General features: G+C 40.3%; 3 protein-coding genes, 1 long non-coding RNA gene and 1 pseudogene across 7 annotated transcripts; 4 read left to right on the top strand and 1 right to left on the bottom strand.

Annotated features, from left to right (window-relative positions):
• Nucleotides 1–7,523: 7,523 nt before the first annotated feature.
• On the bottom strand, nucleotides 7,524–8,453 carry cdk5r1a (cyclin dependent kinase 5, regulatory subunit 1a (p35)). The gene has a single exon (XM_066643077.1). It carries the CDS (start codon nucleotides 8,451–8,453, stop codon nucleotides 7,524–7,526), a length of 930 nt encoding a protein of 309 aa, XP_066499174.1.
• Nucleotides 8,454–18,867: 10,414 nt separating this feature from the next.
• LOC136664433 (uncharacterized) lies at nucleotides 18,868–22,625 on the top strand. The gene is made up of 4 exons (XR_010795146.1): nucleotides 18,868–18,914; nucleotides 20,452–20,517; nucleotides 21,560–21,627; nucleotides 22,396–22,625. It is a non-coding gene; the product is annotated as an uncharacterized lncRNA (long non-coding RNA).
• Nucleotides 22,626–30,163: 7,538 nt separating this feature from the next.
• On the top strand, nucleotides 30,164–59,087 carry nsfa (N-ethylmaleimide-sensitive factor a). 3 transcript variants are annotated; one of them, XM_066642155.1, is made up of 21 exons: nucleotides 30,164–30,236; nucleotides 34,043–34,128; nucleotides 34,605–34,704; nucleotides 34,909–34,948; nucleotides 35,039–35,205; nucleotides 39,470–39,577; nucleotides 39,671–39,746; nucleotides 39,833–39,988; nucleotides 40,158–40,357; nucleotides 40,623–40,788; nucleotides 41,364–41,438; nucleotides 41,793–41,980; nucleotides 42,966–43,061; nucleotides 43,388–43,544; nucleotides 47,750–47,883; nucleotides 48,270–48,336; nucleotides 48,447–48,526; nucleotides 49,018–49,152; nucleotides 57,188–57,301; nucleotides 57,837–57,892; nucleotides 58,380–59,087. In XM_066642155.1, the coding sequence occupies exons 1-21, from the start codon at nucleotides 30,225–30,227 to the stop codon at nucleotides 58,399–58,401; spliced, it is 2,235 nt and encodes a 744-aa protein (XP_066498252.1). In that variant the 5' UTR covers nucleotides 30,164–30,224; the 3' UTR covers nucleotides 58,402–59,087. The 3 variants fall into 3 exon arrangements, with proteins under 3 accessions (XP_066498252.1, XP_066498251.1, XP_066498250.1); XM_066642154.1 differs by lacking the exon at nucleotides 30,164–30,236 and adding an exon at nucleotides 32,707–32,797 and having other exon boundaries at nucleotides 58,386–59,087; XM_066642153.1 differs by lacking the exon at nucleotides 30,164–30,236 and adding an exon at nucleotides 32,707–32,797.
• Nucleotides 59,088–65,301: 6,214 nt separating this feature from the next.
• Nucleotides 65,302–71,717, top strand: LOC136665124 (sterile alpha motif domain-containing protein 3-like). Of its 2 annotated transcripts, XM_066642702.1 has the most exons (9): nucleotides 65,302–65,600; nucleotides 67,186–67,372; nucleotides 67,625–67,777; nucleotides 67,884–67,971; nucleotides 68,073–68,228; nucleotides 68,849–69,055; nucleotides 69,178–69,346; nucleotides 69,445–69,524; nucleotides 70,101–71,717. In XM_066642702.1, the coding sequence occupies exons 2-9, from the start codon at nucleotides 67,233–67,235 to the stop codon at nucleotides 70,398–70,400; spliced, it is 1,293 nt and encodes a 430-aa protein (XP_066498799.1). In that variant the 5' UTR covers nucleotides 65,302–65,600; nucleotides 67,186–67,232; the 3' UTR covers nucleotides 70,401–71,717. The 2 variants fall into 2 exon arrangements, with proteins under 2 accessions (XP_066498799.1, XP_066498800.1); XM_066642703.1 differs by lacking the exons at nucleotides 65,302–65,600; nucleotides 67,186–67,372 and having other exon boundaries at nucleotides 67,667–67,777; nucleotides 67,864–67,971.
• A 23,117-nt stretch (nucleotides 71,718–94,834) lies between these two features.
• On the top strand, nucleotides 94,835–121,452 carry LOC136664453 (alpha-1,6-mannosylglycoprotein 6-beta-N-acetylglucosaminyltransferase B-like; annotated as a pseudogene).
• The last annotated feature ends 22,727 nt before the right edge of the window (nucleotides 121,453–144,179 follow it).

Below are 144,179 nucleotides of genomic sequence, written 5' to 3'. Positions count from 1 at the left end.
AGCTTATAAAACGTATTAATCCATTAATGTTACTATTATTAAAGTTTTATTTGATGTTTATTTGCATCTGTCATTTTTTGCAAAAGATACTGGCTGTTGTTTCTTTCTTCCAGAAAGAAAAAGGGGGGAAGGTCACTGTAAGGGAGGATGGTTGTTCGAGATTCCTGAAATGCTACAGGGATCCAAAAATCAAAAGAGGACAATAAAAGAGAAGGACTTTGAAACAGAATGGTGAAGACTTGCTGAAGCTCAATATGTCATCAACATCACATCAGAAGACAAAAATGCTATTGAATTGTTTATTATTAGTAATCTTTGATAGTGATAAACCATTATATGAGTGATATTAAAAATTGTAACAACTGTTTATTATGAAGATTTATAGACTGATGAAATGTAATCTGTGTAAGTGTATTGAAATCTCAGAGTTTTTGTTTGTTTTATCGAGGTTAGGGCCAAGGGGTGTGTCAGGTAAGGACAGGTCCACTGGAAGGTCCAATGGGTCGACCAGCCTGAATTTGGACATTGGTTTGATTTTATTTTCTGAGATTTTTATATACATTTACTTAAGTCAACTCCCTACACATATAGAATAAATTTAATTGGATTGAAGTACAATTTTATGATCGCCTAGGAGAGGGATCGTTGAGGGAATTTTTCCTGTCTAAAATGTTTGAAGGATTTTCAAGAAAGATGGCTGCCGGGCAGGTTTTTTCGCCCTCACACTCCATGAAATTTTGTTACATCATAATGCAAGTGATGTTAAAATTGTGTGTAGGAAGGTATCACTTATTTGTTATGACATTTACATGTATGGGTTGCTTAAAATTTTACGAGACTTTAACAGTCTCGAAGGGAGGAAATTATGAGGTATATTTATCAGACGGCCTCATAAGACAGTATTAAGAAATGTTCAGTGTGTTTTTTAGAGCATATGGCTGAACATATGTATGTGCGCTACAGAGAGGGATGTTTAGGATAAGCTGTCAGTGAGGCAGGACACTATTAATTTTACACCCTCCCTTAAGTGCATGCAAATGTAAACTATTCTCTATGTTTGCCTTATTTGGAAAGGAGAGAGCCATATAGAAAAAAAGGATTCGAGCCAGACGGGGAGAGATCTTAGAAATGGAGAGATGATCGGAGCGCTCAAATTGAACACCCTCTCACGGGATCCTTAAGAACCCGTAAGACACTGTTTTGGTAAATAAAGATGTATTTACACTTTTAACCGTGTCTGCGGAGATTCTCTGAGTTAACAACACTTGCTTAAGCTCAATATGTCATCAATATCACATCAGAAGACAAAATTGCTGAAAAGAAAGTATTATGTCATATGTTCCTATTGAATTGTTTATTATTAGTAATCTTTGATATTGATAAACCATTATACGAGTAATATTAAAAATTGTAACAATTGTTTATTATGAAGACTTATAGACTGATGAAATGTAATCTGTGTAACTGTATTGAAATCTCAGATGGTATTTTTTTTTATCGATGTTAGGGCCAAGGGGTGTGTCAGGTAGGGACAGGTCCATTGGAAGGTCCGATTTGTCGACCAGCCTGAATTTGGACATTGGATTGATTTTATTTCCTGAGATTTTTATACACATTCACTTAAGTTAACTCCCTACACATATAGAGTAAATTTAATTGGACTGGAGTACAGTTTGTGATTGCCTAGGCAGAGGGATCGTGGGGGAATTTTTCCTGTCTAAAATGTTTGAAGGATTTTCAAGAAAGATGGCAGGTTTTTTCGCCCTCACACTCCATGAAATTTTGTTACATCATAATGCAAGTGATGTTAAAATTGTGTGTAGGGAGGTATCACTTATTTGTTATGACATTAACATGTATGGGTTGCTTAAAATTTACGAGACTTTAACAGTCTCGAAGGGAGGAAATTATGAGGTATATTTAATCATAAGGCCTTAAGCACAGTATTAAGGAATGTTCACTGTTTTATATGTTCAGCCATATGCTCTGTGTCTGTGTTCCACAGAGAGAAATGTTTAGGATAAGCTGTCAGTGAGGGTAAGAGACTATAAATTTTACCCCTCCCTTAGTCCTTTAGTCCCTTAAACATGCAAATGTTAACCAACCTCTATGTTTACCATATTTGGAAAGGAGCAAGAACCATATAGATCAGGGTCCTAGCCAAGAGCGGGGAGAGAGATGTGCATGCACTGAATTGGAAAACTCTCTCACGGGATCCTTAAGAACCCGTAAGACACTGTTTTGGTAAATAAAGATGTATTTACACCTTTAACCGTGTCTGCAGAGATTCTTTTCCATCACCTGTCTTCACAACACAGCAAAGTTAACAACAACATATAAGGGTTTTTTAGTGTTGTTTTTTGATGTGAATACATTAACATTAATTAATCAGCCATGTACGTTGAGTTCTGTATTTTATGAGTGAATTGAGCACCACCTGCTGGTTAGAAAAGACGAAATATAAATAAAGATAGAAGCCAAAGCCAAAAAAAAAACGTTCCTGTAAGTGTAGGTTTCTCTGTTTTTGGTCTGTTCTTCATACGTTCTTCTTTTTAATGTGTTCATCTTGAAGCTTCAGGGTAGATCTAGATTGGCTTAGTCCTGTGACAAAAACTTTGCCCCATGAATATAATTTCATACAAAATCTGTGGAGATAGAGTGCATATCTTCATTCCCACATTTAGTGGCGGCGGTGGGATCATTGTGCAACCAAAGACGCTGGAGGACAGAAGTACTAGGTACCTCACTCAGCAGGAGATGGCCTTCAGGAGACTGGCCCAGGGTGAACAGTATCAGCACTCTGAGCCAGCAGAGGAGCTACCTGATACGGATGCAGAAGCAGAGTAGCAAGTCCCGGAGGAAGGAGCCCTGGCCTCACACTATCAGCTGCTGCAAAACACTGTCAAATCTCAGGAAAGGAAAGTGTTCAAGCAGGAGCAGCATTGGAGGAGTGTGCAGGTCTAGCTGAACCATCTACAGGATGAGCGAGATGATGGAGCAAGGATGGACTGACAGTGGAGGCCAGCCCTGCCAGACCCACTATGATCCCATAGCCGATCTGTGGTCAGTGCAGAACCTCTAGTATGGACTAGAGTGATGGTGCCAAAGCTAGAAGACAGAGATGATATAGTGCAGAACCTAGCAACATTTGAGAGACTAGTGTCAGCTGACAGGTGGTCAAGGGAAGACTGGGGCAATACACTTTGTCCCATATCTGAGCGGGAAAGAATGTGGGGCATATGTGGACATGGACATGACAGCATTCTCTCGCATGGTTTAAAGATGAGGGAGAAAATGGAGGAGACTTGGTTCAGGAGAACCTGCAGCAAGCTCTCAAGCAGCAGAAAGTCTGCTATGACAAGACAGCCAGTCAAAGGATTTTCCAGACAGGGCAGAAATTACTTTTACTACTAGCCACCACAGAGAACAAACTGTTGGTAAGGACCATTCATGGTTCTTTGGAAGATGGGTCCCGCCACATATAAGATGGACATGTCTGGAAGGAGGAAACAAACATGGGTGTTCCATGTCAACCTGCTGAAAGAATGGACAGAAAAGGAGGTGCTGCCAACTATACAGCTCTTTGTGTGAGCCGTGGAGGAGGAGGAGGGTGACTGTCCAGAGCAGTTCTTCCTAAGCCGGCAGAAATCAGCATTACTGAACCAATCCCATCTTCCCCTGCAGCAGCAGAAAGAGCTGGCAGCAGTTATCCCGGAAGCGCTGGGGTTAAGGCCATGGTGGAGCACTCCATTTCCCTGAAAGATCCTACAACATATCAGCAGAGAATGTATAGGGTACAAGAGCACCTACTCCCATTCTTCAAGGAGGAGTTGGAATGGGGTGATTTTCTGGAAGAAGGACAACATGGAGGCAAATTTGGCCTGCCCGTGGCCGCAAAGGACCTCAGATCCTTTCTTGGCCTGTTGGGCTGGTACTTTAGGTTCATTCTGGGATTTGCAACCCGAACTGCCCCTCTCATGGATCTAACAGGGGAGCCTGGGTCTGACTAGATTATTGGAGTCCTGAACAGAAAAACAGCCTTTTGTGATCTGTAGGACATGCTATGCAAGGGCCCTGTCCTGCAAAGCCAAGACTTCAGCAGACACTTTGTTGTACAGACTGATGCCTCTGGGGTTGTCCTTGGGGTGGTTCAGAAACCAGTGGCCTACATCAGTCACAAATTTTTCCCCTAGAGAGACCATGTATGCTGTCGTGGAGCTGGAGTGTTTAGCCATCAAATGGGCACTGGATATACAGTACTACTTGTTGGGCAGAAATTCTGGGCTGGAAACAGACCACCAAGCCATCCAATGGCTGGACCAAATGAAAGACTCAAAATCCAGAATTACGATATTTTAGCTCTGCAACTAGTACGGTATTGTGGTGGAACACAGAATGCAGTGGCTTATTAGTCCCGTAAGCCTGGACATATGCTGATGTGAGCAGAGACATTATACACACACACACTTCACATATACATGTCTGTTTGTTTAACAATGTCTGTGTTCATGCCTGTTGGTACTCACCTGATTTCATACAGGGAGGATTGGATCAATAGTCTCTCCTATTTTAGTCATGCTGGACGAACAATGCTGCAGCAAATAGCCAATGCCCATTTGCTGTGCTGCCGTCTGCTCTCATTATCCATTTTTCCACCTGTTTATATGTAGATGTGTGGCTAGTGGGGTACCCACCACCACACTTTCTAGTTAAATTATTCTTTTATTCAAAAATACCGCTGTTAAAACGTACACCCACACTGACGCCAGCTTTTCTCATTTTCTCATCCATCCAGCTCTTAACAGCCTTTATTGGAGGTTCCAGGGGTCAGAGGACATCTGTTTTAGAGGGAGGGATGTCAGTTACAACTAACAGTGCTGTTGAGTTTCCATTATGCATATTTTAATCTCCAGTTAAATACTATTGATAATTTACTATTTAACCTCCACTTCACAGATAGTATAGCCCAGGTAGGGTTTAATGAGGGGAAGGTATTTAAACAATCTTAACCCTAGCTCCAGTATTGGTGTTTCTTTTTTTTTGCTAGTATTTATTATGGTGAAAAACATTTAATATTTTAATATATTTATTATTTTACTGATGATTGTGATGATTAACATTATTTAAATTATTATTAAAATTATTACATATGATCACATGATTCCTCCTCACAAAATTCACGAAGCCCAGTCATCGGGACAAAACATTTATCATAACTTTCATTAATCAAAATGTCTTCACAACAGTAATTTAATTTTTTTAAAAACTTTTCCAGAGCAAAAACAGTAATTTAAATTTTTTTTACAGCCTTCCACAATAAAAACTGTAATGCTACACTGTTGTATGCTGTTCCACAGTAAAAAACTGTAACATTACATTGTTTTACCCAATTCCACAAAAAATAAAAAATAGAAAAACTCTAATATAACACTGTTTTACAAAGTTCCACAGAAATGTTAATGTAGTGTAACATAGAGTTATACAGTGCTGGTAATACTGGCTGTGCTTTTCTGCTCTTACATTATGAGCAGATATGTTTTTATAACCACATTTATGTGTTATTCCTTTTGTTTTTAACAGTGAAAATATTTGTAGTGATTTCACGCTCTACAGCACTGTGTAAAATATCAAACACATTCAGTAATGAACACCTCTTTATATCCTAAATGTAGTAAATATAAAAATTGGAACGTTTCCAATATTGCTTAACTGTGGCAGGTAAAGTCCTGACCCAGAGATCAGAGGTCATTTTGGCAGAGTACAGTACAGAGTCCAGATTCAGTGAAGCAGAGCAGAATCTAAACTGGGATACAATCAAGTTCAGAGAGTATTTTAAAATCAGAGCATGCAGCGATGAGTACAGTAACACACAGCACAACAAACCTCCAAAGAAAAAGTACAAATCTGTGTCTTTAGGTTTTAGAATAAAATCTTTCAATTTGTTTTACAACCCCAATTCCAATGAATTTGGGACGTTGTGTAAAACATAAATAAAAACCAAATACGATGATTTGCAAATACTTTTCAACCTTTATTCAATTGAATAAAGATATCTAAAGTTCAACAAAAATTTTTGTAAAAAAATTATTTTTTACCAAATATTCACTCATTTTGAATTTGAGGCCTGCAACACATTCCAAAGTGTTGGGACAGGGACAACAAAAGACTGGGAAAGTTGTGGAATGCTCAAAAAACACCTGTTTGGAATATTCCACAGGTGAACAGGTGAATTGGAAACAGGTGAGTGTCATGAATTGTTAAAGGAAGCATCCCCAAAGGCCTTAGTCATTCACAAGCAAGGATGGGGTGAGGATCGCCACTTTGTGGACAACTGCGTGAGCAAGTCGTCCAACAGATTAAGAGCAACGTTTCTCAATATACAATTGCAAGATATTTAGGGATTTCACCTTCCACTGTCCATAATATCATCAAAAGATTCAGAAAATCTGGAGCAGTATCTCTGCTGTAAGTGGCAACATTGAACGTCTGTGACCTTCGATCCCTCAGGTAGCACTGCATTAAAAGTTGACATCATTCTGTAACAAATATTACCACACGGGCTCAGGAACACTTCAGAAAACCGTTGTTAGTGAACACAGTTCGTTGCTCCATCTACAAGTGCAAGTTAAACTCTACCATGCAAAGCCAAAGCCTCAAAAGAGTGTGGAGTACTAGACTGGCCTGCCTGCAGTCCACACCTGTCTCCCATTGGAGATGTGTGGCTCATTATGAAGCAAAAAATATGACAAAAGGGAACCCCAGACTGTTGATCAACTGAAGTTGTACATCAAGTAAGAATGGGAAAGAATTCCACCTAAAAAGCTTCAACAATTAGTGTCCTCAGTTCCCAAATGCTTATTGAGTGGCGCCCTGTCCTTCCCAGGGCAACACAGACACACATTCGAACACTTTTGAGTCGCCAATCCACCTACCAACGTGTGTTTTTGGACTGTGGGAGAACACACCAAACTCCTCACAGACAGTCACCCGGAGCGGGAATCGAACCCACAACCTCCAAGCCCCTGGAGCTGTGTGACTGCAACACTACCTGCTGCGCCACCGTGCCGTATCCTGATATTTAATAATATTCTTTCTGGTTTGTATTTTAATTTTCTGTACTAACATTACAATGATGCAGTCTTGTTGCAAAGCAGCTAACAGGCTAATGCAGCTAACTCATTGTTACTTTAAGTAAAATATATTTATGAAGTAGAATATATTCAGACATTTCAACACAAAAAAAAGTGCAGCAGCTGGATTTTGGGTCCTGACTCTGAGAAACAGGAAGTTAACAACTACACTAACATGTTGGAGCAGATGTGACAATCCTGGTGCATAATCTTTTATTAATCATGTGGTTCCAGTGTAAAGCTACAGAAGCAGAAAATCAACAATAAACATGTCTTGAGTGCTGAACACATTGGGGAATAAGATTATGTTTTATCTGAAATATATCTTTAATTCAGTTAGAGTCTGTTTAATTCAGTTAGTAGTTTCCACCCTGATGCGATGATCCTGATCCTTCATCGGTCCAGTCCGATTAGCAGTGGACTCTGCTCTTTCTGACTCTCATTCTTCAGGTCTGCAAACACCTCGGTAAAATAGTGTGGGTCTGAGTTCAGTTGCAGCATCTTGCCACTCATTCTCTCGATGATATTGAGGCAACAGTTCCAGAATGCCTCTTTCTCCATCTCCACCAGGAAAGGCTTGAGCGGGTATGAGATCTCATTACCCATATAAGAGTAGGAGAGGTAGAGGCAAGTGAGGAGAACTGCCTGTAACTCTCTCTCGCTGGACACTTCGGCAGAGACCACTTCCCTGCAGAGTAGGTAAAGGAACACCACATTGGCAGGTGTGATGAAGCCCTGGTCCTGCCAGCCTTGCAAGAGCAGTGCTCGGTCCACAGTCCTGAGCCATAGTACTGGGTCCGCAGGGGTCAGTTGCTTCAGACGGTAGCAGCGGCAACACAGGAACTCACCGAGGCTGCGCAGCAACTCACTTGTGGATGCTTGAACAATCACTCTCTTTGGTGTGCCTGCACTGGCGTTAGTGCTTATGTTAGGATTAGTGCAGCTGTTGATGGATATCCTTTTGGCTGCAGAAACCACACTGGTGCAGGTCTTTGAAGCTGGGATGGAGCTGTCCGCTGATTCCTGTGTGAAGGTGGACAGATTAACACAGGGCTGAGATTTTTTCAGTTTCTGTGAGTTTAAATTTGTGCCAGACTCTTCCTGACTGTCTCTGTATGAAAGTTTCTTGGAACCTTTCCTCTTTGCAGAAATGGCCACTATTCGTTTCCATGGCAGTGTACTAATGAAGGACTGGCGCTTTAAGCTCTTGTCTTTGGTGGTTTTGTTGCTGTGGACAGCAGTGTAGTGATCCACTATTGGTGGGATCTCATGTAGCAGCCCGGCTTTGTGGTAACTGGGGGACACAGACAGGACGGTACCCATAATGCCTCTGGTGATTTTATACCAGCTTCAAATGGGATGTGCTCCAAAATGGGATCTGCACAAAACAGCAAAATATTTAGACATCAACGTCATTAGACTTTAATCAACATCATCATTAGATTTAATCAGATTTGCTCAGAGGCCTAATCATGCAACTCAAATATGAGTGAAGTCTGAGTGGAGACTGAGTCTGAGGCAAGAGTCTGCGTTGCATTAGAGTCTGAAGCAAGAGTCTGAGTCAAATCTGACTCTGTGGTGTGAGTCTGAGTTGAGTCGGAGTCTGAGGTGTGAGTCTGAGGTGAACCCGACTCTGTGGTGTGAGTCTTAGTCTGACTCTGAGGTGTGAAACTGAGTTGAGTCTTACTCTGAAGTGTGAGTCTGGGTTGAGTCTGACTCTGTGATGTGAGTTGAGTCTGCCTCTGTGGTGTGAGTCTGAGTTGAGTCTGAGTCTGAGGTGTGAGTCTGAGGTGAACCCGACTCTGTGGTGTGAGTCTTAGTCTGACTCTGAGGTGTGAAACTGAGTTGAGTCTTACTCTGAAGTGTGAGTCTGGGTTGAGTCTGACTCTGTGATGTGAGTTGAGTCTGCCTGTGTGGTGTGAGTCTGAGTTGAGTCTGAGGTATGAGTCTAAGTTGAGTCTGAGTCTGAGGTGTGAGTCTGAGTTGTGTTTGACTCTGTGGTGTGAGTCTAAGTTGAGTCTGACTCTGGTGTGAGTCTGAGGTGTGAGTCTGAGTTGAGTCTGAGTCTGAGGTGTGAGTCTGAGTTGAGTCTGAGTCTGAGGTGTGAGTCTGAGTTGAGTCTGAGTCTGAGGTGTGAGTCTGAGTTGAGTCTGAGTCTGAGGTGTGAGTCTAAATTGATTTTGAGTATGATGTGTGAGTCTGAGTTGAGTCTGAGGTGTGAGTCTGAGTTAAGTCTGAGTCTGAGGTGTAAGTGTGAGTTGAGTCTGACTCTGTGGTCTGAGTCTGAGATGTGAACGTGAGTTGTGTCTGAGTCTGAGGTGTGAGTCTAAATTGAGTCTGAGGTGTGAGTGTGAGTTGAGTCTGACTCTGTGTTGTGAGTCTGCACATGTGGTGTGAGTCTGAGTTGAGTTTAACTCTGATGCGTGAGTCTGGTTGGAGTCTGACTCTCTGTTGTGAGTCTGAGTTGACTCTGAATCTGAGATGTGAGTCTGGGTTGAGTTTGACTCTGTGTTGTGAGTGTGAATTGAGTCTGACTCTGTGGTGTGAGTCTGAGTTGAGTCTGCCTCTGTGCTGTAAGTCTGAGTTGAGTCTGAGTCTGAGGTATAAGTCTTAGATGAGTCTGAGGTGTGAGTCTGAGTTGTGTCTGACTCTGTGGTGTGAGTCTGAGTTGAGTTTGAGTCTGTGGTGTGAGCCTGAGTTGTGTCTGAGTCTGAGGTGTGAGTGTGAGTTGAGTCTGACTCTTTGGTGTGAGTCTGAGGTGTGAGCCTGAGTTGAGTCTTACTCTGAGATGTGAGTCTGGTTTGAGTCTGACTCTGTGATGAGAGTTGAGTCTGAGTCTGAGTCTGTGGTGTAAGTCTGAGGTGAGGCTGAGTCTGAGGTGTGAGCCTGAGTTGTGTCTGAGTCTGAGGTGTGAGTGTGAGTTGAGTTTGACCCTGAGATGTGAGTCTGAGTTGATTCTTACTCTGAGGTGTGAGTCTGCGTTGAGTCTGACTCCGTGATGTGAGTTGAGTGTGAGTCTGTGGTGTGAGTCTGAGGTGAGGCTGAGTCTGAGGTGTGAGCCTGAGTTGTGAGTCTGAGTTGAGTTTTACTCTGAGGTGTGAGTCTGGGTTGAGTCTGACTCTATGGTGTGAGTCTAAGTTGAGTCTGACTCTGTGGTGTGAGTCTGAGTTGATTCTTACTCTGAGGTGTGAGTCTGCGTTGAGTCTGACTCCGTGATGTGAGTTGAGTCTGAGTCTGTGGTGTGAGTCTGAGGTGAGGCTGAGTCTGAGGTGTGAGCCTGAGTTGTGTCTGAGTCTGAGGTGTGAGTGTGAGTTGAGTTTGACCCTGTGGTGTGAGTCTGCGCCTGAGATGTGAGTCTGAGTTGAGTCTGACTCTGTGGCGTGAGTCTGAGTTGATTCTCACTCTGAGGTGTGAGTCTGTGTTGATTCTGACTCTGAGGTGTGAGTCTGAGTTGAGTCTGACTTTGTGATGTGAGTTGGGTCTGAGATGTGCATCTGAGTTGAGTTTGACTCTGTGGTGTGAGTTTGAGTTGAATCTGAGGTGTGAGTCTGAGTTGTGTCTGAGTCTGTGATGTAAGTCTGAGGTGTGAGTCTGAGTTGAGTCTTACTCTGAGGTGTGAGTCTGAGTTGAGTCTTACTCTGAGGTGTGAGTCTGAGTTGATTCTGAGTCTGTGGTGTGAGTCTGAGTCTGACTTTGTGGTGTGAGTATGTTTTGAGTCTGAGTCTGAGGTGTGAGTCTGACTCTGAGGTGTGAATCTGACTCTGTGCTGTGAGTCTGAGGTGTGAGTCTGAGTTGAGTCTGACTCTTTGGTGTGAGTCTGAGTCTGAGGTGTGAGTGTGAGTTGAGTCTGATTTTGTGGTGTGAGTCTGGTTTGAGTCTGACTCTGTGATGAGAGTTGAGTCTGAATCTGAGGTCTGAGTCTGAGTTGAGTCTGACACACTGTTGTGAGTCCGAGTTGAGTCTGTGTCTGAGGTATGAGTCTGAATCTGGTGTGAGTCTGAGTTGAGTCTGAGTCTGGGGTGTGAGTCTGAGTTGAGTCAGCCTCTTTGGTGTGAGTCTGAGTCTGAGGTGTAAGCGTGAGTTGAGTCTGACTCTGTGGTGTGAGTCTGAGATGTGAGTCTGAGTTGAGCCTGAGTCTGAGGTGTGAGTCTGGGTTGAGTCTGACTCTGAGGTGTGAGTCTGGGTTGAGTCTGACTCTGTGATGTGAGTTGAGTCTGAGGTGTGAGTCTGAGCTGAGTCTGAGTCTGGGGTGTGAGTCTGAGTTGAGTCAGCCTCTGTGGTGTGAGTCTGAGTTGAGTCTGAGTCTGAGATGTGAGTCTGAGTTGAGTCTCAGTCTGAGGTGTGAGTCTGAGTTGAGTCTGACTTTGGGGTCTGAGTCTGAGATGTGAGTTTGATTTGAGTCTGAGTCTGTGGTGTGAGCCTGAGGTGTGAGTCTGAGTTGAGTCTTACTCTGAGGTGTGAGTCTGGGTTGAGTCTGACTCTATGCTGTGAGTCTGAGTTGAGTCTTACTCTGAGGTGTGAGTCTGGGTTGAGTCTGACTCTATGCTGTGAGTCTGAGTTGAGTCTGACTCTGTGATGTGAGTTGAGTCTGAGGTGTGAGTCTAAATTGAGTCTGAGTCTGAGGTGTGAGCCTGAGTTGAGTCTGACTCTGTGGTGTGAGTCTGAGTTGAGTCTGAGGTATGAGTCTGACTCTGGTGTGAGTCTGAGCTGAGTCTGAGTCTAGGGTGTGAGTCTGAGTGGAGTCAGCCTCTGTGGTGTGAGTCTGAGTTGAGTCTGAGTCTGAGATGTGAGTCTGAGTTGAGTCTGAGTCTGAGGTGTGAGTCTGAGTTGAGTCTGACTTTGTGGTCTGAGTCTGAGATGTGAGTTTGATTTGAGTCTGAGTCTGTGGTGTGAGCCTGAGGTGTGAGTCTCAGTTGAGTCTTACTCTGAGGTGTGAGTCTGGGTTGAGTCTGACTCTATGGTGTGAGTCTGAGTTGAGTCTGACTCTGTGGTGTGAGTCTGAGGTGTGAGTCTGAGTTGATTCTCACCCTGAGGTCTGAGTCTTAGTTGATTCTTACTCTGAGGTGTGAGTTGAGTCTGAGTCTGAGGTGTGCATCTGAGTTGAGTCTGAGTCTAAGGTGTGAGTCTCAGTATAGTCTGACTCTTTGGTGTGAGTCTGAGTTGTGAGTCTGAGTTGAGCCTGAATCTGAGGTGTGAGTCTGAGTTGAGTCTGAGTCTGTGGTGTGAGCCTGAGGTGTGAGTCTGAGTCGATTCTTACTCTGAGGTGTGAATCTGAATTTAGTCTGACTTTGTGATGTGAGTTGAGTCTGAGTCTGAGGTGTGCATGTGAGTTGCGTCTGACTTTGTGGTCTGAGTCTGAGTTGAGTCTGAGTCTGTGGTGTGAGCCTGAGGTGTGAGTCTGAGTTGAGTCTTACTCTGAGGTGTGAGTCTGGGTTGAGTCTGACTCTATGCTGTGAGTCTGAGTTGAGTCTGACTCTGTGATGTGAGTTGAGTCTGAGGTGTGAGTCTAAATTGAGTCTGAGTCTGAGGTGTGAGCCTGAGTTGAGTCTGATTCTGTGGTGTGAGTCTGAGTTGAGTCTGAGGTATGAGTCTGACTCTGGTGTGAGTCTGACTTTGTGGTCTGAGTCTGAGATGTGAGTTTGATTTGAGTCTGAGTCTGTGGTGTGAGCCTGAGGTGTGAGTCTGAGTTGAGTCTTACTCTGAGGTGTGAGTCTGGGTTGAGTCTGACTCTATGGTGTGAGTCTGAGTTGAGTCTGACTCTGTGGTGTGAGTCTGAGGTGTGAATCTGAGTTGATTCTCACCCTGAGGTCTGAGTCTGAGTTGATTCTTACTCTGAGGTGTGAGTTGAGTCTGAGTCTGAGGTGTGCATCTGAGTTGAGTCTGAGTCTAAGGTGTGAGTCTCAGTATAGTCTGACTCTTTGGTGTGAGTCTGAGTTGTGAGTCTGAGTTGAGCCTGAGTCTGAGGTGTGAGTCTGAGTTGAGTCTGAGTCTGTGGTGTGAGCCTGAGGTGTGAGTCTGAGTTGATTCTTACTCTGAGGTGTGAGTCTGAATTTAGTCTGACTTTGTGATGTGAGTTGAGTCTGAGTCTGAGTCTGTGGTGTGAGCCTGAGGTGTGAGTCTGAGTTGAGTCTTACTCTGAGGTGTGAGTCTGGGTTGAGTCTGACTCTGTGGTGTGAGTCTGAGTTGAGTCTGACTCTGTGGTGTGAGTCTGAGTTGATTCTCACTCTGAGGTGTGAGTCTGAGATGATTCTTACTCTGAGGTGTGAGTCTGAGTTGATTCTTACTCTGAGGTCTGAGTCTGGGTTGAGTCTGACTCTGAGGTGTGAGTCTGGGTTGAGTCTGACTCTGTGATGTGAGTTGAGTCTGAGTCTGAGGTGTGAGTCTAAATTGAGTCCGAGTCTGAGGTGTGAGCCTGAGTTGAGTCTGACTCTGTGGTGTGAGTATGAGTTGAGTCTGAGGTATAAGTCTGACTCTGGTGTGAGTCTGAGCTGAGTCTGAGTCTGGGGTGTGAGTCTGAGTTGAGTCAGCCTCTGTGGTGTGAGTCTGAGTTGATTCTTACTCTGTGGTGTGAGTCTGCGTTGAGTCTGACTCCGTGATGTGAGTTGAGTCTGAGTCTGTGGTGTGAGTCTGAGGTGAGGCTGAGTCTGAGGTGTGAGCCTGAGTTGTGTCTGAGTCTGAGGTGTGAGTGTGAGTTGAGTTTGACCCTGTGGTGTGAGTCTGCGCCTGAGATGTGAGTCTGAGTTGAGTCTGACTCTGTGGCGTGAGTCTGAGTTGATTCTCACTCTGAGGTGTGAGTCTGTGTTGATTCTGACTCTGAGGTGTGAGTCTGAGTTGAGTCTGACTTTGTGATGTGAGTTGGGTCTGAGATGTGCATCTGAGTTGAGTTTGACTCTGTGGTGTGAGTTTGAGTTGAATCTGAGGTGTGAGTCTGAGTTGTGTCTGAGTCTGTGATGTAAGTCTGAGGTGTGAGTCTGAGTTGAGTCTTACTCTGAGGTGTGAGTCTGAGTTGAGTCTTACTCTGAGGTGTGAGTCTGAGTTGATTCTGAGTCTGTGGTGTGAGTCTGAGTCTGACTTTGTGGTGTGAGTATGTTTTGAGTCTGAGTCTGAGGTGTGAGTCTGACTCTGAGGTGTGAATCTGACTCTGTGCTGTGAGTCTGAGGTGTGAGTCTGAGTTGAGTCTGACTCTTTGGTGTGAGTCTGAGTCTGAGGTTTGAGTGTGAGTTGAGTCTGATTTTGTGGTGTGAGTCTGGTTTGAGTCTGACTCTGTGATGAGAGTTGAGTCTGAATCTGAGGTCTGAGTCTGAGTTGAGTCTGACACACTGTTGTGAGTCCGAGTTGAGTCTGAGTCTGAGGTATGAGTCTGAATCTGGTGTGAGTCTGAGTTGAGTCTGAGTCTGGGGTGTGAGTCTGAGTTGAGTCAGCCTCTTTGGTGTGAGTCTGAGTCTGAGGTGTAAGCGTGAGTTGAGTCTGACTCTGTGGTGTGAGTCTGAGATGTGAGTCTGAGTTGAGCCTGAGTCTGAGGTGTGAGTCTGGGTTGAGTCTGACTCTGAGGTGTGAGTCTGGGTTGAGTCTGACTCTGTGATGTGAGTTGAGTCTGAGGTGTGAGTCTAAATTGAGTCTGAGTCTGAGGTGTGAGCCTGAGTTGAGTCTGACTCTGTGGTGTGAGTCTGAGTTGAGTCTGAGGTATGAGTCTGACTCTGGTGTGAGTCTGAGCTGAGTCTGAGTCTGGGGTGTGAGTCTGAGTTGGGTCAGCCTCTGTGGTGTGAGTCTGAGTTGAGTCTGAGTCTGAGATGTGAGTCTGAGTTGAGTCTCAGTCTGAGGTGTGAGTCTGAGTTGAGTCTGACTTTGGGGTCTGAGTCTGAGATGTGAGTTTGATTTGAGTCTGAGTCTGTGGTGTGAGCCTGAGGTGTGAGTCTGAGTTGAGTCTTACTCTGAGGTGTGAGTCTGGGTTGAGTCTGACTCTATGCTGTGAGTCTGAGTTGAGTCTGACTCTGTGATGTGAGTTGAGTCTGAGGTGTGAGTCTAAATTGAGTCTGAGTCTGAGGTGTGAGCCTGAGTTGAGTCTGACTCTGTGGTGTGAGTCTGAGTTGAGTCTGAGGTATGAGTCTGACTCTGGTGTGAGTCTGAGCTGAGTCTGAGTCTAGGGTGTGAGTCTGAGTGGAGTCAGCCTCTGTGGTGTGAGTCTGAGTTGAGTCTGAGATGTGAGTCTGAGTTGAGTCTGAGTCTGAGGTGTGAGTCTGAGTTGAGTCTGACTTTGTGGTCTGAGTCTGAGATGTGAGTTTGATTTGAGTCTGAGTCTGTGGTGTGAGCCTGAGGTGTGAGTCTGAGTTGAGTCTTACTCTGAGGTGTGAGTCTGGGTTGAGTCTGACTCTATGGTGTGAGTCTGAGTTGAGTCTGACTCTGTGGTGTGAGTCTGAGGTGTGAGTCTGAGTTGATTCTCACCCTGAGGTCTGAGTCTTAGTTGATTCTTACTCTGAGGTGTGAGTTGAGTCTGAGTCTGAGGTGTGCATCTGAGTTGAGTCTGAGTCTAAGGTGTGAGTCTCAGTATAGTCTGACTCTTTGGTGTGAGTCTGAGTTGTGAGTCTGAGTTGAGCCTGAATCTGAGGTGTGAGTCTGAGTTGAGTCTGAGTCTGTGGTGTGAGCCTGAGGTGTGAGTCTGAGTTGATTCTTACTCTGAGGTGTGAGTCTGAATTTAGTCTGACTTTGTGATGTGAGTTGAGTCTGAGTCTGAGTCTGTGGTGTGAGCCTGAGGTGTGAGTCTGAGTTGAGTCTTACTCTGAGGTGTGAGTCTGGGTTGAGTCTGACTCTGTGGTGTGAGTCTGAGTTGAGTCTGACTCTGTGGTGTGAGTCTGAGTTGATTCTCACTCTGAGGTGTGAGTCTGAGATGATTCTTACTCTGAGGTGTGAGTCTGAGTTGATTCTTACTCTGAGGTCTGAGTCTGGGTTGAGTCTGACTCTGAGGTGTGAGTCTGGGTTGAGTCTGACTCTGTGATGTGAGTTGAGTCTGAGTCTGAGGTGTGAGTCTAAATTGAGTCCGAGTCTGAGGTGTGAGCCTGAGTTGAGTCTGACTCTGTGGTGTGAGTATGAGTTGAGTCTGAGGTATAAGTCTGACTCTGGTGTGAGTCTGAGCTGAGTCTGAGTCTGGGGTGTGAGTCTGAGTTGAGTCAGCCTCTGTGGTGTGAGTCTGAGTTGGGTCTGAGTCTGAGGTGTGAGTCTGCGTTGAGTCTGAGTGAGGTGTGAGTCTGAGTTGAGTCTGACTTTGTGGTCTGAGTCTGAGATGTGAGTCTGAGTTGAGTCTGAGTCTGTGGTGTGAGCCTGAGGTGTGAGTCTGAGTTGAGTCTTACTCTGAGGTGTGAGTCTGGGTTGAGTCTGACTCTATGGTGTGAGTCTGAGTTGAGACTGACTCTGTGGTGTGAGTCTGAGTTGATTCTCACCCTGAGGTCTGAGTCTGAATTGATTCTTACTCTGAGGTGTGAGTTGAGTCTGAGTCTGAGGTGTGCATCTCAGTTGAGTCTGAGTCTGAGGTGTGAGTCTCAGTATAGTCTGACTCTTTGGTGTGAGTCTGAGTTGTGTCTTACTCTGAGGCGTGAGTCTGGGTTGAGTCTGACGTGTGAGTTTGAGTTGAGTCTGAGTCTGAGGTGTGAGTGTGAGTTGAGTCTTACTCTGAAGTGTGAGTCTGTGTTGAGTCTGACTCTGTGGTGTGAGTCTGAGTCTGAGGTGTGAGCTGAGTCTCAGCCTGTGGTGTGAGTCTGAGGTGAGGCTGAGTCTGAGGTGTGAGCCTGAGTTGTGTCTGAGTCTGTGGTGTGAGTGTGAGTTGAGTTTGACTCTGTGGTGTGAGTCTGCATCTGAGATGTGAGTCTGAGTTGAGTCTGACTCTGTGGCCTGAGTCTGAGTTGAGTCTGACTCTGTGGTGTGAGTCTGAGGTGTGAGTCTGAGTTGATTCTTACTCTGAGGTGTGAGTCTGAGTTGAGTCTGACTCTGAGGTGTGAGTCTGAGTTGAGTCTGAGTCTGAGGTGTGAGTCTGAGTTGAGTCTGAGTGAGGTGTGAGTCTGAGTTGAGTCTGACTTTGTGGTCTGAGTCTGAGATGTGAGTCTGAGTTGAGTCTGAGTCTGTGGTGTGAGCCTGAGGTGTGAGTCTGAGTTGAGTCTTACTCTGAGGTGTGAGTCTGGGTTGAGTCTGACTCTATGGTGTGAGTCTGAGTTGAGCCTGACTCTGTGGTGTGAGTCTGAGGTGTGAGTCTGAGTTGATTCTCACCCTGAGGTCTGAGTCTGAGTTGATTCTTACTCTGAGGTGTGACTTGAGTCTGAGTCTGAGGTGTGAGCTGAGTCTCAGCCTGTGGTGTGAGTCTGAGGTGAGGCTGAGTCTGAGGTGTGAGCCTGAGTTGTGTCTGAGTCTGTGGTGTGAGTGTGAGTTGAGTTTGACTCTGTGGTGTGAGTCTGCATCTGAGATGTGAGTCTGAGTTGAGTCTGACTCTCTGGCGTGAGTCTGAGTTGAGTCTGACTCTGTGGTGTGAGTCTGAGGTGTGAGTCTGAGTTGATTCTTACTCTGAGGTGTGAGTCTGAGTTGAGTCTGATTCTGAGGTGTGAGTCTGTGTTGAGCCTGACTCTGTGGTGTGAGTTTCAGTTTAGTCTGACACTGTGGTGTTAGTCTGAGTTGATTCTCACCCTGAGGTGTGAGTCTGAGTTGATTCTTACTCTGAGGTGTGAGTTTGGGTCTGAGTCTGACTCTGTGATGTGAGTTGAGTCTGAGTCTGTGGTGTGCGTCTGAGTTGAGTCTGACTCTGTGGTGTGAGTCTGAGGTGTGAGTCTGAGTTGATTCTCACTCTGAGGTCTGAGTCTGAGTTGATTCTTACTCTGAGGTGTGAGTTGAGTCTGAGTCTGAGGTGTGCGTCTGAGTTGAGTCTGAGGTGTGCATCTGAGTTGAGTCTGACTCTGTGGTGTGAGTCTGAGTTGAGTCTGACTCTGTGGTGTGAGTCTGAGTTGAGTCTGACTCTGTGGTCTGAGTCTGAGGTGTGAGTCTCAGTATAGTCTGACTCTTTGGTGTGAGTCTGAGTTGTGTCTTACTCTGAGGCGTGAGTCTGGGTTGAGTCTGATGTGTGAGTTTGAGTTGAGTCTGAGTCTGAGGTGTGAGTGTGAGTTGAGTCTTACTCTGAAGTGTGAGTCTGGGTTGAGTCTGACTCTGTGGTGTGAGCCTGAGGTGTGAGTGTGAGCTGAGTCTCAGTCTGTGGTGTGAGTCTGAGGTGAGGCTGAGTCTGAGGTGTGAGTCTGAGGTGAGGCTGAGTCTGAGGTGTGAGCCTGAGGTGTGAGTCTGAGTTGATTCTTACTCTGAGGTGTGAGTCTGGATTTAGTCTGACTTTGTGATGTGAGTTGAGTCTGAGACTGAGGTGTGAGTCTGAGTTGATTCTCACTCTGAGGTGTAAGTCTCAGTTGATTCTTACTCTGAGGTGTGAGTTTGGGTCTGAGTCTGACTCTGTGGTGTGAGTTTGAGTCTGAGGTGTGAGTCTCAGTATACACTCTAAAAAATGCTGGGTTATTTTTATAACCCAATTGCTGGGTTGAGCATGTTGGGTCATGATGTTGGGTTATTTTGACTTAAATTGGGTTAATAACAAGCAACCCAGCAGCGTTGGGTTGTGTATGCGGACCTGAAAGGGAACAGTCACGTCGTGCGTCAGAATAGGCGGGAAGCCGAGAAGCTCGAGCGAAAAGAAGAAACCGAAGAAACCGAAGAAACCGAAGCTGAACTCCAGAGAAAGAAGGATTTCTTTTGGCCGTGAGCATATTTGTAAGTATTTTTTTTTAATTTACATAAATTTAACCGTTTTGTATTAATCGGGATCTTAGTTGAGTTCATGTTTCCTGTCAGCGAGTAAATCCCAGTTTCCTGACTAACGGACATTATCATTCTGCCGAAGGAATTAAAGACCCAGGCTAACGTGACTATCTACCAGACTCAGGTTGATTTTTACTAAACCTATATTTATAATGTTTATCGCTGTATCTTTTAGTGTACCCAATTACTGTTTTTATTAACATTGGCGTTGCGTTGATGTTATTTCTTGCCTGCCAACGCTAGGTCAGTTATGCTAGCGATACCTCAGATAAATGTCCTGCTCTGCGCCTCCGTGAGGTAGCACTAGCTAGCGTTAGCTGAGTTAAATAAGCTTCTGCCGTTCTTGGACTGATATGGCCCGTGTGTGGTAGCCTTAGGGTATGTCATGCTTTATTCCTATTGGGATGTTCGCTTTTTAAATGAAAGCCAATAAGCTAAAAAAAATCTGTACAGCACTCCTTAACCAGTGCTTGTGATTCCTTTGAAATGAATACCTCCTTTGCTTTTTTTACTTATATGAAACGAGTGATAAAAATCACGATGTCAAATCAGAAAATAGCTTCCCATCGTCATATTGGAATTTTCATTTCCACCTTAACACTAGAAGCATCGCACTTATTTGACCGACTGAGACCGGAGCAAAGAGAGCCACTGGTTCGACAGCTGTGACTAAAGTCTCCCTTCCGCACCAAAACCAACACAACACACGGAGTAAAGTCAGTCACAGGCTCAAATACACACCGGCTCTCTGTGCTCCTAGTGTTAAAATTGTCACTAGTCGAAGCTGATGTCGCCTTCCTTATTTATTTTTCCCCCTTCCACCTTAAATGCCATTTTCGGAAGACGTTTGCTTCTTATTCTCCATTTTTCGTATTCAAATGTTTATTTCTACCTTAAACCTGTCAGTATATGAGGCTAACATTGGCGTAATTCACTAGCTTCTTGTTTTAATTAGTAGTTCCATCTTAAAAAGGGTAACTGTGATGATTGTTAGCTTTTTAAAAAAGTCTCTTTCCTCTTTTTCTTTGTTCAAAATGCATTAAACATCTTTTAATACCACTCGTTATATTCGTAAAAACACAAACCACAAATATTTTACCTTTTAATACCCTTTATTCCTCATGTACCTCTTATAAAACATGCACTACACTAACTTTAACTAGTTGTTAACAGGAGCTGTGTATGAGATAAATATATTCATTTTTCCTATTCATATTCATTAACGTTGCACCTTGAAACCAGACAATCGCACCCCAATATGGTGCCCACGCCAAAAAGATGGTCATTTCAACCCATGAACATGACGGGTACTCGGCAATGTGACATCAACTGCAACCCATTCATAAATGCGTAATACTATGTCAACAATATTATGTCAACACAGTGGATCATCTTGACTTTCTAATTTTACACATGGTGTTTTTTTATTTGGTCTTGTACTATGAAGTATTGTACATGACTTTCTAAAATGTTATGTTGATATCTGCAGTGACACATGGATGAATTTGTTCAAACGAAGACTGGAATCTTCAAACATTAATTCCTAAAATCGAAGGTATGTAAAATTTTTGTGTGCATCCTCTCTCTCTCTCTCTCTCTTACTCAATTTTAGTTTTGCAACAATGTATATAATGTTTAAGGACAGTGAGTTTTCAGGTATAGACGTTTTGTCTATACACGAAAAAAAAACAAGGTTTTGTCTCGGTTTTGGCCTCCCATCCCCACACAGGTCACTGAAAATTGAGATTTTGCAAAAATGCTCTCCCAAGGTGGAGACTTTTAAAAACATGGTTGTCACTGTGCTCACGTGGATGAGGAAAACTGAGACAGCACATCTGTCTTTGTCTGAAATACAAATAGCTTTTCACTTTCTCTATATTAAATTACATCAGTCATACACTACACTGTACACAAGCAGATAGCAATAGATTTCAGATTCACACATATTAATACATATAAATGATGTTGTATTAGGAATATATAATGCACTGTTAAGATTTAGATTCAGTAAGTTAATGACTTGCGTAGTGCAGTACATTGGGAGTATTGAGGATTGAGGATTTGGGATTAAAACTCAGGCTTCATTGTGTTTTGATGTCCCGCTTAAAGGGAATGTCTACATTTGTTGGAAAACACAGTTCTCTCCGTTTTGTTTACGTTCGTAAGTTTTGCGTCTTTTAAGGTAAAACGCCATGATTGAGGGGGAGAAAACTGTAAGTTTTATTCTTTGTTTGAATTACCACAGAAACACATTTGTAACTCGAGTAGTTAAGTTTTGTAGCGCTTTCGGTAATTAAATTCTTTACTCTCCTTTTCAAAATAAATTTTTTTTTTCATTAAAAGACAAGTGTCGTTTTTAATACTACACAACAGTTACCTTAAAAATCAGTGATGACCTTTAAATGACAACTATTTGGTACACAACACTTTAAACTTTTGTACGCATATTGAGGTATGTAAAAAGCATGTATTTGTCCCCAGAGCACTGACCCGGAACGTTTTGTTTTATATTTAGGTTTAAAATCTTTTATTTTTTATATAAAAAAAAAATATATAAATATATTTAAAAAATGTATTTTATTACCTCTACTCCTCAGCGTCTGCTGTGACTGTGGACAGGGCTATGCAAGAGTGGCTTAAGAACAACATTCATCCACCAAGCCAGGTTAGACAATACATGAAGGTGACTGCAATCCATAGAGCTAACGGATAAGGGAGAATCGGACCAAAACAGTTGTAGAAATACTACAAGAATATCCACGTCTGTTGGACACCGCATATGGAGAGAGATTAGTCTCAAAATACTTTACAAATGTGTAAATGTTAATCCACAAATTAAACACAAGTCATAAATTTGTTTCACTGTTCACAAATGAACAGATCCCAATCTGTGTCTCACAGTCTGCAGTTTGTACAAATACAGTTACATTCATAAACACACGTGTTTGTTTTTCATAGACATATCACAATTTTATGCAAAAATAAATAAATTTGTTTAAATTTACATTGTAAATATTTGTAAAGTCGAAGTCTCGAATTTAAAATTTATATAATTGTTGACTTTTTTATTCTTATGGGCTTTAGACAATTACATTTAAAGCATTTTTATTTTAAATGTGTGAACATGGGAAAAATATCAGTAAAATATAATGTAAAGTTGGGATAAACATAACAAAGAAAGGCAACTGATACGCTATCAAAGCTAGCATCTGTCCAAACATATCATTACTCTAAAAGCTTACAGGTGTCCAGGCTGTAGGCCACAAATGTGCAGGTGCTTTTTATTTCTGTTATATAGTACAAACGCTTAACCTATTGTGGACTGTACCCTGGAATTCCATGTGAGTTAGTTTGTGATTTTGTTAATTTATTCACTCATTCATACATTAATTCAATTTCCTCTTTCCCACCTTTGCTCAACTTGTTTTCCTAGGTTGGAAGTAATATGGCTGAGTATTTAAGACATACCAAGGACACCAGGGAGCTTCCATATGTTCGGATGCTTGGGGACTGCAGTCGTTGTTCTCAAGCTTTTGTAATCATCAGTGGAGAAGATCTGGAGCAGAGCACACTACTGAGAGCAGTGGATGTTTGCTTCAAAGCATTTTACGTATTTGACCTCCAGTATCTTGTTGTCATTTATTAATTGTATTTTCAATAACATTTATAACCTGAAGAAAAATAATTTTAACTTGTTTATTGTGGACTTCTGGACTAGATGTGTTTCTTGGTAAATTATTTTGTGTTGCTTGATTCTCCTGTTGTCCGTGTGTATAAACAATATAAATACATTTTACATTTTATTTTTGAATATTTTAAATGTATAAAAATCTACAATACTTTGATAACTTGACTATTGTACGTATGTCTTTTATTCCAGCTAGACTCTGATTATATTTTTATTTTTGTTTGTTGGCTTATTAATAAAAATATTCTGGAATAATATTTGTGTGCATGCTTGCATTAAATGGATTAAAAATGAACCAACCCAAAGGTTGCCATAACCCTACAATATAGTTGTTTTTACCCAATAGTGGGTCAATGTCAATAACCCAGCCTGTTGGGTTAAACTGGTAACCCAGCATAGCTGGGTTAAAATAACTAATGCTGGGTTTGTCCCTATTTGACCCAGCGCTGGGTTGACAAATTGAACCAACTTGGGTTATTTCAACCCAACCATTTTTTAGAGTGTAGTCTGACTCTTTGGTGTGAGTCTGAGTTGTGTCTTACTCTGAGGCTTGAGTCTGATGTGTGAGTTTGAGTTGAGTCTGAGTCTGAGGTGTGAGTCTGAGTTGATTCTTACTCTGAGGTGTGAGTCTGGATTGAGTCTGACTTTGTGATGTGAGTTGAGTCAGAGTCTGAGATGTGAGTCTGAGTTGAGTCTGAGTCTATGGTGTGAGCCTGAGGTGTGAGTCTGAGTTGAGTCTTACTCTGAGGTCTGAGTCTATGGTGTGAGCCTGAGGTGTGAGTCTGAGTTGAGTCTGACTCTGTGGTGTGAGTCTGAGTTGATTCTTACTCTGAGGTGTGAGTCTGGGTCTGAGTCTGACTCTGTGATGTGAGTTGAGTCTGAGGTGTGAGTCTGAGGCTGAGGTGTGAGTCTGAGTTGAGTCTGACTCTGTGGTGTGAGTCTGAGGTGAGGCTGAGTCTGAGGTGTGAGTCTGAGGTGTGAATTGAGTTTGACTCTGTGGTGTGAGTCTGCATCTGAGATGTGAGTCTGAGTTGAGTCTGACTCTGTGGTGTGAGTCTGAGGTGTGTGTCTGAGTTGATTCTTACTCTGAGGTGTACGTCTGAGTTGAGTCTGACTCTGAGGTGTGAGTCTGAGTTGAGTCTGACTCTGTGGTGTGAGTCTGAGTTGAATCTGAGGTCTGAGTCTGAATTGAGTCTGACTCTGTCCTGTGAGTCTGAGTTGAGTTTGAGGTGTGAGCCTGAGTTGTGTCTGAGTCTGTGATATGAGTCTGAGGCGTGAGTCTGGGTTGATTCTGACTCTGTGCTGTGAGTCTGAGTCTGACTTTGTAGTGTGACTATGTGTTGAGTCTGAGTCTGAGGTGTGAGTCTGACTCTGAGGTGTGAGTCTGACTCTGTGCTGTGAGTCTGAGGTGTGAGTCTGACTCTGTGGTGTGAGTCTGAGTCTGAGGTGTGAGCTGAGTCTGATTCTGTGGTGTGAGTCTGAATTGAGTCTGACTCTGTCGTGTGAGTCTGAGTTGAGTTTGAGGTGTGAACCTGAGTTGTGTCTGAGTCTGTGATATGAGTCTGAGGCGTGAGTCTGGGTTGATTCTGACTCTGTGCTGTGAGTCTGAGTCTGACTTTGTAGTGTGACTATTTGTTGAGTCTGAGTCTGAGGTGTGAGTCTGACTCTGAGGTGTGAGTCTGACTCTGTGCTGTGAGTCTGAGGTGTGAGTCTGAGTTGAGTCTGACTCTGTGGTGTGAGTCTGAGTCTGAGGTGTGAGCTGAGTCTGATTCTGTGGTGTGAGACTGAGTTGAGTCTGATGCAGAGGCGTGAGTTTGATGTCTGTTTGTCAACAGTGCAACAAAACATGTATTTTGCATTTAACCCCTGAGTGGCAACACACACACATTTCTCTAATCACTGGCCATGGCTGCTATAATATTTGGGCATATTATCAATTAATTAATTAATTAATTGTCTGTAACACTTATCCAGTCCAGAGCATACCCAGAATCATTGGACACAAGGCAGGATCACACCTTGGAGGGGGCGCCAGTGTGTGACACACACTCACATAGTCAGTCACGCACTCACACTTACAGAGACATTTGAGTCTCCAATCCACCTACCAACGTGAATTTTTGGAGGAAACCCATGCGGACACGGGGAGAACACACCACACTCTTCACAGACAGTCACCCAGAGTGAGATTCTAACCCACAAACTCCAGGAGCCTGGAACTGTGACACAGAAACCCCCTGCATATACTTGGAGATGGAGGTGATGGAGATGACGGAGGAGATGGTGATGGAGATGAAGTAGGAGATGGTGGAGATGAAGGAGGAGGAGGAAGTGGTGGAGATGGAGGTTTTGGAAGAGTAGGAGGTAGTGTAGATGGAGGAGGTGGAGGTTGTGGAGGTGAAGGAGGAAGAGAAGGTTGTGGAGATGGAGGAGGAGGAGGTTGTGAAGGGGTGGTGGAGGTGAAGGAGGAGGAGGAGGTGGTGAAGGTGGAGTAAATGGAGGAGGTGGAGGTGGAAATTGTAGAGGTGAAGGAGGAGGTGGTGGAGGTGAACGAGGAGGGAAACCATGTCTGAAATTTTGTGATGTTTCTTGTTTTAAAAAATGTGACGACATGCATCAATTTCACAATCACACTACACTACACACACTACATTACACTATACTACACACACTACACTATACTATACACACACAATACACTACACTACTTTACACACACACTAAACTACATTACACTGTACTAAACTCACACTAGACTACATTAGACACGCACTATATGGCACAAACTCCACTACACTATACTACACACACTACACTACATTACGCTACATTACACACACACCATTGTTACGACCCAGTCTAGGGTTGAGCCGTAACAGAATGAGGGATGGGTTGAAATTAATATATATGAAGGGAATAACTTTAACAGAGATGTAAATGGTGAAACAAAAGGACACAAACGGAAACACAGAATGGATAATGAATAGAATATATATTGTGGTTGGGATATTTACAATGAAACCAAACACCAGTGAACTTCAGGATGGCCTTTAGCCGGCAAAAACAACAAACAAACACCCCTCCTAACTGACCCACAAACAACTCTAACTTACCTAAGTGAAAACAAAAGGAAACAAAAGACAACACCTTACCTTGTCTATTCACCTGTCTATTCACAAAAACCCACACAAAACCCACTCCCAAAACAAACGGCAGCCAACCCTACTCTGGTGAAATATATATTTATATACAGTGTTTATAATAATTTACAAAAGATAGATCTATCGTCAGTATTCAAAAAGGGCAAAAACAAACTCGTAGTCGAAATAGGAATGGATCAAAGTCAAAACAGAATTTGGGTAAACAGAATTCAATATACACAACACAAATCACAGCACAAAACAAAGCTTCTTAGCATCGTACACACAGTCGTATTTATGACTTCCGCCGAGATGACGTAGACGGAAATGGTGACAGACACAACACATGGACTGGATGGTGGACCGGACGACGAACAAATACACGAACTGGAATATGGAATGAACTCTAGACAGGGGAACAAACATGGACTGGAACAGATTGCAGAACCTATAAATTTACAGAGATAGTGAGAGAGAGAGAGAGAGAGAGAGAGAGAACACACACATATACAGCACAGCGTAACACCATGCACTACACTATGCTACAAACAGTACACTACATTAAAAAACACACACACACACTACACCATACTACACACACTACACTACACTATATTACACACACACTACACCATACTACACACACTACATTATACTAAACACAAACTACACTACATTACACACACAGTATACCGCACACTATATTACACTATCCTACACACACATTATATTACACACACACACTACACTACATTACACACACACTACACTATACTAAACACACACTATACTACATTACACACACACAATACCGCACACACTACACTGCACTATACTAAACACACTACAATACATTACACACACACTACACTGCACTTTACCACACACAGAACTACATTACACACACACACACACACACATGCACACACTCTCTACACTACATTACACACACCATGTGCTACACTGTGCTACACACACTACACTACACACACATTACATTACACTCACACAATACACTACAATACATTACACACACACACACACTACATTACACAATACTACACACACAGTACACTACACTACACAATATTACACACACAACACTACACTACATTACACACACACTACACCACACTACATTACACACACGCACATACACACACACACACACACAATACACAATACTACACACACACACACACTACTTCATTACACTACACAGACTACACTATACTACACACACCACTATACTACACTAAATTACACACACACAATACACTCACTACGCACACACTATACTACAAAACATTGCACTACACTACATAACACACACACACACACACACTACACTATACTACACTCACTACACTACACACATACACACTACACTCACACACACTAAACTAAAGTGTTTACTTACCGCTCTGTGTTTGAGATGCTCTAACTGAAAATCTCCTGCTGATTTACTGTCTGTGATTTATTTACTATACTATGGGAAGCCGTTCAGGAAATAATTATTATGTACTTTGTACATATATATTGGTTTATGGAGAAACTACTTGGTTTAATGGCACATACATTGGTTTTAAACTGTGGGTTTGTATATATCGGTTTGTGAGTATATATTGGATTATCAGTTTATACATTGGTTTCCTAGCATATATATTGGTTTGTATGTATTGGTTTGTTGGTATATATATTGGACTCTCAGTACATACATTGGTTTATTAGCATATACATTGGTTTCTTGGCATATATATTGGTTTGTGGGTATATATATTGGTTTGTGGGTATATATATATTGGTTTGTGGGTATATATATCGGATTACCAGTACATACATTGGTTTTCCAGCATATATATTGGTTTGTGTATATCGGTTTGTTGGTATATGCATTGGTTTGTGGGCGCATATATTGGTTTGTTTATATCGGTTTGTGGGCATATATCGGTTTGTGGGCGCATATATTGGTTTGTTTATATCGGTTTGTGGGCATATATCGGTTTGTGGGCACATATATTGGTTTGTGGGGGCGTATATTGGCTTGTTTATATCGGTTTGTGGGCATATATCGGTTTGTGGGCGCATATATTGGTTTGTTTATATCGGTTTGTGGGCATATATATTGGTTTGTGTATATCGGTTTGTGGGCATATATCGGGTTGTGGGCGCATATATTGGTTTGTTTATACCGGTTTGTGGGCATATATATATATTGGATTCTGCGCTGCATGGTAGAAATTTGCCGCTCAGTGCTGTTCAGCGAGCAGCCTGTTTTGATTGTGCTGCGCGGTTTTAATGAACCTCAGTTTGGACAAACTTTTGACATATTCCAAATAAAACCGAGTGGCCCGGTGACAGAGCTCCGCGATTATAAATACTAAATAAAGGTCATAATAAAGACAACAAAGCTCAGACTAGCCGATTGGATTACGTTCTACAACAATGTGTTTTCTACGACGCTGAAGTTAGCTCCTGATTCGCAGAGCCGCGGTGAACGAAAGGGACTGTTCGATGTGTACATAATGCTGCGCACATTGCTTTTAACGCTTCATGGACTAATGAATAGCGCTAAATACAGGAAGTGACAAACTGTTTACCCTCACAACACACAAAACAAGCCATAAACATGTACGACAATCAAAACAGGCTACTCGCTGAACAGCGCTGAGCGGCAAATTTCTACCATGCAGCGCAGAATCCAATATATATGCCCACAAACCGGTATAAACAAACCAATATATGCTCCCACAAACCGATATAAACAAACCACTATATGCACCCACAAACCGATATACACAAACCAATATACATGCCCACAAACCAATATACGTGCCCACAAACCGATATATGCCCAAAAACCGATATACACAAATCAATATATGCGCCCACAAACCGATATATGCCCACAAACCGATATACACAAACCAATATATATGCCAAGAAACCAATGTATATGCTAATAAACCAATGTATGTACTGAGAGTCCAATATATATACCAACAAACCAATACATACAAACCAATATATATGCTAGGAAACCAATGTATAAACTGATAATCCAATATATATTCACAAACCGATATATACAAACCAACAGTTTAAAACCAATGTATGTGCCATTAAACCAAGTAGTTTCTCCATAAACCAATATATATGTACAAAGTACATTATAATTATTTCCTGAACGGCTTCCCATACTCTTCTGTGTTCTCTCTCTCTCTCTCTCTCTCTCTCTCTCTCTCTCTCTCTCTCTCTCTCTCTCTCTATCGCTCTCTCTCTCTCTCTCTCTCTCTCTCGTGTGTGTGTGTGTGTGTGTTGCTGTTCCCTGCGCACGGTGCTGAATCTGTTTTTTTTCTGACGATGAAAATGAGGCGAAGCTCACGCTTTTGCTCCAAATAATCACACACTCCTCTTCTCATCCATCACCCTTTACACTCACTTCATCCTGTCATTGATTCATACCTTCATCCCTCCATCACTTCATGCTCTCATTCCTCCCTTCTCCTGAATCCGTGGTTCTCTTTTTCTGCTGTGTGATGTTTGTTCTGAGCTTAGGCTCAGTACATCAAAGGATTTTTGCTGTTCATTTGGTGATTAGATTAAAGAGCAACGAATGTTAAGGAAAGGTCATGAGACATGAATGTAAACACAAAATAAACAACAACACAATATCGCCTTAAGAGACTCAAGCTCTCACACACTGCAGCTCTGGGTCTCTCTCTCTCTCTCTCTCTGCTCTGTGTGTGTGTGTATGTATGTGTGTGTGTGTGTGTATGTGTGCTGCAGTCTCTCAGATTCAGATTCAAATAGCTTTATTGTTGTGACTGTTATTAGAACAGTACTTATACTTAATATATATATATATATATATATATATATATATATATATATATATATATATATATATGTGTGTGTGTGTGTGTGTGTGTGTGTGTGTATTTGATTTATGTATGTACCTTTAAAGTATTGACATGCTTATTTATAGTGCATGTTATAAGTAGCAAGTCTCTCTCTCTCTTTCTCTCTCTCTCTTTCTCTCTTTTGGGTTTGGGTGTGTGAGTGAATGGGTGAGAGTATGTGAAATGTTGTATAGAATCTAGATTGAATATCTTCTCCCTCAGTGATGAGGGTAGTTGCAGTGGAACTGCAGTGTTGAGCCGCAGGGGGCGCTATGTGTGTAAATGCTGTTGTATCGTTGCAGTGTCGGGCTCAGGGGGCGCTCTGTGTGCAAATGCTGTTGTATAGTTGAAGTGTTGAGCCGCAGGGGGCGCTGTGTGTGTAGATGCTGTTGTATAGTTGCAGTGTTTAGCCGCAGGGGGCGCTCTGTGTGTAGATGCTGTGGTGTATACTGTGGGGGCGCTGTTGCTGACTCTGTCCTTGGTGCTGAATCTCGGGGGGCTTGAGGCTAGAGGAGCGCGAGCACACGGAAAGATGGCGTCCCGGGTAAGAAATCCTCCGTTTAATGATGTGGTGGTGTGATTATGATGTTATTAATGAATCGGTGAATACTTTAATGACACAGTGATGTGTGTTTGATGTTGGAGTGAAGCCGTGTTTCTGATTCAGACACAAATCTAGATCAAACACAAATAAATAAATAAATAAATCTCGGAGCCGCCTCGCGATTAGTGTGTCTCTGTGTGTGTGTGCTCTGTGCGCGCGCGTGTGTGTTTGTGCTCTGTGCGTGTGTGTGCTCTGTGCGTGAGTGCGCTATGTGCGCGCGATGTGTTTGTGTGTGTTGAGGCGGTAAACGTGAAGGTGAAGTAGCTCGCGCTGGATCTACAGCTTTAACCTCCACGAGGTTTCGCTTCTGCCGCATTTCATCAATTCCACCTTAAATAATGCAGCACACACACACACACACACACACACACACATATATATATATATATATATATATATATATATATACATACATATATATATATATATATATATATGTATATATATATATATATATATATATATATATATATATATATATATATATATATATATATAAATATATAAAGAGAGAGAGAGAGCGAGAGAGAGAGAGTTCTTGGTTTTAACCTTGAATTTACTCTGCTAATGCCAGATTACACACACGCACGCACGCACACACACACACAATATTTTTCCTGTTTAAGGTTGAAATGTGTTTGTGAAAATTAATAATTTACATCTAGATTTACATCTGCAGTCTACTCTGGCCACTTTATCAGAAACACTGGTCAGTTTATGGCCTGCTCTTTGTTATTTCTCAGTACGACAATGTGGACAGTAACACACTGTAGCTCCATCTGTGTGTGCAGCTCATCCTTTCTTCTGCATCATGCAGCACCGCAGGCTCTGACCCCTGACTGACCATGCTCAGTGTTTCTGGTAAAGTAGCCAGGAGCACATATTAATCTCCACAGGATCAGAACCAAAAATCTTTATCATCTGTGGTAGAGAATGTGTGCTGATGTGTATGTGTGTGTAAGCTCTAATCCTACAGCAGCTATATTTCCAGACTAAAACACAAACACAAACCCCTTTATTGTTCTTCTGTACAGTTTTTATGAGCTACTAGACTCTTGCCATTTCAGTTTCACCATGTAAACCCCTAATGCTCTAAAATGAATTTGTAGAAAGTCGGTGACATGACAGAGAGGATTGACGTGTGTCCTCAGAACAACAGAAGACACTCATTATTTATATGTTCCTCCTAATATTGTTTTTTACGTTTACTGATACATAAAACATGTTTTCCAAACCTACACTACATCACACAAGTAGCCAAACAGTTAATTTTCTGTTCAAAACCACATTTTGCTGATTAAATACTTCAAAATGTAAACACTTAGAGTTTATGACGGACTTGGAGTAAAGTGTTCATATTACAGTAGGGTCATGAGTATAGATTTTCTTCCTTCTGTGCAGAGAGAGTAGTGTTGTGTCTCTGTTTGTGTAGAGTGCAGTGACTGCTGTGTTGTATTTATGCTCTGACTGGATTGGTGCCATTTTACAGCAATGCTTGGTAATAAAATGATAAAATCTTTTTGAGTCTATGGCTGAATTTAGCAAAACCAGGCAAAGTGTGTAGTTTGTGATAGGTGTGTACTGTTTGGAGAAAAGGGAAGTAGATTTGAGGAAAGGTTTTGTAGCAACTAAGAAAACCAGAATATGGAATTAAAATGAATTTTAATGAAAAGTTAAAACTGAATTTTAATGTTGTGTTTAAAATGAAATCTACACATTTTGAAATGATTTCCATTCAGTTTAGAATCCTAAGAAAATGGCATTGGTTTTTACTGTTATTTTCTCTGATGACTGAATAATAAAGTAATTTATTGCAGATTAATAAATTACTATGATGCTGCTTTATTAAACTACATCTGACTTTCCTCAGGTCTTTAAAAATTTGTGAATAATTAAAGCCAAAATATGACTGTATTCAGCAAAAAGTATACTAAACCTGAGCTCATGTTGGTTTCCTTGATTAGTCAAGTGAATCTTGTGTGGTTAACGTGGAGATTTATGTAACTCTATCTGTGTTCCTTGATGTTTTTGATTTCTCTTGAGATGAAGCCTCATTAATTTAAACATTACAGTTTCTGGAAGCAACTAAATTTAGAGTGCAGCAGATTTTCTCTGAATCGCTTTTTGAGCTTAATGAGGTTTTGACCTAAATCTGTTTAAAGTTTAATGCTTTATGTAGAATTCAGTTAATTTTTTCACAGTGGTTTATTTAAATAATGAGGAATTTATAATGATTAAAAATACTACTAAATATTTATTTAGTAAATAAATAAATATTTTATTTATACTACCCAATTTCCAAAAACAGTTAGAACATTGGGTAAAATATAAATAAAACCTAAATGTAATGAGGTACATAAGTATATTATGAACACAATTGAAGGCATGTGTTGCCCTGTGAAGGACTGGCCCTCCCTCCAGGGTGTGTCCCAGCCTTGCTCCCAATGATTCCAGATAGGCTCCAGACCCACCGCAACCCTGAACTGGATAAGCGGTTACAGGTAATGAATGAATGAATGAATGAATGAATGAATCAATCAATCAATCAACACATTTTATTGTCTTTTTAAAAATACTTGCCCATATTAAATTTGATGCCAGCAACATGTTTGTCAAGACCGCTGAGTCGGACTGACGGAGGCGGACGCACACGCTACAACACAGACCTTTATTTATAAAAAAAACCAAAACAAACGCAAGCAGACTTGAGGGCAAACACGAAGCGAGGAACAGATGAGGCAGACTAGAACAAGAAACGTGACAGCTGAGAAACGAAACAATACAATACGAGGAATTGGAACGAGAAACAACATGACTAGGAATTAGAACGAGAACATGACTAGGTATATAGAACCAAACAAATGACCGATACAAGGAAATGACACAAGGGAACTTAAATACATGATACAGACGAGACACACCTGAAACAGATAACGAGGAGGATGGACAAGGAGGCCGAACAAAGGCATGGGCAGAGACATGGACAATAACAAACAGAGCCATGTGCTAAGAGAGCACATGGCGGGGAAAACAGACCTGACAGGACGGGGCGTAACAGTTTTCCAGGAAAGCAGTAACATAGTGGTGTTCCTCAGGTCCTCTCTAACAGCAGTCTGTGAGCATTTGGGAACTGAAGAGGCCAGTCGCTGTAGTTCTGAAAGTGAACTGTTCTCTGATTCTGCTCCACAGCTTGGGGCTTTGTTACAGTGTTTGTTTCATAAAGCCCCAGACTCTTTTACTCCCAGACTTTTTACTAAGGATTCGTGCTGCTGTAATCCACACAGAATGTGGACTGGCCTTGTCTCACTGAAATAAACAAGGCATACTCTGAAAAAGACGTTGTCTGGTTGGCAGTGTGTCGCTCCAAGCCCTGTAGATTTCCTTCCGCATAACGGTGCCTTTACAAATGTAACAATCCCCCCAATCCCTGTGCACCCCCATGCTGGACTTTTAACTGAATCACAGCACCACATGAACCCACTCACATCACCCCCTGAACCCCCTACACCACACCCTGAACCCATAACACCACTCCCTGAACCCATCACATCACCCCCTAAATCCCCTTACACCACCCTCTGAACACCCACACCACCCCCTAAAGCACTCACACTACCCCATGAACCACTTTTGGGGGTTTCTACTCTCTGTAGTTCTCTGTCTTTGTCTTTGAGAGCTTCTGTCTTTATTCCTATTCCTGTCTCATTTTTGTTTTTTGTTTATTTTGTGTCATTTGTCTTTTGTAGACGATGCAGGCAGCTCGATGCCCAACAGATGAACTTTCTCTAACTAACTGCGCTGTGGTCAGTGAGAAAGACCTGCAGTCTGGACAGTGAGTCAGTGAAAATTAGAATTACATACCAACACATGCTAGGATTTTACACACACACACACACACACACACACACACACACACACACACACAGGCTGGAATTCCACATGATTCTGACTGGAAGTACATAAAAACACAGACAATAATTCCACACAAATCCAGGTGCACTCAAATTAGATTCCAACCCAAACATAGACTGGAATTCAACACATTCTCAGGCAGGAATTACAAATAAACACAGGTGAAATTTCAGCACAAATGCAGGAAGAAATTCCACACAAAAACAGAACTGAGCACTGAATCGGTCAGGAATTAAGAGAACCTACAGAACCAAACCTGATGACTGTGGTGAAGTCACCACAGTCATGATGAACTGTACTTGTGTTCTGCTGAGACTCTAATATAAACACTGCTCTTCACTCATTCAAATCCTTCTCATCTGTTTCCTGAACTGATCTGAGTCCATCTGCCTACAGACATGTGACTGTGAAGACCACACCCACTCACAAGTTTGTGTTTACGGTGAAGAGCCATCACACTGTCGCCCCAGGAACCATCGCATTCAGCCTTCCTCAGGTCAGTGATCCCAACCCCACAAGCTGGATTAACCAGAACTCACTCCGTACTGAACCATTACTCAGCACTCTCTCCGTACTCATTCTGTACCTTTTCAGTACAGAATCAGTTCTAAGTCAGTAGGGTCTTTATACTCACTAAATATGTAATACCCTTTCAGTACTAAATAAGTACTCAATCTCTCTCTTTGACTCTTTCTTTCAGAGGAAATGGGCTGGTCTGTCTATTGGGCAGGAAATAGAAGGTGAATAAATTTTAGGTTCAGTAGTTTCTTCACTTGTGTTTATTTATTTTAATGGCCTGTATTAAAATATGTTGTTTTACATCTTCTTAGTGACAAACTATATATTTGACAAGTCAAAGCAGTGCATTGGAGCAATGACCATCGAGATCGACTTCCTGCAAAAAAAGAGCACAGACTCCAGTCCTTATGACTCGGACAAAATGGCCAGTGAATTTATTCAACAGTTCAACAACCAGGCCTTCTCTGTGGGTCAGCAGGTCAGCACTGCACTAACATTGCACAAAAAAGCATCATCACTGCTCTGGCATAGCATTAACACTGTACTAACACTGCACTAACAAACACTAACTCAGCACTAACACTGCAGTAACTCTGCACTAACATTGCATTAACAGTCATTTACACGACAGTAATAAACATTAATACTGCACTAACACTGGACTAACAAACACTAACACTGCACTAACACTGAGTTCAGTGCACACTGTACTGACACTGCACTAACAACCATTAACACTGCACTGGCACTGCACTAACAAACATTATAACTGCACTGACACTGCACTAACAAACATTAACACTGCACTAATAAACATTGACACTTCACTAACAAACATTAACACTGCACTAATAAACATTAACACTGCACTAACAAACATTAACATTGCACTAACACGGCGGTAACACACATTAACACTGCACTAACAAACATAAACATTGCACTGACACTGTACTAACAATCATTAACATTACACTAACAATCATTAACACTGCACTAACAAACATTAACACTGCACTAATAAACATTAACACTGCACTAACAAACATTAACATTGCACTAACACGGCGGTAACACACATTAACACTGCACTAACAAACATAAACATTGCACTGACACTGTACTAACAATCATTAACATTACACTAACAATCATTAACACTGCACTAACAAACATTAACACTGCACTAACACTTCATTAACAAACATTAACACTGCACTAACAACATTAACACTGCATTAATAAACATTAACACTGCACTAACAAACATTAACACTGCACTAACACTGCACTAACAATAATTATCACTGCACTGACACTGCAGTAACAAAGATTAACACTGCTCTGACACTGTACTAACAAACATTAATACTGCACAAACAAACGTTAACACTGCATTAACACTGCACTAACAAACATAAACACTAACACTGCAAAAACAACCATTAACACTGCACTAACACTGCACAAACAAACATTAACACTGCACTAACACTGCACTAACAAAGATTAACACTAACATTATCTCTTGCAGTTTTTAAATCCAGACTTTAAAACGCATCTTTTTACCTTGGCATTTAATTGCTAATATTTTGTTTGTTGTATGGTATGTTTTGTATATGTACAAACCTTGTACAGCATTTTGGTTGACATTGTCATGTAAAATGGGCTCTATAAACAAATTTTACTTACTTACTTACTTAGAGATGTGATAATTTTCGGAAATTCCCACTTGAGTCCAACCATGGCCAATGAACTGGGGCATCTGTCATCTAATGTACACAGCCAAGTAAAAAACCTTTGTTTCGTCTTTGACACTGATCTTACATTTGAAAAGCAAATAAGCACTGTTGTTAGAGGCTTTTGACTGGTACTAAGAAAAGCGAGAGAATTACCCCTGTGTTGGCGTCGTTGCACTGGCTACCAGTGAAATACAGAGTTGAATTTAAAGTGTTACTTTTTGTCTTTAAAGTTCTCCATGGCCTGGACCCGAAATATATTTCGGATCTTCTTTGACTTTGATCTCTCCCCCCGTGCCCTACGTTCTTCTAACCAATTGCTTTTAGACACCCCTCATTCTCGGTTGAGGTTCAAAGAAGTTCTGGCATTTGCTGTAGCCACTCCAAGACTTTGGAACAGTCTCCCACTCTTCATAAAGCAGTCCCCTACAATAGTGACTTTTGTCCAATTTGAAAACCTATTTATTTTCTCTGGTGTTTGGATCCTTTTAAATTATTTTAGCCATTTGTTCTGCCTTGGTTGTCTTGCCATCAGTATTTTCTCCACAACATTTTATTTTTAGATTCTTTTACTTGTTTTATTTCTTTACATGTATGTTTTATAATTTTATCTGATTTTGTTTGTTAGTTTATTTTTATTGTGCAGCACTTTGGCCGACATTTACTGTCTTTTAAATGTGCTATATAAATAAATCTGACTTCACTTACTTACAAAGCACTAACACTACACTAACACAGCACTGAAACTGCACTAACACTGCAGCAATACTGGAGGGCCAGATACTCCACAACTCCTAAACAGAGAATGCACTTTTTATTGGCCGTCACTTTAAATAAGCCAATGACTAGCCAGAGTTATCTGTCCTTCTTTCAGTGCTGTGGCCATTGGAGTCTCACCTACAGGGGTTTGTTTTGCGGCGACACAGAGAGCAGCAGGTCAGAGCTGGGAACTTACAGCTGCTTTTAGACAGAACTAATGTTAGCACTGTGTCCTGGAGAAACTACATTTCATTCTGTAATGACAATAAAGCTGACTGATTTTAAGAATCAAAGTAATTCTTTATACATAAATATCACATTAGAAAAACCCCTGGCTCCAAGAACCACAGTCTAGAACACTAGAAGAACCACACCCCAAATTCGGTAGAGGACTGATTGAAATGATTGTTTTTCAATTGTGGCATTAAAACAGCACTGCTCTCAGCTGAAATGCAATCCCTGCTTTGTATTTTGCTTTGGCCACACAGTGGAATACAAAACAGTTGAGCTGATTGCATTTTTCGATGGTTTGTATTCAGTTCAGATACAAATTATACATACATACAATACAACATTTTATTCTTTAAATGGAAATTGACACATATTTTTTTTCTGGTAAGAGACAGGGTGGTATTTAATCCATGTAATGAATATTTGTTTTTTTATGTCACATTTTCCACACTCCAATAAAACAAACTTGCATTTGCATCCTACCTCTTGCCTGCTCCAGTGTTACACTTGGTGTCTTGTTCAGGAGTAACAGGTTAGACTGAGGTATGGACTGTGGGAGAGGTGCTGCATCTGCAGACATGTGGTTGCTGCAATAGATGTTTGTGATTAAGAGGCAGTTCAGCAATAAAGCAAGCCATTGTGTATGCAATATGCCTGCTTACCTGTTCAGCATTCACGTTGCAATAATGCACAATGTATAGACTCTGCACTGCACTAATTAATGCACCAACTGCAACCATCCATCCATTATCTGTAACCGCTTATCCAATTTAGGGTCGCGGGGGGTCCAGAGCCTACCTGGAATCATCGGGCGCAAGTCGGGAATACACCCTGGAGGGGACGCCAGTCCTTCACAGGGCAACACAGACACATTCACTCACACCTACGGACACTTTCGAGTCGCCAATCCACCTGCAACGTGTGTTTTTGGACTGTGGGAGGAAACCGGAGCACCCGGAGGAAACCCACGCGGACAACACACCAACTCCTCACAGACAGTCACCTGGAGCTGGAATCGAACCCACAACCTCCAGGCCCCTGGAGCTGTGTGACTGCGACACTACCTGCTGCGCCACCATGCCGCCCCAACTGCAACCAACAGTAGGAAAAAAGGAATCATATACACTACTCCAATGTCTAAAATCTTAATGAAATTTTAGTGAAGTTTAAATCTACGTCACCCAATTCCAGTATTAAAATAATAATAATAATAATAATAATAATAATAATAATAAGGGCGGCACTGTGGCACAGCAGGTAGTGCTCCAGGGGCCTGGAGGTTGTGGGTTCGATTCCCGCTCCGGGTGACTGTCTGTGAGGAGTTGGTGTGTTCTCCCCGTGTCCATGTGGGTTTCCTCCGGGTGCTCCAGTTTCCTCCCACAGTCCAAAAACACACGTTGGTAGGTGGATTGGTGACTCAAAAGTGTCCATAGGTGTGAGTGTGTGAGTGAGTGAATGTGTTTATGTGTGTGTTGCCATGTGAAGGACTGGCGGGTCCCCCCTCCAAGGGGTATTCCTGCCTTGCGCCCGTGATTCCAGGTAGGCTTTGAACCCACCGCGACCCTGAACTGGATAAGCGGTTACAGATAATGAATGAATGAATTATTATTATTATAAATAACCAAACAATATAATGATGGCATCACTGGTGCTGTAGTGCAACCTCTGATTGTTGAACTTTTTTGCAATGTTACATTTTCGGAGTAGGACCATGCTCGAACTCCTCCACTCATCTCCACCCTTTCTCTTTCTCTTTTTCTATTCATCAATCAAAAGGTTGGAAGGGTTCGGCTTTACACACTTTATACACACGAAAGCTGTCCTGAACTTCTCCCCAAAAATATCTGACTTTGTCTACCCATATCTGCCTTCACAAGAGAAATGTTCTAAAAAGATAATGGAGGAGGTTTTGATGTTGTAGCAAATGATGATGATGTTCATAATGATGAATTGTGTGTGTGTGTGTGTGTGTGTGTGTGTGTGTGTGTGTGTGTGTGTGAGTGTGTTCTGTAGCTAGTCTTCAGTTTCTGTGATAAACTATTTGGTTTGGTGGTGAAGGAAATTGAGGCAATGGACCCAAGTATTCTGAAGGGGGAATCAGCATCCGGCAAGAAGCAGAAGGCAATAAACATTAATTAATTCATTCTATTTGTTAATGCTGTTGTAAATGCTGTGTTGTTTCTAAATGGTATTCTAAAATGTGTGTGTGTTCAGATTGAGATTGGTTTGCTGGTGGGGAACAGCCAGATGATATTTGAGAAAGCAGAGAGCTCCTCCCTGAACCTTGTTGGTCAGTTTATTTAATTATCATTTTTTACTCCTCAGTTAATGTATCTCCCACAAAGTGTTTTACTCTGGAATTTTCTGTATTTTTAGGAAAAGCAAAAACTAAAGAAGCTCGTCAGACCATCATTAATCCCGACTGGAACTTTGAGCGCATGGGAATTGGAGGCTTGGACAAAGAGTTCTCCGACATCTTCCGGCGGGCTTTTGCCTCTCGAGTTTTCCCTCCAGATATTGTGGAACAGATGGGTACACACACACACCCACACACACATAAACACAACAAACAACACTTTACAATGAGGTTTTTTGTAGAATTTTGTGGAAGAGTTAAATGAGCTTTCAGAAAATACCTTAAGATATTCCTGCAGTGTGTTATTGTGTGTGTGTGTGTGTGTGTGTGTGTGTCTGTGTTTAGGGTGTAAACATGTAAAGGGAATCCTGTTGTTTGGTCCTCCTGGTTGTGGGAAGACTCTGATGGCTCGCCAGATCGGGAAGATGCTGAATGCTAGAGAACCGAAGGTCGTTAATGGCCCTGAGATTCTCAACAAATATGTAGGAGAATCAGAGGCTAACATTCGCAAACTGTTTGCTGATGCTGAGGAGGAGCAGAAAAGGGTCAGAAACACACACACACACACACACAATACTTCACATATTATATTTTTTGAACACACACTTTATTAGTGATTGCAAATAATAAAACAATCCCAACAATCGGCATGGGTAAAATATCCACATAACAACACTGAGCAAAGAATACTGTATTTATGATCTAGCAACATTAGCAATCACCAATAATACTATAACAAACATTTAGCATTAACTTGGATACTATAATAACCACTAAAAATGTTCTTTATGTCTGTCTTTATGTTTGTAGCTTGGGGCAAACAGTGGTCTACATATAATAATTTTTGACGAGCTAGATGCAATCTGCAAACAGAGAGGAACCGGAGCAAGCAGCACTGGTGTCCATGACACAGTCGTCAACCAGTTACTGTCCAAAATTGACGGAGTGGAGCAACTCAACAACATCCTTGTCATTGGTATAAATCCATTCCATCCATTATCTGTAACCGCTTATCCAATTTAGGGTCGCGGGGGGTCCAGAGCCTACCTGGAATCATCGGGCGCAAGGCGGGAATACACCCTGGAGGGGACACCAGTCCTTCACAGGGCAACACAGACACACACACACATTCACTCACACTTTCGAGTCGCCAATCCACCTGCAACGTGTGTTTTTGGACTGTGGGAGGAAACCGGAGCACCCGGAGGAAACCCACGCGGACACGGGGAGAACACACCAACGCCTCACAGACAGTCACCCGGAGCGGGAATCAAACCCACAACCTCCAGGCCCTGGAGCTGTGTGACTGCGACACTACCTGCTGCGCCACTGTGCCGCCCTCATTGGTATAAATCTAAACGCCATTACTCCAACACTATTCAACATTTATGCAACCTGTTACTTTCAAGTATAGCAACCTAAGGACCTTTTGACCATAAATACAATACTCAACACCATTACACTGACTCTTATTCAACCCGTGTGGAGAAGTAGAGAGGCACTTTTTTTAAACTTTTTTTTTAAAGGTATATTATAATTTGTATTTTTCAGGAATGACTAACAGACCGGATCTCATCGATGATGCACTGATGAGACCTGGCAGATTTGAAGTGAAGATGGAGATTGGTAACTACTCATTTCATCTCATCTCATCTCAGTTAATCTATTCATATTCACTCCTTCATACATTTACTTGTCCTCTACCTGTCCTCATTCCTCTTTCTCTGGTTGTGTGGTTTTCTGGTTTTACATGTGTGCAGTTCTCATGTTCTCTCTTTGGTTCTGTGACTGTGATTCTTAGGTTCTGTTTCTGTGGTTCAGTTTCTCAGGTTCAGGGTCTATTTGGTCCTCAGGTTCTGTGGTCCTGTGTCTGTGTGGCTCATTTTTGGTAGGTTTTGTGTTTGTATGACTCTCAGGTTCTGTTGTCAGGTTCTGAGTTCTCTCTCTGTGTGTGTGTGTGTGTGTGTGTGTGGTTCTCAGGTTTGCCGGATGAGAAAGGCCGTATGCAGATCCTCAGTATCCACACGGCAAAGATGCGGGAGTTTAAGCTCCTGGCAATAGATGTGGACCTGAAGGAACTTGCCACAGAAACAAAGAACTACAGTGGAGCTGAACTGGAGGGTTTAGTGCGAGCGGCTCAGTCCACCGCCATGAACCGGCATATAAAGGTGTGTTGGAGTGTGTGTACATGTGTGTAGGCCACAGCTACAATGGAAGTGACCTAGAATAGTGTAAGTGTTAAATCTGATATTTTGCCACCAGTGCAATCAGCTGCTCAGAGCAATAGGGGCAGTGAAGACAAACACTTCATGTACTCTTCATTGACACATAACGGATAAAAGCAGACATTCTCCATCAGCCAACAGGGTACAAAAACAGGCTCCGCCTTTGGAACTACTTGCCAGTATAAGCAGGCTATCACAGTCAGCTTTAACAGTCTGCAGTTAGCCTATAATTTGCCCAGTTTTTTATTTTTCCTGTTCCATCTTAAATTATGTTTAATACAGAGAATGTTAAATGACACTGATAAAAGTAAATAAAAAATCTGCCTAAATGAAAAGGAACAATAAACAGAGCAAGGTTACGTGTTATAAGGTGGAATGGGCAATCTGAATGAGAAGCTTGTGAATAAGAAGCTATCTTCTGTCCACCCTCCCAGTCTGCCAGCTCACCACTTATCAGCAGGGGGAGATGAGGTAGCCAGTCAGCCAGAAGAACTCATTGATGAAAAGAAATGAGTTCATAAAGGAGGCTTTGTAGTGACACTTATTATACTCTATGTTGGAAAATCCAGTCCAGTGTTGCTTTTTGTCATTGCTCTTTGTTAGAAGCTACTTTTGCTAAAGTATTTTTGAAGAATTTTGCAAACACAATATTTGTGAGTGGCCAATGTCTCATCTCTTGGGGAGGGCAAAACAATTTGGGAAGGGCCAAAGTTTCCACAGCATGGGATTAATGTGCACATGTGACCACAATCACAATTCACCTGAGAGTGAAAACATGTGCTGAGAACAACACAACATAGCGGGTCTTTTTTCTCCGCTCAGAATGCCTTTATTTCACTATATCTTTACACTGGAATTAGTAGCTTGATTCAATATTAATGTTTAAAATGTCAAATATCACTTTGTGTGTGTGTGTGTGTGCTTGTAGGCTACAGCTACAGTGGAGGTTGACCTGGAGAAAGCAGAGAAACTGCAAGTCACTAGAGCTGACTTCATGGGTTCACTCAACAATGACATTAAACCTGTGAGTTTTATCCCTTCATTTGAACCTTCATCTGTACATTCCATTCCAATTCCTGTTCATCCATTTATCAGTCATTCACTGGTGCATCGATTTACACACTCATCCCATCAGCCATTAATTAATTAATTAATTCTTTTATACATGCATTTGTTCCTGCACTGTATTTGACTCATTAAAAAACTGTTGATCTCTTCTTTAAATTTTTTGTTTTTAAGTGGGATTATTTTTTCAGTATTTATGTGTAAGTATGTGTACTAATATGAATGTTTGTGTGTGTGTGTGTGTGTGTGTGTGTGTGTGTGTGTGTGTGTGTGTGTGTGTTTTAGGCATTTGGGACAAATCAGGAGGATTATGCTAGTTATATCATGAATGGGATTATTAAATGGGGCGATCCAGTGACTCGGGTTCTTGAAGATGGAGAACTACTCGTTCAACAAACGAAGAACAGTGATCGAACTCCGCTGGTTGCTGTGCTGCTGGAAGGTAAGAACTTGACACTAAAACCACAATCACTGGTTCTGATGATGTTCCACAATTTAAAATCCATTCCACTTACTTATTTAAAAAAAATTAGTGTAAACAGTATACACATGTTTACTCAGCTCTGGTCTAAATAGAAACGTGTTTACTTCAGGTCCAACAGTGCACATGTTATGTTACTCAGGTCTAATCTAAAATGTAAACACATATTTTGTCAGGTTTACAGTTTTTCTAAATTGCCAAGACAGATTTCCTGAAACCATGCTTCTATTTCTTCAAACTGTAAACGCAGAACCCAATTTAAACCCTAAATTCACAAAACCTCTTCCTGCAAAACCAAACTATTGCCTCAAAACAGTGCTCTCTCTCTCTCTCTCTCTCTCTCTGTATATATATATATATATATATATATATATATATATATATATATATATAAATATAAATATATGTGTGTGTTTTAGACCACAATAATTTATTAGCATGGTGTAGGGCCTTCTTTTGCGGCCAATACAGCATCAATTCCTCTTGGGAATGACATATACAAGTCCTGCACAGTGGTCAGAGGGTTTTTAGCCATACTTCTTGCAGGATAGTGACTAGGTCACTACGTGATGCTGGTGGAGGAAAACGTTTCCTGACTCGCTCCTCCAAAACACCCCAAAGTGGCTCAATAATATTTAGATCTGGTGACTGTGCAGCCCAAGGGAGATGTTCAACTTCACTGTCATGTTCATCAAACCAATCTTTTACCAGTCTTGCTGTGTGTATTGGTGCATTGTCATCCTGATACACGGCACCGCCTTCAGGATACAGTGTTTGAACCATTGGATGCACATGGTCCTCCAGAATGTGGTTCCATAGTCCTTGGCAGTGACGCGCCCATCTAGCACAAGTATTGGGTCAAGGGAATGCCATGATATGACAGCCCAAACCATCACTGATCCACCCCCATGCTTCACTCTGGACATGCAACAATCTGGGTAGTACGCTTCTTTGGGGCTTCTACACACCGTAACTATCCCGGATGTGGGGAAAACAGTAAGGTGAACATCAGAGAACAATACATGTTTCACATTGTCCACAACCCAAGATTTGCCCTCCTTGCACCATTGAAACCGATGTTTGGCATTGGCATCAGTGACCAAAGATTTGGCTATAGCAGCCCAGCCGTGTATATTGACCCTGTGGAGCTCCTGATGGACAGGTCTGGTGGAAACAGGAGAGTTGAGGTGCACATTTAATTCTGCCGTGATTTGGGCAGCCGTGGTTTTATGCTTTTTGGATACAATCGGGGTTAGCACCCGAACATCCCTTTCAGACCACTTCCTCTTGTGTCCACAGATAATACTGTTAGATGTGTTTCGTCCTTCTTGGTGGTATGCTCACATTACCCTGGATACCGTGGCTCTTGATACATCACAAAGACTTGCTGTCTTGGTCACAGATGCGCCAGCAAGACGTGCACCAACAATTTGTCCTCTTTTGTATGTCACCCATAATGTTGTGTGCATTGCAATATTTTGAGCAAAACTGTGCTCTTACCCTGCTAATTGAACCTTCACACTCTGCTCTTACTGGTGCAATGTGCAATTAATGGAGATTGACCACCAGGCTGGTCCAATTTAACCATGAACCCTCCCACACTAAAATGTATATATATATATATATATATATATATATATATATATATATACAAAGAAATACATTATAATAGATGTGCATACAGTATCTACTCTACTGCAGCATCATGTTGACGTGCTGGGGCAGGCCACAGGACTTCATCTACATCACAGGCCACATTTTCCCTGGGTAGGCAGCGTGGGAAATGACTCCTAGTATGCCGGATCCATGCTTGGGATGCATCCACCTCTATTTCATTAAAGGTCAGTTCCATGGCCTGCAAGAGATTTTCCCTGGTTTAGGGTTGCCGGTCATATACCTTCCAATGCCATGAAGAGAAAAACTCCTCTGTTGGGTTGAGGAAAGGGGAGTATGGTGGAAGAAAAACATTTAGGAAATCTTGGTTGATATTGAACCACTGTCTGACCTGGATGGGACTCACATTGTTCCATACAATGACATAGACAGCATGTCCTGTCTGTTCATGTTCCTGCTGCTCACTCATAAAAGCCAAGAGATGTTGAGTGTTGTATGGCCTCAATGTGGCATGATGGTGGAGAACCCCATGATTGCTGATGGAAGCACATAACATGACATTGCCACCACACTGGTCAGGGACTGCAACAATGGCTCATTGGCCAATCATATTCGTGCCTCTCCTCCTCCTTTTGGCGAGATTGAACCCAGCTTCATCCATATAAATATATTCATGTGGACAGTCTGAGGAATCCAGATGAAACATTCTCTGCTGTATTTCACGCAGTATGATTACACTTGTCTTTGAGGGACCATGTCAACAATGAAGGTCTCTTGGTGTGGGTTCTAAATAGACATCCTCCCCCGCAATGTGGCATGTGTCTTGCGATTCTACAAAAGAACAAACTGTTACAAAATATTACATGCAGCACTAAGCCTACAAATGTTTTAGGAAAATCATGTAATAAAACACCTTTTTACATATCTGTATTGAGTCATACTGTAAACATATACAAAATGAATAAAACAATTACCTCTTCTGATCTCTGAATGTTCGATCTATTGTGGACACTGTGAATCATCTTCCCTCATAGTCAATCCATGGACAAGAACATGGTCAATGATGGTTGCCTGTATTTCATCTGAAATTTTCTTCCTTTGTCTCATCCCTCCTCTTCTTCCTTCTCTACCACCTATTACCCTTACTCTGCCTCTCTGACTGTTTCTACACATAGTGAATCTTCTACAACCGGGCCTCCTTGCACTGACTTATATTGGTTTCTTCACATCATTTGTCACATGCCTGATCAATTTAGAGTGCCCGAGTTTCACTTTTGCTACCTGTGCTTATCATTATGCAACCCAAGTGCATCACAGTGCAAAATGTGTTTTAGTGGGTGAAAATACATTTGCAAATTGTGTCTTAATAAAGTGAAAAGTGCTTAAGGTTCTGCCAAAAGGGTGAAACTGTTGTGACTAACTAGGTGAAATGTGCTTATGGTTCTGCCAAATAGGTGACAATTTCAATAAATGGGTTTAGGACACTGAGAATTTTATTGAGAAAACAGAGTTTTGTGTTTTAGCAATTGAGAAAAACTGTTATCTAAACAGTAACTCTTGACCCTGAGATTAACCAGAATCATATTTAGTCCTCCTTGGTTTCCTTACCCATTATTGTAATATTTAAGAACAGGAAGAGGGTTTCAACAGAAACACAATAACAAACAAGTGGAAATTCAATGTCCCAAGAATATATTTCTAATACTGTTAACCCCACACTCACACCAGAAACTGTATATACAAAATAGGTAGTTTTCAGCGTTTGTATAAAACAGATTTTTATTTTATTTTATTAGTGTATTGGTAGAAAGATTAATCAGATATATGGTTATCAGTCAATGATATGGCAATAGAAGGTGAAGGTGAATGTATTCATAGGCAGGAGTATAAGCCAGGTAATATCCCTCTTACAAAATCTTTGACAAAGCTTACACATACCACAGAACAAAGCCACATACCAAACTAACTCACTTAAACAGCTAAGGCCAATGGGCACACATAACCTTCTTATTGAACATGCAGCTCAAAGAACATGTATTAAAATGTTGTACTAACATCAGCCACTCTGAGGGGACAAAAAAAATCAATGGGTGCTTCCAATAAATATAAAAGTTAATGATTTTTCCTACTCTGCTATGTGACCTCAAAACTGATTCTGAGATGCCATGCTAGCTGGCTCTACTCCCAGCTGCCAATAGTCTGTTCTAAAGTCCAGTTTGCTAAAACCACAAGCTCCTTTCAGAAATGTCACCCATGGTCCCTACCATTACACCTGTAACAATGTGTGGGTACAAACAGTAAATACATGTCTCCTGTTAGAAGTAAACACATGCTCCTTCAGATTTTTTTACCCATGTGTGAATATAATATAAACATGTGTTTACTCAGGTCTAATTTAAACGTTAGGCATGTCTACCAAGGTAAACACAGTAAACACACATTTACTCTGATAGGTGTGATAATTTGATAATGTGTGTTTTTTTTTTATGTTAAGGTGTGAGATGTTTGTTTTTATTGTTAACATGTAATCAGTTTTTTTGTTTGGTGTTAAGGTCCTCCGCATAGCGGAAAAACAGCTTTAGCTGCAAAAATTGCAGAAGACTCTCAGTTTCCCTTCATTAAAATTTGCTCTCCGGACAAAATGATTGGACACTCGGAAATATCCAAGTGCCAGGCCATCAAAAAAGTTAGTCATAATCTGTTTATATCCATAATATTGTAATTTGTTATATCTATACAAATTATAATCTATTTATTCTGTATTACATGCTTTATAATGTTTTACTATAATCTTATATAAACTGCATTATAACTGTTATGATAATCTGTATTAGATCTTTGTTACAATCATCTTTCTTACAATCTTTGTTGCTATAATCTGTATTTTATCATTTAGAATCTTATGTTTCTTATCATTTATAATAAGTGATAATAAACTGTATAATTATTATAAATTTATTAAAATGTTTATCTAATCTCATTTGCTATTCACACACTGATGAATGCTCTGAATTTATTCAGAATTTTAATCTGGGATTTAATAAAAATGTTTAAGTCTTTTTTGTTTTGCAGATTTTTGACGATGCCTATAAGTCTCAGCTCAGCTGTGTTGTAGTGGATGATATTGAGCGTCTTCTGGGTGAGACACACACACACACACACAGTCATTCTTTAATGATTAATTAATTCAGTGATAATGTAAATATGGTTTTGATTTTTATGTAATATTTTTTTCTGTAACTTTCTCAGATTATGTTCCAATTGGTCCTCGGTTCTCAAACCTGGTTTTGCAGGCTCTGCTGGTTCTGCTGAAGAAAGCCCCACCTCATGTCTGTATTTGTACACAAGATTGTGTGTGTGTGTGTGTGTGTGTCTGTGTTGGTTCATTAGGCCCCTTGGCCTAATGGTTAGAGGAATGGGCTTGGTACTGGAAAGTTGCTTTGATCCCCAGGACCAACATGAACATCCATGGCTGTAGTGCCCTTGAGCTCCCCAGGTGCCAGAGATAGCCGTACAATGACAAATAACTGCACATTATCATTATCATTCAAGGTTGTAAGCTGTTAATTATGAGGACAAACAATTTTCTGTGTTATTGTGTAAATGACTTTGTGCTTACGTGTGTGTGTGTCTGTCAATAACTGGAATAACAAGTAAAGTATAGATTATTTAATGCATTGAATTGTGTTTGTATGTGTGTGTGTGTGTGTGTCTGTTTTTTTGTTGTTTTGTGTGTGTGTGTGTATGTGTGTGTGTTTGTGTGTGTGTGTGTGTGTGTCGGTTTTTTTGTTGTTTTGTGTGTGTGTGTGTGTGTGTTTAGGGTCGTAAGCTGTTAATCATCGGGACCACCAGTCGTAAAGATGTTCTGCAGGAAATGGAGATGCTTGATGCATTCAGCACCACAATCCACATCCCCAACATCTCCAGTGGAGAACATCTTGTTGAGGCTCTGGAGGTGAGAACCAATGCAAATAGGTTCAAGTCCAAATTCTCTCTGAACCCAGATGCTTGCCAGACAAGGGCCAGTGCTGATACCTGGAAAGAGCAAAACATATTATACATGCAATATACAGCATCTAGTCAGTGCTCATTCATATAAAGAAAGGAGTTGAGTGCAGTATAAGTGCAGTACAGTCTGTTTTAGTGTATTAGTCTGTGTTTGAAGACCATGAAAGAGTCCACTGTTGGAAGCCAGTGGAGGTTCGTTCCACCATCTGGGTGCCAGGACTGAGAAGAGTCTTGACCCTAGGCCTAGTTCAGATCCGCTGGATGTTGTAAAGTAGGAATCTGCATGACCGAGTCAGGTTCACAATATGGGTTGCGAACGATAGCTGGTCAGCCACAATTACACCAATCACACTTTTTGGATCTTCAGATGTAACAGTTGAGGAGTTCTGAAATGAGAGCAAGGTCTTGGTGAAGGCTGTCTATTCCAGGAGTGAAAAGCAGCTCAGTCTTGCTGGATTTGAGCTTTGGGTGGTGAGTCGTCCAAGAAGAAATGTTAATCAGACACGACGAGATGCGACTGTAAACTTGACTGTCAGATGGTGGGAAGAAAAGCATAAGTTGAGTGTCATCAGCATAACAATGGTAAAAGAAACCATTAGAGGTCATTTTATCACTAAGAGACCGGGTATATAGTGAAAAGAGAAGAGGACCTTGCACAGAGCCTTGAGAGACACCAGTGGAGAGCCTGCATGGAAAGGAATCATATCCATTCCATGTTACCTGGTAATGATCCTCCAGATAAGACACAAACCACTTCCATGCGGAACTGGCGAACCCAAGGTTGTTGAGGGCCGACAAGAGGATCTTGTGTTTGGCTGTGTAGAAGGTTGCAGAACATAATCTGAGGAAAGGCAAGAAGAGCAGGTTAAAGAATGAACAATATGACAACTACTAATAGAGACAGGGGAGACAGAGGAAAAAGACCAGTGGACTTTATTAACCTTCTCCTCAAAGAAGGTGACAAAATCTTCCGAGGTGAGGGGAGAGGGTGACGGAGGAGAGAGAGAGTTCTCACTGTTGAAAGAGTTAGCTGTTAATTCATTTGAGAACCTGGATAGGAGGGACTTGTAAGAATGAATTTTTAAGTCAAGCTGGCATTTCCTCCATCTTTTCTCTGCCTTTCTTAGTTCTTTTCTGTTGCTGAGGAGGACATCTGTCAGCCAAGGGGCAGGTGGTGAGGATTTTGGAGATTTGAAGGATAGAGGACATAAAAGATTCTTTGTAGACGAGAGGAGAGAAGGACTGCAGGTTGCATAACCCTAACCTTAACCCTAGAATTGAGGGTTGATATGGAAAGGGAGAGCAGGGAGAGTGTGAAAGGAAGAAAGTGATGATCTGAGCAGTGAAAGGGAGTTACTGTGAATTCCAGTGCAGAGGTAGGTCTGCTGAAAATCAGGCCCAGAGTGTTGCCAGCTCTATGAGTCGGAGGCGACTGGTTGAGGATGATGTCAAAGGATGACACCAGTTGTTCAAGGCAGGATGACTGCAACTTGTTTTTTAGAAGACTGAAGTCACCAAGGAGAATAAAAAGGGTTCTATTGATTGGGGAGAGACTCCAGGGATGGGGAAGAATATCAGGTTTTTTGCGGTAGTGGAGTTCTTATAAGGAAACTTTTATTAGTTTACCACTAGAACTACTAAACCGCTGCCATTTGGCAATTATACCTTTAAATCCCAAAAAACTGCCATTTGGCAGATGTGAATAGCTCTTCTTGCCTCCAGTGTAATGTAAATGAGGCCATTACATTTGCAAGGAGACACTCTACTGCACTCTACACTCTTCTCTGCAAGACGTTGGTGAACCCCCACCCCCCAAAAAAAGTCAACATTACCAGAAATTTAGATTCAAGGTAGTTATATTGGTATATGCACAGGAAAGAAACGTTTTGCTTTGTTTCCCTGTACAATGAAATAGTAATAAAGGAAGTAATAAAAGATAAAATAAGCATGCAACAATTTGATAAAAAAAAGTAAATATGTAAAAATGTAAATATGAGTAAATATGACTCAAATTAAGATAAAATACTATTTTTGAGCAATTTTTACTTAACTGATTTTTTTATTTATATTTTTCAAGGTTTTTGTAGGTTTCACATCAAATAATATTGCATTAGATCAACAAATATAAAATAAAAAGCTTAAATAATTCTTTATTTTGTGTATTCTAAATAAGTATTATTTCATCATATATTTAAAAGATTATAATAATAATTGTTATTATTATCAGCAGCTGAGAAAAGCTGACTGACGTGGTGATGGTGTGTTATGGGTCATTTTCTCTGCATGGAATTGGTGCAAATTGACTTGACTTCACACAGCTCAGCTTTTAGCTAGTCACATTTCCACTACCACAGCACCACAGTGAAATGGAGCCGGTGATATCCCCATCTCTAACATGAACCGTGATCTTTGAATCAAATCAAATCAAATCAAATTTATTTATATAGCGCTTTTCACAACTGATGTTGTCACAAAGCAGCTTCACAGAATTCCAGTAAGACAAGATTTGACATGAAATGTAAAGACAAATGTAAAACCCTCAAGTGAGCAAGCCAGGGGCGACAGTGGCAAGGAAAAACTCCCCCAGCTGAGGAAGAAACCTTGGGAGGAACCAAGGCTCACAAGGGGTGACCCATCCTCCTCTGGTCAATCTACTGGTGATGATAGTTAGTAGTCCATGAGAACTTCAGTGTAGGGACAGCTTCAAGGCACTTGGTGGTTGCTGGAGTGTGGGCAGCTGGTCTGAAGCGTGGAGGAGGATCTCGACAGTCATCCATCAGTGTCCAGACAGACAGGTGGGCAGTCGTTTACTCGGAAAGATGTAAAGGGATGGAATTAGTTTTGAACTGTTTTGTGTTTGTAAAGTAGAAAATATGAAAATTTCCAGAGTGTGGCTAATGACTCCGGCAGATCTGACTATGACAGCATTAACTAAAAGGAGAGAACCAGGAGGACACACAGACACGGGAGCATCCTGAAACACTGGCATCCCTCCGCTCCACCGTCAACAAACCTGAGTGATCGCGAGAAGCGGCGGGACGACAGCACCAGCATCTCAGTTTACTATAATTCCCTGTGTCCATGGACCCCCCGGATCTGCCGCCTTTATCTATGGGGGAGCATTAGCTACCAAATGATAAACTAAACAAATGAGTTTTTAGCCTACATTTGAAGATTGCGACTGTGTCTGAGTCCCGAACATTTTCTGGAAGATCATTCCAGAGTTGGGGGGCTTTATAAGAAAAGGCTCTTCCCCCAGCTGAGGCCTTCTGAATTCTGGGAACATTTAAAAATCCAGTATTCTGTGATCTGAGTGAACGTGGGGGCTCATAATAGGAAATTGTATCTTGAAGATATTCAGGAGCAAGCCCATGTAGAGCTTTATATGTTAATAACAAAATTTTGTAGTCAATGCGGAATTTAACAGGCAGCCAATGAAGTGATGATAAAACTGGGCTGATATGTTCAAATTTTCTAGTTTTAGTGAGGACCCTAGCTGCAGCATTTTGAACTAGTTGAAGTTTTCTTAAATTGCTGCTGGTGCATCCTGACAGTAGTGCGTTACAGTAGTCAAGCCTTGAAGTAATAAAGGCATGTACTAATGTTTCTGCGTCCTGGAGGGATAAGGCATTTCTAATCTTAGCAATATTGCGAAGATGTAAAAAAGCTGTCCTAGTGATACTACCTATGTGTTGATCAAATGATAAATCCGGGTCAATTATGACACCAAGATTTTTTGCTGCTGAACCAGGTTTAACTGGAAAGTTAGCTAGATTTAAAATTAAGTCTGATAATTTATTTCTTGTCACTTTTGGACCCAAAAGCAGGACCTCTGTTTTGTTGCTGTTTAGGAGGAGGAAATTACGCAACATCCAGCCTTTCACGTCTTTTACACAGTCCTCTATTTTCTTTAATCTGTGTTTGTCATCGGGCTTGGCTGAAATATACAATTGTGTGTCGTCTGCGTAACAGTGAAAGTTAATGTCATGGTTTCTTATAACTGTGCCTAGCGGTAACATGTATAATGTAAATAATAATGGTCCTAAAATAGAGCCTTGTGGAATTCCAAATCTTACTTTAGAATAATTTGAATTTAGATTGTTTACTTTTACGAATTGATAACATTCCGTTAAGTAAGATTTGAACCATAATAGGGCTGTCCCTGTGATTCCAACCATGTTTTCTAACCTTTCTATGAGAATATTGTGGTCTATTGTATCGAAGGCTGCGCTTAGGTCAAGAAGCACCAACAGGGATACGTGGCCTTGATCAGAGGCAAGAAGAAGATCATTTGTTATTTGACTAGAGCTGTCTCTTGTACTATGATGTTGCCTGAATCCAGATTGGAATTTTTCATATATATGATTCTTATGTAGATATGAACTAAGTTGTTGGGCCACAGCTTTTTCTAAGATCTTAGACAGAAATGGCAAATTAGAAATAGGCCTGTAATTAGACAGTGTACTAGCATCAAGATTTGGTTTCTTGATCATAGGTTTAATAACTGCTAGTTTAAAAGCTTTGGGTACATGGCCCAGACTAAGGGATGAGTTTACTATAGTTAAAAGAGGATCAATAATAGCTGGTAGTACTTCTTTGAGCAACTTTGTGGGAATTGCATCAAGTGTGCAAGTTGTACAGTTTGTGGAGGTGATAATCTTCTTTAGTTCTAATTGTGGGAGTGGGCAAAAGGTTTCAAGTCTTTCTTTTACAGTTATATTATGTTTTATTTCATTCACATCAGGTGGCAGCCAGGATGGATTTGATCCTGTGGCTAGAGTTTGTTGTCTAATATTCTCAATTTTATTATTAAAAAAGTCCATAAAATCTTTACTGGTGAGAGTTGCTGGTATTAGTTGTTCAGAACCTGCTTGATTTTTTTGTAATTCTAGAAAACACACTAAACAGTGCTCTCGGATTATTTTTATTATGGGAGATCAGCGAGGCCAGATATGCTGAGCGAGCTTTAGTGAGGGCATTTCTATACTCTATAAGGCTGTCCTTCCAGGCAGAATGGAACACTTCAAGCTTGGTTGATCGCCATTTCCGCTCTAGTTTTCGTAATGTTTGTTTTAAAGTACTGTCTTATACTTTTATGTTTAAGTGGTGCTACCTTTTCTAAAGTAGATCGACAGGTATTTTCTAGGTAATCAGTTAGTACATCTAGGTCCATTGGGTCTGATGGAGTTGGAACTGGGGTCGATAGTTCTGGTAGGTTTTCTATAAATTGTAGGGCGGTAGATGGTTTTATTATACGCCTTGTAGAATAGCGAGGGTTCTTACATATATTATGGATAAAACGTAGCTCATATGAAATTAAGTAATGATCGGAGATTGCTGAGGATTGCGGTAAGATATTAATTTTGTCAATGTTAAGACCTAGTGTCAGAACTAAGTCTAAAGTGTGGCTGCAGTAGTGTGTAGGCCCTGTTACATTTTGAGTAATACCAATAGAGTCTAAGATTGAGGTAAATGCCTTTTTTAGTGGGTCACTTTCCTTCTCAAAATGGATATTGAAATCTCCTACAATTATAACTTTATGATTGCACACCGCTAGGTTTGTAGCAAAATCGCTGAATTCTTTCAGAAATTCTAAGTAAGGCCCTGGTGGTCTGTAAATGTTGCATAATAAAAATGCGTCCTTTTTTGTGACCGGATTTGTAATAATAGTGGAGAGAACCTCAAAAGAAGAGAAGGTGTCACATTGTTTAAGACTAATTTCTAGGGTATTTTGGTAAATTACACATACTCCACCTCCTTTGCCTGATATTCTTGGGCTATGTGCATAATTATAGCCTAGGGGGGTGGCTTCATTTAGTGCTAAATATTCATTTGGTTTAACCCACGTTTCCGTGAGACAGAAAACATTGAATTTATGATCACTTATAATATCATTTACGATGAGTGCTTTTGAGTTTAGTGATCTTATGTTGAGTAACCCAAATTTTAGTTCTGAGGTGTTGCTGCTAGGTGTTGTGTATGATTTAATATTGATTAGGTTGCTGAAACAGGCTGATTTTGTTTTTCTACTTTTACATTTAGTTCGGGGGAAAGACAGTCTCAATACAGTTGAACCTGGGTGACGTCTCAAGACAGTTCGCAGACGGTCGGTTTAGCCTGTCTGTCTGCGGCCTGGTCCCGGCTCTGGATTGTCAGCAGCTATCTACACTACTCTGCTGACTAACTAAAAGACTATGTGCTATACTGCAAGAAAGTAAGGCAGCACCCTCCCGCGTGGGGTGGATACCATCCCTACCTATAAGACCAGGCTTGCCCTCAAAACGTAACCAATTGTCTATAAAGCCCACTTGATTTTCGGAACACCACTTGGACATCCAGCAGTTTAACGCCCAAAGTCTGCTGTAAGCTTCGTCGCCACGCCGCATTGGTATGGGGCCAGAGCAGATTACGGCATCGGACATCGTCTGGGCCAGTTTAATCACCTCTCTAATATTACCCTTAGTTACCTCAGACTGCCGCAGACGAATATCATTGGCCCCTACATGAATGACTACCCTCGAATATCTCCTATTAGCTAACAGTCTAAGGTTGCCACTAATATCCGGCGTTCTGGCTCCCGATAAACAGCTAACTGTTACTGCCGGCGCCCCTAAAGGAGTAGCTAATTTCACGTGCCGAACAATAGAGTCTCCTATAACCAGAGCACTCTTAACAGGCTCCTCAGCGGGTGCTTCGCTGAGCAGGGCAAACCTGTTTGACACGCGAATCGGAGGAGCGTGGTGTCCCGGTGGGCTAGCTTTGGCCTCAGCGTTAGCATCAGCCTTAGCTTTCCGGCTATGACGCCGAGACGTCACCCATTCACCCCGCTGTGAGGGCTCTAACGCCGGAGTCGTGGGGGTGCTAACTCTCCCTAAGGCACCCGGAGTTGCTAACACTGAATCTCGCTGTTTATCCCTCAACAATAATAAGCTCCGGATGCGCACTTCTAGCTGGTCCACTTTATCCACCAGAGAGCTAACTAGCTGACACTTACTACAAATACAACCACTATATTTATCGCTAGAGGTGGAAAAGGGCGTTAAACTAAACATGCCACACTCTGAGCAGGCAAAACAGCCAGTAGTAGCCATGGAATTGCAGGTACTTACCGCTTTTAGTGAATTTTAGTAACTTACACCAAGAACGTTACTCCAGGGTCCGGTGGCAGTTTTAGTGCCTCTGTAATGAATATTCCTGCGGAGACAATCTAAAAGATAGATCTATGGATGGTTAGTAGGTTATAAAAACAGATATAAATATAGAAATAACAATGGAAACGAGTAAACAGGAAAACCCGAGCGATCAAAACAGCTTCCAAACGGGTACAGAAACAGCCAAACGGGTTGCCAGATCTCCACTCCGATCCACAATTTACCACAATGGTGGTAATCAAGTGCTGTTTACTCATTGTGTATTGGCATGTTGTTGTTGTTGTTTTTTGGACTGAAAACCACTTCACCCCCAGTTCTCAAACATCAGTTTTCCATGTTGCACATTTGGCTTTTGCTGGAGATTTTTGTCAGCTACCAACCAAATAAGCATTTAAACCTCTTCAAAATCCCTCGGGGGAATGTTATGAGCTGCTGCTGTGAGTCGGGTAAAAACAAATGTGAAAGCTGCTGTAACTTCTGAGATTTTACAAGTGACAGGTTTGTGCTAGAGCTCTGTATTTTGTGATGATTGACAGGTCTCTCTGGCCAATCAGAGCTCTGCAGTGTTTACACATCACAACTTAATACCTACTCTGCACTGTTGGAACCTGCTCTCTGCAGGTCCTGACCACTAGAGAGCAGTGGCAAATGGAGCAAACAAAGTATGCAGAGTATGGTCAAATTCAATTGAAAATGAGTGTAGATAATTGTCTTTAATCTTTTGAATAATCATTCTATGTATTTATTTAAAAGTAAATGCCTATTTTGACAGTACATGTATTTATACACAAATCTTGTTTGTGTTTGTCTGTGTTTGTTTTGTATATACAGTTACTGGGGAGTTTCACTGATGCTGAGAGGGTTACTATAGCCCAGCAGGTGAAAGGGAAGAGAGTTTGGATTGGAATCAAAAAGCTCCTGATGCTCATCGAAATGTCACTCCAGGTACTTTACATTTATTCAATAATTTAATCACCCTCAGTCTGAGTCTCAGCTTCACCCTCACTCTTAATCTCACTCAACCATACTTTCAGCCTTACCCTCACCCTCAATAACACTTAACTTCACATTGAGCTTCTCCTTAATCCTCAATCTTACTTAACCTCATTTTAGCCTCACCCTCAATCTCGTTCAAACTCAATTTCTGCCTCACACTCAGCCTCACCCTCAATTTCAGCTTCACCCTGACTGGACTTTCACACATGCTTGTTGTCATGGTAACATGTACACTAAGAATAACTGTAAGCATGTGTGTTAGTTTTTGTCAGATAATTGCAGCCTGCTAATATACACAGATATTTTTATCAGACTTTAGAAAACATGAAGTTATAAACACCTCAGTCTTAATCTATAATCTGAACAAATTTAAATGGATTGGAGAAATATGTTTAGAACATTCTCACTGTAAATGAATGTAAATTGTCATGAATCAGTGTGTTTCAGTATGGATCAGGTTTCTGGTGTGTGTTTCCCTTCCCAGATGGAACAGGAGTACAGAGTCAGTAAATTCCTCTCTCTGCTTCGGGATGAAGGAGCGTGAGTATTTATTATTTGATTCTTTTCATGAAGTCTGTGCATTTCTTGTGCATTTGGTATTTGTTAAGCATAGGATTATGATCCTGTAACACATTACACATACATTACTGTTTTATGTTTCATCTTGTTTGATAAAAGGATGGATGAGAACAATCACATTCGAGTGTAACATCTCTGTCACTGATGGTAAGAAATAGTTAGAATGCAGAAAATAATGCAGTAGTTCCTTTAGTTTTTAAACCACAGATAATACAAAAACATTTCCCTGTGTCTCAGTGGAATATTGTAGAGGATGCTGATATAGATTCTGAGATTAAGAATGCAGATACATTTCAATACCCTACATATTACCTTGAGAACTTAGACAGCTGGCAGTACTCTGGTGATGCAGTGATGGACACCTTTTTTGTGTCTACACATTTCTCTGCATATTGTTAACTCTACATCCCTCATCCCTCTCTCCCTCTCACTTGCTCTCTTTCTTCAGAGACAGGGGGTTATACCAGTAACAGACAGAACTGTAAACGTTCCACTACTATCAAAAAAAATAAAGAAAACCTTCACCTGACGGCATGGAGTAATTACACTCTCCCTCTAAGCACGACTAAATGCAGCGTCATATTACTCTTTGAACAGTGTTCTGTGTTTGTGCTGTTGTGCTGCTAATGTAATTTAATGTTCATTTAAATAAAGTGATAAAAAAATAATGGCACCATATAGAGAAAACTGTACCATATGCGTACATTGTGTGTAAAATTAGAAACTGAAAAACTGTATACCTAATCAAAGTGAAATAACTAGAAGAGATTTTATTGTGTAAAGAGGAATTGTGCTGTATGTTGTGTATTAAATCTGTGATGTTGCTATGGAAGTGCAAGCTAATAATAAGTATTAATTTATGTTAATTATGGAAGATTTTGTGAAGTGGTCACTGAAAATTGGCAAGTCTAGCATATCTCACTTTTTGTTTGAACCTTTAACACTGAGATACTTTTTCTGAGATACTTTCGCTGTGGTGTGGAATTTTATGACTTTGTTCAATGTGATGATATTTGAAATATATTGATATTGATTGCTAATGTCCAGCTTTATTTATTTATTTGTGTTTATCTGTGCACTGACTTGTAGAATATAGTGCTTGATGTCTCTGTATTCACTGATGAACACCATGTTACTGGAATAAATTCAGTCACAAGCAGGAAATAAGTCTCACTGTTCACTCAACCCCAAAAAAAGGGAGATAAAAGTGAGAGAATGAAAGAAAGTGAATGATACAATGAGAGATTGCAAGAAAACATTTAAACAGGCATCTTTTTCTAAATTACTGTATACATTCAGAGTAAATCACTGTATAAATCCTGAGAAAATAACCCTAACATCACCAAACAAAAGACAGGAAGGCAGAAGAATGTTCATGTCAAGGTTGAAGGAAAACACGGATGAAGATTCAATTTTTTACAAAGACAAATAAACTCTGAAAATAAACATGGGTAGGACTTAGAAAACACAAACTAGAACCAACAGGACTGAACTCGGGCGGGAACAAATAGGAAAATGCTATGAACTGATGTAGACGTACAAAAACCCACTTTAACACAGAAACATGCATCTACACACAGCTTCTTAGCAAATGGCAAACAAGGGAACTCAGACACAGACAGAGCAGGAACACATGAAACAGGGCAAAAGCATGATCATGCATGAAATATTTTTTTAAAGAATGGCACGTGCAAAGCATGTGCATAGTATGTGTATAATAAGAAAATATTAAAAGTGCTGCAATACTGTAAAGAGTACATGAAGAAACAATGAATTTATGGATTATAGAGAATATGAATATTGTCAGAGTGTGTTTATGGATTATAGAGAATATGAATATAGTCAGAGAGTCTATGGATTGTAGAAAATAATAATATTGTCAGTGCGTGTTTATGGATTATAGATAATATGAATATTGTCAGAGTGTGTCTATGGATTATAGAAATTATTAATATTGTCAGAGCATGTTCATGGATTATAGAGAATATGAATATTGTCAGAGTGTGTTTATGGAATATAGAGAATGTTTTCGGGCAGCACGGTGGCACAGCAGGTAGTGTCGCAGTCAAATTGCTCTGGTTTCTTCTCACAGTCCAAAAGCATATGTTAGTAGCTGGCTTGGCGACTTAAAAGTGTCCATAGGTGTGAGGGTGTGTTGCCCTGTGAAGGACTGGTGCCCCCTCCAGGGTGTGTTTCTGCCTTGTGCACAATAATACTTGCCAGGCTCCGCAGCCCTGAACTGGACAAGGGTTACAGACCATGAATGAATGAATATTGTCAGAGTGTGGTGAGGGATTCTGGCAGATCTAACTAAAACACTGGCATCCCCTGCCCCTTTATCAACAAACCCGATAGCAAGTTCAGTGGGACAACAGCACTCATTTTATGTCTTCTGTCCCTGAACCTCTAGCTCTACATCCTTTAACTAAGGGGAAAATGTCATTACTAATACTGCACTAAACAAATGAGCTTTCCTTCTCGTTTATCTATTCTTTTCTGAGCTCTTTCTCTTTCTTATTATTACTTTTTATTCAGCCAAGGGTTTTTAAGTATTTTAGTCTTTATATGCTTGCAGCCTTTTTCCTGAGCTTCCACTCTGCAGTTGTGTAAGTCTCAGCAGCTTTTTAAAGGACGAACAACTATATTTTCGTATTCCGAATAAGTGTCGGAGTCCCAAACATTAACTAGAATATTTATCCAGAGTTCGTTTGAAACAGCTCTTCCCCGGATGAAGTCTTCTAAATTCAGTAGAAGGCCAGTGTCTTGATGTGTTTGTTTGTAATAGGAAATAGGTTGTAAATTTGACAGGTTTACAGGATTAGACCATGCTCTTATAACAAGAGTTTTATAATCAATAACATATTTGAGTGGATGCTGGTCTTTCAAGGAGGGGAAGCTCAGTTTCGGCCTATATCATAAAATGTGTTGGTTTATTTATACGTAAATTCTACCCTCCGTTGCTTTTCAAAAAAATGATCTGTGACACTGTCGTACCAACAAGGCGTCAAGCCAGATGCTTCTGTTCCCGTGCAGGCAGCTTCCTCAGTCACTCCTGTCCCTGAGAAGGCGGCTTCCTCAGCTGCTCCTGTCCCTTTGAAGGAACCTCCGCCACTCCTGTTCCCGCGAAGGCGGTCAAGCCGGATGCTTCTGTTCCCGTTCAGGCGGCTTCCTCAGCCGCCCCTGTCCCTGTGTTGGCGGCAACCGCCACTCCTGTTCCTGCGAGGGCGGCTTCCTCAGTCGCACCTGTGACTGTGCCCGCGAAGGCAGCCAAGCCGGACGCTCCTGTTCCCGTGAAGGTGGCGAACCCTGCCGCTCCGGTTCCTGTGATGACGCCCCCCCCCCGGCCGCTTCTGCACCCGTGACTGTGGCCCCGGTCGCTTCTTCACTCGTGACTATGGCCCCGGCCGCTTCAGTTTGTGTCCGTAGGTCGGTCCCAAGGATTTCGGGGCCGATCCCTAGAGCTGTGCCCAGGCTGGCTTCTCTGACAGCCCCACAGACTTTTGCCAGTTCTGGGCACCCTCCAGTTATTTTGAATCCTCCGTCCGTCCCTGTCCTGGTTCCTGTCTCTGTCTTCGTCCCTGTACCTGTGTCTGCCTTTGTCTCTGTCCCTGTCCCTGTCACCGTGTTTGTGTCTGCCCCCGTAAAGTCCTAGTCCCAGTTCCCCTGCCAAGTCCTGTCCAGTCCCCATTTCTACCCAGCATCTTGTCTCCTGTCTCCTCTCCAGTCCCCTGTCCATTCCCAGTTCCCCATTCCATCACCTGTCCTGTCCCAGTACCCGGCCTCAGTCCTGTCACCTGTCCTGTCCCGATTCCAGTCCCCAGTCTTTAATCATGTCCAGTCCCTGTACCCATCCATGTCTACGCCTGTCCAGTCTCGGTCTCCGTCCAGTATCCAGTCCAATGTCAAGCACCCTGTCCTGTCCCCTGTCCAGTCTACCATTTCTGTTCCTGTTTTGTCCCCAGTTCGGTCTACTGTCCCCACCCAGGTTTTGTCTCCAGTATGTTCCCCTCTTCAGTCCAGAGTTTTGTCACCCTTCTCTAGTCCTGTCTTGTCCCGTGTCCTGTCTTCTGTTCCCTTTCGTACATCACCTGTCCAGCCTCTTGTTAGGTCTCCTATCACTCCCTTTTGTCAGTCTCCTGTCATGTCCCGAATCCAGTCCCCTGTATCTGGTCCTGTCGTGTCCCCAGTTCCTGTGTCTGTACCTGTCTTGTCCTGAGTCTTTTCACCCGTTAGTTAGTTGTCTTGTTTTCCGTGCTCTCTCCTGCGCCAGCTCTTGGGGGGTCTAGGTGTACGTGCCCCGGGAGTTGCGCGTTCAGAAGGGGGCATCTGTCACGCTCTTGTCCTGTCGTGTCTGTTTTCCCTGCCATGTGCTCTCTTAGCATATGGCTCTGTTTGCTATTGTCTCCACCCATTTCCCGCCTCTGTTCCTCTTCCTCGTCAGTGTCATTTGTAATCTGTTCCCCTCATTATCTGTCTCAGGTGTGTCTTGTCTGTGTTATGTATTTAAGTTCCCTTGTCTCACTTCCTCTTATCGGTCATTCATTTCATTTCCTGTTGTTGTTTCCACAGTCATTCTGTTTTGTCTGTTCCTTGCTCCATTGTTGTCGGTTTGCTGTCTGTCTGTCCTGTATGTTACTCAGTTTAGGTTTCTCTCTGTCTGTTTAGCTCTTCCATGTCTAGTTCTCTGTCTTGGCTTAGCATCTTTAGCTCTTTTTGTTTAGGTTTTTGTTTAGCTCTCTGTGTCCAGGTTTGTCTAGTTCTATGTCTAGGTTGAGTCTGTTTCTGTCTGACAGATAAAGAGGGAACAGGACAGAGAAACCTAGAGAGAGCTAAACAAAGTCTCTCTGTCTAGTATCATGTCAGGTTATCTAAGGGTGTATCTGCTTTATTATTTATAGTGTAAATAAAAAAATCATAGTGTTCTAGCGAGTATGTCACTCCGTCAGTCCGCTCAGCAATCCTGACATTGTTTTATATCAGCCACATCATATGATAGCCAGGTCATATTTAATACTATGGGTTGAGTTTTTTGTTTAATATTTTCAGTTTTATTATTAAAAAAGTTCATAAGGACTTATCTTGAGAGAGTTGCCAGAATAAGTGGTTCAGAACCTGCCTGATTTTTTTTGTAGTTCTGGAAAACACATTAAAGAGGATTATATTTTTTATTGTAGATATTGTAGCAAGGCCAGATATGCTGAGCGGGCTTTATATTTATACTCTATAAAGCTGTCCTTCCAGGCAGAGTGGAACACTTCCAGCTTGGATGATCGCCATTTCAGCTCTAGTTTCTATGCTATTTGTTTCAAGGTATGTGTTTTATCATTGTACGATTGGGTGAGCTTTTTCCTCTCTTATCCTTTTTCTTTTAAGGTTTTTCTTTTAATCCTTTTCTTGTAGGGTGGTAGATGGTTTTATTTAATGATGTATAGAATAGTGAAGGGACGTACATATATTATGGCTAAGACATAACTCATATGAAATTATGTAATGGTCGGAGATTGCTGTATTGCGGTTTGAGGTATAATATTAAGTTTGTCTATGTTAAGACCTAGTGTCCAAATTAAATGTAGACTGTGACTACAGTAGTGTGTAGGCCCTGTTACATTTTGAGTAATACCGACAGAGTCTAGGATTAAAGTATATACCTTTTTTAGTGGGTCATCTGCCTTCTCAGAATGGATATTGAAATCTCCTACAATTATAACTGGGATGGGATGGGATGGGAGCAGAGCAGATTATGGCATCAGACATCATTATTGCCAACTCTCCCTAAGACACCCAGAGTTGCTAGCAATGAATCTCACTGTTTATCCCTTAATAATAATAAGCCCCGGATGCACACTTCTAGCGGGTCCACCTTATCCACCAGAGAGCTAACTAGCTGCCACAGCCACTTTCATTATAACTAGAGGTGGAAAAGGGGGTTAAACTAAACATGCCACACTTCCAGCAGGCAAAACAACCAGCAGTAGCCATGGTATTACAGGTACTTACAGCTTTTGGTTGATTTAGGAACTTACACCAGAAACGTTGCTGCGGAGCAGGTGGCAGTTAAAGTGTCCATGTAGCAAATAATTCTGTGGAGATAAGCTATAGAATATATCTATGGGATGTATCCTAACATTCATGAACTAACACTGACCCCTAGAGGCTAGCATTCCACTGTTCCCTTTACTTAGAACCGACCACATAACTGACTCTAAATTGCCCAAATGCAGGAAGGTGATTATCAGTACAAAGAATTTGAGGCATGGTGTATGAACTAAAATGCAGGGATGCAGGGAATAATTTGCATAACCACATATATTTGTTTCTCACAATAATATATTATTCTCTTTTAATTCACCAGGCCTCAAACACCAGAGTTGCAACTTGTACCTTAATAGCATAATTAAAATCACCAATAATTCCAACAGATTCACCAATAAAGAGAAATGCATTAGCATTCGCCATCAATGTGTTTCCTATGCACTCTCAGAAAAAAAGGTACTGTTCAGGTCCCTTTTTGTTCCTTAAGGTAACTGTACCCTCCCAAGTACAATGATGGTCTTTAAGGTCTAATTGTGTACTTTTGAAAAATAAGAAAGGTACATTTATAAAAATTTCAAGTGCTAGTGCATAATTGTACCTTTCTATTGCAAATGTTCATCTTTAAACAAATAACTGCAATACATATTTTAAAATATTCATATACATAAAACTTTACACCGCGACCCTGAAATGGAGAAGCGGAGAAGAAAATGATGATGATGATGATAAAACTTTGAATAGCACTCCAATATTATATTATTTAATATATTTTATTTATTTAATGAAGTTTGTTATTATTTATGTGCTTTTACATTACATTCAATATACATTCAGAGATAAATTTTAATACATACATGTATATACACGTGTGTGTGTGTGTGTGTGTTGGCATTCAGAACATCACAAAAACATTTAATTCAACAAGGATTGTTTTTCTGCTTAATTTTTCATTTATGGAGAGTATGTGAACAGTAGAGATGCTTACTTAGATTATGTTTCTATACTACATTCATCTTTAAGGTGTGAGGAAAATTCCCTTTATATGGGCACTTAATTCACATCATTTGAATTAGTTATTAATAAATAAATTAACATATGGTGAAATAGAAAAATCTCATTTTTAAAAATATTCTAAACAAAAATCTATTAGCTAATCATTGACACAAATAACAGAATGGACCTATATAAAAATCAGCAGTTTTGGCGGATAGACATTCTAACCTATTCACTCCCGCTTTGCGGAGGGATATGAAATGTAATAGTGATTCGCCATATAGCACTGAGATCACTTTTTGGAATATTCTGGAAATGGAGCTCAGGACGCTGACAACTGGAGATCTTATTAAGGAGCTAATTCAGTTTGGCATCGATGTTACTGAAGAGGAGGCAAATAAATTCAAAGCTTAGTGTATTTTGTGCAATGTTCATGGTGCTAATGCAACCATATTATATTTGTAATATTACTTCAAAGTGTTCTAGAATTTGAGAATTAAGGTAGTAATAGTTCATTTAATTGGCGAATGAGCCAAACTTAGCGGTAAAAATGTCGGTGGCTTGTTTGGTTTTTGCCACGCGGTCTTTGGTTGGTTCTCTTACATTATCCACCCGAAGTGGAGCCATTCTATCACTAGCTAAGGTAGCGATAGCAAGTTAACTTAGTGATAACAGATACCGTTCCCGTTCTATGTTAGCACACAACATTTCAGTTGATATAAGATTAAATAACAGTCAGTTTTATCAAAAATAAAGCTTTGTACTTTAAAATTATCTTTAAAGATAACTTTGCTGTCTTAACTGAGCTTTGAAATATTTTTGGCGGCAACAAACGTTACTGATGGAAGAGAGTTCAGGGGCGGGGGAGGGGGAGCTACATTTATTTAGACCAGTAAACTGAGGTACAAGAAGCAGCAAGACCTAGAAATGTTATTGTAATTAAGGAATTGATAACTGAAAAGTTCTCACGAGTAAATGGCGTCTACTCAAGATGTTTCTTGAGTTTCTATTAAAATGTTTTTTTTTTTTTTACAATATGTAACGGGCTACACATACGCCGTATGCAAGGGAAGGTGGCGAAAGGGAGAAGGACTGGGTTCCACCGCGGTGTTCAACCGACAGAGGGAATTCCATCTCCCAGTCTTTTGTGAAATCAATGTAATGAAAGCCTAGTTTCAGCTGCTTATTGGACGTAAGCAGTGGCTAGAGATAGACGCGAGCAATTTGGCTTTATTACAAAACATGCAAAGCGGAAACGCGATAAAACAAGCCGAGACCAACCCCAAGAAATATAAAACGAGAAGCATAAAGAGAGAAACAGCGAGAATTCCGGACACGGGAAGACGAAATGGAAGGAAAACATCATGGCCGTTCCTCACATCAGTAGAGTTGTTAAAAAATACAGTTTAACACTGCGCTTTCCTGAAACAAACGCTGAGAGCTGCTGTAAGCACCTGCCCCCAGCGCTGCGCCTTTTCAAATACAGCTTATTAAAGCACACACCTAATATTGAACTGAGCATTTGTCTCGCTTTTATTTTTTTAAAAACGTACTAGTAAAAAGATAATTGCAGATATCTCTAATTGGAGTTTTTACTAGTAAGAATGTAATTACGGATATGAGAGGGTGAAATTCAATGTAAGTGAATGGAGAATTATGACTAGACAGAATTACATTAAAGATATGTCCTCCTGTTAAGGTGACTAGTCAGAATTTAATTATGGATACATAGGTCGGTATTCTTACTAGTAAAAAATGTTGTAATTGATATCTGAAATGGGAGTTGTTACTAGTAAACTACATTAGAGGGATCTTGAACTAGAGTTCTTACTAGTAAAAATGGAGTTAGGACTTGTATCGAAGGTGTCATTTTAGGCTAAGTTGGCTTGCCATAGGTCTGTCAATAGCAAATAGGATAGCTAACTTAAATATACGATTGTGGCTAACCAAGGGCTAATTTACATAGAACTATGATTATATTAATTATTTACTCACTTAATAAATTGCACAATAGGCTTTGTTCTGTAGCTTGCTTAAGCTGCATTTTAGCCTAAATGCTATGTGTCAGTCAAATTTTGATTTTAGTTCTATAGATGTTAGCAGATACCCAGAAATATCATTTTGATCCATCTGTTTGTGTTGTTTACCCATGGTGTCATAAACATCGTTTATGTTTAAACGTTTGAGGATTTCTGTTTGTTTAATTTTTTTTTCTTTCCCCATGATAGACAGTGACGTAGATGGAGAAGCAGTTGACTGTAGTCTCACGGAGTCGATGATTTCATATCTCTTTGAGGGCTCTTTCAAAAAACAAGCCAAATTTCACAGTTTTGTAAAAGAGTCAAAGGAAATAGTGACTTTAACCATTGAACCAGTGTCATTAGAGAGTCATTTGCAGTCCTCAGTTGGACCAAGGCATGTGTTTGTAAATTTATTTGTATTTATGAACCACAAATATTGGTTGATGGGGTGGGAAAAATGGTATAAATACATCTATCAGCAAAATGTGGAAACAAAAAAGTAGTGTTACTTAAAAAAAAAAAAATGAATACACAAATTTCACATATCATAGCTTGCAGTTGGGATTTGTTTTTAAAGACTGACATACCTATTGTGTGTTTCCATCTACAGAGTGTGATTTATCTGTTATTTTCTTGTTTATTACAGGCCATCAGCCACTTTTCCTGCCATTTTTGTTGTTCCAAAATTCCCTAGATTTGTTCAGACAAAACTTTACAAAAAAGATGCTTGGAATATTGTGTCTTCGGATCGCCACAAAATTATAAGAACTCTGTATGAGAGCATGGCTCAATACAGCATGTAGGTATTTTAGCATACACTAAGTAGTCTAAGGTCTTATTGTTATTAGTTCACTACAGTTTATAAACTTGAATTCCTTTGTTTAGTTTTAAATTATGCTTCACAGGTATCCATCTACAAATGAGTATGTGCAAGTATGTAAAGCTCTGATTTTGAAGTACCCTTTTCTGAAGGACAAAGAGGGGAATGGATATGTGAGTTAAGTCTAATAGTGGATTTAATCTTGTACTTGTATTTTTTTTTATACTTGTTTTTGAGTAATTCAGTTTGGAAGCACATTTTTCTTTTCTTACAGCACACGTGGCACATGTCTCTGAAACGGAAGTTCAAATTTGAGCGGGTTCCACTGGTAGATGATGAAGAAGTTAAAATAATTAAACAGAGGTTTGGCCATTCAAAGAAACCCCACCAACCTGAAGCAAGCAATTGCAAACGAACTGAGAGGCCCATGGTGAGAGACACATGTTCTCTAATTTCTTGAACAGAGACAATTAATTGTAGCGAAAGGTGGAGACAAGTAAAGTCAGTGTCTTGGATATGGGCTTTGTGTGGACTAATTTACAACTTGTCTATAAATGACTTGGATGATTGTCAAAAAATGAAATACTACAAGCAGTAATAAGTGCTTGATGACAAAATGAAAAACATCTTCAGGTTGTCAGATCTAGCTTTAGTTTTAGTATTTTATGGATCACACTTCTTTTGCAATTTATGTACGGTTTAATTGGGTTAGCTATTTTGATGTGCAACTGGCTTATGACCTTGATAAACTACCAACTAACCAACCATTACAAGTTGGTGTGTTCTGTTTCGTTTAAAACGCTGCTTTTACTTCATGCAGGGATACAGACTTAAGGGTATTTATGGCTGGTTACCTACTAAAGACTCAAGGCTCCTCTCAGGCTTGCTCCCTAGTGACTCAAGTTTCAACTCAGACTCAGATGAACCAGTTGTTGAACTTATTGATCTCAATGCAAGAGATGAAAATATGAAACTGAAAGGGCTTAGAAAATAGGTCAGTGACATTGCATTTTTGTTGTCAGTTCACTTATTTCTCTCTGTGTATACCAGGATATTAATGCTATTGGGGAGGATGAAACCTCAATAGACAGACATGTGAAAGTCCTGCAGGACCAATACAGAAGGACACAGCCAGATGCTCACATTGTAGAAGAGCAAATGAGAAGGACATTTGTCTGGAGAAGGAATGAGATTGCTGGTGGGATAACTGTGAAGGATGCCGTCAACAAATACCCATTTCTTAGAAGTCCACATGGAGTCAGTATATACTTATTTAATGTTTATCTAAATGTTTAGTTGCTCATAAAGCACTTTGAAAATGTATATTAAAATCTATGATTAACTTCTGATTTAGTTTTCTTTTGTTTGTCTAATTATAGTTGCATCAGGAAATGGGTCGCCTTCATAAAGCAATGAATGTGTGCCGCCGTTTTCAAGTTGGCTTTGACCATATTGTGTCCAGTCTGCTTAGACTGGCTGAAGGAAAATCACCCTTAGCAAAACTGCACAAAGAAGCAAGAGAAGATGCACTCACTGAGGATCTTCCGGGTAAGGGCTCTTTAAATGTAGTCTTTATCTCAATTTTTTTAAGATACCTAATTTATTTACTTTTATTATCATTTGTTTTAATTGATGCTCTTTTTTAGGGATTGATTTCCGAGCTGCCCTTCTGATGTTGCCGTCCTTGTTTAGGGAGAAACTTGACAGTTACATCATGCTTGGAGAGGTGAGGTGGTTTCTTTTCTTTTATGACATTGTATATGATGTTATGCTTTGTAAATTCAGGTAATGTTTTTACACTGTTTTACTGGTGGTTGATATGAATATCAAATTGTTAGAATTTCCAAGCTTTGTGTCAAGGATTTTTTATTTACCTCCAGTTTTGTCTGATCTATCATTCTATATCAGTAAAATAATAGCTTATAGCTTAATCTGTGCAATCACTAAGTTTTTCTTCAGGAAATGTTCCTAAGTCAAATAAAGATTGTGATCTCCATGCTTAAAAGTTTACAAAACCAAAATTAACTTTTAATAATTACAAAATTATAAAACACATTTATGTTCCTCCTTCCACTTTACTTTTTATAAAGAAGTTAAAAGAATATAATTTTAATAATCTCATAATTTTTATGACATATGACATAGCTTTGTCTGTTGTTCCATGTTTTGGGAAGGTGTAAAAGCCTCCTAGGAGCATTTGTTGACCAAACATATAGTTGGTATTTTGAAAAATAGATTGCACAGTTATTTTTTTATGTATAATTTTGACTGAAAAACAATTACAGTGTTTGTACTCTTTTAGGGTGAGCCATCATCACCATATCCAACAGTTCAGGTACCAGACGACACTGAGTGGACATCTGTCTTCACTAGAAGAGTCACTGCAGTGGTCAAAGTTGATGGTTTGGAGGTCTGCCGAGCTAGCGGTGTGGAGGAAGGCGCTCTTTCAGCATTTTGTGCTTATTATGTGTTCAACATGGCTTACCCGTCTCATTTGAAGAATACTCTGGCGTTCATTCAGAAGTATGTCCTGAAAATATCTGAGAAAGGGGACAAGCCTCTGCCTACAACAGTGACTAGACTAATCAACCTTTTAGAGTAATCCCTGCCAACCATTCCTCGTCCGTTTTGCTGTCCCAAATGCTCTCGGAGAGTGTTTACGCTTGTTAAATTAATTCAGCATATTGGTCTTATTCATGCGCATGAAGCAAATTTTACAATAACTTGTGGCATTAATGACTGTCCAAGAATATTTTCAAAGTATGAGTCTTTTAGACGACATGTGTACCGCAACCATAAGCACACAGTATTACCATTCGATACTGAAGATGAGTCACAGGTTCCAGTTAATGAAGAGGAAAGATCTAAAGGTGTTGCAAGTCCTTCTCCAGCTCCAAATATGAATGAACTGTTGTTGCAGTTTAGAGAGAACGAGTATGAGAAAGTTACTGGAAATAGTGTGAGCATACCGTTTAGAGCTCTGCCTTCAGCTCTACAGGAGTCCCTCAGTATGTGTGAGAAGTATAGGTGATGTAAATTTTGAAGATATAACACTCCAGCGTGTAACAAGTTGTTTCTTTCAATTCCTTTGTTTTTTCAAATTAAGTATATTGTTAACATTGACACAGACTGGGCATTGTGTGGAAAGTTGTTAATTCCAGTTTCCTTCTGTTATCACTATTATTCATACTGGGTGAAATGTGATGCTGACTGGACTGTCCTTTCCCCAGGTGATGAGGTTGACTACCAGGCACTTGATACATATACTGTTAAGGACAGATTATATGTGAACCCTAGATACTCCTGCTGAAAAAAACCTTGTGAACTGATAAAACAATGTTGCTGTCCACTCCTTTTTAGGATTAGAATTTGCTGTGTTGCAATATTTTACTGTTTCTGAGCTATGTTTAAAGGACACTTTAATGAATTAAATATGAATAAAATTGATGGTCCTATGTTTCTTTAGTAAAGAAAATGGTTATTTTATAGAACCCTGAACATTGAAGAACATTTAGTGTGATTCAAGTGTTCTTTCTATCTATCACACATTCTCCATCTATCTGAAGAACCCTCTCATGATGCAAAGAAACCTTGAATCATGCTAAAGGTTCTTCAAATGTTCAGGGTTCTATATGGAACCATTTGCTTCACTAAAGGGCCTATTAGAACTGCTATTTTAGTGTTAATTTAAAACAAAGTGTTATATTGGTGTTTCAACAAATGTATTTATCATAGCTCCTGTTTAATGGAAACTTTTACTGCAGTGACTGGTTTTATCTGATTTACTAAAACCAATACAATGTTTGTGTAGTTGGTTTTATTAGTTTTTTGTCTTTACTGCATACAAATGAAATGATTCTCTTGGCCATATGGCCAATAATGTGTGATTTTTAAAAAAATTATTATTAATATTGTATTCTGTAATGAAACAAAAACAATAGATAAGTATGGAATAAGTTATTAAAACGTATTGTTGAATCAATAAAAATAGCAAGTTTATCTTCTGTAATTTTAATGCCTAAAAGAAAATGGTGTATTGTGAAAGTACAGTTTTGACCCCTAAAGGAACAAAATGGCTTTGTCACTGGGGTTGTACCCTAACGAGTCAAATTTGTAACTTTTTTGGGGGTACATTTTTGTACCATTACTGTAGGGTACATGTTTGTGCTTTAAGGTACATTTTTGCCTCTTAAAAGGTACAATATTATATGGTACAATTAAGTTCCTCTACTCAAGGTACAGAAGATGTGAAGGTACACTTGAGGGTACCACCCCAGTGACAAGTGTTTGTACCCTGAAAGGTACAATTTGGTATCTTTTTTCTGAGAGTGTGGAGTTACATAAGAGGTCTGTATATCCATGTCTCAGAGCAGTTTAGGGAAGGCTCATAGTAGAAAGCTGACAATGATTTTAACATACCTGGGCTGATATTTGTATTTGAGGTCTATGATGTTGTATTATGTATTTTTACAGAAAATTTATGCTTCTCAGATAGGGTAGTCAGAGAGCTCTCCTGAGCTCTCTCATGGCTCTCTTCAACAGTCTTGGGCCCCTCGTGTTCCAGAGAGACCAGATTTTTCTAAATTAATGTTGTTCAGATAGAAACTATAGATTAAGAAAAGCTATAGTTTAACCCTAGCGAAATTTCAACGCCACACCCAGAGCATGGAAACCTTAGACCTCTGACCTAAAACGGATGACAACGCCTCCGGACCAACAACGACGAAAGAAGGCCGCACGCAACCTCAGAATGACCTTCTGAGATGAGGCCCAGGAGAGACCTGCTTGGACTGTCTCTCACAAGGTGGCAGATCAGCAATGACAAAGAATCCCCACAGAGACCTTCAGAAAGCCACCAGCTCCGATGGCTGCGTCTGAAAGCCTGGGGAGAAAAGGAACGCCCGCGGCTGCAACCTACAAGGCCCGTGTCTGCAATCCTCCAGGAAGTCGTGCCAGAAAGCACCGTCAGCGATATGCTCACTGTCCATCTCCGGATATGTGACGTCATATGGTCTCGTGTCTGTCATGGCTCATGGTTTGGTTCTGAAATGCTTGCTGGGATAAACAATTGCCTTTATAGGATCTAGGGTAATTATCATAGAGAAATTCCCTCATATATTAATCTCCCTGTTCCCTCATATATCGCTGTAATCAGTTTCATTATATGAATGTCTAATATTCATTACATTATATTATTATACATATATATTACAACTAATAAACCAATCCTAGGTTATTTGTTTGTGTGTGCAACTTTCTTGTATGGAATTATAACTTCTAGTTCAGATTCCATTTCAGAGTCAAGAACCTACGGCGGGTCAATGAGCATAATACCTTAATAATAGTTAATTCTAGCTAATTCTGCTGTATAATATGTGAAGATGGCCTTGTCTAAGCTGAAAATTAGATAGGTAAAGACACTACATATTATTTAATGGCTCTGATGGAGAATTGACTTATTCATAGATCAGGCATGGGATTTTTCCCCAGAGGCAACGATGTACAGACATGTGACTGCAATAAACAAATAATATAGAAAACATGTGAATGTAATAAACAAATGATATAAAGACATGAGAATTATTTTAAACAAGTAAGTTTTATGGCAAAAAGTATTAAAATGGTCAAGGGGATACTTGAACTCTGTAGAAAAAAAAGAATGGTGTAGCATGGGACTGTCTGGTACGGTGTGATATAAGACATCTTTAGAAGGTAAGGATACCTTCTTAGTTGGGCTACTATGATATACTGCATCCTTAAGAAGACAAGGGTACCATTTAATTGGGGTCCTATGGAATGCAACCTAATTTAAAAAATGGGAGGGGGGAGATGATCTCACCCCAAAAAGTGTATGTAAAGTGTGGTCTCCAGTTTGTCATTGTGAGTGATTCTGCAGGAGGCCTTCTGTGATTGTTCTCCAATGCTTTAAGAAAATAAAGAGCCTGCTGATCTTCCAAGAGGTTGTCTTCGTCTTTCAAGTATTTTTTTAAGAACTAAAAACTTTTATTAGAACTTATTCTTTCAAGTATTATAGTTAGACTAAATATAAGTTTAATACGTTGTGGTAACAACATTTTGGTGGCCCATCCTAAGGGGACTCTGAGAGACCCCGACCGGTGGCAAAAGATCATTATCAGCACCAGAACTTGTGCATTTCGCCTTGGGGGTGAGAGAACCAACCTCATCGTAGCGCGCATCATAAAATGGGTAAGCAGAGCCTTTTTTCATATAAATTCTGCATATTGATGAGCTTGTCTCTCTCTGCCACAAAAAGTTGTAATGAAGTTGCTGTAAAGAAGGCTTGTTGGAAGAGAGGCATGATTAAAAATCTTTTGAAAAAAAAGGAGGTTAAAGGAAAAAACAGCCTTAAAAAATTTCAAAATATGAAAATATAGTTGTTGGTCCTTTAAAAAGCTGCTGAGACTTACACAACTGCAGAGTGGAAACTCAGGAAAAAGGCCGCAAGCATAAAAAGACTAAAATACTTAAAAAACCCTTGGCTGAATAAAAAGTAATAATAAGAAAGAGAAAGAGCTCAGAAAAGTATAGATAAAAGAGAAGAAAAAATAAAAAGTGCACAGAAAGAGAGAGAAAAATGTGCATAGAAGATACCAAAAGTTAAGTGTTGTGTGTTTGTTTGTCTATGAATTAAGTGAGAGAATGCGACCAGCAGGAAGGCCTGCTTTGATTAGTATTAATTATTATGTATTATAATACATAATACATAATTATAATACATTAGTATTAGTGTTTTATGAAATAACAATAACACAACTGAGAAATTTTAGAAGAATCTTGATTAATTTGGTAATTTACAGAAGAATAGGATACAAAATTACAAGAACGTGTAAACAACTGGAGGGCTACAATTAAGAGACCATCAATAATACTGTTGTTGTAGCAAGAACAGATGAAAATTATGGAATGGTAGAATTAAGAGATTAAGGGTATTAAAGAATGAATAGAAAATATGATGGGAATAGAATATGTTCAGCCTAGAAATTGCATTGATTATAAGTCTTTAAAAATAAGTTATTTCTGTAGGAGCAGTTTATGTTAAACCTAAAGCTTCAGGCAAGTCATTTGGTATTTGGCAGACAAGTGTGTGGAGACTGACTGAATTTTGGAATGGTGAGTGTTTAATTTACTCAAGCAAACCGTGGTTGAGCAAAATAGTTGACCGTCAGGCAGGAAGTGATTTGTCAGTAAGGCTTATTGGTGTGAAATTTAATGTAAAATGTCCACTGTGGATGGGAACCGTGATTTACTAGTAGAAACGCAAGGAATAAGGACTCATTTTTGGCTTGAAAAAACTTACAGGGACAGAACAGGTAAAGAGGGTTGGCAGTCTACAGAGTTGATAAATAACAAATTGTGGAGGCTTACAGACTTTCGTAATCTACATTTGTCACATGCTATGTTTCCACGTTTGAGGTTGCCAGAAAAAATAAGAATGATTTGGACGAAAAGTTTGTTAATGCCTGTAATGAATGTTTTACTGTCTGACAGTCTGGTGTCAGAAGCAATAATGGGACTTGAATGGTTGCCAAGGGAACCATTTGGGATGTTTCAAAATGAAGAAGTGGACCACAGGCAGTGTAGAGAGTTACGTGTGAAGGTGATCATGGAGAAAAGAGAGTTTTTTTTGGGAAAGAGAGAAGGTTATTCCTCTCCTGGTCGATAAAATTGACTATTTAGCAGCGAAGTATGATCTGGAACTGTCCAAGAGAAAAAAAGGTGTGACTTTGAAAAAAATTAGTGGTGGAGTTTGATTGGAATGAGGAGGTTGTGCTTAACTTCAGACCCACGCACAAAAATACAGCTCCAGGAGAGCACTGTGTGTGTACAAAGAGACAGGATGAGAATTGTGTTGAATGTTGAAAGTGGTGTGTGTGTGTGTGTGTGTTTAGTAAGTTTAGAAAAAAGGAGCGTCTTGCCGTGAGTATGTGTGTATGTCAGTGTGAGTGTGTCTAACACCCCTCCCTTTCCCCTTCTATGTGTGTGTGTATGGTCAACTGAGAGAATTATGAGTGTCGAGTGCAGGTGGGGGAATGATCACCCCCTCCCTTCTTTGGTTCATCGTGAGTGTGAGCAGAACTGGTCTTTTCTTTGCATTGTAAAGAGATAATACATTTTCTGTGTGTGTATTTAAAGAAAGTAGGGAAAAGACACCTCAGCCCGTACAGTGTCAGAGAGAGTAAAATAAAGTGTTTAGAGAAAAGTGGTAAAATGTGATAAAGCATGAAATACTTAAAAATCAACAGGGAAAGAAATTTGTAATGGTAAAATTTATGAGCTTCGTTCAAGGACAAGTAGTGTAAATTATTCATGAACCTCAAATTGAGGGCTTTGATATTTGTTATGAAAACGAGCCTTGAACAGAAGACGTTTTTTAAATAAAAAGTAAAAACTGAGCTTTCTGGGAGACTGTAAAATTAAGAAAACAGTAGAAAATGAGCTCCAGAAAGACATTTCTTATGAGCTTTCTGGGAGACTAGAAAACAATGAGCTCCAGAAAGACATTTCTTATGAGCTTTCTGGGAGACTAGAAAACAATGAGCTCCAGAAAGACATTTTTTAGAGAATAGAAAAAATGAGAGCAAGGTATTAAAGCTGAGAGTACATTGGGGAAATTGTAAGATGTAATCATGGGTAAATTAGTACTGGAGAAAAAGGAGAAAAATTTTGAAATCTCCATATGATGGCTTTTATTGAGAGAAAAAAGAGATCACGGGTCTAAGTTCCTCTCAATTTCGCTGGATCTTTGAGATCTTATGCTTTGTTGGGGGGTCTCTCCTGACAAGTGTGTAAGGCCTAAAATTCACTCTTGAAAAAGAAAGAAATGGCAGGACTTTGATTTGTGACGTACTGATAAAAGCCACATTGATTTGGTCTAAAATGGAAAATAATAGTTATTTGGGCAAATTAAAAATCGTGATTGCAAGAGTCAAGAATGGTATTGAAGGTGCCCAGGAGACCTAAGGGGGGAGTATTTAAGTTTGGTTGCCTCAACAATGGCAAATGAAGAACCAGTAGTGCCAATTAGCATAAATGGTCAACAAAATTTGAAATTTTTAATTGATACAGGTGCCACACACTCAGTGATTGGCCCACAAGGTGCTCACCTCCCCCCTGTCTAATGAAAAAATTAGGACTCAAGGTTTCTCTGGGAAAATGCAAAGAAGCATATCCAATCAACCTACTAGGAAGAGATGTATTATGTAAACTCAATGCTGACATAAAATGTACACCGGATGGCAGATGGAGTACTGATAAGTTTTCCAACTCAAGTGTGGCAGATGCTTCTGAATAAAGTAAATGAATGTAAACAAATAAGGCCTATTGTATGTTGTGTAGTGGAGTATGGATCAGATCGAGAAATGAGGAGTTCTGAGTGAGGAACTCTCCACTCTAATTTGTAACAGAATCCCACATTGTTTGGTGTGTGTGTGTGCGCAGACCCCGTTTTAACACACACACGCACACACACCTAAGGTCTGCATCAAAAGACGCCTGGCTACGGTCCCCAGATAACAAACCCAGTTTATGATGCTCTTAGGCAAAAAGGAACTTCAACAAAGTGGGGAACAACTACGATTCCGTTTATGACATTGGCGCCTAAGTGGCTCGGTGATTATCTCCTGCCGAACTAAACAAAACCCATCCACAAAGGACGAACAGCATGGACCAACAGCGACCCCAAGTGGACGTTTGCGAAATCACGTCTCGCCAGAGGTCACCTAGATACATAACGGAAATAATCAAATTCTAATAAACATGTGTATGCGATATGTATGAATGTCACTATTTGTTGTCCTCAGATGAACGTCTACCAACCAATGAAGTGATGTTTCAATCATGAAAGAAAGTTTCTGTCTCTAATTAAGAAAACGAATTAATATCTTCTAACATAATATTGTAGTGGGATGTAATCATAACGTACCCAAGATATATATATATATACGTAGATGTTTGATATTAATAATCCAGGACATTCATTGTGATATGAACAAACATGTATAAGTAATTTTGTGTATACACGAATCTTTCCTCCCTCTCTCTCTCTCTCTCTCTCTCTCTCTCTCTTTCTCTGTCTCTGAAACGTGAAACAAGTCACGTGAGCCTTAGACCCAGGATCCAATCAAAGGAAGGACACCTCCCAATAGGGCGTGACCGCGCTACCTTTGAAAAGAGGGTGCCGACTCATTTTCGTTCTCTTTATTTTTACTCTCTTACGCTCTTACGCTCTGACTCTCCGATACTCTGATTTCTCGTCTCTTGACTTCCGACTCTCTCTGTTTTCGCTACTCTCTGCTTTACGCGCTCTTACGCGTTCTCTTTGTTTTACACTCTCTCTCTGATTTTCCCAAGCGAGACGTTTCTCTCTTCCTTACTCCGACAAAACAAAGACTCTAAATGGACCTCACTCAGCTTCCCAGGAGACGTCTTGCGCTAGCTAGAGTGTGAAAGAAAATTTACTAGTAACGTTGAGTAACTCCGAGCAATTCTTTGTTCTTTTTATTGTGTTTATGTTTATCGCCCAACCTAAGTTTAATCTCACGATTGATCAAAGCAGGTGAAACTTATTTGTGGCCAGAATAAGATATCACCCCTTTAGATTAGTTGATAGCGGATACATTAGCGTCATAAGCCAACTTCTGAGGGCACCACTTCTGGAGACTCGAGTGACGAGCTAACGACTCTGAGACGCCATCCCACTCAGGGGAAAGACCAGCCAGGCCTGCAGTCCTCCGCAAAGGGGAACCCCCGACTGACGTCACCACGTCTAAGACCAAGAGTGTCTGACTCAACCTGGAAGGAATCCCCTTTCCAGCGAGCCTACCTTCAACGACGCGGGGAGGACAAGAAGCAAAACCCGGAGCACGGAGGTTAAAACAGCGGGACCCGACGGCTCGGTGAAAACAGCAAAAAGAGTAAGCAAGCAAACTTCATTCACATTCCAGAAGCTGTTGCCTAATTAAGTCCCTTGATAAATTTATACATTAAGTAAAACCTCAGTTAGCAACACATTAGTCACAAGTCCTAGCACCTAGCTTATCTTTAAATTCGAATCAGCTTCGCCTGCGTTGATGCCGTGAGATTTTGAGATTATGCTATGTTAAGTAAATATTCTTTTTGTTAATAAATATTTCCATTATTTGAAATCACAGTGTGTCTGTCAAGCATTCCATGCTAAATATTATTCAGTGATTGATTTGTGTTCAGCATTTTTTAGTATCCCTCTGCATGAACAATCAAGACACCTCTTTGCTTTTAGTTATGGAGGAAAACAATACACATACACTAGAATGCCACAAGGGTATTGTGAGAGTCCATCAGTATTTAACAGAATACTGGCAGCAGATTTAAATGATGTAAAGATTGAAAGCACCTTGTTGATGTATGTAGATGACCTACTGATTGCGTCTCCCAATAAGGCACAATGTGAAGCTGATACGATTACTGTCTTAACTATTTTGGCAGAGAAAAGACACAAAATGAACCGAGAGAAACTACAATTCTGCAGAGAAGAGGTAGATTATTTGGGGAGACGACTAAGAGGGAATGAAAGAGCAATAATGCCATCACACATTGAGATAAGTTAAAAGTGCACCCAAACCAATAACAGTATCTGAAATGTTAACCTTTTTGGGTATGGCAGGATGTAGTAGACAGTGGATTTGTGATTTTGCCTTAAAAACTGCTCCTTTAAGAAGGTTAATTCACAGTGCAGGACAACAGAAACTGAAAGGAAAAATAGTCTGGGATGAAGAAGCAGATCAAGCATTTGAGAACATTAAAACAGACTTATGTACAGCACCTGCACTTGCCAATCCAGATTACTCTAAGACATTTCAATTGTTTGTAGTTAAAAATGGATATGTAAATGCAGTATTGACACAGGAAAACAACAAGCAAAGCCAACCAATTGCCTATTTCAGCAGTCTGCTAGACAAAATAGAACAAGGTATGCCACCATGCTACCAAGGGTTAGCTGCAGCAGCATTTGCATATGAAAAAGCAACAGCAATCACAATGGGACACAGAGTTGAGTTATTTACAAATCATGCTATACACACTCTGTTAACATCAGGATCTTTTGTTTTGACAAATGCTAGGAGAACTGGATATGATGTAATTCTGTCTGCACCAGAGCTAACCATAAGACGATGTTCAAGAGTCAACCCAGCAGAAAGAGTAGCAACTCCAGATGAGGGAACACCACATGACTGCGAAGTGCTAACTAGAACTTTTTTGAAACCTAGGCTAGACTTGGAAACAGAACCACTACTGGAAAATGACTTAATTCTTTTTGTAGATGGCTCATGTTTTAGGGGACCCGAGGGCAACCTAGCTGGTTATGCTTTAGTCAAGTACAATCAACAAAGTGATCATTTTGAGACGCTGTTTAAAGTTAGTGTTCCACAACCCTGTTCAGCACAATTGGCTGAACTTAAAGCACTGACTACCGCATGTCAGCTAGCTAAGGGCAAGAAAGTTACAGTGTATTAAGACAGTGCATATGCAGGTGGAGTGTGTCATCTGCATGCTGCAACATGGGCACAGAGAGGGTTTGTACGAACTGATGGTTCACAAATAGCACATGGGCAAGCCATATCTGAACTATTAGCTGCAATCCAACTTCCAGATAAGCTAGCCATAGTGAAATGTGCAGGACACAGAACTGATGATTCCATTGTTACCAAGGGTAATAATTTTGCAGATCAAGAGGCTAAGGATGCAGCAACAGCCAAGACACAATTTCTCACTATGGGGAGGTTTCATACAGCTGATGAAGAAAATACAGGTTTAGTGGCTGATCTGACTAGCCTAAAGGAGGCACAGGAATGAGCAAGCCTATATGAGAAAGACAATTGGTTGAAAAGGGGGGCTGTAAATATTAATGACATCTGGTATGGACCAAATGGTCTGTTTGTAGCTCCACTAACACTGCTGAACATTCTTATACAACAGGCACATGGACAATCTCATGTGCATAGAAAGGAAGTGATAAAGCAGATAAAGCAAGATTGGTGGTCTCCTTATTTGGGTCCAACAGTAGATCATGTTTTGACTAACTGCGCTGTGTGTGTAGAATATAACTACAGAAAATATATGACTGCACCCTTAGGTCATATTCCTGTCCCAGATGGACTATTTAGGCATTTGATGATGGGACATGGGAAAGCCTGTAGGGAAGTATAGATACATAATTGTGATAGTTGACATTTTCAGTCGGTGGACAGAGGCTCAGGCTACAACTAGGGACACAGTAAATGCAGCAGCTAGATTTCTCCTTAGAGAAGTCATACCTAGATTTGGAATACCTGATAAAAGTTCAGACAATGGTCAACACTTTGTGAACAAAGTGATTCAAAAAATCTCACAGGCACTGAGAATCAAACACAGACTAGGGTGTGTTTATCATCCTCAGTCACAAGGCAGAGTAGAAAGGCAAAATGGAATAATTCATAAGATTGCAAAGATTATGGCAGATAGTAAACAGAAAATCAATTGGTTAGATGCGCTGCCTTTAGCATTGATGAGCATGAGAATGTCAACCAACAGAGTCACTCACCTAACGCCTCATGAAATGTTAACTGGTCGACCAATGCCAGTAATATACTTGAGGGGACCCACCCGTGGCCCTAACCTTGAACAGTTGCAGAAAGAACTACAATAATATGTCAAATGTCTGACAAAAATCCACAGAGAGATTTTCACTAAGGTGAAAGGAGCCACCGGAGAGAGGACCTCGACTATTGCTGATGAAGGACTGAAGGAAGTGCTCCCCGGGGACTACGTCTACGTCAAAATGTTCAAGAGAGGCTGGACTGAACCCAGACGGGAAGGACCATTTGAAGTGATTCTAGCTACTCCAACAGCTGTAAAGGTAAAGAACAAAAAGTCTGAATTCACCTTAATCATTGTTCCAGAGCTCCAGATCTGTTAAGACCACTCCCATCAGCTACACCCACTGTGCAACAACAAAGCACAGCCGCAGGAGCAAGGGACCAGACAACGCCAACACCAGGCGTCATTGAGCCAGGTCCGAGTAGACTACAAAGACTGGTAACTAGGAGCGTCACTAGAGCTATACCACCATCAGCTGACGACTCTGACTGATTGATGTTGAGTCTAGGCAACGGCTGGCAAACAGTCATCCAGACTTATTTTCATTTTTATTTTTATTTTTAGTTCAGTTAGAGGAGTGAGCCAAGTTCCGCCTCTGCTGCAGTAATAAAAAAAAAAAACACAGGACAACTAATAAACTCTGACTGAATAATTTGACATTATGCCTGGTTGGCATACATTTAGATATCCTGGACTTTGTGGACTGAGGGGAACCACTTGTGTATTGTTTATGTTGTGTGATAGTCTGTGATAGTCATTCTGTCTACATGTATTTCTCACACAAGTTAGGACCCACTAGGTAACTTGAATGATACACATGTGTTCACACCACTAAACACATCCACACAGGTCAGAATAAATGACACAGGTCCAGTTCTAATTTCACTCGAACATGAGAGGCGAGCAGTAGTCTTATCTGTAGCATATTCTGCAGTAAGGCAGACCTGGAGCACATCAGAAGGATTAGTTTGTGAACGATACTGTCCAATAAATAGTCAGCAGTTATGCATTGGGACATCAAGTTTTTCACGATGAGAATACAATGTGCTTAATGAATGGACATTGGTGAGAGGTAATAAGACGTACACGAGGTCAATGACATGCTTACATAAGCCAGGTATATCTAACTGTACTCAAATTCCAAACTGTGTCAATCCAGCTTCAACAAAACCAAGACAACAGTTTCATAAGATACATAATAATAATAATGCATAATAATGGTACATCACCTAAATCAGTCCAAGATAGAGCAAGATTATTTTGTGAAATATCAGAATTTAGGAGCTAATGATACAATTACAGACATAAAGGGTAAGTTCCACTCAACTGGAACTCAAAAGAACAATGTTTGAGCCGTGGGATTTTCACTGTTAGCGCACATTGTGACTTTCTGATGTGCTATGAAAGTATACACCTTAATCATTCACACAGAGTAGTCATACACAAATGGGAAGCCCGAGAATGGTACATGCTAATGGGAACTATTGATTCAGAGACTAACAATGGCCAAAAGGATAAAGGTGAGTTAGTTACAATGTACGCTACTCAGAACATGTTGTATAAATATTTGCAATTCACAGCCCATACGAATGTTGACAATGATTGCATAGCATGTTACTCTAAAAAAGGGGTCCCAACAATTGTTCCATTGGGAGGTTTAGCTGAATGTGTAAATAAGTCTACAGTATGCCCATTAATCTGCTTGTTGTGGTGCATGAATGTTAACTACAATCCTGAACAGGCTCACAGTTGTTCAATATTGTACAGACCATTCACTCATCCTCCACGTGCAGGATGATGGATGGCCATACCCATATTGTTTCTGTCGACATTCTGTCCCAAATGAGAGAGGAATAATTCACAGATGCAGAAGAAAGTTAAATAGTACAGGTTGGGATCTGGACAGTAATATAAAGTTATTGAACATAGACTTGGGTGAGGGTACAGTACCAGTGGCTGATATATTTTGGGTTTGTGATAATGGTAAACAAATAGCTCAATCTTTAGCTCCCACCTGGAAAGGATGTTGTGCTCCAGTTACTTTATCAGGTCAGGTTGCACTATTACCTGTACACATACCAACAGCTCGGAACAAGCGAGATGTATCATCTTGGCTTGCAGGTAAAGACACTAAATTTTCAAAACCTACTTTAACGTATTCTGGAGTGCCAATTGACGTACCAGCTGAACACATGGTAATGTCTCACTCTAGTATTGACAATTGGGTAGCCTTTTTTTCCGTGGCATCAGACTCATAAAAATGCCCATTGGATTAATTATATTTGGTACAACCAGCAAAGGTTTATGAATATCACTATTGGTGCTTTGGCTTCTTTAGGCCAGCAGATAGATGCAACTTCTAAAATGGTGGTACAAAATAGGTTTGCTATTGATTCTATGCGAGCTCCAGATGATGGTGTTTGTGTTCTGTTTGGAGAAGAGTGTTGTACTTACATTCCTATGAACACTGCTGAAGATGGTAATTTCACTAAATTTATGACACAATTAAAGGAATTGAGAGATGAACATGTGGCCAACACAAAGGGAGGAGTCCCTGGAGAGGGATGTTTGTCTTGGCTATTTTCAGGCCAATGGAAACGGGGTTGATTAGAATGGGTATGTTTTTGCTTTTGTTTCTTCTTATTTTGTTTTTATTGGGAAGTTGTGTTATGCCTTTTATTCGCAGCATGGTGGGTAAAATTATGTCTGGACTCACAGGACAGTATCCCGTACTTCAACCTGTACAATCCAGTGGATCTTCTCGAACTATTCGTGTGACATGTCATGTCCGACCTTACACCTACTCGGATCGTCAAGTCATCTGACTGAGGTGAAGTGCTAGAAACCTCTCCCTATAGTCAGCAACGTGCCTATCTACGTGATGTAAAATCACAATAGGTAGAAGAAAACATCTTCAGGAGCAAACAGCTTCGTTTGTTTGTTTTATATTATCCATGTATTTACTCATATGTTATTCTTTTTGTTATTATTTGCTGTAATCAATTATCCATATATTCATTTGTATTTACTCATGAGAAAATGCAGTTGCACATGCCATTCTTGTTTATTAGGAACAGGGATAGTTAAGCTTGCTAAATATTTACATATACATTGCTCCCAGATAGACTCTGTATTGTATGGTAGTCAATATTAGGATGTAATTTGACCTATTGGTTATTGACTGATTAGCACCAAAGACTGTTAAAGGGTGTGAATACAGGGCTATAAGGCCTGAGCAGTCGTGAAATGCCCATATGATGGGTGAAAAGAGGGCCTGATGATTCAGTATTATGGACCTATTACCCAAAGGAGGGTTTGTGCTTGACTGATGAGCATGGTCTAAGAATATGAGCTGTGTCAGACTCCAGTGTTGACTGACTCTTAAAGTCACCCAGGACAGTGTGTCCAAGGATAGTCGACATTTTTAAAAAGTTGTTATAGCCGCCCGTGCTTGGATGTATCTTATTAAAGGTACCTGCCTAATATTCTATTATACAATAGTATGACCTGTCTGGGGAGGAATGATGATATATTATGGTATGTTTTATTTAGTTTATTTGTAGTTCAATACTCTGCATTATTCAGACACATATATCCAGCTATTATACACAGTATATACTAACAACTATATAAACGCATATATGCACCTTTATTTGCACTTATAAGAAGATGCAGTGGTTCACGACTAGTGTGAAAGGGGGGAATGATGGAGAATTCACTTATTCATAGATCAGGCATGGGATATTTCCCCAGAGGCAAAGATGTACAGACATGTGACTGCAATAAACAAATAATATAGAAAACATGTGAATGTAATAAACAAATGATATAAAGACATGAGAATTATTTTAAACAAATTTTTATGGCAAAAAGTATTAAATGTCTGGTACGGTGTGATATACGACACCATTAGAAGATAAGGATACCTTCTTAGTTGGGATCCGACGACAGTGGCAGCATCTCGAGGTAGCTCCATCTCTTTGTATTTTTTCTAAGTCTTTGTTTACTTTTTTATCTGTAACTTTTTGGTTACACACCTTGAGGAGTGTACGCCGGCAGAGTTAACGTCAACATCCTGGAGGAGCTATGGTGCTTTAGAGGGTGCCGTGCGGGGATTAAAGTGAAGACAAGGCGGCGGGAGAAGAAGTGGAGATACAAGCCCGCAGTTCCTTCGATGGTGATGGGAAACGTGATTTCTCTGGCTAACAAGTCTGACGAACTGGCTGCCTTGGTAAGAAACCAGAAGTTATATAGAGAGTGTAGCCTGCTATGCTTTACGGAGACATGGCTAACTAGCCAAATCCCCACTGCTAACATTGAGCTGCCCGGCTTCAGTGTAGCTCACATGGATAGAGACTGTAAACTTTCTGGCAAGAAGAAGGGAGGTGGACTGGTGATGTACATTAACAAAAGATGGTGCAATCCCGGACATGTTACAGTGAAGGAGACTGTATGCTGTAAGGATGTGGAGTTATTGGCGGTCAGTCTCCGTCCATACTACATGCCGAGAGAATTCGCACGCCATTGTGGTGTGTGTTTATGTTCTCGGGCGACTTCAATCACATAACATTGGACTCCACTCTCACGAATTTCTACCAGTTTGTCAACTGCCCTACTAGAAAAAACAGAACATTAGACCTCATATACGCAAATTTGAGGGATGCATACAGTGCCACGCCCCTCCCCCCGCTGGGGAAGTCAGACCACAACCTCATTCATCTACAGCCAGTGTACAAGCCCAAAGTACAGAGGCTACCAGCCACCACATGCACCTTCAGGAAATGGACACCTGAAGCAGGTGAGGCTCTGAGAGACTGCTTCGGATCCACAGACTGGAGTGTGTTGCAGAGTGGGGAGGACTTAGAGGAGGTCACACATTGCACTACTGACTACCGGAACTTCTGTATGGACATTGTTGTTCCCACGAGAACTGTACGCTGCTTTCCCAACAACAAGTCTTGGATAACCAGCAATGTCAAGGCCCTTCTCAATAGGAAGAAAATGGCGTTTAGAGAGGGAGACATGGCAGAGCTGAGGCGTGTACAAGGGGAACTCAAAGTTAAGCTGAAAGAGGCTAAGGAGGACTACAGAAGGAAGGTGGAACAGAAGCTACAGGAGAACAACATGAGGGAGGTTTGGGATGGTATGAAGACCATCACTGGCCTCAAAAAGAGCAGCAGTTCTGTGGAGGGGGATCTGGACATGGCGAATCAGCTGAACCAGTTCTACTGCAGGTTTGACCGCCCTGATCCGATGACTGTGGTATGCCAGCCACTCCTTACTGACTCAGACACTGCTCTTGTGTGCTTGCCTGACCAACGAACACCTCCATCACACTCTGGGCGACCCCCATCACAGGCTATCACACCCCTCCCGCACATGGTGTCAATGGCTGCAGTCAACAGCCATCAGTCTCCAGCAATCCAACTACCCCACGAGACAATCACCTCCCCCGCCCCTACCCCCCTTCCCCCCATCGTCACGGCTGACCAGGTCAGAGGACAGCTGAGGAGACTGCGACCTGATAAAGCTGCAAGGCCGGACGGACTGTGTCCAAGGCTGCTCAAGGCCTGTGCTGCTGAGCTGGGAGAGCCACTGAAGCACATCTTCAAACTGAGTCTCCGTCTCGGACGAGTTCCAACACTGTGGAAGACATTATGTCTCACTCCTGTCCCTAAGAAGCCACGCTCAAGTGAGCTTAACGACTACATGCCTGTGGCTCTAAAATCACATGTGATAAAGACAATGGAGAGACTGGTCTTATGCATACTGAGACCCCAGGTACGCCATGCACTGGACCCACTACAGTTTGCATACCAGGAGAAAGTGGGCGTGGAGGATGCCATCACTTATCTCCTACACAGGACACATTCACACCTGGACAAGGGGAACAGTGCTGTGAGAATCATGTTCTTTGATTTCTCAAGTGCTTTCAACACCATCCAACCTCTTAGACTGGCAGACAACAGATGGGTGTGGACGCTCACCTGGTTACCTGGATTACAGATTATCTGTTAGAGTGGCCACAGTACGTGAGACTGAAGAACTGTCTCTCCGACACTGTGATCTGCAACACAGGAGCTCCACAGGGAACTGTGCTCTCACCAGTCCTGTTCACCCTGTACACATCTGACTTCTGCTACAACACTGCGATTGTGGGGTGTATCAGGAACGAGCAGGAGGAGGAGGAGTACAGGAGCCTGGTGGAGGTCTTTGTGCAATGGTGCAAACTGAACCACCTCCAACTGAACACTTCAAAGACCAAGGAGATGGTGGTAGACTTCCGCAGGTCAAAGCCTGTCCTGCTACCAGTCACCATTGATGGGGTCAACGTGGAGGTGGTGGACACCTATAAGTATCTGGGCTTACACCTAGACAATATACTGGACTGGTCAGCCAACACTGAAGCACTCAAGAAAGGGCAGAGCAGGCTGTACTTCTTGAGGAGGTTGGGGTCCTTCAATGTCTGCAGTAAGCTCCTCAGGATGTTTTACCAGACTGTTGTTGCCAGTGTCCTCTTTTATGCTGTGGTATGCTGGGGAGGAAGCATAAAGAAGAGGGATGCTGGGCGACTAGACAGGCTGGTTAAGAAAGCTGCCTCTGTAGTGAGGGCTGAACTGGAGTGCATCACTTCCATATCAGACAAGAGGACCCTGAACAAACTGACCAGCATCTTGGACAATGAGTGCCATCCACTCCACAGTACCATAACTAAGCAGAAGAGCTTGATCGCTCACTGCCAGGCTCAACTGACAGACTGAGGAAGTCATTTGTCCCCAGGGCTATTGAACTGTTCAACGCTTCTCTCAAGGGGAGAGGAGCGATGGACTTCTCTGCATAGTCTGTCTACCCATCCACCTCCTCATCCTCCTCCTCCATATTTGTATATGTGTACCTAACTGGACAATAGAAAAGTCAACCACGGGACAAGTCAACCAACTCACCTACCTCATGTGTACTCTAATCTGACAGCTACAATAGTAGTTCTATACTAATACAGGAACATTGCACTGTACTGCCTTGCACTATTTATTTTACTATATTTATTTCTAATTCTGACACTGCATTGATATTGCACATTCCATACCCTTTGCACTATCCACACTTTTTAAATATTTAAACTATATAATGCACTCAAGAGATCATCCTCAGCTTCTCACCCCAAAAAGTGTATGTAAAGTGTGGTCTCCAGTATGTCATTGTGAGTGATTCTGCAGGAGGCCTTGTGTGATTGCTCTCCAATACTTTAAGAAAATAAAGAGCCTGCTGATCTTCCAAGAGGTCGTCTTCGTCTTTCAAGTATTTTTTTAAGAACTAGAAACTTATATTAGAACTTCTTTCAAGTATTATAGTTAGACTAAATATAAGATTAATATGTGGTGGTAACGACAGCTCCCAAACACGGAGCTTAGCAAAATGAATTAAATAATTAATTCTTAATAAAATAATAATTAATTATCATTGACTCCGCTATGTAGTGCTAATGCCACCGTAACGTGTGCATAACTATTTCCACTACATGAAGCTCCTAGGGTGAAGTGGGGCCCGGGGCTCATGGAAGCTTGGGGCTGGTATGGATGTGTGAGCTCTGGAGGTAGGGGGCCTGTGGAAGTGTGCCCTTCTGGGCTATGGGATGGTCAGCCCCGGCCATCCAGCCCTGGAAGTTGAATGATTTCAAAGTTTTTCCCAAACACTGGGATACCTGGGAAATGACTTCCAAAGAGCGTGGCTATCCAAATTAAAGCCAGAAAGATGGCGACTCTCTTGGGCTTAAAGGGACGGTCTGACAAACCTCCCTGGAAGTCCCCAGATTCAAACACTGGGATTGCTGGCTTGAATTCCATATATAATGGTGAATTGAATTTGACGTGCCCAAAATATGGTGCTCTTCTGGGCTTAAAGGGACAGTCTGCCCAACCTCCCTTCGAAGTCTTATGATTTTAAAGTTGATTTCAGACACTGGGATACCTGTCAAATGACTTCCATAGAGCGTTACTCTTCGAATTAACACCCGAAAGATGGGTGACTCTCTGGGCTTAAAAGGGATGATCTGACCAACCTCCCTGGAAGGCCCCAGATTTGAATACTAGGATTCCTGGCTTGATTTCCACATATAACGATTAATTGAATTTGACGTGCCCAAAAGATTGGTGCCTCTCTGGGCTTAAAGGGACGTTCTGCCCAACCTCTATTGGAAGTCTTTGTTACTTTCATACACCTCAGCTATTCAAACTGATATTGCCCAAAAGATGGTGACTCTCTGGGCAACTGGTATGAGGAGCCTCCCCCTGGATGTCCCCAGAAATTAAAGTTTCTTTAAGGGACACTTGGATACCTCACAAGACTTTCATAGACCTCGGTGCTGCAAACCTATAAGCCAGAGAAGTAGTGACTCGCTGGGCAAAGGGGATGGTATGGGCAGCCTCCCCCTGGAAGTCCCCACAAATTAAAGTTCCTTTAAGGGCACTGTGATACCTGACTAGACTTCCATAGACCCCGGTGCTGCAAACTGTTAAGCCCAGTGGTGGTGACTTGATGGGCTTGAGCTGAGGGTCCCTCTGCGATTACAGCTCTGGAAGTGAAAAGTTTTTAAGACAAAAATTGTGTATCACTGGGAGTTCTGAAGGTATTTCCACCCCCTTAATGCCACTTATCAGTCTGAAGGGGTGAGCCATCCTCGGACAAGGGGTTTGAGGGGTCCCCTTGTCCTGGATGAAATTTGCGCATGGGCGGTTTTGAACTGGTGCAAGTCAGGGAACAGGACAAAGCTTTAGACCGACGAAGAGAGAGTTTGATTGGACTTATGGATGGTGAGCCCATGCCATCCAGCCCTGGAAGTCTGAAAATTTCCAAGTTTATCTCAGACACTGGGATACCTGACTTGACTAACATTGTCTCTGGTGCTGCGATCCGATAAGCCTGAGAAGTGGTGACAAGACTTCCATAGACATTTGATGTGAATCGATAAGCCAGAGAGGTGAAGACATGACAGGCTTATGGATGAGCAGGGGAACCCTCCCACGGAAGTATTTGTCCCTGCTTCCATTGAACCCCGATGATTTGTTCTGATATATGCCCGAGAGTTGGCTGCTCTCTAGGCATGTGGGGATCAAGCGTATGAGGGGTTTCCCCCTGGAAGTCTTTGCTACTTCCATAGACTCTGGTGCTGCGATCTGATAAGCCAGAGAAGTGGCTTCTAATCTGATCCTGTGTTTAGAATGATCCTCCCCAACTGATGTTCTAGCCTCCAGGGCTCCCTCACCTTGTCCAGACCTGTTCCGAAGATAAAGACTTAGACAATCCGGTCGGCTTGGTTGGTCTCCGTAACAAGTCTGTGGCAGCTGTGTTGAAGGTTGGGATCTGTTTGAGGGAACGATCTGACCCTAATCCATCTGTCGGGTCGTGTATCATATATTTCCTCCCATATCCTACAAACTTACACCCCCAAACGGTTCATTCCATGGTGTACCCCGACCCAGTGCGTGTACCATTGGGTTTACAGCCAGGCTTGGGTGTCGGTTCATCCGATGCCTGTAAAATTTATGCCGGTTTAGGTACAGTCGCTCGGATATCTGAAAGGGCTACGGGTGTGAGGGTCCAAAACTGCCGGAAGGTTCCCCCACAATGGGAAAGCACACGGGCCGTGGAGTGCACCGCGCCAATTCTCTCTCTTGCCCCCCCGGGTTTAAGATCCAGGGATTCGGCCTGGTGGTGAATGGACGGGGAGAGTGGCACCTGTCTTCTTTCTGGTAAAATGTCCGAGATGCTCAGCAGCAAGTACCGCGACCCAAACGATAAAAAGTGGGAGCTTAGCCTACCACATGCTAACTGCGTACCCAGTAAACAAGGAACGTCCCTGGACGTTCAAAAAAGGTCTAAAATTAGTCGGTCTGTCAAGGACATATTTTAAACATCAGTAGATGTCCAAAATTAATTGAAAACAAGTCAGTTATTTCAGGACAAATTGACAACGTCAATGGACGTCCGAAATGGGTTGAAAACAAGTCAGTTATTTTGGGACCAATTGATAACATAAATGGACGTCCGAAATGCGTTGAAAACAAGTCCGTTTATTTGGGACTAATTGACAATGTCAATGGACGTCCGAAATGCGTTGAAAACAGGTCAGTTATTTCGGGACCAATTAATAACGTCAATAGACATCCGAAATGCATTGAAAACAAGTCAGTTATTTCGGGACCAATTGACAACGTCAATGGACGTCCGAAATGCGTTGAAAACAGGTTAGTTATTTCAGGACAAATTGACAACGTCAATGGACGTCCGAAATGCGTTGAAAACAAGTCAGTTATTTTGGGACCAATTGATAACATAAATGGACGTCCGAAATGCGTTGAAAACAAGTCCGTTTATTTGGGACTAATTGACAATGTCAATGGACGTCCGAAATGCAATGAAAACAGGTCAGTTATTTCGGGACCAATTAATAACGTCAATAGACATCCGAAATGCATTGAAAACAAGTCAGTTATTTCGGGACCAATTGACAACGTCAATGGATGTCCGAAATGTGTTGAAAACAGGTTAGTTATTTCGGGACCAATTGATAATGTCAATGGACGTCCAAAATGCAGAAAGAAAGCAGGGTGACATGAAGTGTTGTCTATTCTTCTCTCTGACAGGTGTCATATTCGGGTGATTGACACATTTGGGACAGAACCGCTGTACAATCATGAGGAATATGCCATGCTACACGGCTTTAGGACCAACTGGGGCTACTGGAACCTCAACTGCAAGCAGTACATGACCATGTTCCATAAACAGGGTTTTGCCTTTTAATTTCTTGCCTGTGGAAGAGTGCTTTAAAATGGTTAGGTCCATCATTGCGGGGATTCGGCCTAAATATAAGATTAATATGTGGTGGTAACGACAGCTCCCAAACACGGAGCTTAGCAAAATGAATTAAATAATTAATTCTTAATAAAATAATAATTAATTATCATTGACTCCGCTATGTAGTGCTAATGCCACCGTAACGTGTGCATAACTATTTCCACTACATGAAGCTCCTAGGGTGAAGTGGGGCCCGGGGCTCATGGAAGCTTGGGGCTGGTATGGATGTGTGAGCTCTGGAGGTAGGGGGCCTGTGGAAGTGTGCCCTTCTGGGCTATGGGATGGTCAGCCCCGGCCATCCAGCCCTGGAAGTTGAATGATTTCAAAGTTTTTCCCAAACACTGGGATACCTGGGAAATGACTTCCAAAGAGCGTGGCTATCCAAATTAAAGCCAGAAAGATGGCGACTCTCTTGGGCTTAAAGGGACGGTCTGACAAACCTCCCTGGAAGTCCCCAGATTCAAACACTGGGATTGCTGGCTTGAATTCCATATATAATGGTGAATTGAATTTGACGTGCCCAAAATATGGTGCTCTTCTGGGCTTAAAGGGACAGTGGAAGAGTGCTTTAAAATGGTTAGGTCCATCATTGCGGGGATTCGGCCTGGTTGATCCTGCCAGTTTCATATGCTTGTCTCAAAGATCTAAGCCATGCAAGTCCATCCAAGAAAGCCAGCAGGCATGCAAATTACCCATTCCTGACACGGGGATGTAGTGACAAAAAATAATGGTGCGATGTCTCCCCTAAGGTTTTGTGACCGTAATGAACTCAATTTAAACCCATGGGTGAGAACCCATTGTGCAAGTCTAGTGCCAGCAGCCGTGGTAATTCTAGCTCCAATAACGTATGTTCAAGAAGTTCAAGAAGTTTATTGTCATTTCAGCAGTATACAGTGTTTACAGTACACAGTGAAACGAAATAGCGTTCCTCCAGGACCAAGGTGCTACATAAGACAATACACAACATTAAAGTGCAACTAGTGCTAACATAAAACAGTGCACACACATTAAAGTGCAAAAGACATAGAACATAAAACAATACACAACATTAAAGTGCAACTAGTACAAATCTAGTGCAACATAAAACAGCGCTTACACATTAAAGTGCAAAAGATATGGCTAAGAAAATACAAAACAATACAAAACAAAACAAAACCCCGGACACCCTGACCCAGGTTAATTTTGCCTCAGTTAAAAAGCTTGTAGTTGGACCTGGGGATGGGTGATCTGGCGGTGGCGTTGATTTAACCATTATGACACTAGGAAACCACAAGTCTTTGGGCTCTGGGGGGAGTATGGGTGGCAAAGAGACTTAAATGAATTCAAATCAAATCAAATTTATTTATATAGCGCTTTTCACAACTGATGTTGTCACAAAGCAGCTTCACAGAATTCCAGTAAGACAAAGATTTGACATGAAATGTAAAAAACAAAATGTAAAACCCTCAAGTGAGCAAGCCAGGGGCGACAGTGGCAAGGAAAAACTTCCCCAGCTGAGGAAGAAACCTAGGGAGGAACCATGGCTCACAAGGAGTGACCCATCCTCCTCTGGTCAATCTACTGGTAATAATGAATTGATGGAAGGTGCCTCTCGCCTTCCCACCCTCCTTCGTGCCTGGAGGTGGTGAACAAGGAATTGGCGGGCGGTGGCTCAAACTTCTTAGACCTGTTATTGCTCCATCTCAGGTGGCTTATTCACCACGCATTTCTCTGTGATGCCCTTAGATGTCCGGGGTCGCACAGAAGCTACAAAGGCCGGTTCAGCGTTGACCAGTTCTCCTATGCCGACAAGGCGCGGGTAATCCAATGAATGTTTTTCCCACTGGGGATCGGGGCTTGCAATTATAGACCAGTCAACCAAAAGGACACTCGTACCATTTTGCTCTGCAAGAACAGGTAAAATACACAATTATGTAAAACAGGCAGATCAAATGCTTAAAAGGACTGTAATAAAGGGTTATAAAGGGTTAATTTAAAAGGCAAAGAAAAACGAAAGAACTCAATAACAAACAAATAAGAAAACCCACAAGGGCAAATAATCAAAATAAAAGAAAAAAACAGATAAAACAAGATAAAAGTGGTTCAACCCCACAATGTATCCACAAAGGCAAAACAGCAGGAGACTAGGAGAAGCTCTGCTCCACACCTCCTGGGCCACCTCCAATGGCGACACCCCAGAGCACCTAATAAAAGGAACATTTTAATCATAAAAATATAAAATCATCATATAATAGGTGGGATAAAGCTAGCCACGTGCTAAGCACACATACCCTCCGTGCCTCAAGCCCTTAAACCCATCTATAACTAAAACATACACCAGCCTAACTAAAAAAATGGAATTGGTACCTCGATGCCGCTTGCCAGCCCACCCGTTCTCAGGCACGCCAACATACACCTAAATACGACATTTTCCCGTTAATTTCCATCCTATTTAGTTGATCAACTTCATTAATAGAGGTGACGGTAGCTCCTAATGTCTACTGTCCAACCAATCATACTCACCAACAACTGATATATATGCACTGTCCCAGATTAAAGCTGCCACTAATGGCTAGCAACGTGGTGAATGGACGGGGAGAGTGGCACCTGTCTTCTTTCTGGTAAAATGTCCGAGATGCTCAGCAGCAAGTACCGCGACCCAAACGATAAAAAGTGGGAGCTTAGCCTACCACATGCTAACTGCGTACCCAGTAAACAAGGAACGTCCCTGGACGTTCAAAAAAGGTCTAAAATTAGTCGGTCTGTCAAGGACATATTTTAAACATCAGTAGATGTCCAAAATTAATTGAAAACAAGTCAGTTATTTCAGGACAAATTGACAACGTCAATGGACGTCCGAAATGGGTTGAAAACAAGTCAGTTATTTTGGGACCAATTGATAACATAAATGGACGTCCGAAATGCGTTGAAAACAAGTCCGTTTATTTGGGACTAATTGACAATGTCAATGGACGTCCGAAATGCGTTGAAAACAGGTCAGTTATTTCGGGACCAATTAATAACGTCAATAGACATCCGAAATGCATTGAAAACAAGTCAGTTATTTCGGGACCAATTGACAACGTCAATGGACGTCCGAAATGCGTTGAAAACAGGTTAGTTATTTCAGGACAAATTGACAACGTCAATGGACGTCCGAAATGCGTTGAAAACAAGTCAGTTATTTTGGGACCAATTGATAACATAAATGGACGTCCGAAATGCGTTGAAAACAAGTCCGTTTATTTGGGACTAATTGACAATGTCAATGGACGTCCGAAATGCAATGAAAACAGGTCAGTTATTTCGGGACCAATTAATAACGTCAATAGACATCCGAAATGCATTGAAAACAAGTCAGTTATTTCGGGACCAATTGACAACGTCAATGGATGTCCGAAATGTGTTGAAAACAGGTTAGTTATTTCGGGACCAATTGATAATGTCAATGGACGTCCAAAATGCAGAAAGAAAGCAGGGTGACATGAAGTGTTGTCTATTCTTCTCTCTGACAGGTGTCATATTCGGGTGATTGACACATTTGGGACAGAACCGCTGTACAATCATGAGGAATATGCCATGCTACACGGCTTTAGGACCAACTGGGGCTACTGGAACCTCAACTGCAAGCAGTACATGACCATGTTCCATAAACAGGGTTTTGCCTTTTAATTTCTTGCCTGTGGAAGAGTGCTTTAAAATGGTTAGGTCCATCATTGCTGGCCAAATTTTGCTACATGTGGGTATGAGTTCATAGCTCATTGGGATGTAGCTGCTACTGGGCTATGCCTGCAGTGTGTGTTGCCAGTAAAACAGAATGGGTTTATGTATGAGGCAAATCAGATGTTCAGAGTGACAGCTGGAGAGACTGTTTTCTGTCTGTGTCTTTGTGTGCATCCTCCCACAATCAGTTAGTTAAACTGTAATACAGTTAGTTACTTGGAGGCAAATACTGAACAGGGATAAAAAGCGAAAACACCTTAAATAACTGTTCTCAAAAACATTTTCAAAAGATATGGGGGGAGGGGGAGAGGCAAAGATGAAGAGGCTGAAAACTTCATGACAAAAACTGTTTTAAGATGTTTTAAGTTTACAGAAAATGTAAAATGTTTTCCTAATTTTAACCATGAAATATAATCCAACAGTTGTCAGTTTGGGCCATTTGTGTAGTGCAGTTATTATGCAATTTCACCACACTGTAAACAACAGATGATATTTTCAAGTAATGCCCAAAGTGATACAAACATGAGTGATAGTTTGGATGTGTGTTGGGGGGACAGACCATCTCAGTATATTTAGGCATACAATGCATTTCAGTAAAATAAAATACACTGAACTTATCAAAGTAAAGCTTTATGCTGAATGTCACAATTCCTTTAAATGGAATTGTAATTTGACCCACTCTCAAAGTTCACACACTTTAATGCCATGAATTGGAGGTAGATCTTTTTGTTGTGTTATCCAGTTTAGTGCACAGTTAGCATCTCTCTTGTTCTTGCATCTGGATTGTCTTGTTCTTATCACAACTTATTAGGTGCACTGTTGAGCCTCAGTGTTTTGGACAGTATGCCTTAAACAATGTGACATCCTATATGATTAAAAGAGCAGAGTAGACAAAGCAAGTAAACCTCAGTGGAGGAAAAGGGAGTGATTAACTGCAGAGTTTAAAGGACCAATATAGAATCCAATATTTTTTTTTTTGTCTGTTTGTTTGTTTTATAAGGTTCATACTGCAGACTAACTGCGTAAATATTGATGAGCCATTCCATATACATATTAAAATTCTACTATGCAAAGTGAAAGCCATATATCAACAACACCCAGAAACGCCACCAGCTTCTCTGGGCCCGAGCTCATCTGAGACTGACGCAAAATGGAAAAACGTGTCCTGTGGTCTGACGAGTCCACATTTCAAATTATTATGTCCTCCGGGCCAAAGAGAAAAAGGACTGTCTGGATTATCAGCACCTTGCACATCCGTGAAGGCACTATTAATGCTGAAACGTACATAGAGGATTTGGAGCAACATATGTTGCCAAACATCTTTTTCAAGTATGTCCATGCTTATGTCAGCAAGACACAAGCAACAGCATGGCTTCATAGTAAAAGAGTGCAGGTACTAGACTGTCTCCCATTGAAAATGTGTGGTACATTATGAAGCGCAAAATATGACAACGGAAACCCCAGACTGTTGAGCAACTGAAGCTGTACATCAAGTAAGAATGGGAAAGGATTCCACCTACAAAGCTTCAACAATTAGTGTCCTCAGTTCCCAAACACTTATTGACTGTTGTTAAAAGGATAGGTGATGTAACACAGTAGTAAACATGACCCTGTCCCAACTTTTTTGGAACGTGTTGCAGGCCTCAAATTCAAAATTAGTGAATTCGTTTAAAGATTAAAGATTAAATATTTTGTAGCGTTTTCAATTGAATATAGTTTGAAAAGGATTAGCAAATCATTATATTCTGTTTTTATTTATGTTTTACACAACATCTCAACTTCATTGGAATTGGGGTTGTATATCCACTTATTCAACTGTTTGGCCCTGTTTATTCACATTGAAGTTTGATTATGCTTGCTGAGGTCCATCGGTTGTACTGATTTTTAATTGCAGTTATAATTTTGGGAGCAGGACCACACCTGTACTTAGCCCTATATATACCCTACAAACTCAGGTAATTTCCGCTTTGGACAAACATACTTCATTTAGTGAGTTCAAGTGAGCTCGCTCCTCTACTCTGGGTTCCTTTTTCTCTGTCTCATATTTGTATCCGTACTTGGCCGTCGAACCCACCAAGGCCCCTATTCCCCTTTTTTCAGCTAAACAGCTACGGGACTACATTGTATTTGGAGAAATGCACTTGGCTGTGGCTTGTTCACCTGCTGGCCACATTTGTGGATCAGGCTGCATTAGTAATTGGATTGGGTGAAATGTGAAAGGAAAGTTGCAAAATCCAAAAACCCTTGAGAGGAAGTGAACAAATAAAAGTCACGAAAAACATGCTTGATTCACAAATGCAGATTCTAAAATTTACAAATAAATGTAAAATTTGAGACTCCGGCAATAAAAGCTATGGTAGGGTGACCATATATTGGTTTCCAAAAAGGACACTTGCTTTTGCGGACAGATAATATTCCTTTTCATTCAACTTGAACAAACTGTATTTAAAAAAATAGTTTATCTTGTCAGTTATCTTGTCAGTTGCTGACAGTTATTTTCTTTTCATACCAAGCTACAAGACTGTGTTGAGATGACATTACAGCAACTCATTTACCAGAAACCAACAAGATAAAATTATAACTTTTAAGCTTTTGAACATTTCTAAAACAAAGCACTTTAACGTTTTATCAACCAAGTAATATATTCTTGATAAAAGAAACAGGGCATTGCTGGGAACTAGATGTTTATGTACTGATTTTAATTTAAAAAGGGTCTGACGGATAAAATACTGTAACTAATTCACAGCCTTGTTTATACTGAGTAACACCTCGCTCTGTTGTTCTGGCTTTAATTATCCTGAGATTGTGACCGTTTTCCTTTAAAGTGAAACAAAAGGCTGTACAGATCTTATTTACTTGTCAGAAACTCAGTTACGGTGAGATGTGTCCATGTATTTGTGGCATTATTGGGGCAGACAAGATGACTTTCTGTTTGTTAAATATATAGTAGAAAACAAAAGGCGGACTCACAGAAATGCTTACAAAGATAAAGAAGATACTATGATAAATATTCCCTCAACAACATTCAACATATTTCTGTTTAGGCTCCAGTCAAAAACTGAGCTGCTCACCGCGGTGGACGTTGGATCTACAGTGCTGAAGCGGTATGAGTGTGTCCAAAATCAGCTCTCAACTCTCTGACCCGTGAACACTTCAATTCTTGCGCTTTCTGAGCACCTTTCAACAGCATCATCAAAGCGAACACTTCAATTTAGGATTTAGGGCTTATGGCAAGAAATGAACTAGGGGAAAGCCTGCAGACCTGCAAAATCTCTGACATTTTGGTGATTCCCAGCCAGATGTATTTCTAAGCCCCAAAAAGAGGACGTCCATTTACCCTAAGCTATGGGACTTCCTCGTGTTTGGGGAATACGATCAGCCATTGTCATGCCAGTTTCCCTACAGCTCCCACTGCTAAAAGCTTTTCAGGACACCTGGTCTCATACAGAATTTAAGTCAAATATTTTGTAAATGTGCAGCAACACAAATCTCAGCTGATAGAGGGAAAAAAACATCTCGTGGTAAAGTTTCAGTGCCCTCTGCAGCTTTCAAGCTGTCATCTGAAGCTCATATGTATTCATGTATGTATATGTAGTCTGTGTCTTTGCTAAACAAATAGCACCATTTACAAATCTCTTCACTTGGTCTCACTAATGGGGTGGTGTGGGGGCTAATCAGCCATTATCTTTGACAGTGGGGAGGGTATATGAATCCTGCATTTCATACCTATCTCATGAATAGTCAATGTGTGAGCCACAGGTATTGAGAAAAGAGTGTCACATCAGATTCATAACAAGATAGAAGAAAAACATCTTAAAATATCAAAAAAGTGTAAACACCAGTTTGTGGCCAACACCCATGCCTACAAAATTCAAAGCTCAAAAGGAAACTTAATAAATGTTCACAATGTGTTTTTTCACTATCATTTCACTATATCAGCACCTTTTCAGAGCTTCAGGTACACTGTAAAAAAAACAACGTTAAAAACAGTCAAATGTCTTGCAGCTAAAGTTGCCAAACAGTTCCTGTAAAATTACTGTAAAATACTATATGTGATTTAACAATTTATTACTGTAAAATCACAATCTTTCACTGTATATATTCTTTGTAATTTTACAGCCAAATTGTAGCAAAATTATTTTCATCCTTAAAATACATTATTGAAATGTAATAAAATTAAAGAAATACTGCAAAAATACATTTAAGGTCTGTAATTTGAAAGTTGCCATCTTCAAATAAAAGGGTTAGCTATGTTATTTCAAAGAATTATTCAGTCAATCTACAGCAAGAATCTGTCAAATTACAGGCTTTTTTAATTTAAAAGAACAAACATTACTGTCTTTTAAATCATATTACACATTTTATTAACAGAACTTTACCGGTCAATAAATGTCCTTACCCTATAAATGTACAGAGCATAAACGTTAAATGTTGGTTAATGTGCCTACTAAATATTATGATGTACTGTTATCCATGAGATCTCACTATTATAGTACTGGAGGTTTCTGGTTAAATACAGAAAAATTATGTAAATTTACACAAATTTAACCCTATATAAAAAGTCTGTTGTTAGGGTGTTTACAGATCCAAGTTTTATTTTTCAATATATTTTCAGAAATGTTCAATTATGTAACAATCATATACCATTAAAAAAAACTAGTATCATGTAAAAATAAAATCTTATAATACATTCTTTGTCAGGTTATATTGTTCCATAAATTCCAGTCTTTAAATACAGAAATCAATACATTTAGTTATTTGAACATTTTGCAAAATCACCTTTTTTAACTTCATCATAGAATGGTATACTTTAATTTTACATAAATACACAGGAAATAATACACTAGTGCTTTCTTATTTTTTTTTAGTGAAGCAATTAACCAATACAAATGCTCAATACAGTCATTTATTTTGACATTTGAATTTCAACCATTATGACAACTGAGGAATTTTAAATGAGTTAATACAAAGCACAAGGGCCAGTCACATCAGCTTATACTGAAACAGTCCTTAAAAAGGGCCTCCATACAGTTCTTTTACACAGTGATTCTCAACCTTGGTCCTGGAGGCACCCTGCCCTGCACATTTTAGTGGATTTCGTTCATTTGAATCGGCATTTGCAGCCAGGATCAGAGAGTAACAATTGGCCGTACTCTCTCTAGATCGGTAGATGACGCTCTCCCCACAGCACCCCTGAGCAGTTGGTTGGCACAAGCTGTTGATAGCACTTTCCTTCTAGTGTGTTTATCTGTTTGGTGACGTTGCACCAGTAGCTGTTTAAAAAGAGGCAGTAGCAGAGTTGTATCTGAGGAGGCATACATCGATATTCACCCACATGTCAACAACAATGTGTGTGATAGGGGACTCTTAGCAGATGGGTTGGGCAAATAGCCAGTCTAAATTGGGGCAAAAAGAAGAGAAGACAATACCATAACTCCAAGCTTTGAACACTGTGGACAGTTTCTCCCAGTCTTGTTAGCCATCATTAAACCAGTGGCCACTGTTTCATCTGTAAGGAGAAAAAACAATGTTAATAATTTTTCCCTGCAATTAGTTTACACTAATTGACATTGTGCACATTTTTTAAATCAATTTAGCATGCATATCATCATAATATTAAATCCAAAAATCTGAAACCATGATAAACCCAAATACACAGTTTTGGGTAGATTCTGGCTTACAAGTGCTGGTTGATCTTTAGACATGTGGGCCAATTCTGGCATGAATGTTTGTTCAGTTAGAAGAAGTACACATTCACCACTGTAATTTGAAATGCATCACCTGTTTCCACCTTTTCAGTGCTTTTTAGGGAAAGTCCAGTGCACCTTTTAGGAAAGGGTGTCCATGTCATTTACTACTCATCTTTCTTTTTGTGAAATGACGGCATGTATGATGACAAGTCAACATTTTTATTTAGTTATTTGTATTTGGACATGCTACTAAAATACTCGTGACAAAGTTGGTACATATTCACGTATTTCTGAATATAATGTTTTTTTTTAAATACTAAACTATTAAAAAGTGCCAATAAGTTTGGCCACAACTGTATAAGCTAGATCTGGACCATACCTTTTAAATATATGCTCACTTTACAGTGCGTGTGACAAGTTCTCCTTGTGTGTGTGTAACTTTCCTTTTGGACTACCTTCTGGACACCTGCTTAGCCAATATTTCTTCTGAAATAGGGGTTTGTCCACCTTTGGAGCAGTTACCAGTTCTAATTTTTGGGAAGGTTTTATACTACAGTATATGTAGGCACATTGCTGCGAGGATTTAATGGCATTATATATATATATATATATATATATATATATATATATATATATATATTATATAATGACAATTATGACAAGAGGCCATAATTATGAAGAGTGATGAGTTCAAACGTACATTACATATTTTTTTTATGCTTAAATATGTATTAAATATATACCACACTTATCCCTCTCTTATACACACACACACACACAAGAGAAGCCTTTGGCAGAGGTCCAGAATGCTGAGCCTCAATCTGATCAGCCATCAACATCTCAGGCCACAGCCCAACCAACTGAAATCTTGTGCGAGCAGTTGGACTGTCGGATCAAGATGACACATATGGTCCACTGCAGAAGCCACTGTGAAAGTAAGGAGATACATAACTGGTGCATTTTTGGCAAGAACAGAGGACCCCCTTGAATACTAGAGATCACGCTCTGCAGTATTTCCCCATCTTCATACACTGGTCCACAAATATCTTTTTCTCTAACTACAACTTCTGTACCCTGTGAACGTGTGTTCTCAAAAGCTAGTGATATTATCATTAAAAAAAAAAGATGAGTAGAGAGTTCATGGCATTTTTAATGGTTTTAAGCGCATTACAATAAAAAATAAAGTCATGTTTTCTTGGTTTAAAAGAACTTAAAGAAGTGATGCTTCAGGCAATAATACACTTCACAGGATTCCTTCATTTTGTTTCCCAATATTCATTTTTCCTCCACATTCACCACCTTTTAGGGTAACGAAAAGTTCCTAACCATCCTTCATCGCTATATGGTTATCCATGGGACAGTCTACTTTGAAACCCAGAGACCACCAGTAGTGCCTGCCTTTGTGAAGAACCATGGCCTGTTACCCCAACAGGAGCTCCAGCAGCTCCTCAGGAAAGCAAAGGTACTATCATCAGATTTCTCACATGTGCTTTAAAGGAGAAACAGGCCACTTTAACCAACAAAATATGTTCATAGAATATCATGTATGTGCATTTGTGTCAATTTCAAGATTATTACATCGTTTGAACACTGCAGCTATCCTTCACATAGTGTGAAAATTTCATGATGAATGGATCAATGGAAATGCTTTACATTGACATCCATTGAACATTAAGTTTTTATTTCCTTCTCCTGTCAAGTTGCTATTTTGGAGATACATGTTTTTCATTGGACAGCGATGATATATTAAAGAGAATTTATTCATTCATTCGTTTATTTTATGTAACAATTGACGGAATACCAATTGGGTATGCTTTCTGCTTCCTTGCCATTCAGACGCTTTGCTGCTTAGCTCTGCTATCTTCTATTTCTTTTCTTTTCTTTTTTCGAAACCTACTTGTTTTTCTGTGATAGAGTATCTGAGTGAGTACAGCTAGAGACAGGCAAGGGGTGCAGATTGAAGCTAGACCCAAGCGCCATGCTTTGTATAGCTCTGTAGTCTTGTCTTCTACTCCTGGTACCACAGCTGGTCCAGGAAATTCAGCTGCTAAACCTAACACTGCTGCTGAGACATCACAGCACAGAACCAGACCAGAATATCAGTCTTACTCACTTCAGCTGAAAAACAGGTTTGAACCACTTCATGCCCTTTGTGAAAATCACAAACACAGTGAACACAACGCAGAAAGTGCCAGAAGTGTCAGCCAGTCACAAAACCGAACAAACCTATAGCAGACACCCTAATCTTTGAACCAACGTCCAGGAACTCTGTTGTACAAGCTGATGACACTATGTCAGAGCCAGAACATTGTCCCCCCACTGAGGACGACCTGAGGGAGCAGCAGACAATGGACATGAGTGGCAATGACTAATTCTATCAGCTGCCAGAGACACCAAAATCCCAAGAGGAATCCCCCATGTCTTCTATTTCCACCCCCACATCACCCCACCTGAACTTCCCAGCAGCCATGGAGAAGCTGGTATCGGCTGGAACAAGGCTGTCACTTTCCCTGTCAGCCAATCCTCAGATGCAAAGAAAGAACCACCCCAGCTTCTACTCCACCCTCATCTACTGCCAATTCCCCACTGCAGTCCCCCCAGACTGCCCCCTAAGAAAAATCACGCTCCATCACCACTTAGAGCACCTCAACGAAAGAGACAAGCTCCTCGACCCCCGGAAAGGCAGCTTCACTCACAGCCCCATTGCCAGCAGGAGCTTCACACAGCTTCATCAGCTGATAAAGGTGAGGAAAAGTGATGTTTTTCGGGTCCTGGCTGCTACAGTGATGATGTTTTCAAAACAAGCTTGGACCTTTGGTGCCTGTAATCTCTCCCATTCCAGTACTTATCAGAGAGAGAAAGAACAGGGAATTCAGGACAGATTCTGTGAATGAAGCCAATCAACAGCATATAAAATGTGAGACCGAGGTCCTGTGTCAAAGTTACTAAGTTAGCTCTTCTAAATATCAGATCTCTCACAAACAAATCGCACTTAATTAATGATTTTATTACAGCACATGGGCTTGATTTTATACTTTTAAATGAGACTTGGCTAAATGAATGTAGTGCTCCATCTGTTTTATTGGAGTTGGCTCCTCCAGATTTAAATTTTTTAAATGTATCTCGTGCCAGTAGAAAAGGTGGTGGTCTAGCTGCTCTGTTCCATGGTTCTTTTCAGTGCAAGCAGTTATCATTTGGTGGCTTCACAACATTTGAGTACCTCTGTGTAGTTCTGAAAGGGACACCACAGATATTACTAGTAACTGTCTACAGTCCTCCGAAGTACAGTGCTAATTTTATTGATGAATTTACAGAGATGCTGACTTTTATTTCTACTGACTTTGACCATTTGTGCTATTGCTGGTAACATACATATCAACAACCCTAAGGACTCTTTTGCCAAGGAACTACATGCAATAGTGGACTCTTTTGGTCTTTCACAGCATGTTACAGGGAGTACACATGGTCACACGCTGGATATTGTTATCTCAAAGAGTCTCAACATATCGGTGACTGTAAAGGACGTTGCGTTGTCAGATCACTACTGTGTGTTCTTTGATAGGTGGGCCTCACCAGTCATCAGGGACAGAACAGTTTGTGTCAAGAAAAGGATTATAAAGGACTGCACAGCTATACTTTTCATGAGTAAAATTTGCACTACACCATGTGAACGATCCAACTCTGTTGATGATCAGCTGAATAGTTTTAATTCAAAAATTGTCAGTGTTATGGATGAAATTCCGCCAGTTAAAGTGAAGGCTTTGTCTTGCAAACAAATAGCACCATGGAGAAATGTTTCTGTTGTTCAAATCCAAGGCAGAACGCAGATGGTGTAAAACAAGTCTTCATATTCACAAAGAAATCCACAAAGATAGACTACGTGAATACAACGTGACGGTATGCAAAACATGACAATCCTATTTCTCTAGCATCATCAACAATAATATTAACAACAGCAAAATCCTCTTCACCCTGGTTGACAGACTTGCAAACTCACCCACACAAATGGCACCTGAATTATAAACAACTGAAAGATGTAATGTGTTTGCATTACTTTTTAACAATAAAATCAAAAATATCAGACAAACGATTAGTAACAACGAGTCTGTACACTCTCCATCACCTCATAAAAAAACTTCTTAGTTAAAATGTCAGAGTTCAGTATTATTAATAATGAAATTTTAATTGACATAGTTAATCATCTCAAACCATCCACTTGCAGTTTTGACACACTCCCAACCAAATTTTTAAAGAGTGAGTTTCACACTATAGCACCAGACATACTCCACATTTTAAACACCTCACTCATGTCGGGGGTCTTTCTGAGCTCACTAAAAACTGCAGTTGTAAAGCCTCTTCTAAAAAAGAAACATTTAGAATCATCTCAGATAAGAAACTACAGACCAATTTCTAATTTACGGTTCATTAGCAAAATCATTGAGAAAATAGTTTTCAGGCAAATCATTAGTTTCTTGTCCATAAACAGTAGCCTAGACAAATTCCAGTCTAGGTTCCGATGTAATCACAGCACTGAGACTGCTCTAATCAAGGTAATTAATAACATTCGATTAAATACAAAGGCTGGAAAGGTATCTCTTCTGTTACTTCTTGACCTTAGTGCTGCCTTTGATACCATAAGCTTCTTATAGATAGACTCGCAAACTGGGTTGGACTCCTGGGGACAGGACTGGAACAGTCCTGAAGTGGTTTGTTTCTTACCTGGAAGGCAGGAACTACTTTGTAGAAATAGAGAATAATATTTCAGAGAACATGCCAGTGACCTGTGGTGTCCCCCAGAGCTCTGTTCTTGATCCACTTTTATTTAATTTATATATGCTTCCTCTTGGCCAGATTCTAACTATGGGCTGTCCTATCACAGCTATGCAGATGATACTTAGATTTACATGGCCCTGTCCCCCAACGACTATAGTCCAGTTGAATAAGCAAGTGCCTTTAACTCATCACTAACTGGATGGGACATCTGCAGCTGAATCTGCAGCTGAATACTGAAATTATACTATTTGGGAACAGCGATGAGAGACAAAGATTGGCTACGTATCTGGATTCGAGAGCCCTCAAATCTAAAGAACTGGCTCGCACCCTTGTTGTATTAATGGACTCAGATCTCAGTTTCAATAGTCATATTAATACAGTTACTAAATCAGCATTTTAAGGTGTTATTACTGGTTTATAAATTTCTAAATGGTGCAGGATCAGTGTATTTGTCAGATATGCTACAGAGATATGAGCTCAGATCTTTTGAAACTAGTCAGTTAGTCCTGCCTCAGGTCAAAACTAAACACGGAGAGGCAGCGTTTAGCTACTATGCCGCTCATAAATGGAACCAACTGACTGAGAATATTAGAAGAGCCCTGACTTTAGACACTTTTAAATCAAGGCTTAAAACATTCCTGTTTGAGCAGGCTTAAAGCTCAGTTTAAAATGTTCTGCACTTTTATTTCTGTAACAGCATTTTATTTATTTTCTTTTATTGTATCTTTTTAAGTTGTTTTAATCATTTTTAATCATTTAATCATTTTACTATTTTTATGTAATTGTTTTATTGGACTTTTATGATTTTATTCTGGCTTTTAATTTAACAGTTTTTTTTTCTGTAAAGCATTTTGAATTGCTTCCGTATGAATTGTGCTCTATAAATGTACTTGCCTTGCCTTTCCTTGTAAACACTTATCTAGTTCAGGGTCGCTGTAGGTCCAGAGCCTACCCGGAATCATTGGGTGCAAGGTAGGAATAAACCATGGAGGGGGTGCCAGCCCTTTACAGGGCAACAAACACATATTCACTCACACACTCACACCTATGGACACATTTCAGTAGCCAATCCAATCCAAACACACCAACGTGTGTTTTTGGACCGTGGGAGGAAATCAGAGCAACCGGAGGAAACCCATGCATACTTGGGGACAACACACCAAACTCCTCCCAGACAGTCACCCAGAGTGGGACTTAAACCCACAACCTCCAGGTCCCTGGAGCTGTGTGACTACATGCTGCGCCACCGTGCTGCCCGAAAGTGAATTTAATCTATTATTATTTTTTATCGTGTATTTTTTATCTTTTTTTTTTTTTTTTTTTTGCTTTGCTTTGACTGAATCATTTTGTTGTCCATAGAGATGGTCCCTTACAATGGGGCAGCCATATTTAAATAAGTATAGAATCTCCGATACATCCAGGTCAGTATGTATCAGTATAACACCTGTTTCATGGTAAGAAAAAGAATCACTGAAGATTCATTTTGACTGATTGCGCCTTCCATTGTCTAACTGGGCAATGTGTCTTCAGCTTTTTGTAGGATTTGGCTTTCCATATGAAGGTCCTGCCCCTTTGGAGGCTATAGCCAATGGCTGTATTTTCCTGCAGCCCAAATTCTCCCCCCGCACCTCTCTCAACAACAAGTTCTTTAGAGGGAAGCCCTTGTCGAGAGAGGTCAGTTCAAGAACATCCATTATCCATCCATTATCTGTAACCGCTTATCCAATTTAGGGTCGCGGTGGGTCCAGAGCCTACCTGGAATCATCGGGCGCAAGGCGGGAATACACCCTGGAGGGGACGCCAGTCCTTCACAGGGCAACACAGACACACAAACATTCACTCACACACTCACACCTACGGACACTTTCGAGTCGCCAATCCACCTGCAACGTGTGTTTTTGGACTGTGGGAGGAAACCGGAGTACCCGGAGGAAACCCACGCGGACACGGGGAGAACACACAGTTCAAGAACATGCATCTCTATTTTTGTTGCTTTTTATTTTATTACAGTATTTGAACACAGCTGGTATCCTTCATATTGCGTGAAAATTTCACGTAGAATGGATCAATAGGACGGCTCCAGAATTACATTGACTTCCTTTGACTGTTAAGGTCAAGGTTTTTTTCCTTCTATAAAGTTACTGTTTTGGAGATGCATGGTTTTATTTGGATGGTGATGATTTGTATATTAACATAGTAGACATACAGAAAAAATTCTAAAAAAGTTCTATAGCTTCCCACTGTATAATAAACATGGATGCCAAACATTTATCCAATGATCTATGTACTAACCGATCTGCCTGTTCTTTTCTAATACTTCTTTTGATCAGGTGTCCTCTCAACACCCCTACGCTGAACAGAACATCGGCAGACCCTATGTCATCACAGTGGACTACAACAACTCATAGGAGGTGGATGTAGTCATTCGGAATGTTCTGAAAGCCAAGGTGACCTTCCTTCTCTAATGCTGTCTTCAGCACACTGTTGGTCTTACAGCTGCTGGAACTTTCCCTGGTAAATCCAGTTATAGGGAATGGGCTCAGTTTTTTTTGAGTACTGAGGGTTCGCTGGCTGTGGACCTATTAGCTATGAATGGTGGATGGCTCAACTTCAGCTGTAGCTGATCCTGGGTTTATGTGGCTCACAACTGAAGTCCAATGCTAGTATTGTTTTTCTGGAGAAAAGCCAGGAGAATGAATCACTCCAAGAGCACTAAATCTGTCTCCTCCACAACCAGCAGGTACAATCAATCAATGGCTGTGAGTGAAGTGCACCTTGTAAGTGGCATGCAGTCATTAGCTCCTACTTTTCAAGTCAAACACAGCGGCTTTTACAGTTCAGCAACAAATAAAACTTTTCAGAGATTAGCCATTTTTTTCCCAAATACTAAAAACATTAGAAGGCCAACTCAATCCCACCTAAACATGAATTGATTACAGTTGATTCAATAGGTTCTATTTACCTCATGTTGCACTTGGACTATTATAACATTAATGTAGCTCTCCTCCTGCATTTCAATGCATCAAGCTACTACATATCTAGAACTTACTTAGACTTTATTTAGATTAATAAGATCTACTGTTTCTCAGATTTTAGTGCCAAACTTAGACACCACTTGACACTAGGAAATTCTAAATTAGCTGAGGTGTTCTGTGTGAGGTAAAAGGCCATTGGATTGGAGAACACTGATTATAGCATCTTAAACCCTATCCGGTTGGGATTAAATTTCCATGGGGTCCTAGGGTATTTCCCTCTTTTATGGGGGCCTTGGTAGTTTTTTGTTTCCATCCAAATTGACCATGTGTGTTTTTCCCCACATCCTCTGTGTAGCGTGGTAACAGTGTTTGAATTATTTCTGCTTAATTGTGGTTTTTAATTATAAATTAATTACTATTATTATTAATTTTAGATAATAACAATATTAATAATTTAAGCCGGTTCAGGGTCCCTCAGAGCGTTGTGACATCAGTTGGAGATTTGTCTCTCGGCTCACTGTCCTGGTTGGGAGTCCCCGAAAGGGAGCTTCAAAGGAGGCTCCTAAGGTTAGGCTCCTAAGGTAGTCCAAGTTTTCAGAGTCTTTTCCAGTCAGAGCTCATTCTTTTATTCCATTGATCCCAATATTTTCAGTGTCTCTCTGCTAAAGTCGACTCCACTCAGCAACTCAACTCTCTACAGCGACTCCTTAGGCGACTCTTTTTCGACCCACGCCCTTTCGGCCGTCTTACTGTTACGCCCACTTAGGAGGTAGCTGTTCTCTGATTGGCTACTGGGCCCGGGGAAGTACACATGAAAAAAGATATGCTTAACGCTGTTTGGACAGATAAAACATCCTTGATTTAATATCTCGTATATAATTGAATGTTAAATACGTTGAGTACACTGATGTAGTTGCACCAACTATTCTAGTTATTAGAGATTAATTAACATTCTTTTAAATTGAGAAAGGAATTTATTCGTGACTTGAAATGAACGTCAATTCGTCAAATCAATTCATGTTAGTATACATTCACCTGAGAATAACATATGATAGACAATAAGAAAATATTACATAATGCATAACTGGATTCAGAAAAGCATACGTGTCCAAGATAACTCTTTTTTGGGACAGCGATAAAACTAGAGAGGAAGAGAGAGAGAGAGAGGGAGAGAGAGAGAGAGAGACAACAGGGTGCTCTCGGTGACACATGATTTCCCAAATGTCCACTTGGAGGCACTGTTGGTTCATGCTGTTCCGGCTGGATTGTCTATGATATTTCAAGAACAAAATTTAGCTGCATTCCCTTAGGGCCATTTCGCGATCTTCGGTGAGATTAGGTCTGACAAATGTCCTTTTAGGAGAGTTCTATCAGGGGATAGGTTTAGTGTCTACTCCCCAGGATTCCTTAACTGATTTAAGAGTTATCCTTTGGTTTAATAGTGGTCATAACTTTTGAACTGACCACTTAGTGTAGGTATGGACATTTTGTGAGCATCACAGGGTCAACCTGGAAAAGGTTTTCATGACCTAGTCTCCAACAGACTATGTGTGTGGGCGTGTGTTTTCATGGAGTCTCCACACACACTGCTGTGGAATGTGGTGTTTTCCCTTTTTTCTTTTATTAAAAGAAATGGAAATCTAGAGGCTGGATCTTAAAATTTCTCCATCACTTGATTTGAATAATCGCAGTCATAACATTTTCAGTATACCCAGGCCTTCCTCTACTACATCTTATGTATGTCAGAGTTATTTATATTTACATTACAAGCTGAATTACCTGAAATCAGTTTTTCACTGAACTCTAAGGTCATCTGACAAATTGGGTAACACTTTATTTTGATTTCCCCTCTTTAGATATTTAACATACTTTCAGTAACCTGTTAACAGTGCATCTGTTTACTAGCTGTAAGACAGTATCTCATCATCATTATCATCATCATCTTTTCCGCTTAATCCATTTCCAAACCACCTCAACTGACTCCTCTTAACTCGAAGGAGCAGCGACTCTACTCAGAGCTCATCCCTAATCACTGAGCTCCTCACCCGATCATGGAGAGTACGCCCAGTAACTCGTTGGAGAATTACCCAGAGCTTAGAGCGAATGGGTATATAGACTGAAAGGTAAATTGAGATCTTTGCTTTATGGCTCAGCTCTCTTCACCATGACGATCTGGTACAGTACATACTGACTGCTTCACTCTTGGCTGCAAACTGCTCAAGTGAATGCTGGAGGCCTCCGTGCAAGGAAGCCAGAATAACAGCATCGTCCGCAAACAGCAGAGATGCCACCTCCCAAGCCTCTCGACGGAAGCCTTCTTGTCCCAGGCTATGCCTCACCACCCTCTCCATGAACATCAGGAACAGGAGTGGAAACAGGCACAGCACTGAGTCCAATGTCCATATTGAACAAGCTTAACATACTACAAAGGATATGAACCACTTCAGTTAATTCAGGCCAGGAAATGGAATCTGACACCCCAGACACTTCTGGCCCTACCTCTTGTCCAGGAGGCATGTCTCATGGGTTTTAGAGTTTTAGAGCACAGCTTAGACAATGAGTTGTAAGAATATTTCCAGAACCTCTTTGAGGCTGCCCGGAAATCATTCTCCATGGCCTTTCCAGACTCCACAACTATATGCAAGTATGTTATCTGAAATATAACTGCTGTACTTTTGTTAACTTTATGAGCCATCAATTAAACACAATCTTATGCAATTTTTGCAGCGAGGGTCAGGAAAAAAAATTGCCAAAGAATGGAAAAAAAAAATTATATATATATATATATAATAATGTCACAAATGTAATATAAAAAACATTTGCCTTCGTCATTCAAATTATTATTACATTCACTACTGTTAATGGAAAAATAAAGCTAAATGTCTGCAAAATGAAGGTTATTTAATGCATGTCAGTTGTATGTATTTAATGTAGTGTCAGTTGGCATAAGTTATAGGTTTGAGACAAGTCTCAAATCTCTGGGATTTGGGTTGGATTAAAGACTTGAGCCACTGGAGTCAGAGTCAGATTTCAAATCAATAATGATTGGGTTGGAGCCACTGAATTCAAAGTAAATCTTGAGTCATTGCTGCTTGAGTTGGAGATAAATCTTGACTCACTAGTTATTTCTTACTGCTACTTGTTTTGTGTGTGTACAGGTAGAGCCCCACTTGCCTTATGAGTACACCTGTGAAGGAATGCTGGAGAGAGTGGATGCTTACATCCAGCATCAGGTATGATTTCATACCAGCATCCTAAAAATCTCAGTGCCAATAGCTGTTTACTTATTATTACAAGTTAAAATCATGGCGTGGTTCCCAAATATGACTAATATAATAACTATATTATTATATATATAATAATATAAGGTTGTCCACCATTTAATGCTTTTGCAGAACTAGTGAATTCAATTTATTTCTAAGGCATGTTGCTTCAAAGATACATAGAGATGTTTCTGCTCTGTTTTGCTGCTCACAAACACAATCAAACTTTAATTAGTTCATGTATTCACACTTTCAATCAGTCAACTGTAACCGCTTCATCATGGGGGGGTGGGATTACCCAACATCAGTACCTGACCTCACTGATGTCCTTGTGGCTCAATGTTATGACATTCTGACAGCAGTATTTTGATAACCTGTGTACAAGATTCTCAGCTGACTAGAAGCAGTTACTGCCACAAAGGAGAAAAAGCTCATTCTGTATAACTTTCATTAAGTAAAAAATATCGAATGAGCAGATGCACACGATTTGTCATTTGTTGATTTGACAGAATTTCATTTTTTGTTAATTTTCTTAAGTTAATTTTTCCACAGGTAATAATTAACTACTTGTGTAAGATGTCTTGAACATATAGGGAACATTTTCTTTAAATGGGGAACATTTTCTGTAAATGCATAAAAGTAAATACATTGGATACATTTGAAGTTATGCTCATGTATAGAAACAGTTTTGAAGAAAATAAGCTGGTATGTACAAAACCAATCACCATCATCACTAAAAGACTTATTCTCACGGAAAGCTCAGTGCATTAAAAAATAAAGTGAGCCCATACCTGATAGAATTCTGAAAAACACTGAGATCTTGCCTTTGAGGCTGCCAGGAGATATTAAATGATCCTTGATATTTATACATTTCATACATATTTAACCCTGCTTTTTCAAATATACAAAAAAGTCTCTCAATTGTAATAAGTTATAAAATCAATGCTTCATATGTCAAAGCTAATTTTAATTTGTGCAAATTATCTATACGTGAAAAAAATAACCACAATAACTACATGTGAAAAAAAAAAGTTTCCTTCTGACATCTATTCCATGAGACCAATGATTCTAATCTGTGAGGGAAAATCTGGATTAAGGGTGAGTGGGGACCATATAGAGGTGTAATAGTTCAAGCATTTTAAATATCTTGCTAGACCAGGGGTGTCAAACCTAATCCACGGAGGGCCGTGTGGGTGCAGGTGTTCTTTTCAACCACGCAAAAGCCCCACACTACTGAAAGTCAAGATCTATTGATTATATCCAATGATTATAAACAGGTAAAATGAGGTGTCGCTTCGACATGGTTGGAAAGAAAACCTGCACCCACACGGCCCTCCGTGGATTTGGTTTGACACACCTGTGCTAGACTATTAGTGTATGCAAAATTCAGTACCTGTCTAAAATAAATTGTATCTTTTAAAAATCCTTAAAAAATGGCAGTGTTGTAAGCAATGTAGGAAAAACAAAAGATCCACCATGACTCTTGTCTATCCTGAAACCAGCTCATCATGTGATTTTAATCAGGCAAACAAATAATCTAGGTAACATTCATCACTGTTTTTATATCTTTACTCACTCAAAGGACTTCTGTCATCTGGATGGACCCTTTCCCTCAGCCAATGACACTAAGCTATGGCAAAGCTTAGACAAAGGGAGCTAAACAAACTAAACTAGAATACGGAGAGCTAGAGCAAATGGGACAAACACATTGGAGAGTTAAACAGAGAACAAACCTAAAAGAGGACCGACAGAGAACAAACCTAAAAGAGGACCGACAGAGAACAAACCTAAAAGAGGACAGACAGAATAAACCTAAAAGAGGACAGACAGAATAAACCTAAAAGAGGACAGACAGACAGACAGACAGACAGAGCAACATGACCTGGAGAATGAAACGAATGACCAACAAACAGGAAGTGAGAAAAAGGGAACTTAAGTACATAACACAGACGAGACACACCTGAGACAGATAACGAGGGTGACAGATAACACTGACGAGGACACTGACAAGGAGGCAGAACAAGGGTGGGACAAGTGCGGAGACATGAACAATAACAAACAGAGCCATGTGCTAATAAAGCACATGGCTGGGAAAAGAGATACAGGACAAGGGCGTGACACTGACACATCCCAAATAGCACCATACATAGTGCATATCACAGATACAACTAAAAATAATTTATAAAGTAATTAGACACTAATTCAACAGGGAAATATAAACTTACAGCCCCATTAAAAATGACATACGAAGGCACTGCATGAGTTTTGAAAACTTATGACATATATTGTGCCTTACAGAGGGTGTATGGAGACATTTAAAACTTGGCTACAGCTTCTCTGTGGTATGAAACCATAATTCACTGACCTCAAAATCTTTTCAAACGAGAAGTACTTTATTTAACTTTAAGACAAAGCAGAGAAACAACACTCTGTTTTAGGCAGACAGTTGTGATAAAACATTGTCCTCCAAGAATCTGCTCCAGGCGGTAATGTGTCACAACCGTCAGTGTCACGGTCATGCAGCTCTAGGGTCCTGGGGTTGTGGATTCCAGCCCATTCTGGGTGACTGTCTGTAAGGAGTTGGGTGTGCTCTTCCCGTCTATGCGTGTGTTTTCTCCAGGTGCTCCGGTTTCTACTCACTGTCCAAAAACACATGTTGGTAGGTGAATTGGCTACTCAAAATGTGTCTGTAGGTCTTTTAATATTGAGATTCTGCTGATACCAAGTCCCAATCCGATACTTATTTTCCTAGATTACAAGGTGCACACTTAAATGCATTATTCATTCATTAATTCATTAATTGTCTGTAACTTCTTATCCAATTCAGGGTCACAGTGGGTCCAGAGCCTACCCGGAATCACAAGGCACAAGGCGGGATCACACCCTGGAGGGGGCGCAAGTCCTTCACAGGACGATACACACACATTCATTCACTCACTCACGGACACTTTTGAGTCGCCAATCCACCTACCAATGTGTTTTTGGACCGTGGATGGAAACTGGAGCACCCGGAAGAAAGCCACACGAACATAGGGAGAACACACCAAACTCCTCACAAACAGTCACCTGGAGCAGGTCGCTGGAGCTTTGTGACTGCGACACTACCTGCTGCACCATCATGCTGCCCTTAAAATACATTATAGTTATTAAAATCAGCCCAGTGTATCTGCTTGACATAAAATATCTCGCCTTAAGAAACAAAATTGCCAGCATCCAAGTTGCTGTTTATTTATATCCAAGATGCTGGCACAATATGAAAATAAACACAAGCAGGACAGATGGACTACAAACTAGACTAAACTGAACAGAACTAAACCAGAACAAACAGAAAACAGCCATAAACCTGTGTAGACATGCATAAAATACTTAAACACAGAAACATACATCTACACACAAAACCAGACAACCAATATTACAAATAATTATATTCCTCCCCCCTGTTCTCAGTGCTCGGTTGTCTGGTTTTGTGTGTAGATGTATGTTTCTGTGTTGGAGAGGTTTGAATCTGACAGGTGACAAATTAAGAAAAAAAAAAAAAGCTGTCTTTAAGGAAACTAGAGAGACAGACAGCAGGAAAACATGAGACAGGGCCAAAGTGTGTAACCACTCTGGGATTCTCAGTGTTTTTTTTTTTTTTGTTTGCACTTCCTCCTCCCAACCTCTGGGTGTCTGCGGGGAGGTTACCTTGTATTTGATATGTAAGGGGGGAGTCAACCAGGAAGTGAGAGAGTGACTAGAAGGGCACCTACTCTCCACTTTGGTGATCCCCTGTTTGAGAAACTATGTTTATCTGCTCAATTGTAAGTAAATTTTTGCTTTCTGGTGTCTTATATGCTTTAGCTGACTAGTTTATATTTGCATCAGGGTTTTGTATATTGGTATTTTGCTTAAGGTTTATTTATTTGTTTGGTTAGCTTGTTTGCTATGCTAATCTATGCTAGTATGCTAGGCTAACCAAATTTGTTTGGACGTTATTAGAATCAGGGTTTGTTTGTTTGTTTGTCTTCTTTTTGTAGAAGGGGACATTTTCCTGGACGGTCTTTTTTCTTACTGTTTTCTAAATGTGTGGGTGTGGGAGGGAAATCAGAGGGCCTAGGGTCAGAGTCTGTTCGGCAGCCAGAGCTTCTTCATGCATGCACCCATCCATCCATCCTTCTGTCTATCCATCAATCTGGCATTATGGACTATTTTCTTTTTTATTTTGTTCAGTTTTCAATAGTCTGATCTCTAAGTTATAGCTAGGATACACTATACTCCACAGCTGCTGTGTATGTGTATATATGCCTGTATATTATGTGATGGCTGGTATAATACATTGGTTTCTTTGCATGTTTCTGTCTGCAGTGTCTTGGTCTTAGAACGCCTCATGCTTCTTGGTTGACTTCCCTAAACCATATGGTGTTACAAAGCGCAGGGATTCCTGAACCTCAGAAATATTTTTACCTACTCTACTAGACAACACTGGGAGGGACGGTTACAAGTGTGACAGAAGCCCCTGCTTCTTAATGCGCAACTGCTCTGGGCGCGTAGACCTAGACCCCCCCAGAGCTGGCGAAGTGGACTGAACAGGGGACTGAACTCTGACAGGACAGACCGGAAACTGGAAACTGAGTTGAGGACAAGACGGGAGTTCTGTGAGTCAGAAGCGGAAGGAACCAGAAGAGGCTCCTTCATGGGAACAGAAGCTGCAGGAGCCTCCTTCACGGGAACACGGGTCGTCGCTGGCAACACAGGAACAGGAGCTTCGAGAGTTGTTGCTGCAGGCACTGGGACAGAAGTGGCTGAAGGAGCCACTGGCACTGGAGCAGGAGCAGGAGCTGTGGGCACAGCCTGCAGTTATGTCCATGGAGGCAGGAGGCCCTGCACTGATGTCCATGGAAGCAGGGAGCCCTGCACTGATGTCCATGGAAGCAGGGAGCCCTGCATTGATGTCCATGGAAGCAGGGAGCCCAGCATTGATGTCCATGGAAGCAGGAAGCCCTGCATCGATGTCCATGGAGGCAGGGGCTTGGGCTGCTCAAAGAGCAGGTGATGGAGCTGTTGAGGGTTCGGGAGGTCCAGTGAGCACGTTCATGAGGAAATCCCTTAAGTCCCTTGACCACTTGACCACGTTGGGTAGGGGGAGGGGGCTGTTTCCTCCTGATGGGATACCTGGTGGGAGAACCAATACCTGTATGGAACGGAGCCCGCCGAATGGGGCCCCTGGGCCACGGATTCCCTGCTACATCCATTATGAGGTCTGGTCATGTCATGGCTGGGCAGGGAAGATGAGGAGGTAGATGGACATGCATAAAATACAGAAACATATCGAATGGCTGAATACCGAAACACTGAATGGCTCCCCTAGGCCATGGATTCCCTGCTACATCCATTATGAGGTCTGGTCTTCTGTCATGGCTGGGCAGGGAAGACGGTCTATACACAAGAGCAGCACTGGGAACAAGGGGGTATATATACACAGGGACATAGACCACAGACAAGGAACACCTGGGAAGGATAATGAGAAGGCAAAGACTGAGGCAGGGCTAGGGCAGGGAAAAGAGATAAAGGAAATAAGGGAGACAGACAGCAGGAAAGCATGAGACAGGGCCAGAGCATGACAGCTAAAATAATTTATTCTTTCAGCATTGACATTATTCGCTCAACAAACCTCTGTAGGTGCGACTGTGACTCGATTGGCAACAGCACTAAATGATGGACAGCTAACTCTCGCTGCTGATTAGCTTAATAAAAGTGATGACCAATGAGAAGCGCATTCTCTGTTTCAGAGTTGTGGAGTGTCTGCGATACCTCCTGTTTTCGGCGAGTTGTGGAGTATCCGCCCAACCTCCAGCAGCATTTCTCAAACAAATCATGGTCTTAACAGTCTCACCTCAAAAATACAGGATAAAATGTCTCCAGCTCTGAATCTGGCTCACAGAAATGTGCATTTGTGCAGAACAGAAGAGTGTCCGCTATGCTGGCGAGCAGAGCCCGATCACAACAACGTTTAAAAAATGTGCTACAGGAGATTGAGGGAGTTTGTGTTTGTCACCTAGAGGAAACAGACTTAAGATTGAACTCAATAAAGCTGATACAGATCAGTAAAATAATGCTGTGATTGGCCCCCATACAGATCTTTGAGATTGGATCTAGACATCCCTAGCCGCAACCCTAACCTGTATAAGCGGTTACATACAATGAATAATTGAATGACTCTCAGCGCACTGGGGAGATGAATGAGACAAGAACATGTGGCTTTGCCTATATTTTCTTACACATCAAACCAAAACATGATTGAAATAACACAAGTACTAAAGCTAATATAAAGCACAAGTACAAATATGCTAATATCTAACAGCAGATAATTTTTATTTTTCTGCTTATTATGCAACACTTTTGTATCCTTTATACTCCCAGCCCTTGACACAAAATCCATTGGGCTTTGGAGCTGTATAGCTGTGTTATGACTTAAATTTATCCATCTTTCCCATCTGTTTACAGTAGTTGGGGGGTGGGGGTGATGAGTTCCCCTCACTGCTGAATGCTTAGCTGAACCTATGTGTGCTTTTAGGTCCTTTACACCTTTATTTGCTACACATGGGAAAACATGGGAATTTCGTTTTTAATTCATCTGAGAACTTACATTTATGTTTCAGCATAGCTGCTCGAGATGAGGGTAGGTACATGAGCTTTGCCTGATGTAAACAAGGACTACTGAAGTGCAGACTGACAAATTAAATGTTTACAGAGAAGGTTATTGACCAATAATGGTAGCTGTACAGTCAGACCGTGCAATCAGAAGATTTTAGGCTACTTCACCACTCCCCCTTTTCACTCAAGCGAACCAAACGGGACTATAGTTTGTGAACGAAATGCTTCTTGAAATTCTATATAAACTCTAGAAAAACAAAATCCTGGACATTTGTGAAATTCTGCCCGGACATTTTTTTAAGTCTAAAAAAAGAGGACATGTCCGGTAAAAGAGGATGTCTGGTCACCCTAGCTAAACTCTGAAATTTGAAATGGGACCAAAAAATAAATGAATAAATAAATAAATATCATGTGACTATAACACATAGTAATCATAATCAATAGTGCAAAGCCGTTCCAGAAGAATAGAAGAAAGACAAACTACTTACTGTATCATTCATTTTAGGATGAATTGCTGAAGTGCTCAGTATGTGGTTACCATTTCTACACTTCTTTAAAACGTGTATGTTTGTCTGGAACAGGCTTGATATCCAGTGCGAGGCTCTCGAAGCGGAGATGACCACATTTTCCCTGCAGTAGCTGTGGATAGGATCTTCTCCTTTTCTCCGTTTCTTACAGAAAGAGCCACTGCTCTTCAGTTGTGCTGGGGTCAGCACCAAGCACCGGCGCCTCTGTCCCTGCAGGGACGTTCTTCCTGGCCAAGTGGCTCTGTGTAGGGACTGTGTCTGAGCTCACAGTCCTGAGTTGTGGACACCTGTGGGTTTACCTGTCTAGTCCTGGGTCAGGCCAGGCCACAGCCTTCTTCAAAGCAACAGGGTCAACAGGATCAAGAGGCCAATGGACTGAGGCCAGTTGTGCCATAGGTGCCCCGAAGGCCAAGGGATCAACCTAAGCAAATCTTGCTTATGCTTGACTCCAGTCTAATAATTTCAACTTCAGATTCAACTTCACAATGAGTGAGACAGTTTATGCAGAGGACAAAAACATGGCTTTTTTATAACTCTTGTTTGAGTGTTGTTATGAGTGTTAGAGATGACATAAAAAACTCACAGTAGAACATCTACAGGCAGCTTACATTGTTACATTGACAGTAGTTGGCTTACTTCTGTTGTAAATTTACACACTGTGTAGAATGTAAGTGTATACACCACCAGAACCACAGGACTTGTTGGAAGCAATTACTTAAAAACAATGGAAAACAGTGCACTTTGATATGTTCAGTAGGGCTGGGGCCACTTTATGTTTTATCTTTACTGATTGTTAATGAAATTGAATCTGCCCTGTTTTGACTTTGGTTTCCATGTATTTTTTTTTCTACACATTACAATACATTTTTGTAAATTTAATGCAATGAAAGCATATTGCACCAAGACATTTACTAACATAAAATGTCAATTTTCATTTAAGCCCTTGTGACTCAAAGATGCAGACACTGGGTAACAGCACAATCCCCAAATATATATAAAGTATTTGATTGAGCAAATGCATAGCAAGAGCAAGCATGAGCTCTGATGTGAAACATAATGTTAGCGCTAATGTGTTTGCTTTCAAAAGTAGATTTCTTTCTCTCTGTATAATTTTTAATGTGTGAAAATGTTTGTAGGACAAAGCAGTGGTCACCTGTGGTGGCTGTGGTGGTACTCATGTATGAGGCTGCACACTGTCTGTTATTGTTTTGTAAAAGTGGTGTAAAGAGGTGTTCTGACAAGTTTTACTACCTATCAATACCTATCCTACAGCAACTCTGCTCATGTCACAACATTTTCAGGAGTGACAAGACGTATTATGTTATGACAACTGATGTTGTAGCTTTTTTGTTGTTTCTGTTATGTCAGATCTCACCTTGCGCCCAATGATTCTGGGTAGGCTCAGGACCCACCACACCCCTGAACTGCATAAGCGGTGAATGTTGTGTCACATAACAGTGATGATGATGTGCCGATATTGGTTCTTGACATTTTTAGGCTTTAGATTCATGTAGTCTCACTCTGTGTATTTTGTTTGTATTTTGTTGTGCTTCACACTTTATGACATTATAGAATCATTAAGCAAATACCGTGACACCCTTATGACACCTTTATATACACTATCTATATATATCACTAACTAAATATATCACTAGCCTGTAATTAAAGTGAGCTCTATTTTACTCTTTATAATGCATTTATGAATTTTTGTTCAAATATAATCACACCTTTGTGTTTCTTTTCACTGGCCACTAAAATACAATTTAGTACTTGCTTTGTGCTGTGAATAAGTACAACTTTCAAAGTAATGTGTAAAATTCACATTAATTATAATATATCAATATGGAATCAATAACAGAAAACAGTATGAAACAAAAAAAAAATGAAGCTGGATCTATTGTTTTATTGATAAACTCACAATCTTTGAGCTTTGCAGTAAATAACATGACTGAAAATTACAGTAACATTATATTTCTAAATTTAGCAATTCTATCTGCACTCCTTTCATGCTGAAAAAAAATATTTTATTCCATATATATGAATCTCCATTAATACAATCTTTTGAGACTGAAGTTAATTTTACAGTTTTTCCTTGAAGCAAAACTAAATGACAGACAAAAGTTTCAGGATCCAAATACTGACATCAATAAGCTAAACTTTCTGATCTTCATTTACCACTGGAGTTTTTTTTTTTTTTTTTTTTCAAATCATTTATCACTTTCAGGGTGTTTGTTTCCAAGAGAGTACCTCAATTCAATTAGTCTGAGGTGGATTTTAAGCAGGATGTGCGGTTGCCCCTATGATGCCATATGTCCTCCTTATATCAATATGCTAAATGAATTGTCTTTGTGGCACACAGAAAAACAATTATATCCATACTGATTAAGCTGACTGTTATATGAACGCCATTCTATGGAAGCAAATCAGTCTCATCAGACTTTGAAATATTACCACCTTTGAATTTGTAGCACTGAATTTTTTTTGCACTCAAATTATTCATCTGAATTTTTTTTGCACTGAAATTATGCATCTGAATATAATTGTGTTTTTCCATTTATCCATAGTGTGGAAGTTGTGTTCCTATTTTGCCAACAAGCGGCTAAAGAATGAAACTAGTGCACCATTTAAGGTGAAAGAGAAAATCCAAATGAATCGATTGCTCATCCATGATATCCCGGATGTGAATTCTGGATACTCTGAATTTTTTGGAACTCGTATTTTGGTATCTGAATTTCGTCTACCAAATGTGAGCAACTTCGAAATATATTGGTTGAATATTTTTATAGATATTTTTTATTGCTTTCAACACATTGAAGCCTGCTTTAATAGACAAAGAGAATGCTTAATAAAACTTTCCAGGTTGTTTATAACGAAGCATAAAATGGACAGAGAATGCATCTAAGATTTGAACAACTGCATAAGATCAGAAAGAGATGCACAGATGAGCATTGATTTCAACACAATGAAGACTGACCTGAAAGACAACGAGAAGGCAGAGGTAATACTTTTCATGTTATAAAGAAGCACAGAAAGTACTGTTGTTTATGAAGAAGCATAGAATGGACAGGGAAGCCATCTACGATTTGAATAACTGCACTAAATTAGAACGAGACGCACAGAGGAGCATTGCTTTCAACACATTGAAGACTGTTTTGATAGATAAAGAGAATGCTTAATAACATTTTCCATGTTGTTTATAATGAAGCATAGAATGGAGCGCGATTCAATCTAAGATTCAAATAACAACATTAGATCAGAAAAAGACTAGAATAGCATTGCTTTCAACACACTGAAAACTGTCTTGAAAGACAAGGAGAATCCAGAATAACACTTTCCATGTTGTTTGTAATGATATCTGGAATGGACAGATGCTCTCGTATGACTTAAAAACTGCATTAGATCAGAAAAGCACAGAGGAGTATTTCTTTCAACACACTGAAGACTGCCTTGAAAGACAACAAGAAGGCAGAATAACACTTTGTAATGAAGTCTAGAATGGATAGAGAATGCATCGAAGACTTGAATAAGTAGTTTAGATCAGAAAGAAACTCACACTGGAGCATTGATTTCAACACACTGAAGACTGCCTTGAAAGATAACAAGAAAGCAGAATAACAATTTGTAACGAAGTGAATATATTTGAATAACTGCATTAGATAAAAAATCACACACAGAAGAGCATTGCTTTCAATACACTGAAGACTGTTTTGATATACAAAAGAGTTTACAGCTTGCTTATAACGTAGCATAAAATGGAAAGAAAATCAGAATTTCAGATTCAAATGAGATGCACAGATGAGCATTACCTTCAACACACTGAAGACTGCCGTGAAAGACAAGAGGAGTGTAGAATAACACTTTCAAAGTGGTTGATAATGAAGCATAGGTTGGACAGAAAATCCATCTAAGATAAGAATAACTTCATTAGATCAAAAAGAGATGCACCGAAGAGCATTGCTTTCAACACACTGACAACTGTCTTGAAAGACAAGGAGAAAATAGAATAAAACTTTCAAGGTTGTTCGCAATGATATCTGTAATGGACAGAGAATGTGAGAATGACTTTAAAATCTGCATTAGATCAGAAAAACACTCACAGAGGAGCATAGCTTTCAACACATTGAAGACTGCCTTGAAAGACAACAAGAAAGCAAAATAACACAGAGGAGCATTGCTTTCAAAACACTGAAGACTGTTTTGATAGACAGAGATAATGCTTAATAACACTTTCCAGCATAGAATGGATAGAGAATATTATATGACTTGAACAACTGCATTAGATTCAAATGAGATGCACAGACGATCATTGCTTTCAGCACACTGAAGACTGCATTGAAATAGAAGGAGAGTGAAGAATAACACTTTTCAGGTTGTTTATTATGAAGCATAGGATGGACAGAAAATCCATCTAAGATTAGAATAATTTCATTAGATCAGAAAGAAACGCACAGACGTGCATTGCTTACAACACACTGAAGACAGTCTTGAAGGAGACAGAATGCAGAATAACACTTTCCAGGTGGTGTATAATGAAGCATAGGTTGGACAGAAAAATCATCTAAGGTTAGAATAACTTCATTAGATCAGAAAGACATGCACCGAAGAGCATTGCTTTTAACATACCGAAGACTGCATTGAAAGACAAGGAGAATGCAGAATAACAATTTTCAGGTTGTTTGTAAAGATATCTGTAACGGACATAGAATGAGAGCATGACTTTGAAAACTGCATTAGATCAGAAAACACGCACAGAGGAGCATTGCTTTCAACACCTTGAAGACTGCCTTGCAAGACAACGAGAAGGCAGAATAACACTTTCCAGGTAGTTTAAAATGAAGCATAGAATGGACAGAGAATATTATATGACTTGAACAACTGCATTAGATTCAAATGAGACGCACAGAGGAGCATTGCTTTGAACACACTGAAAACTGCCTTGAAAGACAAGGAGAGTGAAGAATAACACTTCCCAAGTGGTTGCTAATGAAGCATAGGTTGGACAGAAAATTCATCTAAGGTTAGAATAACTTCATTAGATCAGAAAGACACACACCGAAGAGTATTGCTTTTAACATACTGACGACTGCATTGAAAGACAAGAAGAATGCAGAATAACACTTTCCGGGTTGTTTGTAATGATATCTGTAATGGACAGAGAATGAGAGTATGACTTTGAAAACTGCATTAGATTAGAAAACATGCACAGAGGAGCATTGCTTTCAACACCTTGAAGACTGCCTTGCAAGACAACGAGAAGGCAGAATAACACTTTCCAGGTAGTTTAAAATGAAGCATAGAATGGACAGAGAATATTATGACTTGAACAACTGCATTGGATTCAAATGAGACGCACAGAGGAGCATTGCTTTGAACACACTGAAAACTGCCTTGAAAGACAAGGAGAGTGAAGAATAACACTTCCAAAGTGGTTGCTAATGAAGCATAGGTTGGACAGAAAATTCATCTAAGGTTAGAATAACTTCATTAGATCAGAAAGAGATGCACCGAAGAGTATTGCTTTTAACATACTGACGACTGCATTGAAAGACAAGGAGAATGCAGAATAACAATTTTCAGGTTGTTTGTAAAGATATCTGTAACGGACAGAGAATGAGAGTATGACTTTGAAAACTGCATTAGATCAGGGAAACGTGCACAGAGGAGCATAGCTTTCAACACACTGAAAACTGCCTTGAAAGACAACGAGAAGGCAAAATAACACTTTCCAGGTAGTTTAAAATGAAGCATAGAATGGACAGAGAATATTATATGACTTGAACAACTGCATTAGATTCAAATGAGATGCACAGACGAGCATTGCTTTCAGCACACTGAAGACTGCCTTGAAAGACAAGGAGAGTGAAGAATAACACTTTCCAAGTGGTGTATAATGATGCATAGGTTGGACAGAAAATTCATCTAAGGTTAGAATAACTTTATTAGATCAGAAAGACACGCACCGAAGAGCATTGCTTACAACACACTGAAGACAGTCTTGAAGGAGACAGAATGCAGAATAACACTTTCCAGGTGGTGTATAATGAAGCATAGGTTGGACAGAAAAATCATCTAAGGTTAGAATAACTTCATTAGATCAGAAAGACATGCACCGAAGAGCATTGCTTTTAACATACCGAAGACTGCATTGAAAGACAAGGAGAATGCAGAATAACAATTTTCAGGTTGTTTGTAAAGATATCTGTAACGGACAAGGATTGAGAGCATGACTTTGAAAACTGCATTAGATCAGAAAACACGCACAGAGGAGCATTGCTTTCAACACCTTGAAGACTGCCTTGCAAGACAACGAGAAGGCAGAATAACACTTTCCAGGTAGTTTAAAATGAAGCATAGAATGGACAGAGAATATTATATGACTTGAACAACTGCATTAGATTCAAATGAGACGCACAGAGGAGCATTGCTTTGAACACACTGAAAACTGCCTTGAAAGACAAGGAGAGTGAAGAATAACACTTCCCAAGTGGTTGCTAATGAAGCATAGGTTGGACAGAATTCATCTAAGGTCAGAATAACTTCATTAGATCAGAAAGACACGCACCGAAGAGTATTGCTTTTAACATACTGACGACTGCATTGAAAGACAAGAAGAATGCAGAATAACACTTTCCGGGTTGTTTGTAATGATATCTGTAATGGACAGAGAATGAGAGTATGACTTTGAAAACTGCATTAGATTAGAAAACATGCACAGAGGAGCATTGCTTTCAACACCTTGAAGACTGCCTTGCAAGACAACGAGAAGGCAGAATAACCCTTTCCAGGTAGTTTAAAATGAAGCATAGAATGGACAGAGAATATTATATGACTTGAACAACTGCATTAGATTCAAATGAGACGCACAGAGGAGCATTGCTTTGAACACACTGAAAACTACCTTGAAAGACAAGGAGAGTGAAGAATAACACTTCCCAAGTGGTTGCTATTGAAGCATAGGTTGGACAGAAAATTCATCTAAGGTTAGAATAACTTCATTAGATCAGAAAGACACGCACCGAAGAGCATTGCTTTTAACATACTGAAGACTGCATTGAAAGACAAGGAGAATGCAGAATAACAATTTTCAGGTTGTTTGTAATGATATCTGTAATGGACAGAGAATGTGAGAATGACTTTAAAATCTGCATTAGATCAGGGAAACACGCACAGAGGAGCACTGCTTTCAACACATTGAAGACTACCTTGAAAGACAACGAGAAGGCAAAATAATACTTTCCAGGTAGTTTAAAATGAAGCATAGAATGGACAGAGAATATTATATGACTTGAACAACTGCATTAGATTCAAATGAGATGCACAGATGAGCATTGCTTTCAGCACACTGACGACTGCATTGAAATAGAAGAAGAGTGAAGAATAACAATTTTCAGGTTGTTTATTATGAATCATAGGATGGACAGAAAATCCATCTAAGGTTAGAATAATTTCATTAGATCAGAAAGAGACGCACAGAAGAGAATTGCTTTTAACACACTGACGACTGCATTGAAAGACAAGAAGAATGCAGAATAACACTTTCCAGGTTGTTTGTAATGATATCTGAAAAGGATAGAGAATCGCTATATGACGTAAACTACTGCATTAGATTCAGAAGAAACGCACAGACGTGCATTGCTTACAACACACTGAAGACAGTCTTGAAGGAGACAGAATGCAGAATAACACTTTCCAGGTGGTGTATAATGAAGCATAGGATGGACAGAAAATTCATCTAAGATTAGAATAACTTCATTAGATCAGAAAGAGACGCACAGAAGAGAATTGCTTTTAACACACTGACGACTGCTTTGAAAGACAAGAAGAATGCAGAATAACACTTTTCGGGTTGTTTGTAATGATATCTGTAATGGACAGAGAATGAGAGTATGACTTTAAAAACTGCATTAGATCAGAAAACACGCACAGAGGAGCATTGCTTTCAACACCTTGAAGACTGCCTTGCAAGACAACGAGAAGGCAGAATAACACTTTCCAGGTAGTTTAAAATGAAGCATAGAATGGACAGAGAATATTATGACTTGAACAACTGCATTGGATTCAAATGAGACGCACAGAGGAGCATTGCTTTGAACACACTGAAAACTGCCTTGAAAGACAAGGAGAGTGAAGAATAACACTTCCAAAGTGGTTGCTAATGAAGCATAGGTTGGACAGAAAATTCATCTAAGGTTAGAATAACTTCATTAGATCAGAAAGAGATGCACCGAAGAGTATTGCTTTTAACATACTGACGACTGCATTGAAAGACAAGGAGAATGCAGAATAACAATTTTCAGGTTGTTTGTAAAGATATCTGTAACGGACAGAGAATGAGAGTATGACTTTGAAAACTGCATTAGATCAGGGAAACGTGCACAGAGGAGCATAGCTTTCAACACACTGAAAACTGCCTTGAAAGACAACGAGAAGGCAAAATAACACTTTCCAGGTAGTTTAAAATGAAGCATAGAATGGACAGAGAATATTATATGACTTGAACAACTGCATTAGATTCAAATGAGATGCACAGACGAGCATTGCTTTCAGCACACTGAAGACTGCCTTGAAAGACAAGGAGAGTGAAGAATAACACTTTCCAAGTGGTGTATAATGATGCATAGGTTGGACAGAAAATTCATCTAAGGTTAGAATAACTTTATTAGATCAGAAAGACACGCACCGAAGAGCATTGCTTTTAACATACTAAAGACTGCATTGAAAGACAAGGAGAATGCAGAATAACAATTTTCAGGTTGTTTATAATGATATCTGTAATGAACAGAGAATGTGAGAATGACTTTAAAATCTGCATTAGATCAGGGAAACACGCACAGAGGAGCATAGCTTTCAACACATTGAAGACTGCCTTGAAAGACAACGAGAAGGCAAAATAACACTTTCCAGGTAGTTTAAAATGAACCATAGAATGGACAGAGAATATTATATGACTTGAACAACTGCATTAGATTCAAATGAGATGCACAGACGAGCATTGCTTTCAGCACACTGAAGACTGGATTGAAATAGAAGGAGAGTGAAGAATAACACTTTTCAGGTTGTTTATTATGAAGCATAGGATGGACAGAAAATCCATCTAAGATTAGAATAATTTCATTAGATCAGAAAGAGACGCACAGAAGAGAATTGCTTTTAACACACTGATGACTGCATTGAAAAACAAGAAGAATGCAGAATAACACTTTCCAGGTTGTTTGTAATGATATCTGAAAAGGATAGAGAATCGCTATATGACGTAAACTACTGCATTAGATTCAGAAGAAACGCACAGACGTGCATTGCTTATAACACACTGAAGACAGTCTTGAAGGAGACAGAATGCAGAATAACACTTTCCAGGTGGTGTATAATGAAGCATAGGATGGACAGAAAAATCATCTAAGATTAGAATAACTTCATTAGATCAGAAAGAGACGCACAGAAGAGAATTGCTTTTAACACACTGACGACTGCTTTGAAAGACAAGAAGAATGCAGAATAACACTTTCCGGGTTGTTTGTAATGATATCTATAATGGACAGAGAATGAGAGTATGACTTTGACAAACTGCATTTGATCAGAAAACACACACAGAGGAGCATTGCTTTCAACACCTTGAAGACTGCCTTGCAAGACAACGAGAAGGCAGAATAACACTTTCAAGGTAGTTTAAAATGAAGCATAGAATGGACAGAGAATGTTATGACTTGAACAACTGCATTAGATTCAAATGAGACGCACAGAGGAGCATTGCTTTGAACACACTGAAAACTGCCTTGAAAGACAAGGAGAGTGAAGAATAACACTTCCCAAGTGGTTGTTAATGAAGCATAGGTTGGACAGAAAATTCATCTAAGGTTAGAATAACTTCATTAGATCAGAAAGAGACGCACAGAAGAGCATTGCTTTTAACATACTGAAGACTGCATTGAAAGACAAGAAGAATGCAGAATAACACTTTCCAGGTTGTTTGTAATGATATCTGAAAAGTATAGGTTTGGCTGTTTCTGTACCCGTTTGGAAGCTCTTTTGATCGCTCGGGTTTTCCTGTTTACTCGTTTCCACTGTTATTTCTATATTTATATCTGTTTTTATAACCTACTATCCATCCGTAGATCTATCTTTTAGATTGTCTCCGCAGGAATATTCTTTACAGAGGCACTAAAACTGCCACCGGACCCTGGAGTAACGTTCTTGGTGTAAGTTACTAAAATTACTAAAATCAACTAAAAGCGGTAAGTACCTGCAATTCCATGGCTACTACTGGCTGTTTTGCCTGCTCAGAGTGTGGCATGTTTAGTTTAACCCCCTTTTCCACCTCTAGCGATAAAGATAGTGGTTGTGTTTGTACTAAGTGTCAGCTAGTTAGCTCTCTGCTGGATAAAGTGGACCAGTTAGAAGTGTGCATCCGGAGATTATTATTGTTAAGGGATAAACAGCGAGATTCAGTGTTAGCAACTCCGGGTGCCTTAGGGAGAGTTAGCACCCCCACGACTCCGGCGTTAGAGCCCTCACAGCGGGGTGAATGGGTGACGTCTCGGCGTCATAGCCGGAAAGCTAAGGCTGACGCTAACGCTGAGGCCAAAGCTAGCCCACCGGGACACCACGCTCCTCCGATTCGCGTGTCAAACAGGTTTGCCCTGCTCAGCGAAGCACCCGCTGAGGAGCCTGTTAAGAGTGATCTGGTTATAGGAGACTCTATTGTTCGACACGTGAAATTAGCTACTCCTTTAGGGGCGCCGGCAGTAACAGTTAGCTGTTTATCGGGAGCCAGAGCGCCGGATATTAGTGACAACCTTAGACAGTTAGCTAATAGGAGATATTCGAGGGTAGTCATTCATGTAGGGGCCAATGATATTCGTCTGCGGCAGTCTGAGGTAACTAAGGGTAATATTACAGAGGTGATTAAACTGGCCCAGACGATGTCCGATGCCATAATCTGCTCTGGCCCCATACCAATGCGGCGTGGCGACGAAGCTTACAGCAGACTTTGGGCGTTAAACTGCTGGATGTCCAAGTGGTGTTCTGAAAATCAAGTGGGCTTTATAGACAATTGGTTACGTTTTGAGGGCAAGCCTGGTCTTATAGGTAGGGATGGTATCCACCCCACGCGGGAGGGTGCTGCCTTACTTTCTTGCAGCATAGCACATAGTCTTTTAGTTAGTCAGCAGAGTAGTGTATATAGCTGCTGACAATCCAGAGCCGGGACCAGGCCGCAGACAGACAGGCTAAACCGACCGTCTGCGAACTGTCTTGAGGCGTCACCCAGGTTCAACTGTATTGAGACTGTGTCTTTCCCCCGAACTAAATGTAAAAGTAGAAAAACAAAGTCAGCAACCTAATCAATATTAAATCATACACAACACCTAGCAGCAACACCTCAGAACTAAAATTTGGGTTACTCAACATAAGATCACTAAACTCAAAAGCACTCATCGTAAATGATATTATATGTGATCATAAATTCAATGTTTTCTGTCTCACGAAAATGTGGGTTAGACCAAATGAATATTTAGCACTAAATGAAGCCACCCCTCTAGGCTATAATTATGCACATAGCCCAAGAATATCAGGCAAAGAGGTGGAGTATGTGTAATTTACCAAAATACCCTAGAAATTAGTCTTAAACAATGTGACACCTTCTCTTCTTTTGAGGTTCTCTCCACTATTATTACAAATCCGGTCACAAAAAAGGACGCATTTTTATTATGCAACATTTACAGACCACCAGGGCCTTACTTAGAATTTCTGAAAGAATTCAGCGATTTTGCTACAAACCTAGTGGTGGGCAATCATAAAGTTATAATTGTAGGAGATTTCAATATCCATTTTGAGAAGGAAAGTGACCCACTAAAAAAGGCATTTACCTCAATCTTAGACTCTATTGGTATTACTCAAAATGTAACAGGGCCTACACACTACTGCAGCCACACTTTAGACTTAGTTCTGACACTAGGTCTTAACATTGACAAAATTAATATCTTACCACAATCCTCAGCAATCTCCAATCATTACTTAATTTCATATGAGCTACGTTTTAGCCATGATATATGTAAGAACCCTCGCTATTCTACAAGGTGTATAATAAAACTATCTACCGCCCTACAATTTATAGAAAACCTACCAGAACTATCGACCCCAGTTCCAACTCCATCAGACCCAATGGACCTAGATGTACTAACTGATTACCTAGAAAATACCTGTCGATCTACTTTAGAAAAGGTAGCACCACTTAAACATAAAAGTATAAGACAGAAAAAGCTCGCACCATGGTATAATGATAAGACCCGTACTTTAAAAGAAACATTACGAAAACTAGAGTGGAAATGGCGATCAACCAAGCTTGAAGTGTTCCATTCTGCCTGGAAGGACAGCCTTATAGAGTATAGAAATGCCCTCACTAAAGCTCGCTCAGCATATCTGGCCTCGCTGATCTCCCATAATAAAAATAATCCGAGAGCACTGTTTAGTGTGTTTTCTAGAATTACAAAAAATCAAGCAGGTTCTGAACAACTAATTCCAGCAACTCTCACCAGTAAAGATTTTATGGACTTTTTTAATAATAAAATTGAATATATTAGACAACAAACTCAAGCCACAGGATCAAATCCATCCTGGCTGCCACCCGATGTGAATGATATAAAACATAATATAACTGTAAAAGAAAGACTTGAAACCTTTTACCCACTCCCACAATTAGAACTAGAGAAGATTATCACCTCCGCAAACTGTACAACTTGCACACTTGATGCTATTCCCACTAAGTTGTTTAAAGAAGTACTACCAGCTATTATTGATCCTCTTTTAACTATAGTAAACTCATCCCTTAGTCTGGGCCATGTACCCAAAGCTTTTAAACTAGCAGTTATTAAACCTATGATCAAGAAACCAAATCTTGATGCTAGTACACTGTCTAATTACAGGCCTATTTCTAATTTGCCATTTCTGTCCAAGATCTTAGAAAGAGCTGTGGCCCAACAGCTTAGTTCATATCTACATAAGAATCATATATATGAAAAATTCCAATCTGGATTCAGGCAACATCATAGTACAGAGACAGCTCTAGTCAAGATAACAAATGATCTTCTTCTTGCCTCTGATCAAGGCCACGTATCCCTGTTGGTGCTTCTTGACCTAAGCGCAGCCTTCGATATTTTAGGACCATTATTATTTACATTATACATGTTACCGCTAGGCACAGTTATAAGAAACCATGACATTAACTTTCACTGTTACGCAGACGACATACAATTGTATATTTCAGCCAAGCCCGATGACAAACACAGATTAAAGAAAACAGAGGACTGTGTAAAAGACGTGAAAGGCTGGATGTTGCGTAACTTCCTCCTTCTAAACAGCAACAAAACAGAGGTCCTGCTTTTGGGTCCAAAAGTGGCAAGAAATAAATTATCAGATTTAATTTTAAATCTAGCTGACTTTCCAGTTAAACCTGGTTCAGCAGCAAAAAATCTTGGTGTCATAATTGACCCGGATTTATCATTTGATCAACACATAGGTAGTATCACTAGGACAGCTTTTTTACATCTTCGCAATATTGCTAAGATTAGAAATGCCTTATCCCTTCAGGACGCAGAAATATTAGTACATGCCTTTATTACTTCAAGGCTTGACTACTGTAACGCACTACTGTCAGGATGCACCAGCAGCAATTTAAGAAAACTTCAACTAGTTCAAAATGCTGCAGCTAGGGTCTTCACTAAAACTAGAAAATTTGAACATATCAGCCCAGGTTTATCATCACTTCATTGGCTGCCTGTTAAATTCTGCATTGACTACAAAATTTTGTTATTAACATATAAAGCTCTACATGGGCTTGCTCCTGAATATCTTCAAGATACAATTTCCTATTATGAGCCTCCACGTTCACTCAGATCACAGAATACTGGATTTTTAATTGTTCCCAGAATTCAGAAGGCCTCAGCTGGGGGAAGAGCCTTTTCTTATAAAGCCCCCAGACTCTGGAATGATCTTCCAGAAAATGTTCGGGACTCAGACACAGTCGCAATCTTCAAATCTAGGCTAAAAACACATTTGTTTAGTTTATCTTTTGGTAGCTAATGCTCCCCCATAGATAAAGGCGGCAGATCCAGGGGGTCCATGGACACAGGGAATTATAGTAAACTGAGATGCTGGTGCTGTCGTCCCGCCGCTTCTCGCGATCACTCAGGTTTGTTGACGGTGGAGCGGAGGGATGCCAGTGTTTCAGGATGCTGCCGTGTCTGTGTGTCCTCCTGGTTCTCTCCTTTTAATTAAAGCTGTCATAGTCAGATCTGCCGGAGTCATTAGCCACACTCTGGAAATTTTCATATTTTCTACTTTACAAACACAAAACAGTTCAAAACTAATTCCATCCCTTTACATCTTTCCGAGTAAACAACTGCCCACCTGTCTGTCTGGACACTGATGGATGACTGTCGAGACCCTCCTCCACGCTTCAGAACAGCTGCCCACGCTCCAGCAACCACCAAGTGCCTTGAAGCTGTCCCTACACTGAAGTTCTCATGGACTACTAACTATCATCACCAGTAGATTGACCAGAGGATGATGGGTCACCCCTTGTGAGCCTTGGTCCCTCCCAAGGTTTCATCCTCAGCTGGGTTTTTCCTTGCCACTGTCGCCCCTGGCTTGCTCACTTGAGGGTTTTACATTTGTTTTTAAATTTCATGTCAAATCTTTGTCTTACTGGAATTCTGTGAAGCTGCTTTGTGACAACATCAGTTGTGAAAAGCGCTATATAAATAAATTTGATTTGATTTGACATTAGATTCAAATGAGACGCACATAGGAGTATTGCTTTGAACACACTGAAAACTGCCTTGAAAGACAAGGAGAGTGAAGAATAACACTTCCCAAGTGGTTGCTAATGAAGCATAGGTTGGACAGAAAATTCATCTAAGGTTAGAATAACTTCATTAGATCAGAAAGAGATGCACCGAAGAGTATTGCTTTTAACATACTGACGACTGCATTGAAAGACAAGCAGAATGCAGAATAACAATTTTCAGGTTGTTTGTAAAGATATCTGTAATGGACAGAGAATGAGAGTATGACTTTGAAAACTGCATTAGATCAAGGAAACGCGCACAGAGGAGCATAGCTTTCAACACACTGAAGACTGCCTTGAAAGACTACGAGAAGGCAAAATAACACTTTCCAGGTAGTTTAAAATGAACCATAGAATGGACAGAGAATGTTATATGACTTGAACAACTGCATTAGATTCAAATGAGACGCACAGAGGAACATTGCTTTGAACACACTGAAAACTGCCTTGAAAGACAAGGAGAGTGAAGAATAACACTTTCCAAGTGGTTGCTAATGGTGCATAGGTTGGACAGAAAATTCATCTAAGGTTAGAATAACTTCATTAGATCAGAAAGACACGCACCGAAGAGCATTGCTTTTAATATACTGATGACTGCATTGAAAGACAAGGAGAATGCAGAATAACAATTTTCAGGTTGTTTGTAAAGATATCTGTAACGGACAAAGAATGAGAGTATGACTTTGAAAACTGCATTAGATCAGAAAACACGCACAGAGGAGCATTGCTTTCAACTCCTTGAAGACTGCCTTGCAACACTTTCTGGCTTGTTTGCAATGAATGACAGAAATACATTTTTATTGGCTGAACTGCAGTCAGAATTCAAGACTGTCAAAGAACAGCTTGTTTCCAGCAAACTGCATCGTTGCTTATACAGATGATTAGAACACAGAAAAACACTTTCTGGCTTGTTTGCAATGAGCACCAGAAAGACAGTTTTATTAACTGAATTGCACTCAGTATTCAAGACTGTCAAAGAACAACTTGTTTTCAGCAAACTGCAACTTTACTTTTACAATCCAGTATGAAGCATAAAAACATTTTCTGGCTTGCTTGCAATGAAAGGCAGAAAGAGTTTTAATAGCTGAACTGCACTCCATAAGAAAGACTATCAAAGAACAGCTTACTTTCAGCAGACTGCTTATTTGTTTATACTAACAAGTAGAACACAAAAAAAACACTTTCTGGCTTGTTTGCAATGAGCACCAGAAGGACAGTTTTATTAACTGAACTGCCCACAGTATTCAAGACTGTCAAAGAACAACTTGTTTTCAGCAGACTGCAACTTTGCTTTTACAATCCAGTATGAAGCATAAAAACACTTTCTGGCTTGCTTGCAATGAAAGCCAGAAAGAGTTTTATTAACTGAACTACACTCCATAAGAAAGACTATCAAAGAACAGCTTGCTTTCAGCAGACTGCATCTTTGTTTATACAAACAAGTAGAACACATAAAAACACTTTCTGGCTTGTTTGCAATTAGCACCAGAAAAACAGTTTTATTAACTGAACTAAACTTCATAAGAAAGACTATCAAAGAACAGTTTGATTTCAGCAGACTGCATCTTTGTTCATACTAACAAGTAGAACACAGAAAATCACTTTCTGGCTTGTTTGCAATGAGCACCAGAAAGACAGTTTTATTAACTGAACTACACTCAGTATTCAAGACTGTCAAAGAACAACTTGTTTTCAGCAAACTGCTACTTTGCTTTTACAATCCAGTATGAAGCATATAAACACTTTCTGACTTGCTTGCAATGAAAGGCAGAAAGAGGTTTATTAGCTGAACTGCACTCCATAAGAAAGGCTGTCAGAGTACAGCTTATTTCCAGCAAACTGCATCTTTGCTTATACAGACAAGAAGAACAAAGAAAAACACTTTCTGGCTTGTTTGCAATGAGCACCAGAAAAACAGTTTTATTAACTGAACTGCACTCAGTATTCAAGACTGTCAAAGAACAGCTTGTTTTCAGCAGACTGCATCTTTGTTTATACTAACAAGTAGAACACAGAAAAACACTTTCTGGCTTGTTTGCAATGAGCACCAGAAAGACAGTTTTATTAACTGAACTGCACTCAGTATTCAAGACTGTCAAAGAACAACTTGTTTTCAGCAGACTGCAACTTTGCTTTTACAATCCAGTATGAAGCATAAAAAACACTTTCTGGCTTACTTGCAATGAAAGCCAGAAAGACTTTTATTAACTGAACTACACTCCATAAGAAAGACTGTCAGAGTACAGCTTATTTCCAGCAAACTGCATCTTTGCTTATACAGACAAGAAGAACAAAGAAAAACACTTTCTGGCTTGTTTGCAATGAATGACAGAAATACATTTTTATTGGCTGAACTGCAGTCAGAATTCAAGACTGTCAAAGAACAGCTTGTTTCCAGCAAACAGCATCTTTGCTTATACAGATGAGTAGAACACAGAAAAACACTTTCTGGCTTGTTTGCAATGAGCACCATAAGGACAGTTTTATTAACTGAACTGCACTCAGTATTCAAGACTGTCAAAGAACAACTTGTTTTCAGCAAACTGCATCTTTGCTTTTACAATCCATTATGAAGCATGAAAACACTTTCGGGCTTGCTTGCAATGAAAGGCAGAAAGAGTTTTATTAGCTGAACTGCGCTCCATAAGAAAGGCTGTCAGAGTACAGCTTATTTCCAGCAAACTGCATCTTTGCTTATACAGACAAGAAGAACAAAGAAAAACACTTTCTGGCTTGTTTGCAATGAGCACCAGAAAAACAGTTTTATTAACTGAACTACACTTCATAAGAAAGACTATCAAAGAACAGCTTGCTTTCAGCAGACTGCATCTTTGTTTATACAAACAAGTAGAACACAGAAAAACACTTTCTGGCTTGTTTGCAATGAGCACCAGAAAAACAGTTTTATTAACTGAACTACACTTCATAAGAAAGACTATCAAAGAACAGTTTGCGTTCAGCAGACTGCATCTTTGTTCATACTAACAAGTAGAACACAGAAAATCACTTTCTGGCTTGTTTGCAATGAGCACCAGAAAGACAGTTTTATTAACTGAACTGCACTCAGTATTCAAGACTGTCAAAGAACAACTTGTTTTCAGCAGACTGCAACTTTGCTTTTACAATCCAGTATGAAGCATAAAAAACACTTTCTGGCTTGCTTGCAATGAAGGCCAGAAAGACTTTTATTAACTGAACTACACTCCATAAGAAAGACTGTCAGAGCACAGCTTATTTCCAGCAAACTGCATCTTTGCTCATAGAGACAAGAAGAACAAAGAAAAACACTTTCTGGCTTGTTTGCAATGAATGACAGAAATACATTTTTATTGGCTGAACTGCAGTCAGAATTCAAGACTGTCAAAGAACAGCTTGTTTCCAGCAATCTGCATCTTTGCTTATACAGATGAGTAGAACACAGAAAAACACTTTCTGGCTTGTTTGCAATGAATGACAGAAATACATTTTTATTGGCTGAACTGCATTCAGTATTCAAGACTGTCAAAGAACAACTTGTTTTCAGCAAACTGCAACTTTGCTTTTACAATCCATTATGAAGCATAAAAACACTTTCTGGCTTGCTTGCAATGAAAGGCAGAAAGAGTTTTATTAACTGAACTACACTCCATAAGAAAGACTGTAAGAGTACAGCTTATTTCCAGCAAACTGCATCTTTGTTTATACAGACAAGAAGAACAAAGAAAAACACGTTCTGGCTTGCTTGCAATGAAAGGCAGAAAGAGTTTTATTAGCTGAACTGCTCTCCATAAGAAAGACTATCAAAGAACAGCTTGCTTTCAGCAGACTGCATATTTGTTTATACTAACAAGTAGAACACAGAAAATCACTTTCTGGCTTGTTTGCAATGAGCACCAGAAAGACAGTTTTATTAACTGAACTGCACTCAGTATTCAAGACTGTCAAAGAACAACTTGTTTTCAGCAGACTGCAACTTTGCTTTTACAATCCAGTATGAAGCATAAAAAACACTTTCTGGCTTGCTTGCAATGAAGGCCAGAAAGAGTTTTATTAACTGAACTACACTCCATAAGAAAGACTGTCAGAGCACAGCTTATTTCCAGCAAACTGCATCTTTGCTCATAGAGACAAGAAGAACAAAGAAAAACACTTTCTGGCTTGTCTGCAATGAATGACAGAAATACATTTTTATTGGCTGAACTGCAGTCAGAATTCAAGACTGTCAAAGAACAGCTTGTTTCCAGCAATCTGCATCTTTGCTTATACAGATGAGTAGAACACAGAAAAACACTTTCTGGCTTGTTTGCAATGAATGACAGAAATACATTTTTATTGGCTGAACTGCATTCAGTATTCAAGACTGTCAAAGAACAACTTGTTTTCAGCAAACTGCAACTTTGCTTTTACAATCCATTATGAAGCATAAAAACACTTTCTGGCTTGCTTGCAATGAAAGGCAGAAAGAGTTTTATTAACTGAACTACACTCCATAAGAAAGACTGTAAGAGTACAGCTTATTTCCAGCAAACTGCATCTTTGTTTATACAGACAAGAAGAACAAAGAAAAACACGTTCTGGCTTGCTTGCAATGAAAGGCAGAAAGAGTTTTATTAGCTGAACTGCTCTCCATAAGAAAGACTATCAAAGAACAGCTTGCTTTCAGCAGACTGCATATTTGTTTATACTAACAAGTAGAACACAGAAAAACACTTTCTGGCTTGTTTGCAATGAATGACAGAAATACATTTTTATTGGCTGAACTGCAGTCAGTATTCAAGACTGTCAAAGAACAACTTGTTTTCAGCAAACTGCAACTTTGCTTTTACAATCCAGTATGAAACATAAAAACACTTTCTGGCTTGCTTGCAATGACAGGCAGAAAGAGTTTTATTAGCTGAACTGCACTCCATAAGAAAGACTATCAAAGAACAGCTTGCTTTCAGCAGACTACATATATGCTTATAGTTATAAGTAGGATACAGAAAAACATTTTCTGGCTTGTTTGCAATGAGCACCAGAAAGACAGTTTTATTATCTGAACTGCACTCAGTATTCAAGACTGTCAAAGAACAACTTGTTTCCAGCAAACTGCAACTTTGCTTATACAGATGATTAGAACACAGAAAAACACTTTCTGGCTTGTTTGCAATGAGCACCAGAAAGACAGTTTTATTAACTGAACTGCACTCAGTATTCAAGACTGTCAAAGAACAACTTGTTTTCAGCAAACTGCGACTTTGCTTTTACAATCCAGTATGAAGCATAAAAACACTTTCTGGCTTGCTTGCAATGAAAGGCAGAAAGAGTTTTATTAACTGAACTACACTCCATAAGAAAGACTGTCAGAGTACAGCTTATTTCCAGCAAAATGCATCTTTTCTTATACAGATGAGTAGAACACAGAAAATCACTTTCTGGCTTGTTTGCAATGAGCACCAGAACGACACTTTTATTAACTGAACTGTACTCAGTACTCAAGACTGTCAAAGAACAACTTGTTTTCAGCAAACTGCTACTTTGCTTTTACAATCCATTATGAAGCATAAAAACACACTTTCGGGCTTGCTTGCAATGAATGGGAGAAAGAGTTTTATTAGCTGAACTGCGCTCCATTAGAAAGACTGTCAGAGTACAGCTTGTTTCCAGCAGACTGCATATTTGTTTATACTGACAATTGGAACACAGAAAATCACTTTCTGGCTTGTTTGCAATGAGCACCAGAACGACAGTTTTATTAACTGAACTGCACTCAGTATTCAAGACTGTCAAAGAACAACTTGTTTTCAGCAAACTGCTACTTTGCTTTTACAATCCATTATGAAGCATAAAAACACTTTCGGGCTTGCTTGCATTGAAAGGCAGAAAGAGTTTTATTAGCTGAACTGCGCTCCATAAGAAAGACTGTCAGAGTACAGCTTGTTTCCAGCAGACTGCATATTTGTTTATACTAACAATTGGAACACAGAAAATCACTTTCTGGCTTGTTTGCAATGAGCACCAGAACGACAGTTTTATTAACTGAACTGCACTCAGTATTCAAGACAGTCAAAGAACAACTTGTTTTAAGCAGACTGCAACTTTGCTTTTACAATCCAGTATGAAGCATAAAAACACTTTCTGGCTTGCTTGCAATGAAAGGCAGAAAGAGTTTTATTAGCTGAACTGCACTCCGAAAGAAACACTGTCAGAGTACAGCTTATTTCCAGCAAACTGCATCTTTGCTCATACAGACAAGAAGAACAAAGAAAAACACTTTCTGGCTTGTTTGCAATGAGCACCAGAAGGACAGTTTTATTAACTGAACTGCACTCAGTATTCAAGACTGTCAAAGAACAACTTGTTTTCAGCAGACTGCAACTTTGCTTTTACAATCCAGTATGAAGCATAAAAACACTTTCTGGCTTGCTTGCAATGAAAGCCAGAAAGAGTTTTATTAATTGAACTACACTTCATAAGAAAGACTATCAAAGATTAGCTTGCTTTCAGCAGACTGCATCTTTGTTTATACAAACAAGTAGAACACAGAAAAACACTTTCTGGCTTGTTTGCAATGAGCACCAGAAAAGCAGTTTTATTAACTGAACTACACTTCATAAGAAAGACTATCAAAGAACAGTTTGCGTTCAGCAGACTGCATCTTTGTTCATACTAACAATTAGAACACAGAAAATCACTTTCTGGCTTGTTTGCAATGAGCACCAGAAAGACAGTTTTATTAACTGAACTGCACTCAGTATTCAAGACTGTCAAAGAACAACTTGTTTTCAGCAGACTGCAACTTTGCTTTTACAATCCAGTATGAAGCATAAAAAACACTTTCTGGCTTGCTTGCAATGAAGGCCAGAAAGACTTTTATTAACTGAACTACACTCCATAAGAAAGACTGTCAGAGTACAGCTTATTTCCAGCAAACTGCATCTTTACTCATAGAGACAAGAAGAACAAAGAAAAACACTTTCTGGCTTGTTTGCAATGAATGACAGAAATACATTTTTATTGGCTGAACTGCAGTAGGTATTCAAGACTGTCAAAGAACAACTTGTTTTCAGCAAACTGCAACTTCGCTTTTACAATCCAGTGTGAAGCATAAAAACACTTTCTGGCTTGCTTGCAATAAAAGGCAGAAAGAGTTTTATTAGCTGAACTGCACTCCATAAGAAAGACTATCAAAGAACAGCTTGCTTTCAGCAGACTACATATATGCTTATAGTTATAAGTAGGATACAGAAAAACACTTTCTGGCTTGTTTGCAATAAGCACCAGAAAGACAGTTTTATTATCTGAACTGCACTCAGTATTCAAGACTGTCAAAGAACAACTTGTTTTCAGCAAACTGCAACTTTGCTTATACAGATGATTAGAACACAGAAAAACACTTTCTGGCTTGTTTGCAATGAGCACCAGAAAGACAGTTTTATTAACTGAACTGCACTCAGTATTCAATACTGTCAAAGAACAACTTGTTTTCAGGAAACTGCTACTTTGGTTTTACAATCCAGTATGAAGCATAAAAACACTTTCTGACTTGCTTGCAATGAAAGGCAGAAAGAGTTTTTTTTAGCTGAACTGCACTCCATAAGAAAGGCTGTCAGAGTACAGCTTATTTCCAGCAAACTGCATCTTTGCTTATACAGACAAGAAGAACAAAGAAAAACACTTTCTGGCTTGTTTGCAATGAGCACCAGAAGGACAGTTTTATTAACTGAACTGCACTCAGTATTCAAGACAGTCAAAGAACAACTTGTTTTCAGCAGACTGCAACTTTGCTTTTACAATCCAGTATGAAGCATAAAAACACTTTCTGGCTTGCTTGCAATGAAAGGCAGAAAGAGTTTTATTAGCTGAACTGCACTCCGAAAGAAACACTGTCAGAGTACAGCTTATTTCCAGCAAACTGCATCTTTGCTCATACAGACAAGAAAAACAAAGAAAAACACTTTCTGGCTTGTTTGCAATGAGCACCAGAAAAACAGTTTTATTAACTGAACTACACTTCATAAGAAAGACTATCAAAGAACAGTTTGCGTTCAGCAGACTGCATCTTTGTTCATACTAACAATTAGAACACAGAAAATCACTTTCTGGCTTGTTTGCAATGAGCACCAGAAAGACAGTTTTATTAACTGAACTGCACTCAGTATTCAAGACTGTCAAAGAACAACTTGTTTTCAGCAGACTGCAACTTTGCTTTTACAATCCAGTATGAAGCATAAAAAACACTTTCTGGCTTGCTTGCAATGAAGGCCAGAAAGACTTTTATTAACTGAACTACACTCCATAAGAAAGACTGTCAGAGTACAGCTTATTTCCAGCAAACTGCATCTTTACTCATAGAGACAAGAAGAACAAAGAAAAACACTTTCTGGCTTGTTTGCAATGAATGACAGAAATACATTTTTATTGGCTGAACTGCAGTAGGTATTCAAGACTGTCAAAGAACAACTTGTTTTCAGCAGACTGCAACTTTGCTTTTACAATCCAGTATGAAGCATAAAAACACTTTCTGGCTTGCTTGCAATGAAAGGCAGAAAGAGTTTTATTAGCTGAACTGCACTCCGAAAGAAACACTGTCAGAGTACAGCTTATTTCCAGCAAACTGCATCTTTGCTCATACAGACAAGAAAAACAAAGAAAAACACTTTCTGGCTTGTTTGCAATGAGCACCAGAAGGACAGTTTTATTAACTGAACTGCACTCAGTATTCAAGACTGTCAAAGAACAACTTGTTTTCAGCAGACTGCAACTTTGCTTTTACAATCCAGTATGAAGCATAAAAAACACTTTCTGGCTTGCTTGCAATGAAGGCCAGAAAGACTTTTATTAACTGAACTACACTCCATAAGAAAGACTGTCAGAGTACAGCTTATTTCCAGCAAACTGCATCTTTGCTTATACAGACAAGAAGAACAAAGAAAAACACTTTCTGGCTTGTTTGCAATGAGCACCAGAAGGACAGTTTTATTAACTGAACTGCACTCAGTATTCAAGACAGTCAAAGAACAACTTGTTTTCAGCAGACTGCAACTTTGCTTTTACAATCCAGTATGAAGCATAAAAACACTTTCTGGCTTGCTTGCAATGAAAGGCAGAAAGAGTTTTATTAGCTGAACTGCACTCCGAAAGAAACACTGTCAGAGTACAGCTTATTTCCAGCAAACTGCATCTTTGCTCATACAGACAAGAAAAACAAAGAAAAACACTTTCTGGCTTGTTTGCAATGAGCACCAGAAGGACAGTTTTATTAACTGAACTGCACTCAGTATTCAAGACTGTCAAAGAACAACTTGTTTTCAGCAGACTGCAACTTTGCTTTTACAATCCAGTATGAAGCATAAAAAACACTTTCTGGCTTGCTTGCAATGAAGGCCAGAAAGACTTTTATTAACTGAACTACACTCCATAAGAAAGACTGTCAGAGTACAGCTTATTTCCAGCAAACTGCATCTTTACTCATAGAGACAAGAAGAACAAAGAAAAACACTTTCTGGCTTGTTTGCAATGAATGACA

This window comes from Hoplias malabaricus, chromosome 13 (genome assembly GCF_029633855.1).
Source record: "Hoplias malabaricus isolate fHopMal1 chromosome 13, fHopMal1.hap1, whole genome shotgun sequence".
Taxonomy (NCBI): domain Eukaryota; kingdom Metazoa; phylum Chordata; class Actinopteri; order Characiformes; family Erythrinidae; genus Hoplias; species Hoplias malabaricus.
The sequence above is the reverse complement of the archived record's forward strand: the minus strand, read 5'-3'. Positions and strand labels throughout refer to the sequence as shown.

Bases quoted from the DNA above. Each gene is read 5' to 3' on its own strand.
- cdk5r1a (XM_066643077.1), bottom strand. From the start codon at position 8,453: ATGGGTACCGTCCTGTCTGTGTCCCCCAGTTACCACAAAGCCGGGCTG.
- nsfa (XM_066642153.1), top strand. From the start codon at position 32,741: ATGATTCCAGATAGGCTCCAGACCCACCGCAACCCTGAACTGGATAAG. The intron at 43,062-43,387 runs GTGAGTTTTATC...TGTGTGTTTTAG, and splicing joins TCAACAATGACATTAAACCT to GCATTTGGGACAAATCAGGA. The intron at 48,337-48,446 runs GTGAGACACACA...TAACTTTCTCAG, and splicing joins TGATATTGAGCGTCTTCTGG to ATTATGTTCCAATTGGTCCT.
- LOC136665124 (XM_066642702.1), top strand. From the start codon at position 67,233: ATGATTTCATATCTCTTTGAGGGCTCTTTCAAAAAACAAGCCAAATTT. The intron at 67,778-67,883 runs GTAGGTATTTTA...TATGCTTCACAG, and splicing joins AGCATGGCTCAATACAGCAT to GTATCCATCTACAAATGAGT. The intron at 67,972-68,072 runs GTGAGTTAAGTC...CTTTTCTTACAG, and splicing joins ACAAAGAGGGGAATGGATAT to CACACGTGGCACATGTCTCT.